This window comes from Serinus canaria, chromosome 22 (genome assembly GCF_022539315.1).
Source record: "Serinus canaria isolate serCan28SL12 chromosome 22, serCan2020, whole genome shotgun sequence".
NCBI classification, from domain to species: Eukaryota; Metazoa; Chordata; class Aves; order Passeriformes; family Fringillidae; genus Serinus; species Serinus canaria.
In genome coordinates, this window is record NC_066335.1 from 1 (window position 1) to 113,199 (window position 113,199).

Below are 113,199 nucleotides of genomic sequence, written 5' to 3' on the forward strand. Positions count from 1 at the left end.
CAGGAGGTACTTGGCACTCTCAAACCAGCCCAAGTTGGCACTGGTGCCAGCTTGGTCCTGGGAGGCATCCTGCGATATGCGGAATTTTAAAAGCCAGAAGGCTGCTCTGAGCCACAGCCCCTAGAACACAAAAACCGCCCCTTTTCCCTGGGAAATAAAACTCACCAACCCTAGTTGATGGTGTCAGTTTGCAGGAGGTACTTGGCACTCTCAAACCAGCCCAAGTTGGCACTGGTGCCAGCTTGTTCCTGGGAGGCATCCTGCAATATGCGGAATTTTAGGAGCCAGAAGGCTGCTCTGAGCCAACGGCCCTGCAACACCACCGCCCCTTTTCCCTGGGAATAAAAAGTCCCCCACTCTGGTTTATGGGGTCAGTTTGCAGGAGGTACTTGGCACTCTCAAACCAGCCTGAGTTGGCACTGGTGCCAGCTTGTTCCTGGGAGGCATCCTGTGCAATGTGGAATTTTAGGAGCCAGCCGGCTCCTCCGGGACACAGGCCCCCGATAACCAGTGCTGGCCCTTTGCCCTGGGAAACAAAATTCACCTGCCTGGGTTCCTGATTGCAGATTGCAGGAGCAAAAATCTATCCCCAAAAATACCTTAGAATTCCCTCAAAATCTCTAATAATACCCTTCTCATAAAAGAGTCCTAAAATTCCCCTCAATAGTCCTAAAAAATCCCTAAAAATCCCTCATCTCCTGCCAAATGAGACATGGGGTTTGGAATTAACTTGGGTTAGAAATCAATTTCAGATTTAGGTGGCATGTGCTGTTTTGAATTGTTTAACTTGTTTAGTCTGTTAAATTTGCTGTGTTCAAAAAAGCCTGTAGCTCGCAGAACTGACTCAAACATGGTGAAAGGAATGTGAGCTTCCAAGACAGAGAAGCTAAGAGGGGTTTCCTTGAACCTTGAAACAGGAAGCAAGCCAAAACTGAGCCTACAGGATACAACGGACACCAGAGAGCTCTCTGCTCAAGGACTGATATGAGCCAATTGTAACGCGATGAATCTGCGTGAACCTATTGCGAAACTTAATGCATATGCAATAGGCTGGGGGGATAAAGGGGAGTTTGGACTCTCGGATTGCCCGCATGTTCTTTCTGGAACTATTCTGCACGCGTCTGAAGCTGCATGAAGACAGAGACCTACTTCACGACTTTAACTAGTTGTGGAGTTTTTTCCGCAAATCACGCGGACCCTGTGGATAACCTGAGTTATGTCACCGGGCGCGGGGAGCGCGGAGACTATGGGGATGATGGAGCGGGAGCTGCGGGCAGCACCCGCGGAGGTGGGGGCCCCGGGATAGGCGCGCCACCGCGGGCTGCGGTTCCGCCCCTGCCCACCCCCGTGTCCACCGGAGCGCACCCCCCGACGCAGTTTCCAGCAGCAGGTCCCGGCAGCATGGAGAGCTGCCTTTTGAGCGTTGTTCTCCCCTTGGGTTTTACAGAGGGTGACAGACTCTTCCCTTAAGATTCCAATGTTTATTTTGAACATTTATCCTGCAGCTGGATACTGCAGCTAACAAGCCCTCCGTTGCCTTGCACTGCCTTATCTTGCCTACCCCTCCATTTCCTTTCCTTATCTTGGCTTCCACTGCCTCCCCTTGCCTTGCCTGGACGTCCTGCCTTGCCTTGCTTTCCCTTGCCCGCCCCTCTCTTTCCTGGCGTTGCCTTTACCGACCCCCCCCCCCCTTCCCTCGTCTTGCCTTCCCCTCCGTTGTTTTGCCTTGTTTAACCCTCCCTTACATAGCGTTTCTTACCCTTCCCTTTCCTTGCCTTACCCTACCCCACGCTTGCCTTGCCTTGTATTGCTGGCCCCTTGAATTGCCTATCCCTCCTTTGCCTTTCCTCGCCGACCAACCCTCCCCTGCCTACCCCTCCCTTATCGTTGTCCCCATTTGGACACGGGGGCGCGGGCGGTCTCGTCCCCTCCGTGCCCCTCCTCGCTGTTCCCTCCCTTGTGTTTTTGCGTCGAAGGGAGTGCTCCTGGTCTCCCGCTCCCCCGGTATGTTCGGAGCGGGCACTCCACCCTGCAGCGCCCGCCAGCTGCCGGCTCCTCGAATCCCTCCGTCTCGGGGTGTCGCTCTGGGGACGGCGCTCTACTACCCTCCCGCCCCCAACAGCTTTAAGCCAATCGGTTGCCAGGCACGCCAGGCCTCGGCCAATCAGAGCGCTTCACGCTTCGAGTCACCTGTTCCCAGGCTGATAGCAGAACGCACTGAGCAAGGACACCCGCCGCGTCTCGCAGGGCTGCGAGCCCAACCCGGACCGCAGCTTCTCCGGGAAGGGCTTTGTGGAGCGGGGAAGTGCAAATCACCCAGACCGGTATCCCCTGATGCTGTCCGAGGGTTGCGGCTGTAGCGGGTGCCGAGATTGGCCGGTCAGGGTGGGGGCAAGGCTGGGCTTCGGGCGTTCCGGAGGTTTAGGGGGTCCCAGGAAGAGCCGGGACTTGCGGGGTGGAGTCAAAAGTACAAATTTTATTAGGAGGAGGTAAATGGGGTTCTCCCACACTGCATTGACCCTGGCATCGGGGGGAGACCCAGGCATTTGGGGTGTTGAATGGGGGCACCCAGGCATCAGGCGGAGTCAGGTGTCAGGTGAGTTGGGATGGAGTCACGCGGGGTTCAGGCAGGGTCAGATGGGGTTAGGTAGGGTCACAGCTGGGGTCATAGCCGGTGTCAAGGTGAGGCATAGGGTTGGCAGGGGTGAGGCCGAGGTCAGGTGGGGTCAATCAGGGGGTCACGGTCAGCCAGGTTCAGACAGTGTCACGCAGGGTCAGGTGAAGTCAGGTGTATTCAGGAAAGGTCAAAAAATCTCAGGTGAGTCACAGAGTGTTCAGAAAAGTAATAAAGTGGTCAAGTGGAGTCAGGCCAGGGTCAGGATGAGCCCGGGAGCTGGCAGGGCACCATACGCAGGCGAAAGGGGGGGCAGCGCAGCACCGTGCCCGGCGACCCCTTCAGCCCCGGCAGTCCCTCCGGGCCCGGCACCAGACGGAATTCCCGCAGGATCAGCCCCAGGAACACGAAGAGCTCGGCCCGCGCCAGCCCCTCCCCCGGGCACGATCGCGCCCCGCAGCCGAACGGCAGCAGCGACCGCGAGGGGGCGCCCGGGGACAGGAACCGCTCTGGGGGGCGGCAGGTCAGCTTCGAGGGGTTCGGGGGGACCCGCGGGCTTAGGGGGAGCGGGCGCGGTGGGGGGGACCCAAGACATGGGGCAGACCTCCACAAGTCTGGACGGAACCTGGGGGTTCCCCAGGTTGGACCTCGGGGTTCAAAAGGGAGACATGGGAGTTTGGGGTGGCCCAGGGGTTCAGAGGGACACTAAGGCTCGAGGGAGACCCCAGGACAACAGAGGGGATTCACATGTTGGGGAGGGTTCAGACACCTGAAGGGGTTTCAGGGGTTTGGGGGTGGGGGGATGGAGGGGAGGAACAGAAGGACCCACAGGTTTTGGGGGGTACACAGATATATGGGGGGACTAATGGGGATGGAGGGGAAACCACAGGTTTGGGGGAGGGGGTGTGGGCTTGGGGTGGTTCAGGCACCGGGGGGGGGGCACTCATGACATCCAAGGTGTTCCCAGGATACCCAGGAACCAGGGAAAACCCCATGGCTCGGGGAACCGAGTTTGATGTTTGAGGAAACCCAAGAGTTCGGGGGGGCACTCAGAGTACAGGCATACCCACATACCAGGCAGGAAGACCTCAGGGTGCTGCCAGATGTCAGGGTCCTGTTGGGCTGCCAGCAGGTTGGGGACCAGGACAGTGCCGGCCGCTACAGGGAGTCCCCCAAGACTGGAAGGGGACAAGGTGCATGGAGGTAGACTGGGGTCTGCTGGGGACTACTGAAAGCTACGTGGACCATACTGGGACCTGCTGAGGCTCTCTGGGGGCTCCTGGGTATGACTGGATGTCTGTTTGGGTCTACAGGGTCCATACTGAGATCTGGCAGGTGCTACTGGGAGTTTTGGGGTGTCTGTTGGAGTCTGCTGGGACTCTCTGGGGTCTTCTGGGATCTAGCGGGTGCCTATTGGAATTTACTAATGCCATACTGGAATCTACTAGAGCCATACTCAGACCTACTAGAATTTCTTGGGGGTCTACTGGCATACTGGGTGGGATCTGCTGTGAGCTACTGGGTATCAGCTAGTGTCTATTTGGGCCATACTGGATCTGCTGGGGTCCTGCTGGGGCCATACTGGAGCTCTCTGGTATCAACTGGGTAGATACTGGGTATCTACTGAGGCCATACTGGAGTCTACTGGGGCTCACTGGGAACTGCAGGAGCCATAGTGAGCTTTTCTGGGGGCTACTGGATGTCTACTGGGGTTTAGTGGGGCCACACTGGGACTTACTGGGATATATTGGGAACTTCTTCTGGGCTCTGATGGGGCCCACTAAGGCTATTGTGGGGTCTTCTAGGATCTACTGGGTGTCTGTTAGAGTCATTCCAGAACCTGTTGGGGCCTACTGGGACCTAATGAGTCTTACTGGGATTTATTTGGGTCTGTTGAAGCCTACTGGGTCCTACAAGGACTTAACAGGCTGTACTGGTCTATTGGAGTCTACTGTGGCCCTACTTCTGCTGGGCCCTCCTGGGAGTTACTGGTATGTTCAGGTCTTACCAGGGCCATACTGGTACCTGATGGGTCTTAGTGGGACTCACTGGGGTCTAATGGGCTCTGCTGGCTTCTCCTGGACCCTACTGATGATACCAGGTGGTCCCTTCCTGGTCTGTAGTGGTTGCTTTCAGTCGCCCCTCACCCAGACTCATTGGTAGTGGTTCCTCCCAGCACCTGCCCCGTGCTGGCCCTGCCCTGGTACCTGGTGTGCCGCAGGGCGCAGTGGGGCAGCGCCAGGGGTGCAGGGGGTCGCAGCCGCAGGGTCTCGCTGATGGTGGCCTGAAGAAGGGGCAGGCGCCCCATGTCCCCTGGCCCAGGTGGTCCCTGTGCCCCCCGCAGCTCTGCCCGCAGCCGTGCCTGCAGCTGCACAGGGGGAGCACAGGTGTGCCATGTCTGCTGTGGGGTATCAGGGGATGGGGTGCATCCCAGGGGGCACGCAATGGCAATGGGATGACAGGGTGACTCCCCAGAACCCCAGACCCTCCCAAACTGACAAACCCACCCCTGGGACCCCAAACCATCCCCAAGCCTGGCCCTCTCCCTTGGGGATCCCCTTGAACCCCCAAATCCCTCCAACCGCCAAACCTGCTCCTCCCTCCTCCCTGGGGACACCCCTGAGCCCCCAGATCTGTCTCTTGGGACCCTCTGTCCCCAGACCCTGAGCCACCTTTCCATGAAACCCTAAACCAAGGAGCCACGTGGGGACAGACACAGCTCTGAAATGTCTGTGCCATCCATGTGGCACCTCAGGGTGGTGCAAGGGCACAGTGTCAGCCCTGGGGAAGAGGATATGGGGGACACGTAGGACACAGGTGGGGATATGGGACCCCAACTACACACATGGAGCCTTGGCACTGTACAGGGGACACAGGGTGCCACAGGGGGCAGAGCAGCAGAAAATCCACAGAGAAGGGAACATGAGGGACATATAGAACACATATAGAATATGGGTGGGGACACAGGACCCCCCCCCAGGGCTGCATGGAAGACATGGAGGGACATGCATTTCACCTCGGGCCGGTGCAGCAAGAAGGCCACAGCCCAGCCCAGAGCAGCCGCCGTGGTCTCGGTGCCCCCAATGAACAGGTCGACCAGCGCCATGTGCAGCCGGGGGGGGCTCAGAGGGCCCCCCCGTGCCCCAGAATTACACCCCAGCAGTGCCCCCAGAACTGTGTCTGGGGGAGGGGAGGGGCATGCCTGGCAAAGGGGTGACATGTGCTGGGGGTTTCTCCTGATCCCCAGTTGCCCCTAAACACAGGAGTCCCTTCCAAGCCCCCAAGTCCACCAAAACCCCTGGCCCTCTCCCCCAAGCCTTATATCTCCCTCATCCCCCCCAGACCCCTGGCTCCTCCCATCCCCTTGGGTCCCCCCAAACCTCTGTTTCCCCCAAAATATGTGGGTGCTCCCAAGCCTCTGGGTACCCCCCAAATTCCTGGCTTCCACCCAGAACCTGGGCTCTTCCAGACCCCCATGTAGTTTCCAAACCCCTGGGTCTCCCCTGAGCCTCTGTTCCAACCACACTGCTCCTGACCCCTGGCTGCTCCCCAGCTCCCTGGGCCTCCCCACCTGGTGCCGCTGGATCTGGGTCTCCACAAAAGTGTCACGGTGCTGAACAAGCCGCAGCAGCTTCCGCAGTCCCGGGTTGGGCAGGGCCTGGGCACAGGGACTCCATAGGGACCCCCACCCCCAAAAAACCTTTGACCTCAGAGAGACACCCCCTCTCCCAGAGATGCTGCATAAATCTCCTGAGCCCCAGAGAAACCCTATGGCTGCTCCCCTGAGCCATTCAGACCCCTCCAATGTCCTATAGGCACCCTCAGCTCCATAGAGACACTTTACCCCACCTCAGCCCTATAGAGCCCCCACAACTGCCCCTCCCAGGCCCATGGAGATCCCCAACACCATATAAACCCTGTAACACTCCCCCTAGCCCCACACAGACACTATAACCCCTGTCCAGCCCCATAGAGACCCCATAATTCCCCTCCTAGGGTTATATAGTCCCTTCCCAGTGCCATAGACACTGTCCAGGCTCCCCATAGACCCTATAAGCTCCCTGTCAGCCCTCCAGACCCTTCTCAGTCCCACACAGATCCTATAACCTCACTCCCAACCCTATATAATCCTACCAGCCCCATATCCCTCCCATGGGCCACATAACCCCCTGACACTCATAGCCTTTCCCAGAGCCCTTAAGCCCTCCCCACCCCCCCACCAATGGCCCGTAGCCCCCCGCAATTCCCTCACTGCCCCCATAGGGCTCTATAGATCCTCTTGCAGCAAAAAGGCCACAGACCCATAGCCACCCCCAGGACCTGCCAGGCTCACCCGCAGCAGGGGTAGCAGGTCCAGCACCCGTACACTGCTGTGCCCCCAAACCTGCAGCAGCTCCCCCAGGCAGCGGGAGAAGGCCCGGAGCTCCCCTGGAGGGGGCACCTGGAGGAGGACACACCTGTGTACTGTCCAGTACTCAAGTTCTCTCTGGATCCCCCAGAACACCCCCAACATAATTTCACACACTTGGGTCCCCTCAAACTCCTGCGTGCCCCCAAATCCCTGCCACCCACCTGCAAATTGCTCAGTCCCCCTGAAAAGCTGCATGTTCCCTCCACAATATCCTGGGTCCCCCCCAAACCCCTGGGCCCCCCTAAAAACTGGGGTCCTCCTCCAAACCCGTCTCCATCCTGGGCCCCCCTTCCCCCCAGATCCCCACCAGGTCCCCAAAGAGGAGGCGTGCGATGGTGCTGCAGGTGTGGAAGGTGAACACCTCAAAGGGGTCCAGGGGGGCCTCCCCATGGGAACGCAGCTCCTGGGAGAAAGAGAAGGTTAGAGAGTGCCCTGGGGGAAATAAAGGGGAAGTCCAAGGCTGGTCTAGGGGGTTGCACAAGAGAAGTGCAGAGCTCTAGGAAGTATTGGGGACTCACAGGGACAATGCCCTTTTGGGGTGCAGAGGGTGAGGTTTGGGTGGGTCAGTTTTGGGGGACAGTGGTGTACAGGGTTTGGGGATCAGGTTTGGGATGCAGAGATTGGGAGTTGAGTGCAGGGGGCAGGGTTTGGGGGGCAGTTTTCAGATGCAGGGGCCATGGTGAATGTGCACGGGTGGGGTTTGGGTGAATGGAGTAGGGTTTAAGGTATCAGTTTTGGGGTGCATGGGGCAGGATTTTGCTGATCAATATTGTCTGGGGATGTGTTTTGGAATGCAGAGAGTGGGGGTGTAAGGGTTGCAGGAAGATCAGTTTGGGGAGAAGTCAGTTTCAGGGTCTCACCTCACACAACTCCTGGCCCTGCAGCCAAAGGAGGGGCCCGAGGTGCCCCCCAGCCCGTGCCAGTGCCCCCCGTACTGCTCCCCGCTGCAGCCGCCAGCCAGGGCAGGGGCCTCCCAGTGCCAGGTCCCGGCCCCCCCGTGACACCAGCGACCCTGGCGTTGGGCAGGAGGAGTCAGGGACCCCCAGAACCACCCCCCCCCCCAGCCCCTATAGGGACCCACCTCCAATTCAACAGGGGTCTTCTACAGGGCCCCACTACCTCATAAAACCTCCTTCAACCCCATAGCCACCTCCTCCACAGGACCCTCCTAATGCCACCCTGGAGGCAGAAGGCTGTTTCTGGTGGGGCAGAGACCTCTAGAAACTGCCCTAGCCCCTACAGGCAACCCAGCCCTCCAGAACTGCCCCCACCCCCTCCCAGTACTCATGTCCCTAGCCCCATAGGGACCCCCTCCAAACCCTGTAACAACCCCTTCAATCTCATAGGGACGCCCTCAAAACCTATAAGGACTTGCCATCCCATAGCCCCCCCAAACCCTTACTGATCCCTCCCTCCCCCCCAAGCCCCACACAGAACCCCACAAACCCCATACTGACTCCCTTCAAATTCCCCGAAGGGTTTTACTACACACAGGATACCTCCCCAACCCCACGCGAACCCCTCCATCCTCCCCCCCATAGCCCACCCGGTCCCCCCTGCCCGCATACCCAGATAACTGTTGGGGCGCCCCAGCCAGTCCCCCCAGTGCCGGACTAGCGCCTCACGGATGGTCGCCACCGAGCTCGCCACCAGCACGTCTGCAGGGAAGAGGAGGGGCTGGGGGGGGGGGGGTACTCCAAAACTGGGGAAGATCCCAAACCAAGTGGAGAGTCCTGGCGTGGGATTCTGGGGGGAGCATCGGGGGATTTGGGCCCCAGGAAAGGTTTGGGGGATTTGAGGAGAGGTCCGAAGTTTGGGGAGGTCCCTACGGCAGGGGGAAACGGCAGGATTGGGGGTTCGGAGAGTCCCTAGGGAGCAGAGAGGGAGGGTTTGGGGGACTGTGGGGTCCCCGGCAGTACGGGTGAGGTCAGTTTTGGGGGTCCCGCACTCACCGCGGCCCCCCGAGCTCAGGCGCAGCACGGGGCCGTGCCGCCGCGCCAGGCGGCTCAAGTGCAGCGCCCCCTGCGGGTGCAGCAGCTGCAGCGCGCCCCAGCGCGGGCCGCGCTCATCGCCGCGCCGCGACGACAGCGACAACAGCACAGCAGCAACAGCAGCAGCGACAATACGCACAGCAACAGCGCCGCAGCCGCCATGACCCGCGGGGGAGCGGTCCGGAGAGCCCTTATATTGGGGAACCCCAACCACGCCCCATGGAGCCCCACCCCTTAAGTCCTTCCCCTCGCAGGTGGCGCACACGCACCCCACCACGACAACCCCCCCTGTAAGCATAAAAGTGGACGCTAAGCCCAGCCCCATGAAGAGTGCCCCTTAAAACCTTACCACTTGAGGCTCGGGCCTTACACAGGAGGCTCAAAGCCCAGTCTCCCATCAAACCTGCCCCTCACCAGCCGCTCTGCCTTTATAAAGGGGAGCCCTGCCCTCCGGCCCTAGAGGCAGCCCCCCATCCTCTGTAAAACAGACCCGTAGTCCCTGCCCCAGAATCCCTGCCTCATGATGCACTGATTCCTTCATAAAGCAAACCTCTAATCCCCTAACCCCCCAACACTATAAAAGTGTCCCCTCAAGCCCTGCCCCTCCAAACACCGCCTCATAAAAGGGACATTTTAAGCTCTGTCCTCCTCCTCGCCTCTCCAGATATCCCCTATCCCGATCCCCACAGGCCTCATGGAGGTCCTCCCACCTCCCCTTAAGTCCCTGCACCCAGAGCCTCCTTCACGGGTGCCTCCCCTCAATTTCCCTCACTCCGGCAGCAACATTTGAGGATCAGAGACATTTATTGGGGTCCAGCAGTAGGGAGGGAGGTCTCCAATAGACTGTGAGTCCTAGGGATGTCCCCGTGGGGGGTGATGTCCCTCCAGTTCATGGATCCTAGAATGATTACAGGTGGGGACCCACAATAATCTGAGAAGTGCTGAAGTTAGGAAGGACTCCCCTCCCCGCCGCCCGGGGATGTGTTTCTGGGAGAGTTTGTGGGGCACCATGGTGGGGGCTCTCAGGAGGGGTATTGCAGAAGGGAGTTCCAGGTGGGGGCTGTCTCAACATGGGGATCCTCCAGGGACCCCAATAAGATTAGGAATGTGAAGGAGTCAGGAGAGGGGCCCCTCTGGGGGGGTGCCAGGCATTGGGCCATGGTGTGGGGATCCCGGAGGTGTCCCCCACCAGATGCTCCCCTTCTGGAGCCCCTGCAGGTGTTGGGCCAGCTGCAGGTCCTTGGGGAGCAAGATGATTCAGTAGGCAGTGAGTACAGTTATGTGTCCTCTATCACCTGCATTCTGAAGCCCCTCAGCACCCCCTGACCCCTTGACAGCATCTCCCAGGGGCAGAAACCCCCTAAACACACTCTCAGGGCACAGGGTCCTTTCAAATCCAGCCACAGGCAGCTCAAACACCCTGTGCCCCTCAAAGTGGGTAGTGGGCCCCAATATCAAGTGACCCCTCCCCCCATACCCTGACAGACCTCCCCCTGGGGGAAGGGTCCCCCCCATAGCACTTTTGCCAGCCCCCCATCCGTGGGGGCCATAGACTGGCCCCACAAACCTCTCAGCCCCCATGGGCCCCAACAACATCCCCTTAGCACCCAGAGAGATCCTCCTAGACCTCCCTAATCCTTCAGAGACACCCCCAGAACCCCCAGGATCTGCCACAGCCCCTCTGGACATCCCCCCCCCCCCCCCCAGTACTCGCAGCTTCCCTCCAAGTGCCCACAGAATTCTCCCAGCCTCCCTCAATTCCCACAGGAGGCTCCCACTTGGACCTCCCTTGGCCCTCGTGCACTGCCAGCAGACACAGGGGGACACAGGGAATGTTGGGGGACACAGGGGGACATGGGGTGTGTGGTGACATGGCAGGACATGCGGGGCCCTGGCGATGTGCGGGGGATATGGGGTTCATGGAAGGTACAGGAATGGGAATTATATGGATGGGCATAGGGGACATAGAGGGGGGCTGTGGGGAGACATCAGGATATGGGAAGACGTGGGGACATGCCGGTCTGGGGCCACATCACCCTCGGGAGACCTTGGGGACATGCCAGGAGCATGGGAACACCCTGGTTGTCACCCTGGGGAGACTGTGGGGACACCCCAGGGACAGGGACACACTGGATGAGGACACCTTGGAGACACCCCGGGTAGGGGGACAAGGGGGTGACATCTTGGAGATATCCTGAGCGTGGAGACTTGGAGGGCACCCCCTGCGGACATCCACTGTGGGGAAAGGGGACACAGTGATAGCCTGGGGGCATGGAAACAGCCCTCTAGGGACCCCCTAATGGGACAGGGAGACAGTGCCACCGCAGGGGAAGGGGCACAGGGGACATCCAGGCTGGGAGGCCTCTGGGGGATGGGTGGACACAAGGACATCAGGAGGCACACAAGGACACTGAGGGAGGACAAGGCCATGTGCTGGGGGGAAGGCAAGGACATGGTGGGGCTGGAACAGTGTGGAGGGGAGGCCTTTGTGTGGGAGTGGTCCCAGGGGCTTCTAGGGAGTCTTTTGGGGGGGGGTCACAGGGTGGATTTGGGTGGTCCTGGGGGCTTCTCAGCAGATGTTTGCACATCTCAGGTGGATTTGGGGGATCCAGAGGGTGGTGAGGGACCCCAAAGGGATCCTGGGGTGGATTTGGGGGCATCTAATGGGGGTTGGAGGGTTCCCAGTCACTCTGGGGTGTACTAGGGTGGATTTAGGGGGTCTGGAGAGGGCTGGAGGGTTCCAGAGAGTGTTTGCAGGGATTTTGAAGGTGGAATTTAGTGTTCCAGGGTAGACTGGGGGGAGGGCAGTCTGGAGGGGTTTGGGGGGTCACGGTAAGTGTTTGGGGGATTCCTGGGAGGGAGAGGTTTCCAGGTTACATTTGGGGGCCGCCAGAGGGGTCACAGGGAGTAGATGGTGTCTGAGGGGGGGTGGGTCGTGTGGTGAATTTGAGGGGTCAGGATGTCCTTGAGTGAATTTGGAGTGTCCCAGGGGATGTTTGTGAGGATCCTGGAGTTGATTTGGGGGATGCAGGGTGGATTTGGGGGGTCTAGGGGGCTGCAGGCTGCAGTATCCCACAAGATGCTGGGGCGTGATGGGGATTTGAGGTTTCCAGAGTTGATTTGGGGGGACCCTGGGTAGATTTGGGAGACCAGGGAGGGTGACGGGGCTGGAGGGGGGGGGTCCTGATGGATGTTGAGGGTCCCAAGATGGATTTGAGGAACTCCTGAGGGGCTGTTGGAGGTTACCAAGGCATCCCTAGAGGATCGTGAAGATACAAGGTCATCCTGGGGAACATTGGAGTCCTTGGGTGGATTTGGAAGGGTCCCAGGGGCTGTTTGGGAAGTTTCTCAGAATGGATTTCTTGGAAGACCCATGGAGTCCCGGGGGGATATTGAGGAGTTCCAGGGTGGGGGGAGTGGGAAAGAAAGGCAGGTGTCACAACCCAGCAGTCAGGGGTGGTAAATTCTTTGTAAATTGTCATCAGGCTGAACAAAGACCCTAGACATGTGTCAAGGGGTCAGCCTCATGAGGCACAGTCACCCAGAGATCCAGACAAAGCTCAATGCACATGATCCACATGGAGGAACCTCACACAGGGCATACCCTTGTCATTTCCCAGTTCACTGGCAGTGATGGTCTGCAGTGAGACAGAGACAGACAGAGGGGCATTGATGGTGAAGTGCCTCACCTGTTTCAGGAGCACAAAGACAAAGACAATCTTTCCTCCCTTGTATTGGCTGCAGAGAAACTGTCCTGGGAGTTCCAGCAATTCGCCCATTCAGCATCCCAGAGGAATGTCCTGCCCTCACCCATATAGACCAGACTCTCAGCTTTCAGCAGGCATCCTTTCTGCCTCAGGGTAGGATGGAGAAGGAACCATGCGGACACCAGCAGCCCTCCCTTGCCCCTGAACAGCTGAGCTGCTTGCCCCAGCACCTTTAAGAGCTGGGCCACAAACCAACAGTCCTCACCTGTGCCTGGAAAACCAGCCCATCTCCATAGAGAACCAGGGAACTGGCCCCTCCCAGCCTAGGTAGGCACATAACACATCTGCCTCCACTTGAGCCCCACAGCTGCCCAAGTCAACCAGATGTGCACTGCAGGACCAGCCCAGAGCCCTTCAGCCCTCAGAGAAACGGAACCCACTCTTGGATGGCTTTAGGGGGCAACTAGTGGTTTCAGAATAAAGGCAGAATGATAAACACACACCAGGAGCACAGTCATCTGGGTTTGCTGCTGGTTGGTGGGGTGTCACTGCCCCTCCTATACTTACAGGTGCACGGCAGTGGCTAAAGGAACAAACCCCTTCCCCAGCTAAAACACTGTGGACCCCCATGGATCAGTTCAGTGCCTAGACCACCTTACTTTTCACTTGGGATCCTACTGGGGTGCCTGGTGTAACCACCGCACTGGCAGGGGTCCTCCTGCCCCTCAACACCTTTAATTTCCTCTTCCACCAGTGCCAAAGCCTGCCCTCCCCCACTGGGGACAGAAGGGAACTGCTATGGTGTGTGTAGTTTTAACTCGTTTTATTTAGACTCGAATGTAACTGCGGCCCAGTGGGACCGTGACCAAGTAGAAACGCAGCAGTACATCAGGACTGGGGTGGGAGCGGGTGAGCTGCAGTGGGGCGTGGTGCCCAGGCTGAGGAATCGTCAGTTGGTGAGAGAAGGGTTTACGAGAGCTGCCCGCAGTCAGTGATGGTGATCTTCTTGCTTGTTTTGCCATCTTTGGAGCCACAGCGCTCCATGGCCTCCACCACATTCATCCCCTCCTTGACGCGGCCGAAGACAACGTGCTTGCCATCCAGCCTGCCGGAGAAGCACCAGTCACAGCTGGCCCCTGATATCCCCCAACAGAGGACATCTCCAAGATGCAGACCCCCCCAAGCTCCTCCTCCCACAGTCCATGACTCACCACTCGGTCTTGGCAGTGCAGATGAAGAACTGGGAACCATTCGTGTTGGGGCCGGCATTGGCCATCGACAGGATACCAGGACCTGTGTGCTTCAGGATGAAGTTCTCATCTGGGAACTTCTCCCCATAGATGGATTTGCCTCCAGTGCCATTGTGGCGTGTGAAGTCACCACCCTATGAAAAGGCACAATTTCAGGACATGGAAAATTTCATGCAGAAGAACACTCTGGAATGGAACTGAGTGCAGGCAAAAGGCAGAACCAACCTCCCTGAATCTGCCAGCATTCAACTCCAAAACCTACCTGAGTGCCAGATTGCCTCACCCACCCACCTACCCACTGAAGCAGGAGCACCACGCACCTGGCACATGAACCCAGGAATGATTCTGTGGAAGCAGGACCCCTTGTAGCCGAATCCCTTCTCACCAGTGCTCAGAGCACGGAAGTTTTCTGCAAATAAAATAAAAGCCCACCATGAACAGATTTGTTGAGTTCTGGACAGTAGTAGGGCTTGGTGCAGTTGCACCAAGTGGAGCCAAAGTTGCTTTTACCAACCTGCTGTCTTTGGCACCTTGTCTGCAAAGAGCTGTGAAGACAGGAAAGGCATTCGTCAAATCCGGGCTGATGACTGGCCACTGCCCCCCCACTTCCCGAGGCCAGTCCAGACCGCGGGAATCCCCCCAGACACTGCTCAGAGTTCAGGGAACCCCACCGGACAGGGGCTTCCCAGCCGTGCCAGCAGCTCTCGATTCCTCCCCGCCTCACACCCTTATCTGCAAGCTCTGAACAGCTGCAGCATCGCTCATCTCACCAGCGGTGCAGAGAAACGTTCGTTCCGCTGGCCTGCACTAAATTAAATATAAGTGTGCTCGAAGCCTTCCTGGGCGGGGCGCGCGCGCCACCTCCCAACGCTTCGGGAGGATTTTGGACTGGATGCGCCGCCCGTGCGGGAGCGCGGCGCCGAATCCGCAGCAGCCGCGGCGCCCAGAGCAGGCCCAGCCGTGCCAGGGATGCTCTGCGCCCCGGGCGGGGTGATAAATGCTTTCCCTTCCAGCGACAATCCCGCGGTGATCGGGTTGCCGGTACTGCCCGCCGGCATCCCCAGACTCGAGCAGCACTGGCCGGGAGCTCAACACGGTTTATCCCGATGCTCAGGGGGCCTTGCGATAAAATGGCGGCGGAGCCGCCACGGCCGCGACCCGCAGTGGGGGGGGGGGAAGAACTGCCGCGCCCCCCCTCCCCCCCCCGACCCCGGGGCGGAGCGGAGGCGCGGCGGGAACACAGCGGTAGCGAGGCCAGCGGCAACGGGGAACCAGCGGCACCGGACCAGGTGCGTGCGGATTCCCTCGGGCGACGGCACGCCCTGGGCTGGCACCGCGCTGCCGCTCCTCGAGCCGCCCGAGCGCGACGCTCGGGGCCCTTTGTTCGCCCCGCCGGGCCGGGGGCCCCGCAGCCACCAACGCACCCCCGCCGCGCACGCGCGGCGCTTGCCGGCCCCCCACCGGCCCCGCGCGCCCGGCAAGGAAATGGCAGCGGCACCCCCCAACCCTCCCCGGCCGCCTCCCGCGCCCACCTCGAAGGTGACGCGACCCAGGGGCTCGCTATTAGCGGCGATGTCGAAGAAGACGACGGGGTTGGCCATGGCGACACGCGAGCAGGGCAGCAGACACTCGACCGTACAGCGGGCGCGGCGCAGCAGAAGGAGCGCAGTCACCAGCCGCCCCTTATATACGGTTGAGGAGGGCCCGCCTCCCTCGCAGCACAGACCAACGGCCGCTGGCGGAGTGGCGGAGTGTCAGGGCAGGCAGCCAATCGGCAGGGCCGCGTTTGAAAGAGGGGGGAAGGGGGAAAAAAAGCGCGGGCGGGGCGGAGGCCGCGGTCCGGCGCTGAGCAGGGCGCGGCGCGCATGCGCCATGCGGAGAGCGAGGAGCGGCGGGATGAAGCGGGAGCTGCGCGGGGGGGGGGGGGGGGGGGGCCAGGCTCGGCGCTGGGCCGCCGTGTGGGGCGGCTTGAGGGCAGGACCAGGGCCTCTGGGGCTTGGAGCTGCGGGAGCTGCGGCCCAGCCTTGGCAGCCCACCGCCCGACGTGGGGAGACACCCGATTCCCCTCCTCCGCTGTCGGACTGCAGCACCGCCCAGCCGGCCCCGGTTAATGATTGACGCCACAGGTCCGGTTCACGGTCCGGCCGGGCCGCCGCTGCTCGGGGATAGGGCAGGATTCCGTCGCTGCTCGGGACACACCCTCCCCCCTCTGCCCATAGAGAGGCCTGGATCCTCCCGCCACCCGAGGGCCTCCCCTGCTCGCTCAGAGGGGTGGCGGAGCCAGCCCCATAGCGGGATGACAAAAGAGGGGGGACACACGTGGCCCTGCAGAAGGATCCTTTAATAGCCATCGGGGACATACAGGGCAGCTCGCCGCGGGGCAGTGGGAGCTGAGCTCTGCACCCCACGCCAGACCTGTGCGGTAAAAGGGGCAGCAGCATTTGCACATTGATAGAGGGGCACGGGCAGCCCCTCAGTGACGCACTTGCCTTTAAATATGGGGAGTCTCGGGGGAGCAGTAGTGTTTCTACACTATGTACAGCCTTGTGCTTCTGGGGGGGCTCAGCCCCTCTGTCCCATCGCAGCCCTTTGAGAAAGCCCCTCCTGGTGGGGCTCCCAGATCTGCAGCGGAGAGGGGCACACAGTGCTGCCCCCCAGCCCCGGGAGGGGGGCGACGATGGCTCAGTTATTCTCGAAGAGAGAGAGGAGGTCATCGTTGCTGCTGCTGGGGAGGTCGGGGGGCCCCAGGTAGGAGAGCAGCTCGTCAGGATTCGTCAGCTCAGGCAGGAGCTGGGGGCGGCAGTGTGTGATGATCGGCTCCCCGCAGCTTCTGCCCATCCCCCTGCAGCAGCTCTGGTCCCGAGCCAGCACCAGGACCCTTGTCCACCCCCCCGAGTACTCACGTCGAGGGCAGCCTCGGAGCCATCGCCCGCCGCGGCCATGCTGGGTGCGGGGGGGAAGACGAGGTCGGCGGTATGGGCCGGGGCTCCCAGGGGTGGCCGTGCCACTGTGCCCCGGGAATGCAGCGTGGAGCTCGGCTGGCTGCCCGAGGGAGCGCTGTGCAGTCCCGTCTGCACGGCGGGGTGGGACGGCTCCATTCGTCCCGGTGGGGGAAGCTGGAGAGTGGGGGGAAAGAGCACAGCCATGAGACCCTCCCTTCCCTGGGACCCCCCCAGCCCCCCCCCACAGTAGGACATGAGGGCTTGGGGGGAGTCCCTCCACCTATAGCCCAGCTGACCTGTGCAGGCAGAGGGGGCACAGGAGGCTTCTCAGGGGCCAGAAGGCTGCCTGGGATGTTGGGCTGGTAGGAGATGGAGGAGGGGCCCGGTGTGAAGTCACTCAGCGTTGAGGGGCCAGGGACACCAGGGGCAGCAAAAGGCTCTGGGAAGCCCCCAGGACCCAGAAAGCTGGAACCTGTGAGAGGAAATGGGGCAATTGGGGGACACACACACAGGGATGGGGTTCAGTCCTGTCCCCCATGGGTCCCCCCCGTACCCGGGGTGCCGTAGTCAGTGGCAGCCCCTGCTGGAGGCTGTGACAATGCTGAGAAGGGCACAGAGCCAGGCCCCAGGGCCGCAATCATCTCCATGATGTTGGGCAGCACGATGTGTGCAGGACTGAGTGTCCGACACCGCTTCAATGCTGGCCCCTCCGGCTCCTCCTTGATGTGGATGTCAGGTTTGATAGGGACAGGTTTCCAGCTGCAGGTCGGGTCAATGGTGATCTCCTCATGCTCTGAACTGGGGGCAGCAGGAGCACAGGGGAGGTGAGGCTGGGGGCACTGGCTGCACAGCCTCCCAGGGGTGGCACAGGACCAGGCACAGATGGACAGACAGCCAAAGGGAAGGCACTTACTTCTGGATGTAGATCAGGATGCCCAGCATGTACTGGTCAACCTCCAGCCCCTCCAGCAGGGCTGTCTTACTGCAGGCAGAGCGAGAAGAGAGTCAGGTAAGAGAGTGAACCCCCACCAGACAGGAACCTCCCCCTCAGGCAAGAACTACTCCTCTTCCAGGGCAGGAAATACATCCCCCACATGTGCGTGTATAGTGAAACACACACCCATGCCCTGCAGGCAGGGACAACAGGGCATGGCCACATTGTAGACCCCACTCACTTGCAGACAGGACACCGCCATGTCCCCCTCTCACAGTTGAGCTGCAGGTATGACTCCAGGTCAAAGCACTGTGGGGAGAGCAGCAGCTGAGATGGAGGAGGCAGGATATTGGGTGGGGGATATCCCCAGCACCCTGTCATCACCATGCCCTACCTGTATGTGGCGGCAGTCATGACCCCTGGCTGGAAGCTGGATCCTCCGGAAGGTGATAGGGCACTTGAGGGACACTTTGATGGCCGTCTGCTCCACACCGTCCTCACCATTGGGCCCTGGTGTCCCCGGGATGGTCCCACTGCTGAAGTTGCGCTTGACTGGGAGGGTGGGGGCAAGGGGCACCAAGGGTCAGAACCAGGACCTTGGGATGGGGGTGGCACCGTGGCGGCACCTGGGCAATACTGCACCATCACCCCCAACCTACTGTGGCCTCCCTGCCACAGTGCATCCTGCTAAGCCCCAGGTGCTCACTTTTTGTGATGCAGTGCTCAGCAGGGAGCAGGCGCTTCTTGATGAGCCCCTGCAGCACCGAGCGCACCGAGGGCCGGTGCACCAGCTGCAGGACGAACAGGTGGGACTGTGGAGAGATGGGAGGCTGAGCTGTGGCCCCAGCCACCACCCTCCCTCTCCTGGTACCCTCCTGGTGACTCACACAGCAGCAGGCGGTGACAGTGATCTGGATAGTGTTTCTGCCGGGCTGGCAGACGTGCTTCAGGTAGAGTGGCTTGTGGGAAGTCTTGTTGTCACCACGCTCAATGGTGAGCGGTGTGGCGTTGACGCTCACCTGTACGGAGGCCGGCCAGTTGGTGTTCATCTGCCGGTCCTCGTGGTGGTAGCACTTGAACTGCAGCTCCAGGTCAGGCCTGGTGACAGGCAGGGTGTGGGCAGGGGGTGTGTCCACACGTGTCACTACACCATGCTGCTCCGAGCCGTGCAGAACCATGCAATGCTAAGCCATTCCATGTTACACTGAGTCACATGGCACTGTGACAAACCCCAACAGTACCACAGCACAGCACTGTGCCAGGCCACACCACATCCCACCATGCTGTGCCATGCCAAGCCATGTCCCAAAGCACCACGCTGTGCCACAACGTGCTGTACACCATGACACCACGCTGAACCACGGCAAGTACAGCTGTGCCAAGCCACACTTCACACCGTGATGCAGGACAGCACCGTGCCCAGCCATACCAGACCACACACCCCCGTGCCACACGGCACCACAGCTGCCCAGCTGTGCTGCCCAGCACAACCCCACTCCACAGCACACGGTGCCATAGAGCACCCCCCAAGCAGCACTGTGTGACACTACAGAAGGTGCCCCCCAGCATCCCCACCTCATCATGAGCGTCTTGTAGACAGAGTCACGGAGCTGGAAGACGTGGTTGCTGACAGCCAGGTTGTGCTGCAGGCGGAAGGGCTCCAACACCACGCCGTCCCGCACCGGGAAGGTCAGTCGCAACTCCTCGCCTGGGGCCGGCCCTGCGGGACGCCGGCATCAGGGAAAGGACACTACCCAGGGTGCCAGCCACACCTTGGCCACGCCCCAGCGGCGTTCCGCCCACCGCGCAAGGACGCACCTTGCAGGGAGCCCAACCTCCACAACGCGACTTCCCCACCCCGGAAACCGCGCCCCGGGCAATGCAGGAAGTCCCTCCCACCCAAAGTGGCCCCAGCCCTGGGGACCACCCCCCTCCCACTCCTCTGGAGGAAGCCCATCCCACCGCAGATTCCCACCGCTCGCTCCCGGAAACCACACCCTATCCAAGCCCCTCCCGATCCGGATGGTCCCACCATAAAAGCAGAATCCCACCACCAAACTAGCCCTCCTATACAGCCCTGCCCCCTGAGGCCACACTCTTTTATCAAGCCCTTCCCACTAGTCACAGGCAGCAGCCCCCCGCCTCTATCAGCCCCCAAACCCTGGCAGTGGTCACGCCCTCTTCTCTGAATTCCCTCCCACTCTCCATTTAAAGGAGCAAAGGCCAGGGAGCTGTCAGAAGCGCGGTCTGCACGGTACACATGGGGGTGATCTCTGTGAAGTGCCTCCCTCACCCGCACCAGGGACACCCACCTGAAGGGGACGGGTGCAGGGGGGCAACGCTGGGCTTCATGTCTGCCAGGAAGGGCGACTTGACATCCTGCCCAGGGGACGCATAGGCGGGGATGCCACTGCCTGGTGTCATGGGCGGCGTGGGGTTCCCGGCCAGTGGCGAGCTGGGGTACCCCGGCAGTGACCGGCTCGGCTGTAGAGGCAGCACGTGCCCTCAGCGTCCAGCCAGGCCAGCAGAGCCCCCGCCCCGCCCGCTGCCAGACTCACCCCATTGATGGCTGCTTGGCTGTAGGTGCTGAAGCTGGCGCTCTGCCCATTGAACTGGTCGGCTGGCTATGGGAGGAGGAGGGTCTCCAGGGGCTGGCAACAGGGGATGGTGGACACCCAGACCTCCACCCCTTGCCCATGTTCCCCTGTGGTACCTTGTAATAGGGTCCAGCACTGCCTGAAGCGGAGAGGTACTGGCCCACGCTCTGCTGCAGCCTGTGGCCAGGGTATGAGGGGGACGGAGCGGAGGACTGGGGGGCGCTGGGGGCATACTGGGCACCAGCTGCAGCGTACTGCCCACCCTGGAGGTACTGCTGTGTTGGGTACCCCTGTGGGGAAAGAGAGTCAGCACCAGCGGGAAAGGGGCTCACCACATGCCATAGCCTTCACCAACTCAGCACTCACCTCATTGGAGTATGCCCGCTTGAGGCCCTGGCGGGGCAGCTGCTGGCTCTGGGGAGGTCCAGGGTAGGTGTGCTGAGGCACTCGCTGCCCACCATAGAGGGGGCCAGTCCCGGGGGCCCGCACTGGGCTCATGCTCACAGGGGAGACACCAGAGGGGGCCACAACACCTGCCATGCCAGCTGGGCTCATGCTGTTGGGGCCACGGGATCCAGCATGGGGCAGGAACTGGCTGCTGAAAGACTGCCCCGTGCCCATCTGCAGCAATGAAGAGAAAAGGGTCACAGCAGGCCAGGGGGACTGTCAGCTCCCCAGTTCTGCCACAGCCAGGCTCTTACCGCACTGTACTGGCTCAGCTCCTGGCTCTGTTTCTCCTGCAGTGCAGCCACCGTTGCCGTGGCTGTGGCTGTGGCTGTGGCAGCAGCAGCAGCAACAGCAGCAGCTGCTGCTGCCTGGGTGAAGTCAGCAGTGGCCCGGCTGGCATGTGAGGGGAGCCCCATCCCTCCAGGGCCACTTGGGCCACCATTGTAGCTGGAGAACAGAGAAGCAGGAAGGGGAATGCAGTGGCCCTGCAGCAGGGCACATGCCAGGCCACAAAGCACAGGGCTGGCCTTACCTGGCAGCGAAGCCTGGCCCACTAGGGTAGGTGTTGCGCCCATAGACACTTGACTGCACATAACCCTTCCCTGGTGCCCCCTCAGCAAAGGGCTGCTGTGGCAGAAATGGCGGTGAGCTCATGCCCGAGCTGGTGCCTGCCATGCCAGGCAGCAGTGGGGTGCTGGAGCTGCTTCCCCCAGGGCCCATGGGGCTGCCAAAAACCTGGAGGATGTAGTGGGAGGCAGTGGGTCAGGCAGGGGCAGTGGCATCCAGGTGCGGGGGACACCTGGGGTGAGGGTGCTGCTGGTACCTGGCTCTGGGAGGGGTTGCTGACACCCCAGACAGTGGTTACCACGGAGAGGGATCCCGGCGGCTGATTGGTGCTTGGTTGCCAAGGAACAGCCTCGTATGCAAATGAACCATCACTAGAAAGAAAAACAAATTAATGAAGATGAAGGACAGAGGGACAGAGGGATGGAGGGATTGAAGGAATGGAGAGATGAAGAATGGAAGGGATGGAGAGACAGACAAGGGGATGGGTGCATGGATGGATGGAGGGAGGGAGGGATGGATGGATGGAAGGATGGATGGATGGATGGATGGATGGATGGATGGATGGATGGATGGATGGATGGATGGATGGATGGATGGATGGAGCGATGGATGGAGCGATGGATGGAGCGATGGATGGATGGGTGGAGCGATGGATGCATGGGTGGATGGAGGGACGCTGCCCCGGCGCCCACCCGTGGGGCGCAGGCGGCAGCGAGGGTTTCATGGGGTTCATGGAGCTCATCAGCGGGTGTGGGCTGGGTCTTCCGAGGCCGCGGCAGGCACTGCGGGACGGCGGCACCGTCTGTCACTGGGGCTGCGGGAAGCAGTGGAGCGGCGGGTAAGGGGCGGCCGCCCCCGGAGAGGCCGGGACAGGGGGGGACAGCCCGTAGGCTTCGCGATCCCCCAGCCTCCGCGGCCGGGGCTGGCGTCCGGCCCGCGGCTGGCACGGGGCGCCGGCCGGCACACACCGCCTCCGCTCCGGGCCACCCCCCCCCGCTCCTCGCCGGCCACCGCGGCGTCAGAGCTCCCCGGGGCGTTGGGCGCCGGGGGCTTCCCCCGCACGTGCAGGGGGGGGGGGAACACGGGGACTTCCCGGAGAAGGGACGCGGCCCCCGGCCCGGCATTGCGCCCCGCTGCCCGGGGTATTTCCAGCCGGGCCCGGCAGCGGGGGACCGCGGGGTCACCGGCGCTTTCGGTTCCTCCCGGCGCCGCGTGAGGGCGGCGGAGACGGGGTCGCCGCGAGGAAAGACACGGAGAGGGGAATACTTGCGGCGGGCCTGCCCCGGCTCCCGGGAGCCACCACCACGGAACCACCGGCCCCCGGCGCCCCTCGCCGGCGGTGACAGCCCCCTTCGCTCCTTCCCCGGCGACACCGCAGGGACAGGCCCCGGGGCCGGGCCCCCCCCATTGCCATGGCAACCACCCCCTCCACCACTGGCACGGCGGGGGGCGGCCCGCGGGGGCACCGCCAGCCCCGCCCGCCTTCCGCCCCGTCCCCCCGCCCGGCGCTCCCGCTCTCACCGCGGCGGCGGCCCAAGATGGCCCTGGCGGCGCGGGGCGCGCGCGGCTGCGCGGAAGCTGCGCGGGATCTTCAGCCGCGCGCGGCCGCAGCTCCGCGGGGGGCGGGGCTGAGGGGCGGGGCCGGGACGCCGCCGCGCACAATGGGCCGCGCGCTCATCAGTATGCAGGCCCCGCCCCCGCCCGGCCAGGCGCGGGTAGCCGAGCGCCGAAGAGGGGTCCGGGCTACGGGGGGGAGCGGGGCGAGGGCAGCGGGGGAGTGCGCGGCCCCGTGTGCGCGGCTCCGTGCGCGCGGCTCCGGGGGCAGCGCGCGTGAGGAGCGCGACCGCAGCGGCGGCACCGCCAGTCGCGCGGGCATGTGGCACCCAGCACCGGTGTGCGCGCGGGGACGGTGCGCAATGACACCGTGTGTGACCCGGTGTGACAGCGCAGCCATAGGTATGCGGCGGGGTGTGGCACATGTACTCCCGGCCTCCCCCCCTACAGCTGAAACACCTCCGTCGTACCGAAAAGCAGCGGTGGGTTCTGGGGACACCGACAGCAAGTCCCAGCTGGGGCTGTCCCTGTCCCCCCTGTGGGACTCCTGTGGGAGGACACGGTGGGCTCGGGAGATGCCAACAACGAGCCCCCTTCGGGAAATCACCTTCCTCGACCTCCACTCAGGATCTCCCATGAAAGGACACGCCACCCAGCACCAACCCTGTCTGTCCCTGTGGGGGCTCAGAGCTGTGGGATGGTGCAGATGCAGAGGGGAAAAACATGTTCCCTGAGGACAGGTAAAGCTGAGACAAGGGCACAGCACTCTTACACCTGCCTGGGCCCTCAGGACGTGCAGATGCCCCACGACCTTCCTCCAAGAGGCAGTGTCTGCACACGGGCAAGTCCAAGACTGAGAGGAACTGGGAAGAACGTGACTCACTGCACTGAATATGCCCATAGAAGAGCTATGGGGACCAGCCCCTCCCGGGGGTTATGGGACACCCCCAGAGAAAAGCCCCAGGGAGCAGACATTCCAGGGGTCTGGGGGGCCATGGGTCTTACCCACCATGGCAGCAGGCAGCCCCCAGACCCTCATGCTCCCAGGGTGGCTGCACCGGAGCCACCCTGGCATGAGGCAGATAAGGACTCCAGGCACCAGTGTGGGGTTGACAAGATCTGTAGTTAGGGGGGGAGGCGAGCGAAGGACAGAGAGACGGACAGACAGACGGAGGAGCATGCTGCGCTACGCCGGCGCTCAGGCCAGGTCCTTGAAGGCATCGAGGTTAAAGGCCGTGTCCAGGAGCCGCTGAAGCTCTGTCAGGTGGGTTTTCTTATTGCCAGTGGCAGGAGCAGCTGCTGGCTCCCGCCCTGCATACCTGCCAGGGAGAAGGTGGGCCATGAGAAAAGTCTGTACCAACCAGTTCCCTCCCAGTCTCTCAGCCACCTCCTGCATCCTTACCAGACAGGCTTTGCACGGTTGATGGTGGTGCGAAGCCGGGGTTTGACATAGTCATAGTAACCCTGGTTCTTGTGCTCCTCCTGGCACCACACCAGCTCAGCAGCTGGGTACTTCTCGGCTTCCCGCTGGAGGAGGTCAAAAGGGAACGGGGAGAGCTGCAGGGGACAGAGAGTGGTGTCACAGGAGACGTGGGGCAGTGTTTCAGGGGCTGCAGAACCCCCAGCCCGCAGGCAAGGCACTGGCAGGACTCTGCTCACCTGCTCCACCCTGGTGATGGCCACATCAGCCTCCATCTGCCGGGCCTTGCGCTCACGGGTCAGGTCATAGTACACCTTGCCGGTGCAGAACAGCACCCGCTTCACCTGCTCGGGATTCTGGGCTGCAGGGCCACTGTCAGGGATGACACGGAGGAAGTGGGTGCCTGCCAAGGAAGAGAACAGCACCCTGAGCCACAGCAGTTCACAGCACTGTGCCAGCAGCCACATCCCATGCCAGCCCCTTCTGGGACCCTGAGAGGCAGAGTCAGTTCACCCAGGTACAGGCACAACTCACACCACAAACCATCATGTGACACTCAGGGCTGCCAAATCCCAGTGGCAAGTGGCTGCTAACGGAGGAAGCACCATGGAGCCAAGTCTCCCGAGGGTGCCAGCCTCAGCCCTAATGAGGTTCTGGTGTGCCAAGGAGAAGGCCCTGGCCTCACTCAGCCAGCCTCCAGCATGGGGAGGGTGCTGCCAAGGCTTGGGCTGCTGCCCAAGGCCACAGGCTCCTGCCCTTCACGCTGTGGAGCAGCACCGAGGGGAACACAGGCAGCTCCGTGCTACTTGTACCTGGCAGCATGTCATCAAAGCTGGAACGGGCTTCAGGGTGGCGCAGCAGCGACTTTGGAGTGAAGATTATCAGCTGGAGTGGGGGAGAAGAGGCAGAGCAAGACAGTCAGCCCTGCCAGAAACACCTCCCCTTCAAGCCAGTGCTGGAGCAGCCACCTGCCTGCCCATCCTGCCTGAGCAAGGGAGCAGCTGCCAGAGGTTTGCTTCTCATTCAGCTGCAGTGCTCTGCCAGATTGGGCACCCATTCCCGACAGCACCAACCATCCCAGTCAGGATGTCCCCTGGGGAAGAGGTGGAAGGGCTACCAGGGACCTGGCCTGTCCCATGGCTGGAGCTGACTGGAACTGGCTGAAGTAGGTTATGTAGCACTGTCTGTTGGCTCTAACAGCCTGAACCTCCCCGTGGAATTTGGGAAGGAGTCACAGCCCTCGCAGCCCACACGAGACAGCAGCTACACATCAAGTGCCAAGCCAGTCCTGAGCACCATGAGGTTCTTGGCCAGGCAGCAGCCAAGTGGCGATGTCCAATGTGCAGGATGAAGCTGCCCCCAGCCCAATCCCAGTCCAGGGAAACACCCAGCAGGAACACAGTGCCCTGCCTGGGCACCAAGCTGGGCACGGAGCTGCTGGCACTGACCGGTTTGCGGAAGGGCAGGAGGATCTGGCGCCGCAGGACGTGGAAGAAGTTGGCTGGAGTGGAGCAGTTCACGACGATCCAGTTGCACTCATAGAGCTGACGCACATCAAAATCATCCAGCTTCTGCCTTGGCCAGCATGGGTGAGGGGATTTCAGGAAACACAAGGTACCTCTTGGCCTTGTGGCTCCAGTAGCAGGCAGAGGAGTAGTCCCCAGCCCTCCCTCCCTCCCTTCCCTCATTCCCCAGAGCACAGAAACCACAGAGATCTGGGAGAGGCTCCAGGGCTGTGCCCTCCTTAGTCTGGCCATGGGGGTGGCCAGCAACCCACTCTCATGCCACTTTCAGGGCTACCCCTCCCTTTGACTATGCCATGGCCCCAGGTTCCATGGAGGTGCAGCCTGGGCACCAGGTTCAGGCCCTTTCCCCAAACCCTCCAGCCAAGGCATCCCATGCCTCCTGTCATCGGCTCCCACTGTGCTAAGCCCACACAGGTGTTGCTGCCCTCCACTGAACCCAATCCAGGGCACAGGAGGGCCAGGCTGAGCACCACACCACCATGGGGGCCACCACTCACAGGGAAGACATCGGGATCATCATTGCACATCTGCAGGAATCGCTCTGGGCGGGCAGAGGAGTGCTCGGGACCCTAAGGGGACCAAGAAGGGGGATGGTCATTGCAGGCCAAGGCAAGCATGAGAACCCAAAGTCAGGCACGGCCACATCATGGGCAGCGCCACTGCTGTGCAGAGTTCCACTCCAGGGTGAGCCAGGGGAGTCCTTACCATGCCCTCCATGCCGTGGGGAAGCAGCAGGACAATGCCATTCTGCCTGACCCACTTGGCCTGCCCAGGACAGATGAACTGGTCGATGATGCATTGAGCAGTGTTGTGGAAATCCCCAAACTGGGCTTCCCAAAGCACCAGGGCATTGGGACTGGCCATGGCAAAGCCCAGCTCAAATCCTGATGAATGGAAGAGCAGTGAGAGGGTTGAGTTACCCTTCCAGTGAAGCCTCACCCTGGGCAGTGAGCACAGACCTACTCACTCACCCAAGACACCGTACTCTGACAGGGAGCTGTTGCAGACGGTGTACGGAGCCTGGTTGGGCCAGAGGTGGTTCATGGGGATACACGTCCTCTTGTCCACATTCTGATCATGCAGGACATGGTGGCGATGGCTGGAAAAGGGAGAAGAATAACTTGTCAGCCTTTGGATCCCTTCCAGAAGGGCTGAATTGCCTTTAAAGCCTCCAAAAGCAGGCCTTTACCTAAATGTCCCCCTCTCAACGTCCTGGCCGCTCAGGCGGATATGGATGCCCTCTTTGAGCAGGGAGCCAAATGCCATGTACTCTGCCAGGGCCCAGTCGACCGTCCGGTTCTTCACCATCTCCCCACGGGTTTTCAGGATACGGCTCAGACCTGCCAGGACAGAGCCGGTTCACAGCCAGCACGGGACAGAGCTTCAGTGACACCAGCTTTGCTCCACATCCAGCCCCTGGACTGACAGACTACAATTGCCATGGGACACCAGCTTTGCTCCACAACCAGCCCCTGGACTGACAGACTACAATTGCCATGGGCAGAGGAATGGATTCACCTCTTCGGGAGGGATGAATCATGGATGAGGAAATCAGGACTACAGGGAAGGATCAGCTCCAAAGAAGAGCTTTTCCTTGGTTCACTTCTTTACTCACAGCTTCCTCATGAACAAGTTCTCATAAGAGTCTGGATGAGAAGGAACTTTAAAGATCATCCAGCCTAACCCCTGCCATAGGAATTTCTTGCACTACAAGGGACACCTTCTAGTAGACCAAGTTGCTCTAAGCCCTGTTCAGCCAGGCTTTGAACACTTCCAGGGAAGCCACAACTTCTCTGGGAAACCTGTGCCAGGGCCTCACCACACTCACAGGGAAGAATTCCTTCCCAATATCCCATCTAACATTGCCCTCTGGCAGTGGGAAACCATTCCCCCTTGTCTTCACTCCATACCCTGGTACAAAGTGCCTCTACATCTCTCTGAAAGCTCCTTTAGGCACTGGAAGGGTCTCTAAGGTCTCCCTGGAGCCTTCTTTTCTCCAGGCTAGACACACTCAGGTCTCTTAGAGTTCCTTCACAGGGGCTCCAGGACTGTTACCATTTTCAAGGCCTCTTCTGGACCTGCTCTAACAGGGCCAAGTTTTGTTCTGGGGCCCCCAAAGCTCCAGGCAGGGTCTCAAGACTGCAGCACCCAGGGGGAGGATCCCCACCCTTGACCTGCTGCCTACCCATATTGAAGCAGTCCAATATGTCCCTTTCTTCAGGCCACATCCCAGCCCCATCTAACATCTCTCTGGAACAAATGCCCAGTTTGGCACAGCTTTCACAAGCTCCTACCTCCATGGATAGTGAAATCCTCCACTGGCACCGAGCTGGCCACTTGGCCAATGTGTGTCAGGTCCTCTTCATTGAGACCAGTGGAAGGGCAGGTCATGCTCCGGGGCTGCCCATCCAAAGTGAAGAAACCTGTCAGAAAGGAGAAACACCATGCTGCAGGAGGTGTGCCAGATCCGTGGGAAGACCTCAGGTCACGGACACCCTCAAGCAAAGGTAGGGACACCAGGAACGGGAAGAGCACCATGAACCTCCCCTATGGGGTGGCTTACTAGAAAATCTCTGCCATGGATCTGGAGAGGTCAGGTGCCTTGCTATGGCCTCCAAATCGCTGCTAGTGACTTACCTGGCCAAGGTGAGTCCAGCCAGTGCTTGATGTGCAAGATCTTCTCATCCTTGGATCTGGCATGGGCCTCCTCACAAATCTTATCGTACTTGGCAATTTCCTCCTGAAAGGCAGAACCAAGAGGCAGAAAAACATTAACGGGGGATCTCCAAATGAGGATGCTGAGCCTCAGGACCTTGGTAAGTTTGCAAGGGTGCTGAAGGGCAGAGGTGGTCCCCACCGCAAAAAGTCCCAAAGCTGTGCAGTCCAGCCTCAGAGAGCACAGCCACAGCTGGGACCCCTGTACCCCAAGGTATAGCTCTGCTATGCTCAGAGTTGTCCAACTCTACTGGTGCTGAAAGGTGGTGCCAAGGCAAGCAGGGCTGGCGGAACCTCTGCACCGTGAGCTGCCCAAGCAGCAGAACCAGGACAGAATCTGTCCCAGATACCCGTGGCCACAGCAATTTTGAGCACTGGTACCTGCCTGTGCTGCAGTGGCCCAGAGCTGCATCGCCTGTTCCACACTGATCACAGGGTGATCCTTGAACTAGATGTTCCTGCACTTTTCAGAGCTGGCACAGTTCAAGGACAAGCCTTGGCTCTGAACTCCATTGCTGCCAGGTCTGCAGCACACACCCAACCCCAGCACAGCTCTGCCACCTTTAGGTTACAAGCACAAGAACGTGGTTCTTGTAGGCTCACATGGGCCTTCACACCCAGGTCTGAACCACATAAGTAGTTTTCCCTGGAGATGCCACCAGTAGTTTTCCCCTTTCAGGCCCCGCAGATGGTACCTCATACTCCGGCTGATTTACCACCCCCTGGGAAATCAGCAGCTCTGCGTATTTCTGCAACACTGGCTTCTGTTTCCGGATCTGTTTGTACATCAGGGGTTGCGTGAACATAGGTTCATCCATCTCATTGTGCCCGTTGCGCCTGTAACAAACCTGCCGGGAAAGGAAAGACGCCTGCCTGTGACCTACCACTCCAAAAGCACTTGGGAGCTACCTGGGTCACGTGAGGGAGGGTCCCAAACAGCCCAGGGGGGACGCAAGCACACCCCTGGCAGAGTCCCAGCTTCAGGCACTTGTGCCACATTCCTTACCAAATCCACCACCACGTCCTTGTGGAAGGTGCTTCGCCATTCTGCTGCCACATTGCACACGTAGACCACGGCCTCGGGGTCGTCTGCGTTGACGTGGAAGATGGGCGCGTTGACCACGCGGGCGACGTCGGTGGGGTACGGCGAGGAGCGGGCCATCCGTGGGTCTGTTGTGAATCCAATCTGTAGCGAGTCAGGGCAGACAGGATAAGCACAGTGTTACCAACTGCATTTGGGATACAGCTCTGCTATGCAGCTCCTTCTTTGGACACTGATATCACAGCTGGCTCAGCATGAGGCAGCTGCACTTTGCTGTCCCAGGAAACTGTCCACACAGCTCTAACGGCAGCTCAGCTGATGCAGCTGGGCTACAGATGCACAACCTGCCTGTCTCCTGTGTCTGGATCCTGATACCTGCTGCAGCTGTGGGGACAGGCTGGTCCCAGTGAAACGCCTCTGGTTTCCGTGGCAGTAGACAGGATCGGCCCTGTCAGACCTCACACACCGAGCATCAGCTTGTATCACCTCTGCACCAGACTGGGCTCAAAAGCTGCTGCTGTTGAGCAGCTGGCTGAGAAGTACGCCCATTGCTGACCTCAGGTTAGGGCTGCTGCCACAAACACTGGCAGGAAAACAGCTGCTGCTGGTTTCAGCTACTCCCTGCCCCAGAGCCTGCAGTGACAGCTCTGGCAGGGACCCACAGGCACAGGGTGTTTGCTCCTCACCTGGTTGTTGACCACAACATGGACAGTGCCGTGGGTGGTGTAGGAGGGAAGGTCGCTCAGGTGAAATGTCTCGTACACGATGCCCTGCCCTGCAAATGCAGCATCTCCATGCAGGAGGATGGACATCACCTGGGAGAGGGGAAGCCGTGGCGGTCATCAGGGACAGAGTACAGGGCATCACCAGGAAAGGGCCCAGCTTTCCTCCCCATGAGCTTCCACCTTTATGTCCCAGAAAGGACACAGACCAGCTCATCAACACATCCAATGCTTTCCCAGGGGATGGGAGGGGAGTCAGCCATGGCTGACACACCACTGGGCAGAGATTGTGGCCACCAGCCCTCCCCCGCCCCGCAGCAAGGGCAGCACACTTGGGGCACTCTGAGCAGACAGCAAAACAACACCTGGTATGCCCCAGCTAGGCAGCAAGTCCCATTCCCAAATACATACATCCCAAAGCAAAGCCTTTTTCTCACTGGGGGAAAAAGAGAAGCCCTGCTCTCTCACACTTTCAACCCAGAAGCCCCAGGGGCAGCAGCGGGCCCAGGAGCCTGAGAGCCACTGATGTTATTTTGTCACCATCCCAGGGGCTGGCTAAGGACATCGCCTGCCAGGCAAGGACAGGATCAGTCTATTTATATCCAGCCCTTGGGGTGTAGGAGGGAGGGAAGCACTTTGGATCGCACTCTTCCACTTCTTAGGATTGGAGACAGGTCTGCAATGAATCACACAGCAAACAGCTCCCCACAGCCCCTTCCCAACAGGGTGTGGAGAACTGCCTTCTGTTGCTAGTTCCAGCTTTCCCAGTCCCAGAAATGGTTATCTCTAGTCACACTGAGATCCTGCTGCCAAGCTCTCCAAGGTGTGGTGCTTGGATTGCCTTGGGGTTCCCCTCATGTCCCTGTCTTCCATTCAGGGGTTGTGCATTTGCTGTGCCCACAGCCCAGCTCAGTTCAGAGATGAAGAAAGCAGCAATGGGAGCCTAGGGTGGACAAGCCCCTCCCAAAGTTTTCTCCAAAAACAAAAGGGAAGGATGGGGGAGCAAAGTCAGGGTGACATCAGGGGAAGTGGCACGTCAAACAGAAAGCAGACCAGTTACTTCACTTTCCCACCAGCCTGTCATCACCAAAATCCACCCAGCCTAGGACAAGTCACTACACACCTCTAAGCAGCACTCACCTTCTTCCCCTCCGTGTCCCCACAGTAAAACTGCTCTGCCTTAGTCTTGCCTTGAACTACAGGATCAGCTGCTTCCAAATGAGAAGGATTTGCCACCAAGGAAAGGGTGATGTTCCTGTCAGTGACGCGGTTAATCCGCCGGTGGTACATTCCCAGGTGGTACTTCACGTCACCGGAGCCCTGGTGGAGGGGACAGGAGAGTCACCCCAGGAGCATGAGCAGCTTTTGGGGCCTGGAAGGAGACAGAGGAGTGCTGACCCCAAGGCTGGAAGAGGGGGGCATCTTTTGGAGGTACTGAATAACAGGTAACGCTTGCCTGAGCTCTACCCACACTGCAGCAGCATGGCCATCCACGGCACCATTCCCAATATGCAGTCAGGGAGCCCATCAGGGCACCTCGAGGCCCCAGGCTGCTGCTTTCTGACCTTGAAATCCCACTGAAGGTCATGGCAGGATCAAACCAGCCCAGCCCAGCTTCCCAAAAGCCAAATCATCCCTGCTTATGATGCTGAAGCCTTGGAGCATGAGTTTATTGCAGTGACAGAGCTGCTTTTGGAGCTGCTTTAGAACCACAGATGCGGACCAGGGGCACAAATAAACTTCTGCTCCTAGCCACCTCTCAGCAACCATCCCAAGGCTGCTTCATGCCCTGGAGAGCTGCCAACAGCCAAGCCTGTGCTGGAGACAATGGCACATATCACCCCCATGACAGGCAAGGACAGATCAGCACTGGCACCTCTACAAAGGCTCCCATCACCCTGGTGTGTTTGCAATGTGGAAATCCGTGCAACACCGGTACCATTGAGTGACACCAGAAGAAGTGGCACAATCCAGACACAGCCCCTGGGGACTGCTCAGAGTCAGGCAGCAGCAGCCTGCCACAGGCAGGAGAGAAGCTCACCTCATCAGCAGCCTCCAGCTTGGAGTCAAACTGGCAGAAGATCTGCTCCAGCTCTTTCCTGATCACGTTGGCAAGCACATTCAGGCGTCCCCTGCAAAAGACAGGCCACTGCTGACAGCCATTGAGTGCTGATGGTGATCTATAACCCTCACTGCCACAGGCCACACCTCCTGTGATGGCTGTGGGGTCACCCAGATATGGGAACTCCCCAGGAGGAGTCTGAAGGTCCCTCAGCATAGGGATGGTTTGGCCAACACCACATCCTACATACTTGCTGAGATGCCCCAGAGTGGGTAGGTGCTGGGATTCCAGCATGATTCCAGCTCTGACCTCAAGCTACCACCCCTCTCTAGATGAATTTACAAAGCTGGAAAGATCCTGATAAGAGAGCAGCCAAGGCCTGAGGTCTCCAGCTGAGGTTCATCACCAACCAAGATCAAATTCGTGATGGTAGAAACCAGTGTGCCCTCCAGTACCAAACCCCAGCAGCATCCTCCCACCTTCTACCCGCACCAGGCAGCACCATGGCTAGAGGAAAGGTTACCTGTGAGGCATTCCCATGATCACATAATCCACTCCCTTCTCACTTGACTTATCAATAATGGTCTTTAAGGCTGGGATCAGCACTTCGCATCCCTCCAGACCAAAACGCTTCTCTGAAGACCATTTCCTATGAAGGAACTCCTCAAACCTAGGACGCAAAGGGAGGGAGGGATCAATGAGGGCAGAAACCAGAGAAGGGAAAGTGACTGCACCAAGGGAGCCACAGCACTGGCTGATGCTCAAGCTGGTGCCATGCAGCACACAAGTCACTTCAGTGTCTTCCCACAGAGTTCAGCTGGCCATTCCCACCCCCAGCAACACCATGCTGCACTTAATCCTTATTTTTAGACCTTTTCTTTCAGGATCATCTACATTTTCAGGCTGTTTGCCAGCACCTGAGCCTGCCAGACTGTCAGCTCAGTGGCGTCAACCTGCTCATGAAGCTGACGGCGATAGATGATGTCAAGATGTGACTCAGCTGGTGACTACATCACTCTGGCTGGGAGCAAACCTCTGGGGAAGATATGGAGAAGGTGAAGCCCCCCCAGGGCACCTGGTAGAGCGGACCAGCCTGGCCAGCAGCGTGCGCTTCTCTTCATTGGTGAACTGCATGATGCCTGGGGTCTCAAACTTCTGCCGGATCCATTGGCACTGCTCCAGGTCATTGATGAACATGAACTCCACGCCAATGTGCTGGCAGTACGCCGTCTGCTCCAACAGGGAGGGAAATGAGGGGCTATCAGGTAACAGCCAGGGCTTCAGCACCTCAAACCCCAAAGGACTGGCACTTGCAGCACCCCTCTGGATCACAGGGCCAGGGGCTCTTCATCTCCCCCTTTACCCTTTCAGCCAAAGAGCCCTTCTATGCCAGCAGAGACATCAACCCTCATTCCCGGCAGGTGGAGGGGGATCCTGAGGGAACTCAGCTGCCAGCCCTGCAACAGTCCCACTTTAGGAGCCTTGTATGAGTTGTACTCCCAGGAAAAGGGCTGTGGCAGGACATGTTCCGGGATGCTGCAGGCCAGCTCGGACCGTGCACATGACCCAGCATCAAGCCGTTTAATTCCCATTCCCTGAGGGGCTCACAATCAGTCCCTCAAATCCTTTATAACCACCTCAGAGGAGAGATTTTTCCTCTTCAGGGCATCACCTGTGAGCAGTCCAAAATCCCACACCACAGGGCAGGGGAGAATCAGAAGAAGCTCCTCCCACAATGAGGAGCCCATTCCTCCAGATGGGCTAAGATGTTGGCAGAGTTTTACCTCTTCCAAGGTCAACTAGTCTCAGCAGAGACCAGCTGAGCAGCCTGCAGCGTGCCTGAGAGCTGCTTGAGATCAGTCCAAGCACAGGAGGGGATGAAATTTGGCAGAAAAGGGGAACTGCCTGTACGAGTGGGAAGCTCCAGCCCCAGGGGTCTCAAACCTGCACCAAGACCCTCTGATGGACGCCCATGCAGGACAGCAACACTGCTGCAGTGCCTGATCCCCTGATCACTGGCCTCCAGCCCACTCCTGTGCTCTGCAAGTACCAGCTGCTGCTTCAAACTGGAAAGCATAGCTGCAGAAGTTTCAAAAAAGGCAATATCCAGCTGCCTGGGGTTTGCTCCACCTTGGGCAAACCAAGTGCGTTGCTGCAATGCAGCACAAAGCTGGAGACAATCAGAGCTGAGCAGGTTACTCGGGGTGACTCTTGTGAGTGGGGCGAGTGCTGAGAAGCAGTTCCCAAACTGAAAATCTTACTATGTGCAGGTTGACCCTTTCCAAGGACTTTACAAAGACAACTGCTCTGCCCCTGCCCCTGGCTGCACACAGACCTGGTGAGACCCCAGCCCTCCTCACCTCCAGCCGACGGATGATTTCTCGGAGTGGAAGAGCCGATTCATTTCCACCGATGAAAGTGGTTGTGGGCAAGTGGAAAACTTTGTCAAGGTCAGATTCATCCAGACCATAAAAGCCTGCAGGATTTGTCATGGGTGGGAGAAGCAAGAGAAAGAAGGAAGGAAGAGGGACGTGGATACCATCACACAGGGACCAGGTATGTTTGGGAGAAGTGGGGAAGGGACAAAAAAAAGCAGCATAAAAAAATAATAAACATGAAGGAGGTTTATATGGATAAAAACCAAGTCATAATTAAACAAAAAGACATTAAGCACAGAACAATGAGTTATTACAGAAGGCACTGCAGGAAATGAACCACAAAGCAATGTATATGCATGGAAATGGGCAATTAAAGTCCAGGGTGAGTCAGGGAGTTTGGAGCCCCAAGAACACAAAAAACATGCAACAAATTATAACAAAGGGGAGAGAAAAGAAACAGGAATTGAGGAGTCACAGAGCACATCAGAGGTGTCAGCACGTGGTGGGAATTAAAAAGGGAGAGCCAACACAGAGAAGGAAACAGTTAAAACAGACACAAGCAAACAGACAAAACCCCAAGCAGGGAGAGACAGAGAAGCAAAAAAGAGAAAAGGCAACAGGGCTCTGATGGACTCTCCTGAACAGCTCAGCCCGGGAGCAGGGTGGCCAGCAGCCACTCAGGGTTTCGGCTGTCCAGGTACCCTTTCACCCCAATCAACAGCTTTTTAATTAGAGCTTTTGCCTAGCTCTGCTCAGCAAACCTCCACCCTTTGGTGCTGGCAGCTGACAATTTGGAGGCAGTTTCTACTCCTGGTATAGGGCTGTGGGGAGCTGAGCTGGGCCTGGAGAGGCGCCAAGCAGGCCTCAAGAGCTGGAGGTTGGGATTTAGGGCTGCAGTCAAGTCCCGCTGTACCCCAAAGCCATCAGAGGTGCCTCACTACCAGCTGAAGCTCATGGTTGTCTCTGGGGAAACTGAGGCACATAATAGGAGGGATAGCGCTGACCTTGCTAAACCAATGCAGAAAGGCAGAAGCAGGTTCAGGAACTGGACAGTCCCATGACCCTTCTGAAGAAGGAGCGTGGATGAAGGAGTCGGTCTACAGCCCTTTTTCAGGCTCCTGCTCATCCCTCCTGCACTCCCCAACAAGGCCTGGTCCCAAGGTGTTTCCTAACCCCAGGTCAGGAGCTGCAGTAGACACACATACCACTACTCCCAGCTTCCTCCAAACCAGCCCAGGGCCCCAGACTTTAGAGAGGGAGCTTTTAGAGGACCTGTTCTTTCAGAGAGGAGATGAGGAATGCCATCTAAGCATGACAGGGCAGTGTAATCCACCTTCCTCAGGGGAATGGAAGGCAAAAACTGGCCCTTCCTGAGCTGGCCCCTTCCTTGAACTTCATGTTAAAAGTCTATCCCTTGCTGTCTGGTCAGGAATGGACAGCAAGCCGTAGACAGCCCAATCCCTGGAAGTGTTCAATGCCAGGCTTGGAGCAACCTGGTCTAGTGGACTGGGTAGTATGAAAGGCCCCTTCCAGCCTAAGCCAGTCTGTGATTCCATGACGACAGGGCTGGTCATGGCTCATTCCTGTGCAGCCTTGAGGGGTGAGTTCAGAAACTGGAAACACATTCCTGGCTGCCACTGCTGTTCATCCCCTCTGCTCCTGGGACACTAGAGTCCCAGGAGAGGGAATGAAGCCAGGCCCCAGCAGCTCTGCTCCGGAGCTATGCCTAGAACCAGACAAGAGTTGAGAGTTTGGCCCCATGTCTCTGGGGCTTCTCTTTGGTTCCCATTCAAACAGAAATCCCAGAGAGAGGCAGCAGGGAGCATCCCACACAAACTGCCTGTTGAAGGGTTTCAGGGAATCCTCAGTAATTTGCTGAAGCTTGCAGACCTGCAGCACAGGGCTTTGGCTTGTTCTCCTGTGATGCTTTGAAGACACTCTGGCACACTTTGGGGAGTATCAGATTTTACAAGGAGTTTTAGGACATCTAAGCATCTTTGCTTCTTTGCTGCAGCCTGACAGCTCTGACAACACTTGGTATTTATAGGCAGCAACACCGTCAGATGGAGATAGACAAGGGATGAGCTGCCAAATTTTCCCTGCGACAAAACCAGCAGAAGACAGCTTGGATTTTTAGGAGTCTTGAACCAATGAGGGAGATTGAGGCCTTGTAAAATTAATATTCACAACAAAACACGTACTCTAGCAAGCCAGGCATGCAAACACAGTATAGAAAAGGCCAGCAAGGCTCAAACTGAGCATTTATACAAGGCAAAGTGTCACTACTCACACACCTACATTATGACTTTGAGTAGAAATTAAAAATAAAACATGCCACAAAATTCAGGAGTGGTGGGAGATGGGAGGGGTCCACTTTACCAGCTCAGTTCATGCCCAGAATAACCTATTCAAAGAGAGTCCTGCACTCCAGAGGGTTAAGGGCTCATTAATTGCATACCTCCTACTGTTAACACTCTCAGCCGCTCCTTGAACACTGCAAGGTCTGGGGAGGGCAGGGAGGGGGGATGCAGAAAGGGAGAAGACAGAGAGATGCAGTCAAAGTTAGTAAAAAAAATCTGGAACTGTGAAAACTAGTCATGGAAAGCACAAGTCAAAAAAATACAGTATTTAAATACAGGCAAAATCCATCAGAGGCAAAACGGCATGGACGGAGGATGACTATACACCAGGCAGAAAAGGAATCTTGGTGGGCAGTCTGATGAGAGGAGGGAGGAGCAGGAAGGGAAGGGGGCATCAGACACTGGGGAGCAGTTGAGCTGCATGGTTTGAGATCTCCTCTTGTACCTTGATGGGAGAGAGGGTGGCCTGGCATCTTCATTTGACACAACCTAAAGCATCCTGCCAAATTGCATCACAGGGAATGGGACCCTCTGCAGAAGCTGGGAGCTGCCTCCCACCAACACCTGCTCCAGAGGGTTTGCTCTGCTCGTGCTACTGGGAGGATTTCAAGGTCAACCCACGGAGGTAAGTGTGCTGCCTTTGCACAGAGGAGGAGGACTGGGGTGTTGACAAGCAGGCAGTTAATGAGGAAGACAGGGAAGATGGCGGCACAGCAGGCATGCACAGCCGCCTCTCTGGAGCATGCTTGGTGCAGGTGGGAGTGCCAGCACACTGCAACAGTGGGCAAGCATGCAGCACCAGAGCTGCCTGCCCAGCTAGGTTAGATGATCCAAGTGCCTCAATCTCACCTAGGTTACAAAAAGGCTTTGGAAACACTTGTCATTTGGGTCAGCAGGGAAAATCAGACACTTCCCCAAAGTGGGGAAAAAGAAGGTTGGGAGCACCTCAAGCCCAGGTCCCTGCAGAGGCTCGCCTGGCTCCTCCTGAGCTGGAGGAGGATTTCCATCAATTCCCCTTGGCATGAGGCAGAGGCAGCTGCCTTCCGCAGGGAGAAAGACAGACAGACAGACAGACACTTAGACACACACAGCCTTCCACACACCACACGGATTTCAGTGTGCTAAGGTACTATTTCTTTCTTTCTATTTCCAGGGTCATACTGCGTTCCTGTAGTCATCCTGTCCTTGTTTTACACACTTACCATGCCAGACCAGCTGCAGTGGAAGACCAGGGTGAGATTACTCGGGTTTTTTTTAAATAGAAAAGACAAGAGAAAGGGGAATTGGGTGGCTCCAGCCTCACCACTCCTCAGACAGAGTAGCCCTGGGCAGGTTTTCTCCCTCTGACATTTTCCCCAAAGATCGCACTGGTTAATCCAAGAGAGCTTCCAAACCAGAGCCAAACCAGTTGCTAAACAAAAGGCAATCGAGAAGAAGGATCAATTTCTCAGATTAACCATCCAACTCATTTGAATCACAGCACTGCCACTTAAACTGTTGGCAACTGTAATCACACCACGAAAGCTGACCTTTAAAGGACTTCGCTGTTCAGAAAGAAGAAACAAGATTGTTTCCAAGTTTCAAAATCAAACCACTCCTGTTATTAACTGCCCTTACAAGTGTTACACATTCCTTCAAAGAAAAAGACAGCAGGATCTGCTTAGAAATTGTCTTTTTCTGCCACAAGCAGGCAGCACCCAACCTTGGGCCCAGTTGGAGTTCTGTCTTCTGCACCACGGCAACTTCTTCCCCACTTCCTGAACACTATTTGCAAGCTAAATTCATTCTGTTACATCTAGGATTGATTAGATGAGGTTTTCAAAGATAAGAATATAAAGGGGAAGTCTACTCAGTATAAATAACACTTATAGCAAGTTAAACAAAGTCTTTTGCTAAGACCTAGCCACCTGAGTCTGGGGTTCTACCATGAGACACAACCCCTGCACGAGCTGGCAGCTGCCACCATTATATCTTGTTCCCAGGACTCATTATTTCCTATGAAATTCATGGATTCCTGGGAAGCAAATCAAACACGACTAGCCACTGTTCCTTTGCGGCTTTCATTTTAATATGCCACAAAGGAACAGAGATTAAGCTCAAGGGCTTGCTCATACACAAGAGATCCCATGCTGAGGTTCCTTCCAGCCAATACCTATGGACTATCTACACCTGAATGCCTGACACCGCAGTGAGCCACACTGGGACATACTGCTTGGATTGGGGAAACTCACCCTGGAGAAGCAGGGAAAATGGAGCCTGGACGGGGTCCCCCAGATGTTGTTACAGCTGAACACTGTAACAACTGAGTTACACAGCCATGGTGAGTGGCTTTAAGTTCACCTAAAAAGTCTTCCTGATTTCCTCACAATGCTAACTATGAGCACGTGTCTTCTCCCACAGCTGGGTTCACAGCATTCATCTCCCCACCTCTTGCCACCAAAATGGCAAGAGGCACAGAACACACTCCTAGCTGGAGCTGGATGGCTCCTGAGGTTCATCCAAGGGTTGGTCTTCCAGAGAAGCATGTCAGAGTCCAGACTATGGGATGAAGCAGCTTCCTCATCATCCAGTGAACTGGTCCAAGCAAAACCTACTCCCTTCCCTACCACTCCTGGTACATGTAATCCTGTCCGAAGGTCCAGCAGGTCCAGGGCTGGTGTCCCCGTGCTGGCAGATGAATAAGGAATCAAGGAGGTTTACATGCACCGTGCATTCTGATTGGCTGTGTCAATTGGCGAGGTTAGTAATCATCACTGTTGCTCTACTCTACGTTAGGAGCATGAGCATGCCTCTGGAGCACTCAGAGAGCCAGGGAACCACCCTGGGAAGCACCAGTGAGGTGACAGAGTTCAGTGACCTCATCCTGGCTAGGAGAATGGTAGCAAACTACAGAAATCAGCTCTAAAGCACATGGAGAGGTGCTGGGTTTAAGCACTTTCAGATCAGGATTTCAAGTCTTGGGAACCACACACACTTCTGTACAACATTCATGCAGCTCTCACTCAAATGCATTGAAATTTCCACCTCTCTACTTGGACAGGAATGCATCCCAAAGCTTCCTTGTTATGATCACCAGTAGGGACTCATAGTTCCTTCTCAGACAAAGGGCAATTAAAGGATTTACAGATGCTGGGGCAAGCTTGAAGTTCAGGAGAGCCTCAGCCCTGCAGAGATGAACCCAGTACATTCACCCCCAGCTCTGAGAGTCCCCAAGGGCAGCAAGAGGAGCTGAGAGAACACACCTCCAGCTCTCACCAAAAAAACCTCTCTTCTTTGCATTTCTAGAAGATGCAATTGCTTCCAGCCCTTCTGGGTTTTTGCTTCTGGGTGAGCAAGATCAGTGATAACACTGATTGGTAATGGTTGAAAATACATGAGCTGAGTGCTGGAGTGACAGCCAGAGGGTGGCAGGACTGCACTGCTGCTGCTACCGGCAACCACAATTTTAGAGTGATCATTACTAAGGAAACTTCAGACCCCTGGCCTGTGAAGCAATCTACCTACAAAGCTGTGAAAGAGAGGGGAGCTCAAGCAATGCAGCACCAACTGCTCTCAAAGCCCTCACCCAGTTTGTCTGTGGATGTGATAATATCGGCTGGAAGGGAGGAGTCCAGATCTGCATCCAAGATGCCCAGTGGATCGAGTTGTGCTACATGATGCCCTCGAATCTATGAAATGCATCAGGAATGGAAAGGAGAACAGGAACCAAAAGGGAGAGAAAAACAAAAGAGGGGAGGGGAAAAAAAGTTAAATTACATTAGAATTAATTTGAAGAGTAATTCTCACCGACGTTTGGAGAAACAGTTACTGGTGCATCATCAAAATTTACACAACTAATGCCGAGAGGATCAAGCTTTGCAATGTGGTGACCCCTGACCTGGAAGCAACAACACAGATTAGTCATTAAAACAAGGTAACTGAAGAGACAGTCCTTCCTCGGAAGTTCTGTCAGCAGCAGGGGGAAGCAGGATGGGTGCTCCATGCCACTGCTAAGCATGGCAGGAGCCCATGGCACTGGGGCAGCATTCCAGGCAGCAGCAAACCACCCAGTGTGGAGAAGATCTCCCCCTCCCTGCCACCCTGTTTATATGACAATAGCTTTAATCTTCCTATTGTCCAGCAAAGCATCAGCTGAGTTTCTGCCCCAACAGATCAGCTGCTCCTGTGAGGCAGCCCAGCTCCTATCCTGCGTGCTCTCCATGCAAACATGTGCATCGTTAGCACTAACTCAAGCCCACCTCAACCCCTACAAGCCCCTCTGCAAAGGATGTGACCCTCCTCGGCACAAAGTCCTCTTACCTGATATGCCCTGATGAGAGATTGCACTGCAAGATGGTCCTCCACCAGTTTATCCACGTTAGGCTGTGCCTGAACCAGGGACTGGGCTTGGGACAGGGTGGAGAGGCTGGTAGTCAGCGAAGGGGGGCTTTGGTAAGCAGTGCCTGGAGCAGCTCCAGCATTGGCGTTGCGAAAAAAGATGTCCCATGACTAGGAAAAACGAAAGAAGAGAGATGACCAGGGTCTTCACTTGCAGTCCAAACACCTCCTCCAGTCAAGGTTACAGAGGTCTCAACTTTACTGCCAAAACAGGGGACAGAACTGCCTCCTACCCTGTACCTCATCTCCGTGCAACTGCTGCTGAAATCACCCACCTGCCTTGAACAAAAGAGCAATAAAGCTCTCCCACTATTCCAGCTGCATCACTATCCCACTTCCCATCCATCTGGATTGTTTGTTTTGGCATGAGGCCAACACCAGAGCCACTCCTCCCTTGGCAGGGGCACCAGGACAGGACAGAGTGATACTCCATCCTTTGGCTCTGCTCTTGGAACCGCAGCTCTGAGCAACAGGCCCCAGCCTGGACTTCCAGTGCATTTCCTTCTCCTCAGGGGAGGCCACTGCTCTTCAAATACCCCAATATTTTCTGAAAAATATTTCTGCCCTGTAATCAAACACACCTCTTCCTCTTTCCATGGTCTGAATGGCCAGAGACCTAAATCCCATCATAAACTGTGCTGTTCAGCCCTCAACCGGCAATGTTTTTATTTTTCTATTTCTTCTTCAATTTTCCCCCATCCTTTTGGTGACACCAACGACAGCACTAAGAGGTACTCCCATACCAGCTCTCCCATGCCCAGAACAAGGCAGCTGCCTCCTCCGCTCCTGTTCCCTTTGCAGATGAGCATTTCTAGGTGTTAAGAAAACAAATCAAAACACAGGAAAAAAGCCCTGGAGGGACTTGGTGTACTGTCATACTCTTCTAGCACTGTCTGAAAAGCCTGGAAGTGCCCCAGGCCAAACCCAAGTTAATGGTCTCCTTGTAGAAGCACCAACAGACTTGGGGGAGGAGAGAGCCTGGCCAAACAAAGTCCAATGCACATCCTCCCATCATGCGTGTGCCTCATCTCATGTGCCACCAAATGATGGCAAAGGATGAGGGCACAGCAGAACAGCAGCTGTGTGCCAGCACAGACCCAGGAAGCTGCTATGGCAACAAATCCTGTGGGATTTGCATGCTGGCTTCAGCCCAAGGGTCTCTCCACTGACTGGGAGCTTTGCATCCTGCACCCTGGAGAGCACCAAATGCAGCTTTGGCAATCAGAGATGGGCAAAGCTCAGCCATCCCCAGAGTGTTTAAATCAAGTAGAAAAATGCCCTCAGAGCAGGGGTTGTTTGGGGCAGAAAACAGTTTTTGTTCCCTGGAAGCAGGGCGGAAAGGACTGAAAATCTGCCCTTTGCTGGAGTCACCCCAGCTCAGCTGTTCCCCCTGGAGCTCTTCCAGTTGCAGCACCCATCACATGCCCCAGGAAGGTATTTTCAGTCCCAACTTACCAAAACACCCCATTGTCCCATCACATGACTACACAAGCTGAATAAATTTAGAAACAGGTCAGGGAACATAAATAAGATCTGGAACATTTTGACACTGTAACTGATAAACAATAACTCCCCCAAGGGGAAAAAAAAGGGAAGACAGAAAACACGCAACCTTGTTCTGACTAATAAAAGAAATTTCAGTGGGAAAAGAGGAAGAGCTGCTTTTTGCTCCTTCCCAGCCCTTCCCTTCCACAGGCTCACAAAGCTCCTGGGTGCCCCCAAAGCCATCACCTCCTGCAAATGGAGGGAGAAGCACCCAGGGATGGGTTCTGTGCCCTTGGGATGGAGAGGAACCTGGCTGGAGACTTTGCTCTGCGGTTTAAGGTTGGCTCATGTACTGGCAAATAGAGACAGGCAAGAGAAAAGGAGCACCTGTCAGCCTGAGAGGGGGGTGATGGGGACAGGGACAGAGCCAGCGGTGCTGCCTTTATAACTAAAGGCAGCACCCCTGCCTTCTTCTCCCTTCGGCCATTCATTTCTCTTGGAGTGGCAATTAGCTTCTGTTTTGGAAGAAAAAGTTCACTTTAAACTCTGCAAACAAGGTGTGGCACTTTCACTGAGTGCTTTATTGCTCCACAGAATGATGTCTGGATGGCACAGGGCAGGCTGGGGCCGTGATAAGGGCCATAAAGACATCAGCTTTCAACCTGCTGAAGTGGTTTTGAATTCAAGAGAATCCAAGGGCTATCTCATGTGTTTCTGAGGAGCACAGATGTGCCTCTGGAGCTCCTGTCTCCCATGGGAGAGGCTGCCCCATCAGAGTTATACTGCTTTATCATGGGAAGGAGAACTTGGAAGTTAATCCAGCACTTGCCAAAGGTAACAGCAGTAATAAACTCATGGGGTAATTGTTCTCTGACTTTTCTGTGCCGGTGGGAGCTCTGTGAGTGCTCCACTCACTTTTACACCCTGTATAGATGCATACAGGATATTAAGTACATAGATTATACATTTTGGGTTCAAGAGAGCTCAGATTCAGGGCATTTTTACACAGTCCCACAGCTGCAACACAAAGTATTAGCCTGGACTGAGTTTCCCAGTGCTCCTCCATGCACTGGCAAAGTAAGATTGGTGAACAAGCTGCCTGCCACACACCAGTATAGTTCAGGCTTTAGAGGGATCCTGAGCTCAGTTCTGTGAGTGGAGCTCAGGGCAGGCTCCTCTACTGAGAATAATCCCAAACCAGCTCACCAAGCCAAACCAGCACCTTCTACCAAATTCAGCTTCTGAAGAAGGGCATGGGCTCATACTGTCATTTCCCAGTTTCTCAGCTTGGAGGTCAGGCATGCAGAGCATGGGAACAGGGGTGACATTTCCTATCCACTGCAGGCACTGAGGGTGCTTCAGGCTGGGACGCGCATAAGGGACACACTGCTTCCACCTCCAGCTCAGGCTGCTTCCTGCTCCTTCCCCTGCCACGGGCTCCAGAAGCATCAACACTGCTTGGCATGGTCTGCAGGTCTGGCAGCAACTCTTGCTCCAGCAGGGAGAAAATGATGAACATCAGAACTTACAGCTGCAGGAGGAAGAGTAGCCTGAACAAAATTTAAGGCAAATTGAATCTTTGCTGAGAGCAGGCAGTCAAGTAGCAAGCAATGGGTTCATGCTATGCACATTGCTGTGTTCTTTATCAACCTAGACAAGGACCTTCAGTTTTCTGAGGGTGATGGAGTCTTAAAACCCCTTTCAATTTAAAAAAGGGAATCCCAAACACTGGCAAGTTAAATAGTCTGTGTTAAGGGCTGTTTCATGTACAGATCCATGGGGAGAGCTGTGTCCCTGTCACCCAGTTTGACCCAAACTCCAGGGCTGCTGCTTAGGGAGGCTGAACAGACCTGAGATGTATGAGGCAGCACCCACCTGCAGCCACAGATGTTTGGCCACCTTCCCTGAACCACCCATCATGTTGCTTAGGGTATGGGGAGACAGTGTGGGCTGTACCAAGCACCCAAGCTGGTCAAATGGAGAGCAGGAGGATGCAGTCCCAGGAGCAAGGAGCACTGACTGACCCTATGGCAACTCACTGGCACCCATCCATCATGACTTCATCTCCTCTTTCTCCCACTCTTCTCTAATTTTTATTATTCTACTGTTATTATTATCCAACTCTGCTCACTGGACTTGAAAACTGGAGCTCAGCTAAAGGATTCTATGCCCTAAAATAACCTATTTTTTACCTTCCCTATTTTAAGCAAGTACTAAAACTTGTTCTGCAGTTTAAACCCCTGGTGTGTCCAGGGAGGAAATGCATTCAGTGTGCTCAGCTGGGACCATCACACCAGCAAGAAGCCTCAGAGGTTTTTGGTGACAACAAAGACATTCCAGCTCTTCCCAGTTGAATGTGTTCCTCCTCCCTGGTGGGACACAGCACAGCAAGGAGCAGCTGGTCTCTGCGTGACACAAGGACAGAAAAACCTCAGTCCCTGTGACAGCCTGACTCCTTCCAAGAGCTCCACCCTAGGATCTGACCTTCCATCTGGCAGGACAGTGGCCAATGCTTATCAAGGACAGGAGTGGCACTTTCCTCTCGTGGGCAGGGCACACAGGCTGATGAAGCCTGCAAGCCAACACAACCAGAGACAGCTGCAAGCCCAGCAGCTCAGCATCACGGGACCCATCAAAAAGTGCAGAGAGGGCAAAGGAATGCAGAGAGGAGCTGGGAAGGAATCTTGGTAAACAGGTCACTGGAACAAGGTGGAGTCCACACAAGAGACAAGGCCAGAATGAGGCCAAGTCTGTAGAGCAGCAATCTGGCTTTGCACATACAAGCTCAAAGCCAAGCTTATCTATGTCTGCCCCAAAACAGAATACCACCCATGCCAGAGACAAAAAGGCAACCAGCCACAATGTGGAGAATACCCTCCTTGCCCCTTTTCCCCATTCTCCACTCCAGAATCAATCCTCTTGATGAGCCACCAGAGATGGAAAAAATACAGCATTGGGAGCTTGCTACAAGTGGATTCCCAGAAGCCATCCGTTGTATCCGCTGGTTATCCAGGATGTTGCCCATGTCCCAAGCCCATGGCGTTTCCTCTTGAACAGAAGAAACTCTTCTTGCTTCTTGCTCCAGGAATCACTGCTGTTGCTTTTGGCCAAAGTGAGGCAGAAGGATCATTCACAAACATCCAGCCCCTACTGACGAATTCACGCCTCCTTAAGAGGTGGCACTTACCTGCACCCACTGTTTAGACACACAGAGAAGTGAAGGTGACGTCCTGGCAAGGTTGATCCTTACCTTATGTACACTTTTGGGATTTTCCAGCCAAGCATAATACATTTCCTCCACATAGTTTGAACTAGTCCCACTCAGAAATGGCTCGGCAGCTACCGGTGCGCTGTAGCACCTGAGCTGTTGGAACGTCCTGGGTGCTGCCGGTCTGTGTTGGGAAATTGTCTTTACAGTCTGTGAGGCCGTCAACGGCCTCAGTTTTGCTGCACAAGTCCTTAAGTTAAGCATTTTTGTCCTCACACAAGTTCCTGTTGAGGGAGAACAGAAAAGTAGGTTATTAATTACTGCAGGAGAGCACTGAACAGAGACCACCCCCTCCCCGAGCACAGAGAACCGAGCTTAGGATCAGTTTTTAATTTGGATTAATCCATCTACCCTGTCCCACAGCCAGGTCCCTGATGGCTTGGAAATGCAGTTTTTGCTCAGTACACTTGGCATGGCCAGGTCTGCTTCTCCTATCCCTGGCAGCCTGGCATCATCATGTCCCCTGTCATGACAGTGCAAAGCAAATCTGCTTGGTGGGTACCCAACACCGGCCTCGAATGAGCCACTGCACACCAAAGCCACACACATTTCTTGATTTCAGCTTCTTCCATCACTGTCCTTCCCAGGCTGGTCTGGGCTTCCATTTCTATGACCACTCTGCTTGACCGAGATTTTCTTCTTATTTTGCTGTGATGTGCACCAGGATAAAGCTGGGAAGAAACCACCTACAGGGAAAATCGCTTGCAAAGTAGGAGTACAATAATGCAAAGCACTTGAGAAGTGGGGTCCAGAAAGGACTGCTGCTCCTCAAAAGCCTAGACCCAAGAATATCAGTGCAGGTGAAAGACCCAGAGAGGAGCTCTTGCCTGCTCAGAGAACCCAGAAAAGTAACCCAGAGCTGGTGTGGGACCTTTGAGAGGTCCCACCTCGCAGCTTTCCACAGGGCATGTACTGGGAGGCCTGGGGTCAGCCAGGGGGTTTGCAGAGGGGTTTTACACACATCCAACCAACCGCGGCAGCCCAAGGAAAGCACTGGAAATCATCCTGAAGGAAGTGCAGGCAACTGGAGCAACTGTTCCTGGAGCTGCCCTTTTCACCCAGCTCCTCCTGCAAGAGGCAGGTCCCAAGGCTAGAGGTGACCCAGCTGGCTGGTTTCCATATCATAGACCAGTCCAACGAGCAGCAGCCCAATGGCAAAGCAGTTACCACGGCTCAGCAGATTACAATGAAATTTCACAAGGGACTAGAGAAAACAACACACCCTCACAGCCAGCGTTTTGCTAGCCAGCCTTCTAGATGAATCTAGTTCAGACACGGGCTGCATCAGGAGAGGTTTTAGATTAGAAAAAGGATCTTTACCCAGAGGATGTTTGTACACTGGAACAGCCCCCCCAGGGGAGTGGTCAAAGCCTGAGAGTTCAAGAAGCATGTAGACTGTGCTCTCAGGCACAGGGTGTGACTCTTGGGGAAGATCCAGTGCAGGGCCAGGAGTTGGACTTGGTGATCCCTGTGGGTCCCTTCCAACTGAGCATAGTTTGTGATTCTGTAGTTCTGGCTGCCTGGTATGGCCGGGGCTACACTCCCCATAGCAAACTATTAAGTTTTGGTTCAAAGAACCTGAGGAAAACCCACAGGTTTACCCATAGGAAAAAGGGAACCACTTATTTCCACCCTGGCCACAATAACACCTGACAAGAAAGGCCAGCAGGTGCAGGACCACAAGTGCCACAGCACTGGGGATTCTCCCAGTTCACCCTCATCAGATCCACACAGCAAAACATACACTGTTCTTTTTCTGAAAGGCTAAGAAAGTCAGGAATATTCAGCCCAGAGAAAATAAGGCTCCAGTAAGTCCTTAGAGACCCCCACAGTCCCTAAAGGGGCTCCAAGAGAGCTGAGGAGGGACTTTAGACAAGACCCTGGAATGACAGAACGAGGGGGAACGGCTTCCCACTGCCAGAGAGCAGGTTAGATGGGATATTGGGAGGAAATTATTCCCTGTGAGGGTGGTGAGACCCTGGTACAGGTTGCCCTGGATCCCTGGAAGTGTACAAGGCCAGGGTGGCTGGAGTTTGGAGCAACTTGAGCTAGTGTAAGGTGCTCCTGCTTATGGTGGGGGGGTGGAATTGGATGATCTTTAAGATCCCTTCCCACTCAAAGCATTCCATGATTCCGTGATATTTCAGAGAGCCAACTGAATTCGGTGCCAGAGCACAGGCATGCATATGGCAGGGAAAGAGCTTTGGGACAGAAGTAGCATCATCATCTCCAGTTTCATATCCAGTTTTGGTGCTGTCACTCAGCAGCATCCCGTGACCTCTCTGGAAAACAGTGAGGTTAATGCCAGAGTTTGACCCAAAGTGAGCAGAACTAGCTGCTCTTTGAATATCTCTTGCAGGAAAGGTTAGCTAGGAGCCTGCATAGAGACAGGCAAGCTTGGAGCTGGGATGATTGCAAGTTGGATCAAAATAGAGAACCAGAAGCAAGGACTAGGAAACCAAGTCTGAGATAAGGGTTATCAGGGTCACCCAGGAATGGAAAGGTCACACTGGGAGTGACACCTGAGGAGCGTGCAGAGGGGCAGCCAGCCACAATCCAAACCTCACCAAAAGGTCATACCGCAGGAATGCCCACAACAGATGACGGCCCGGAGCGCGCCAATAAGCAGATTAAAGTGCTAAATGTGACCCACCCGCAGCCGGGATGGGACGTCGGCACAGATGGCAGGTGCTTGGTAAGGACTGCGACTTAGGAACACTTTCTAGGTTAAAAACAGCACAAATTCCACCTTCCAGGAAGCGGCGGGGCCAGCGCCACCGGCTGCAGCCACAGCTGATCCAGCACCGGGCACCTTCGGGCCCGCGGCAGGCGAGGGCCTCAGAGCGGGCGGGGGCCGGGGCAGACCCTCCGCGTCCGCTGCAAGGCCGACCCCGGCCCACCAGAGCCCTCTGGAGATGTCGGCGAGCGGCCGCGGGCTCGGACGGCATTCCCGGAGCGGGCGAAGGGAACGGAGCGGCCCCGCGGAGGGTCGGGGGCGGACGCCGTGAGGCGCGCGGGAAGGGGCACAGGGACCCCCGCCCCGCCCCCGAGAGAGCGACAGGCCCGCCCCCGCCCCGCGCCCCCTAATCAGCGCCCGCCGCCGCCGCCCGGGCTCGGCGTACCTCGCTGTCTATAGGCCCGAAGAGAACAGCTGAGCCCTCCCATTGGCCGCAGGGCTGCCCGTCTCGCCGCAGTCCCCCCCCCCCGCCCCCCTCCTCCCAGGCGCCCGGGCGGCGCCAAGGACACAGGGGCGCGACCGCGGGCTACCGGCCCAGCGCGGCCCCGGCGCGACCCCCGCCTCGCTCCGGCCCTGGCTCCCGCCCCCGCCCCCGGCCCTCCCGCCCGGCTAGGTCCAGCCCCACCGTTCGGCCCTGCCGCGAAACTCACCGGCGTGTCCGTACACCCCGCTCGTGGTCCCGGCTCTGACAGCGGCCCCGACCGCCGGTCCCGCCTCGCCTCTCCCGTGCGTCACCACGTCGCGTCACCGCGCCCCTTTTGCCACGCCCTTCGATCACGGCCCAATGCGTCTGCGCCGTCTGGCGTGCAGCGGTGGGGCGCGGCCGGGGCCGGGGCGCGGTGTGGGGCCGGGGCGGGGCGCGGGGCCGGGCCGGGGCCGGGCCGGGGCCGGGCCGGGGCCGGGCCGGGGCCCGGACAGGCTGAGGTTCCTGCGGGGCTCGGGGGCCTCTGTACGGGCTGGGGACCCCCGCTATGGCCGGGGAACTCTCACTGCGGCCTGGACACCTGGTATGGCCTGAGGACACCCTCCGTGGCTCATGTCTCTCAGCCCTCATCGTGGCTTGGTGACTCTCATCATGGCTTCAGGACCCCAACCGTGCCCTGGGGGCCTCTAACATGGCCTAGAGACCTCCACTGTGTCGTGAAGAACCCCTTGCCATGGGGCAGCTCAGGCTTTTGGGGCTATCCCGCCATGTGTGACAGCCAGCGGATGCCCAGGAGGGCACAGGAAGTGCTCTGGGAGCTCTACGTTTCTGGCAATTTCCTGGCAGTGAGTCATGGTGGTGTCAGTCTCGGACACAGGAGCTATGCAGGGCTGGATGGCACTTTCAGGAAGTGAAATGGGTACCAGGAAAACACCCCAACAGCCCAAGTCCACGCAAGCCCGGCATGCACATCCCCAGTCCTCCCAGCATGGTGCAATCTGACACACCAGATGGACATGAGGATGAGGAGTGCCCCTAAAAGCCATGTCGTGAAGGCCAAGTCCCCAGGGTGGCATAAGTGGGCACAAGAAACTGAGCGGACAGCAGAGTCCTGCACCCACTGGTGTTGGGGCAGTGAGGACAAGAGGGGTGATAGAGAGGGTACCGCTGGCTGTGGCACCAGGGTTCTGGGCAGTACGGGAGGAAGCTATGGGGAAATGGTGGAGTGGCAGCACTTACACCACCGGCCACTTCCGGGACACCCGCAACCGCCAGCCCTGACAGTGATGGGTGTCGTCACAACTGGACTGTGGGGACAGGCGTTGGGACTGGGGTCGGAGCTGACACTGAGTGAGTCTAGCTCCCTGCTGCGTCAACCAAATGGCATATTGGCACATGGTCACAGGCCCCACACATCAACACTAAATACCCCCTCTGCCCTCTGCCCCACACACCCAGCCCTAGAGCATCTTTCTACTCTGCCCCACAACCCAGCTCTAGATCATCCCCTGCTCTGACCCATATCTGGTCCTGGAGTATCCCGTGCTCTGCCTCCCCACTGCACTGCTAGGGGGCAACCAACCCCCCACAGCCCTCAAGTCTCAACAAAGTAATTGGGCAAAACCGGGCGTTGCGAAACCTGGAAATCCCACTCTGACGGTGCTTCCTTCTAGAGGCTCTTGAAAACCAGCCACACTGACTCTGGACTCAGAGAGCAGCCAAGCAGCACTGCAGAGAGGAGCAGGCAAGCAAGTGCCACAGAAGTTGCAGGTACTGTAAAGTCTCTGCCCAGGACTCTGCAGTCAGTGGCGGCAATGGCATTCGTCCCTGATTTGGACACACTGGAGAGCAGCAGGTAAGAATAGACATGACAGAGAGGACTTTGGGGATGTGTTGCTGCATTTCTGACCCTGACTTCACCATCTCCCTTTGCCTTTCAGCCTGAACGAGGAAATGTTGTATGGCCCCAGCTGCCTGTGCCTGCAGAAGGTAACGCTGTGGTGGTGGGAGTGGTGGGGTCCATGTCGTATAGAAGCCAGGTTCTCACCCTACATCCCCTTTCTTCCCCAGAAGCCCCGACTGGAATTGGAGGGGACATCACCTGGGGTGGGCATCCAGGTGACAGTGACAAAAGGACCCCTTTCCAGGACCTTTCGTCAGGCTGCCATCCTGGTGGTTGCTGTGACCAAGCTCCTAAAGCAGCCGACACGCAAGGACTTTGCTGACAGTGACCTTGGCAGCTTCTTGGATGATATTTTCGGTATGAGGGGGATGTCAGGGGTGGCACCCAGCCAGAGGATATTCTTGGGGGACATTCTTGGACCTGGGAGCAGCATCCTCCTGACTGTCTCATTCCCCACAGAGCCTGTCTCCTTCCAGTGCATCAAGGACAGTTATACCAGGGCACCCGTTTTCCGCTATACTCGCTCCCAGTCCTTCGACATCCTAGACATTGACCACAAGTGCTTCGTACTGGAGTCACCCACCCAGCTGGTGGCCCTGCACCTGCAGGGACCCTCTGCTGGACAGAAAGGTGAGAGCATATGCTCCCATCCCAATGTCCCTGTCCCCAAACCCTGGACCACCCAGGAGCCACCCCACAACCCCAGGACTAATACTTTACCTGTCCCTTCTCTCTGCAGTGAAGCTCAACATTGCTCTGTACCGTCCCCGGTCATCTCAGGGCGCTCCAGGGTCTGGGAGGGTGCCGGTGGCGTTGGGCATCAAGGGCTACCAGCTCTACATGTCATGTGTGATGAGTGGCACCAAGCCCATATTGCAGCTGGAGGTGAGCAGGGGTCCCACCAGTTTGTCCTCTGTGGGGCTGGGGGCTCCATTCCACCGTGACCACCATTTCACCCCCCTGGCTATAGGAAGCTGACATCAGGAGGGATATTGAGAGTGTGGAGCTGACCCGCTTCATCTTTTACCGCCTGGACAGCCCAGCTGAGGGGACCACCCGCTTCGAGTCGGCCGCCTTCCCTGGCTGGTTCGTTTGCACGTCCCTGCAGCCCCGCCAGCCCGTCGGCATCACCAACACCCCAGACCAGGTGAACATTGCTACCTACGAGCTGAGCGGGCGCTGAAGACCCTGCACCAACCCAACCGGCAGTCACCGGTTTTCAGGCTGTATGTACTAAGTACAACCCCTGGGACACAACCCCTCTCCCCATCTATTTCATGTGAAATAGCAGCTCTGGGCCCCATGGGCCTGAGCCATACCAGTCTATATTTATTTATTGTGTCTGCCCATTGCTTTGGTACTTATTTGTTGTGCCCCCTTATTTATTTTTGCTTTTAACTTGTATGTGGATGGAGCTGGAAATAAAAAGTTTTTTAGGATGACATTGCTCAGCTCATTGCTCATGGAGAATGGGGTTATGGATGGGAAAATCCTTCGGCTTTGGCTGCTTTTTGGGTGAAAATCCAGGGCGTGGGGGGCCACCCCACAGCCCAGGGACGACCCTGACCCATGCAGGACCCTCCACCACTCTGTCTCCATGCCCACATCACAGCTGGGAGGTGACTGAGGTAGGCATCCCATGGTGGATCCCCAGCAGCTGCCTGAAACTGTCACCTCTGCCCCAGCTGCGGCCAGCACATGGCATGGTGGGCCACAGTGCAGCAGGACAATGAGTGGCATGGCATGGCATGGCATTACAGGCTGTGGCATGATATCACATGGTATCATGGGGTGCACTATATAATACAATGTCACACCACACCATGTCTTATCATGTTGCACAGCATGGTGCAGCATAGCATGGTGTGCTTGCATGGTATTGCATGGCATTGCATGGCGTGGTATGGCATTATGGGGCATGGCATGGCACGGCATGGCATGGCCAAACGTGGCACGGCATCACACACCGTGCCGTGGCACTGTCCAAAATAGGTTATAAACTGTTGTAAAATAGTTGATAGATTGTTAAGCGTGTGCTGTTAGTTTGGTTATTATATTGTACAACGGGTTAAAAGGGTAGTTGTAAGAAGTACGGTACTCACACACCTCAGTAAAGTGCACCACCCCCAGCGAAACGAGCCAGCCTGGACAGAACTGTAATGGCCAATCAAGGGCCTTAAACCTTCATGCAAATGAAGGATCCAAACAGAAACCAATCCGAAGGAACAAAAAACAGGATAAAAAGGAGCATCCGACCCAGTGAATCCGTGCCGCTCCACCTGGAACATCGGGGACATCGCTGCTCAAGCAAACCCAGCGCCGGCGCTGCAGCATCCTCGACGGAAACGCTCCTGCTGGGCCCGCAGGCCCTCATGTTTTAGGCCTTTTTTTTTATTATAATAAATGCTGAAATCCCTTTAGTCCCGGGAGTGTGTCCCGTTTCTAACAGCACGGCGGGGCCTGGCTCGGCGCGGCACCACACAGCTCGTCACGGCGCGGCATCTGTCACTGCGGGCAACGCCCCGCCCTGGCCCCGCCCACCCCTCTCAGCCAATCACAGAACCACGTCCGGCGATTGGCTCTTCCCATTGGTCGTTTTGAAGAAGGCGGTGGCCAATAACGGCGGCGCGGCCGTTGTCGGGAGTGCTGGTGGTCATTCGTCGGCGGCGCCCGGGATGGAGCGGTCCGGAGAGGCGGGTGAGGGAGCCTCAGAGTGCGGTTTGAGGGGGCCCCGGAGCGGGGTCTGAGGGGGCGGGAGCGGCGGGTAGGGGAGTCTTGGAGCGGGGTCTGAGGGGCCCCGGTACTGGGTGTGGGGGCGGAGGAGACGGAGCTATGCGGGCCTGCGGCGTGGCGGAGCTGCGGACCCTGTGGGGTGGGTACCTTGTGGGGAGGCCCAAGTTCTATGGGAGCGCTGAACTGCAGGCGGCACACATGGGCCGATGGGGAGGTGTCAGGGGCCGCCTGGGGGGCTGCTGAGGCCTGGGGAGGGAGCTGAGGGCGGGCGGTGTGCGTGCCGATGTGTGAACCCGCGACAGGTGCCCACAAAACGGGCCCAGGGACGCCGTCTGGGACGAATGGGAGTGTGCTGGGAGGTCGTGCTGCTCTCGGGGCTCAGTGGAAGCCTTTCCTTCTGCAAACTGAGCCCTGCACAGTTGAGATGCTGAGTGGTATCACACTGTGAGGGTCAGGAAGCTTAAGTGCCAATGTGCCTCTGGGCAATATCATGTGCAAGGGAGTTTCTGAGAACAGCATTTCCAGGCTCCCCAGGCAGGGACGTCGAGAGGTGTGCAATGTAGTGTTTGAGAGTAACAGAAATACGATGTCATAAGTACTCATTCTTTGAGTACTGGGACTGTCCTGTGTGCACTGCATTTCCTGTCATCTCTTTGCAGCACAACGAAGGAGCCAGCTTCAGAACTGCCAAGTAGCCAAGGAAAGGCTAAAATGCTCAAGTGTCAAGTAAGTTAGGAGGATGTTTGGCTTGGATGAGATGATATGTAAAAGTCTGAGGTATAGCTGGCTCTCCCCACTGGCCAGTGTCTACCTTCTCTGGTCTGTGTACAAAGAACCAGCTCCTGTCAGGGCTCTGCCCCCGCAGCACCCTGGCACCAATCTGCAGTTACTGGCAGCAGGAGCAAAGGAAGGGTTTGAGTGCTGGCGTTTCCCAATGGCTGATGGTGTATTTTCTGCATAATTTATGAGACTCTGTGAAACTTCCTAATCTCAGCTCCTGGCTCTGGCAGTTTGGGAGATTCCTCTAAACCCTGCCTGTAGGAATCATTTTTGTTAGTTTTGCTGTCCATAGAAGTTTTGTGACAACCTTGGATGTTAAAGGCTTGTGTTGCTTTTCTGTTGCCACACAAAATGAAAAGAATTAATAGTATGTGGTAGTATTCCTTAAGAGGTTTTTGATTTCTGAAAGCTGCTCCTAAGCTCCTGTGTCTGAGACAACCAGCAGTGGATTAGATATTAATTCTTTCTGCTTTTCTTATGGCTGATAAATAACTTGATAATTTGTTAAATAACCTGATAACTTGTTGGACTTTTACAGACCCTTTTTAAAGGATTGGACTAATCACCTGAATCAGCCCTTAGAACCAGTCTCTAAACTCAAGCTTGTAAGTAGGAAGCTTTTGAATCTTTCATGCTTTAAGTGAGTGGTTGTTTAAAGAATCACTGGAAAAGGCAAAAAACAGGTTTAATATTAAAGTGAAAGCATGACAAAGTTCATTGTCAAGCTTCACTCTACTTGCTGGATGGTTAAAGAACATAGAGAAAAAGCAAGCTAAAATCTAAAATCAATCAATCTGAAACCAGAACACAAATGTTCCTCCAAGTTCAGCAAATGTGAGAGTTTGCTGGCTCTGAGAAGCCCCACTCAGGGGCAGATGCTGGTCACAGCCCACAGCAGACCAAGAGAGCTCAGGATCACTGCTTACAGGGTCACAAGAGAATGTACTTTAGTCATAATAATTTTTCATCCTGGCTGCAATCCAGACAACTTACTTTGAAAACCACATCCCCAAGTCAGGGTCATGAGTTCCTGACTCCAAATGGGGGACATACTGTCACTCTTGAGCCAGGGTCAGGGCAGGAACAGGCGAGGGGCAGGATCGTAGAAAGGCAAAGAAGGCTTTATTCAAAAGATCCACACAGTTTGTATAGAGTGGTGTGATAGATTCTGTTCTATTGGCTAACTAACAGCAACATCTTTCTCATGCACTCTTCTTGAGAGGAACAGAAAAAAAAGGTAGAAAAACAGCACCTGCAAATTGTTTATAGTCAATGGTTATCACATCTTTCCAACTCCCTGAAATTTCTCACAAGCCGCTGTGAGAAACGCTTCTGTTTTTCTCTCCCTGTCCCATGGCATCCACAACATACCACAGATTGCTAAATAGCTGGCAATGAGTCAACTAGCTGTTTTTCAAAGGAGTTTAGCTTAGTTAGGAGTTTCATTCTGGGAGACTGTTCCTTTGCCCATGTCCTGGTGGGTGTTGTGTTATTGTTCTGTTGACAGCTGCTTTGTCATGTGGTAATCATATGAAAACATATCCTCTGAACAGAGAGAGGTGTAGCTCTTCCAGAATTTTCCTGGGAAGCTGTGAGAAAGCTCAGAGAAAGAATTAAAACAATTGTCACCGACATGTTTTATGAAAAATCCTTTCCTTAGGATTTTTCCCCTCCTGAGAAACTGAGAGGCCTCAGGAACACACTGTAAACAATTCTTATCTGCTGCTGTGGAATGCAACAGGGGGAATCTGTGACTGGCCTCATCAGGCTGTTTCCAATTAAGAGCCAATCACAGATCACCTGTCCGGCCGGTCTCGGTCTGAGACAAGACTTTGTTATTCATTCCTTTTCTATTCTTAGCTTAGCCTTCTAGTGAAATCCTTTCCTCTATTCTTTTAGTATAGTTTTAATATATTATCTATCATATAATAATAAATCAAGCCTTCTGAAACATGGAGTCAACTTTCTCGTCTCTTCCCTCATCCTGGGACCCTTGTGGAAAATACCACAAACGATTATTATCTCAATCTCTGCACCTGGCAGGCAATCTCTGTTAAAGATGTTTCCAAGAAGGAATTGTCCCTTCTTGACCAATAGCTGAGAGATTATTCCCAAAGGCCAGTCAGGTCAAAGCTGTATTGGACTGTCTGGCAAGAGCAACGGGTTTTCCTTAATAGTATAGTATAATAAAGCAATTGATCAGCCTTCTGCAGTCATGGAGCCAATGCTAATTATTCCCTGGTGGGCACTGCTGCTATGATATGTTCTCCTTGGAGCTGAGGGCTGCTTTCTTTCCAGGTTAACAGCAACAAGAAGGATGTTCTTGGGACTGTAATGGAGGGTGCTCAGGAGGATGGCAAGCTTGGAACCAAATCCAGTCAGCAGACTGGCCATACTGCTCTGAAGAAGGCTTCAAATACATGCCAGAGAGCAGGAGGGGTGTGTCCAGTGCTGCCAAGGAACAATGTGACATTTCCTGCTTCTGCACAGACTAGAGGCAGGCTCCCACTTTCAAGCTCTGGTCACCTAAATCCAAACACGGACCAGAAGCTTGCACAGGAGACTGTCACTGCAGCAGCACCTCATGTGGGAAATGACCACTCTCTGCACTCCCTGAATGTGGGGCTGCAGGACAGGCTGGTCTGCAATAAGGAAAATCTTGGCCCACAAGCCCCCACATCCTCAGAGCTGATCAGAACTATTCACTCCAATAAAAACAGTCTCAGGAAGGAGAGAGTCTTGGCCCACAGGCAAGGAAGACCTGGAACATCAAGGTCCATTCTGGGTCAAAAAGGAAGCATGGGTAACCACCAGGCTAAGGAAGAGTCAGATCTGGATAAATTCGGGAAAGCCCTGCCAGAATCAAAGAGCACGTCACAAAATACAAGTAACACAACTCAGCCATTGCAGCCCTCTCGGTTCTTTCCTGCTTCTTCTACTTTGATACATAAAAACCCAGGGACAAAGCAAGGAGAAAGTATTACTGTGAGGCAACCTGGCACAACTCCAGGGGGAAGTCTTAAGCAGCACAGCCAGCCTCCCTCAGTGAGAAGATTTCCCACTAAGTCTCCCACCTTGGGCAAGCCCCAGGGGACCACAAACCTGAAATCCAACCTGAACCAAGCAGTCACTTTACCATGGCCAAGGCCCATGGTTAAAGAGGTGATGGACAGGAAGGACATGAAGGTGGTGGCTCCTGGACACACAGCAGCATCCCAAGGGTCAGGTCCCAAAAACCGGTCTCACAGCATACACAACTCTAAAACTCATGTCCTTGAGGATGAGTTGAGAAGCAGGAGAGACCAGATTAAACCAGAGCTGCCGAAGGCAAGTGGCATGCAGGCTAGGCGTGTTCCAAGGACTCCATCAGCTGCAGATCGAAGGTAAGTGTCAGCTCTGAGTGGGCCAGCACCATCCTGCTGAAAATGGAGTCCAAAGTCTTTTATGAGTGAAAGCTTGTGGGGAGGTTGATGCCCTGAAAAAGAAGGGGTTGGGGATAATGTTGGGTGGCACCCTGGGTTTCTCTCCCACCGATTCAGTAAGTGCAAGGAGAGAGTAAGGCCACTCTCCTGCTTCAGCTTCAAGGCTTTGGCTTGAGAGTGATTTCCTTTCCCAGTCTAGAGCTCAGGTGTGTTTCTGAGATAGATATACTGATTCTTTTTAAGCAGCTGAAGTTGGCTTAAGGAAGATTCCCGGGAAAAACAGCCAGCTCTTGCCAAGCTACTGTCTGCTGTGGTAACTGTGATTTCTCTGTGTGGTATTCACATGCCCTCTGAACAGCGAGAAACTGTGAGACAAGCAGAGAAGAAAGAAAACACAATTCTTATCTCACTTGCTGTGCCTGTGTTGTGCTAAAGTAGAATGCAATATGGAGATTCTTTAGCCAAAGTGAGGATGTTTTGTTCCCTTGGCTTATCAGGGCCAATGAGAGTGTGTGTGTGTTGGATTGTCACAGGACAGTTACCAGAGAATCAGGGAGGGGTGCAGTTCTGTGCAGTTGTGAGAAAGAGTGAGTGCATGGCAGATTCAGTTTAGATGAAATGTACATAGTATAGTATAATGTACATAGTATAGTATAATAAAGTAGTTCATTAGCCTTCTGATGATGGAGTCCGATGCATCATCCTCTCTCTCCCTCACCAACGTCGGAGTCGTCTTTGATTTACAATATCTGTGTCCTTGGACAGGAAACAGCTGGAGGAGTGGTTGGCATCCAAAGGCAGGACATACAAGCGGCCGCCGATGATACTGCTTCAGAAGCAGGCAGTGAAACCATCCTGCAGAAAGGTCAGGGCAACTGAGAAGGAAGAGAATCCCGAGCAGCGCTGCCAAGCAAAGATCAACAACATATTAACTGAGTGCCTGAAGCTCATTGAGGAGGTGAGAATAGGAAAGGAGCTGTTTGAATGAGCTTCTCCTCTCCTGAAGTATGCCAGGGGATGAAGGCCATGTCCCTCCAGTAGCTAAAGAGGGATTGGGAACAAGTGTTGAGTGGCAAGAGGGGAAACATAGGAAAATACAAGTGCTCATAAAGTTATGGGTAGGCAAAGACATGCAGTGAGCTGTGCTGACTGGGAGAAGGGAGAGACCAGACCAACACTGACCACTAGCCCTGCTCCAGGGTTTACCAGCCCCAATTAATGCCAGCACTGGAGTCTTCTATCCTTCAACACCCCTCTGGAATATTAGACTCAATTATCTCAGGGGAAGATAGAGGCAGGGCAGTTTTTATCTGCCACAGTTACGTAGGAGGTTTTCAAAGCCAGACTTTTGAGGGCCTCCTCCTGGAAAGTGCTGGGAGCTGTGGTCTGGCACAGTCTGCTTCCTGGTGCACACACTCATCCATGCCATGGACACCTTTCTTCATGCCCTTACCCTTCTCCTTGCAGGGTGTCCATGCAGAGGAGATTTTGGCAGTGCTGTCTCTTGTGCCTCAGGCAGAGAAATTTGCCAAATTCTGGATCTGCCAAGCAAAGCTGCTGGCCCGGAGTGGCCCGTTTGATGTATTGCAGCTGTACAGAGAAGCAGTCAGTGCTGGGGCTGAGGTGAGTGTTCCCTGCCTTTGCTCTGGAGGGCTTCCACAAGATCCAGGAACTGGGTTTTCGAATGAGTTGAGCAGCATCAGTCACTGGTGAAAAAGTCTTTTAGAGCTGCCAGTCCCATTCCATGCTGCAGGATGTGCCCATGTAGGGTGGGCACCTGGCCAGCTGTGCTAGGTGCTGATGGATTCCACTGGGCAAAGAGAAATACTGCAGCCTCTTCCTGCTGTCCTTAGCACAGGCTGAGCAGCAAAAGCCTTTCCTCCCATTCAGCTCTAATTCTGGTCTCCATTCCCATGCTAGACCTGCCCTGACCCATGTTCTGCTTTTCCTGCAGCCGGTCGAAGAGCTCAGAGAAACTGCTCTCAATATTTTGAAGGATGCAGGCCAAAAACTGGAAGGTAACCTGAGCATTGTGAGGTTGACGAGCATGGGCAGGCGGGGGCTCCCTGGTGTTGCCAGCCTGGAGGCAACACGGTTTACAGTCTGTCTCAGCACCTCTTGTCCCTCCTAAGGAGTGCTGTGGAAGTCTGGAATCCTGATCTGAAAAATGGGACACTGCTACTCTGCCTGGGCTAAGGAGGGTCCTGGCCCTGCAAGCCTCTGCAGGCAGGCACCCTGCCCCTGTCCAGAGTGCTGAGGTGTAATCCCTAGCCAGCGCTGCAACTGTGTTGCCCTTTTCCTTTTGTGCCAGGAGAAAAGGCAGAGGAACCCATTCCTCTGGAGGCTACCACGCCTTGTCCAGCTGAGAGGCAGCCCATAGCATCAACTCCAGGCGTGCTAGGGAGACCCATGGCCTCCCTCCCACCCTCAGTCAAGTTACAGGTTACATCTGCATCCAGGTAAGGCTGAACCTCCTGCTCCTGGCAGCACACACCCTTCCATGCCAGTGGTCCTATGCGGGGTTTACCCAAGGCTCTTCTTCTCTCCACAGAGGAAGGGAATTCCTGGAAGGCCCAGAACTGAAATTTCTAACACCTGTGCGGCGCTCCCTACGGACTGAGAGTGCTCGGAGTCGCTACCCAGAGATGCTGAAGGACCATGACCCTGTGGTGTCATCCCTCAGTGAAATCCTGGATGCTGAGGAAGAGACTCTCTTCTTCTTCCGGAAAAACAAGGCTTTGCCAGAAGTGACAGAGCTGGAGGGCTTGAGTTCATATCCCCCCAAGAGCCCCTGAGGGGTTCCCAGCAGGAGCAGGCTGCCTGCCCACCGTGCTGCCTTGTACACACTCCCATGACTGCTCTTGCTGCCCCTCAGATCTAGGGGGGAGGGTTTGGCACAGAATAAGCATGAATCAAATATCTAAATGCAGTTTTAAATATCTAAATGTGTTTTTAAATTATAAATGAGGTTTCAAATATTAAACTTCACAGTGGAGATGTGTGTGCCTACACTTGGAGCGGGCAGCAGCACAAGGTACCAGGCGAGAGGCTGCTGAGGGGAGTGGCAGGTGCTGTGAACAGCGACCATACAGCAGCGGTGGAAGGTCGGGGAGCCCTACTCTCACCCAGCCAGCCCCAGCAAGCAGCGCCCCTGGCCCCGTCACGCTCTTCTCCTCCCTCCCTCTCCCAACCCCAACTTTGGCTCAGCATCTCCATTGAGCCATGGATCTGTGATTTTTGGCCCAAAATAAAAGATCGCAAAGTGCTTCATCAGAGACGGGGAGTCTCGCGAGCGTTATCAGATTCCTTCACGCAGAGACAACCGCTTGTTCATCTGTGGAATGTTGCTTCCCCATTTTTAAGGAAAACCCGTCCCTCAGCAGGCTCCCACTCACTCCAAAGAGACAGACAGTCTGCTGTGTCGGGAAAACCCGCCCCTTACTCAGTTCTCGGCCTCCCGGGGCCGATGCCCGCGGTCCCAACGGGACAAACGACGCAGGGCACAGTCAGCGTTACCTCGCTCCGGCGGGCGAGAGGCGCCCGATGGCGAAGGGCGCCGGGGCCGCGCGGCTCGGGCCGTCCTGCGGTTCCACGCGGGGTCTGCAGGGCTCGCCGTTGAGTCACGGACGGGAGCAGAGACTCCACTGCGCAGAGGTGGAAAATCATAATCCGAGGCACTCGATGGAGGGAACGGCGTGGCTTTTATAACCCGACTCGCTAAACCAAGGCTGGATTGGTCCTGGAGTAAAAACCTCCCACACCATGGAAAATCATATCTGTAAACAACATGTGCAGAAAGAGAGATAATAATTGTTTTAATTATTTTATCTAAGTTTTCTCACAGCTTCCCAGGAAAATCCTGGTGAGTTATGTCTCCTGGGGAGTTATAATCTCTCTTCAGACGATATGTGATTACCACACCTTTCCCACTGATTCAGTAAGTGCAAGGAGAGAGTAAGGCCACTCTCCTGCTTCAGCCTCAAGGCTTTGGCTTGAGAGTGATTTCCTTTCCCAGTCTAGAGCTCAGGTGTGTTTCTGAGATAGATATACTGATTCTTTTTAAGCAGCTGAAGTTGGCTTAAGGAAGATTCCCGGGAAAAACAGCCAGCTCTTGCCAAGCTACTGTCTGCTGGGGTTACTGTCTGCTGTGGTAACTGTGATTTCTGTGTCCTTGGACAGGAAACAGCTGAGAATGGAATGAGAAAGGAGCTGCTTGAATGAGCTTCTCCTCTCCTGAAGCATGCTGGGGGTGAGGGCCATGTCCCTCCAGTAGCTAAGAGGAGTTGGGAACAAGTGTTGATTGGCAAGAGGGGAAACATAGGAAAATACAAGTGCTCATAAAGTTATGGGTAAGCCAAAGGCATGCAGTGAGCTGCGCTGACTGGGAGAAGGGAGAGGTACCTTGCCAAAAAAGATTATTGTGGCTTAACCCAAGCAGCCAAGCCCCATGCAGCCGCTCATGCAGTCCTCCACCAGCAGGACTGGGGAGAGAATCATAAGACAAAGAATTCAGGAGTTGCGGTAAAGACAGTTTAACCAGGAAAGCAAAAGCTGCACACACAAGCAAAGCAAAACATCAACTCCCTACTTCCCATGGCTAGGCAGCTGTTCTACCACCTCCAGGAGAGCAGGGCCTCACATGCAGTGGTGAGTTGGGAAGACAAAGCACATCATTCCAAATGCCACCCTCCCCCCCAGCCTTTAGATACTGAGTAGAGGGTCTGGAATATCTGTGGTCTGTTGGAGCCACCTCTCCTGGCTGTGTCTCCTCTCAGCTTCCCACACATCCCCTGCCAGTGTGGCAGCACAAAAAGTAGAGATAGCCTGTGTAACTCCTGCTCAGCAAAAATGAAAATACCTCTTATCATCACTGTGTTTATTGCAAATCCCAAGCACAACCCCCATACCAACCGCTGGGAAGGAAAGTAATTCTACCCCAGCCAAAGCCAGCATGGACCTTGAGTGTGCCACTGACAGTGCCCTGGAACCTAGCAGTGCAGTCTGCAGCAGCAGCCCAGGCTGACTGAGCCAACTCAAGGCAGATCCCTGGTGGATGTCACAGCTTGAGCGAGGGCCCTGGTGGGCAACAGCTGCTGGCATCGCTGACCACTAGCCCTGCTCCAGGGTTTACTGGCCCCAATGAATGCCAGCACTGGAGTCTATACTTTGACACCCCTCTGGAATACTAGAATCAATTATCCAAGGGGAAGATAGAAATGCTGAAGGACCGTGACCCTGTGGTGTCATCCCTCAGTGAAATCCTGGATGCTGAGGAAGAGACTCTTCTTCTTCCGGAAAAACAAGGCTTTGCTAGAAGTGACAGAGCTGGAGGGCTTGAGTTCATATCCCCCCAAGAGCCCCTGAGGGGTTCCCAGCAGGAGCAGGCTGCCTGCCCACCGTGCTGCCTTGTACACACTCCCGTGACTGCTCTTGCTGCCCCTCAGATCTAGGGGGGAGGGTTTGGCACAGAATAAGCATGAATCAAATATCTAAATGCAGTTTTAAATATCTAAATGTGTTTTTAAATTATAAATGAGGTTTCAAATATTAAACTTCACAGTGGAGATGTGTGTGCCTACACTTGGAGCGGGCAGCAGCACAAGGTACCAGGCGAGAGGCTGCTGAGGGGAGTGGCAGGTGCTGTGAACAGAGACCATACAGCAGCGGTGGAAGGTCGGGGAGCCCTACTCTCACCCAGCCAGCCCCAGCAAGCAGCGCCCCTGGCCCCGTCACGCTCTTCTCCTCCCTCCCTCTCCCAACCCAGCCTTGGCTCAGCATCTTGACTGAGCCATGGAAGCTGGCAGAAGCCTCAGAGCAGTTCTGGCAGGAATGACTCTGCTCTGTGGCCTGGCCCTTCTGCAGAGCTGGGTATAGCTCGGGGCTGCCACCTTCTCCCTAGGGGCTTGTGCTTGCCCCAGCTGCTGGACAAGGATTTGCGGACTGCCCTTTGCCTTCGCCTCTCAGGTGCAGGGACAAAGCAGTTTTCCTTTAAAATCAATTTTATGTCTGGTGGTAGCTAGCCATGAGTGCAAGTGGTCCAGGGCCACTGAATGTCCTCCCGTGGGTGGCATGGCAGTTGGGGGGTGCTCAGGCTTCTCCATCATCTTCCTCCTCCTCGCTTGAGTCCTGGGGGACCTGAGGCAGTGCAGAAGGGGCTCAGTGGGCACAGAAGCCCAAGGGCATCAGTGTGGCAGGATGCCAATGTCCTTCTGCCCCTGTGCTCCTACCACCCACCTGCGGGTGAGGGTCACCATGCTGAGCCAGCCAGGGAGGAAGGGCAGTGCTGGCGTCCCCTGAGTCCCGGTGAGAGTGCTCCACTGTTGACTCATGGGCCATCTGCAGGGGGGCAGGGGGGAACAAGGCTCCCAGAGAGAGGCTGGCACCAGCCCATGCCCGCTCAGGCAGGGAGGGAAACTGAGGCAGAGTGGGTGACCAGCAAGGCCTGGGGACTGCCTACCAGGACAGGGGGAGCCCGGAAGAGGTAGCTGAAGGGGTAATAGAGGAAGTTGATGAAGGAGGCAGCGTAGAGGTCTGCATAGCGCATCAGCTGGTTGGCAAAGAGTGTCTGACGTGAGCCACAGCGGAACAGGCTGCCCATCTTCCCATAGCACATGTCCATCTCATGTGTGACTTTCTGTGGGTGCAGCAGGACAGTCAGGGCACCCCGTGGCTCCTGGGGGCCCTCCACAGAGGAAGTTGTGGCAGGGGGGTGAACTGAGCTCTGTGCCAGCAGGCACAGTGCCCTGGGTGTCACCTGGATCCGACGCTTGATGGAGCTGATGTCTGGGCGCTCACTACTGCCACTGTCCAAGTGCCTAGAATGGAACAGACCCTGCAAAGGGTTCACCTGGAGGGTGTGCTCCCACCCCTGCCTGTCTCCCACCCCAACCAACTCACTGGTACAGCTCGGCCAGGAAGAGATCCAGGCTCCGCAGCTCCTCAAACAGCTCTGCAAGGGCACCAGGGCCAGCTCAGTGCAGGAGCATCACCCATGGCCCAGTACAACAAACAGAGGGTCAGGGCATAGCCCACTGAGGCAGTTTTGCCATCAAGGGGTGTAGGAGGCTCCAGGTCACCTGCCCTTGCATGGTACAGTCTGTGTCCCCAGCCCAGCACTGCTCACCACTCTTCTCTGTCCAGACTTGCAGCTCTCGGGCCAGCTCAGGTACCACCAGGAAGGTGCGCCAGCCCTGCCGCTTCTTGGATTTCAGGATGTCCCCAAAGATGTGGTCCCCCATGTAGAGGATGTCCTTGCCCTTCACACCCAGGAGGTCACACACCACATCTGAGGAGCCTGTGACAGCCAGGGGTCAGGGTGGGGGGTGGGCATGTCCCCCTTGCTGCCCACAGAACCCAGAGAGCCCAGCTGGGCGCTTACCACCGGAGTACACAGCACAGTGCTGCAGGGGGCCAGTGTACGTCCCAATGCGCAGCTTCCCCGTGTCCTGCAGGACAAGAGGGCCCCAGGATGGGGACACTGTGGCCTGTGCCTGCTTGATGGCCAATCAGCCGTGTATCCACCTTGCTGTGACCACAGGAGCCCCCTCAGGGCCTAAATAGTGCCCGCCTCCCCAGCCCCGCAGCAGGGGAGAGGTGCCTACCGTGTCCACTTGGCGCAGGACAGTGCCCTCAGCAAAGAAGAGGGGCTTGCGGGTGTCCACCACAATCAGGTCGAAATAGGACCTCCAGGGCCGCCGTGGGACGTCAGCCTGTGGATGGGGAGGGGGTCAGCAAGAGGGTGCTGATGGCACACTGTGCTCCCCACCTGTGGCTGCAGCTCTCTCCACAGAGAGCAGCAGGCACAACTTTCCCAGGCACTGTGCTGGGGAAGGCTGTGAGAAGACCAGAGAAAAGAATGAACAACAATTCTTATCTTCACTTGCTGCACCTGTTGTTGTGAACATGTGGAATGTGTTATGGAGATCTGTTTACCAAGGGGTGATTTCTTAGTTGGCCAAGGGTGAAGGTGTTTGGACTCAGTTGACTAATCTGGAAAAAGCTGTATCGGATTGTCTGGGCCATCTGGAATGGGTTTCCTAATAGTATAATATAGTATAGTATAATAAAGTGATTGATCACCCTTCTGGAATCATGGAGTCAATGCTAATTATTACCCTATGCAGGGGCCTGCTGCTACAATACCCACCCAGCCCACCCTGGGGACAGACTCACCTTGACCTCATTGCTGAAGTCAAACAGGTAGGACATGATGGCCTGCAAGGACATCTGGCATCATCACTGCTGCCTCCAGGCAAGGCAGACCCTGCCTGTGCTTCAACACAGCCCCTCTGCCTCCCCCATGCAGGGCAGGGGGGGGTGGGGGACAGGGACACCCCTACTCACATCAGTGTAGGTGTAGTCACTGTTGGTGGCCAGGAAGACCTTCCCCACCTCCTTCATGCGGCTCAGCAGCAGTGGCACACGGGGCTAGTGAGGGGCAAGTCAGTGGGGGGGAGCACAGGGGGGCCACAAGGAATTGACCGAGGGGAGCAGTGTGGGGAGGGGTCCCTGGGGTCTGTACAACTCACATCCTTTACCACGTATTTCTCCAGGTTCTCCAGTGTCTTCTCCTTGAGGCAGCCCTGCAGGAGGAATGGGGTGGGGCTGGCCAAACCCTCCCAGGGTGTGCGTGTGGGAAAACCCCAGCACTCCCACCAGCACCAGCTCCCTGCCCCCTGCACCTACAGAGAGGTGGACATGGTCCATGGCCTCGCGCACATCCTGGAACATGCTGCGGAATGACATGAAGAGGTTCCCGTGCTTGTAGCCGGTGTCACAGCTGCAACAGGCAGGAAGGGAGGGGTGAAAGGGCTGCCCTGCTAAGGGAAGCTCCCTCCAAAATTTACACCTGTCCAATTCAACACCAAGCCCCCACCCACCACCTCCTTCTTACTTGACATATCTGGAGCAGTTGGTGAAGAAGTCCACGAGACAGGCATAAAGGTGGGCCTCTGTGAGGGAGGAGGCTGTGAGAAGGGGTGCAGGGCAGGAGAGGACCCCAGGGTGGTGGGAGGGCCAGGACAATGGGGGTTCTCACTCACCTGTGAGGTTGAAGAGGGTGTTGAGGATGTGGAAGCGTTTCATGTCATCCCGCTGGATGAACTTGTTGGGGTAATAGTGGAGGATTTCGGCTCTGGGGAGGGAACATGGAGCTGCACTCCACACTGAGGGACCTCCAACTTCCCCCTGCCCCAGGGGTGGTGAATTCCCAGACTCACCCCTTGAGGAAACGGAAGCCATGGGCACAGACCAGCAGGTTCCCATGGGAATCCACCTTCAGCAGGTTCCCGTACAGGGCATCGAACACCAGCCCCCTGCACCACACAGCGGTCAGTGGTGGGGGGTTCCCTTCCTCTCCCCTCCCATCCCTGGGACCCCCTCCACAAACTGACCGGGTGGGGAAGGTGGGGTCATATTTGTAGGCAAGGATCTCAGGAGGGTACCCGATGGTGACAAGGTGCTCCAGCAACAGAGCGAAGGCCAGCTCCTCATAGTCAGGCGACTTGTACACTGCAGGGGGGAGAGGGGGATGTGGGCTGGGGCTGGGGGAATCCCACCACTGCCCCACCCTGCTTTAGGGCCCCCACAAAACGCACTGGCCAAGGTGTAGTCCATGTCAAAGCCAAAGCACTTGATCTTCTCCAGCGCCAGGCTCCGGTTGACAAAGATCCTGGGGGGGAGTTAGGGGGTGAGGAGAGGTTTAGGGCTGGGGGTGGCACAGAGGAAGAGATGGGGTCGTGTTTCCCTATCCCAGTCCCTGGTCAGTGCTCTGGGAGGGTTGTGTGCTCATCCCGGCCCGGGGCCCCCACAGCAAGTTATTGGAGCAGAAAAATGGGCTGTGGAGCTGGAAATGGAGCTGGAGGAGGGATGGGAAACAGTAAGCCCCTGTTCGGACCTGCTCCCACCCCGGCATGTCGACACGGCACCCAGGGCCTCTGCCTCCTCCTGGTGCGACAAGGGTCCTCTTCCGTACCTGAAGCCCGGGCCCTTACTCGGGGTCCCGCTCCCCTCCCAACCCGTTCTTCCCGCAGCCCTCGCCTCGCATCCCTCGCTCCTGCTGACCCCGGTGCTCGCAGTCCCCCCGCGGTCCCCAGCCCACCGGTGCTGGCAGTCCCTCCGCAGGGCCCGGGGGTCGCCCGGCCCCGGGCCCCGGGCCGCCGCCGGGCCCCGCTGGCCCTCGCTGCCCATCGCCTCCACCGTCGACTCGGGCCGCCGCCGCTTTAACGGGGCCCTGCGGAACCGCCCCCCGGCCCCGCCTCGGGCGGCACGGGGCTGGGGCACCCCGGGGCCGTGACCCCCGGCCGGGGCAGCCAGCCCCCCGTGCTCCCCCGGGGTACGGACAACCCTTCCCGCCTGTGCCCCTCACACGGGGAGCGCTCCCCGCGCCCCCCGAACGGGGCTTCCGCTCCCGGCGCTGCCCCTGCGCCCCCCGGCCGGGCCCGCAGCCCCGGGCCCTGTTTGCCCAGCGGCGAATCATTAACCAGGGTCAGGCCCCGACCCCGCCGCCGCCACACAGCCACCCCGAGGGCACCGTGGAGCCGCCCCGGCCTCACACAGGGGGATCGGGAGGATGGGGCACGCCCGGCCCGGGGGACACCCGGGGGGCACAACGACCCCCGGCCAGGGGCTGCCACACGTCTCCCCATAGCGCCTCCCGAACCCTGCATGTGCCGCCCCCAGGCACCGGCCCCCTCTCCCGGCTGCCCCCGCCGGGGTTCTTGCGACACCCCAGGGCCGCTGACGTGGGCCCCGGGCCGGCCTTGACCCAGGCAGGAGGCAGCAGCCCACGGCACATGGAGGGAGGGGCAGCGGAGCAGCTGCTGTCCCCGGCCTGCGGAGGCACGGTTAAGGCCGGACACACACCCACAACATCTCCCCACACCCGGCAGGAGCCGCCCCCAGGTGCAGGGCCCCGATAACCCCAGTGCAGGGCTGCTGACAGCCCCTCCCGTGATACAGGGGGCACGTGGGGCTCTTATCTCTGTCCCCAGCTCCCTCCTGGGGCACAGAGCCAAGACAGGGAGGGCTGTGGGGCAGCATTTGGGGCCCCCACTGTATCTCAAATCCCCAGAACCACAAGCAGCACTGGCCTATGAAGGAAATCTTTATTAAGTCCGAGGTAGCAGCAGTGACAGGGGCCGAGGGCAGCCCCCAGGGCCCCTGAGCAGGATGGTGTCCACAGCACTACGCAATGGAGGCAAAGCTGAACACTGCACAGCCTGCAAGAGGGGCACCCCATAACTCCCCGGCCCTTTGTTCCAGGGCAGGCAAGGACCAACCTCTGTCCTTCCCCCAAAAATCACTGCCAGGGGACCGGTAGAAGTGAGAAAGTGGCCCCCAGTAACTGCTTATCTACAGCTACAGCAGATCAGGGGGTCACCTGGGGGCACATACAGCCCTGGCAGTGCACCCCTACAATGTTAGCGCCAAGACAGTTATATTTAAAAAAAAAAAAAAAAAGATACTTCAGTGACAGCACTATGCGCAGATGGGCGCAGGCGCCACCCCACAGCAGGCAGCCTCGGTGGCTTCTCGAGGGAGGACAGCAGTGGGAAGCAGGAGCAGTGGGAGCCCTGGTGCCCTCACACCTTCAGGACAGCGAACTTGAAGACAGCCATGATGGCAGCGCTAATGAGGCCAGAGATGGGGACGGTGACGAACCAGGCCATGAAGATGTTTCGGAAGAGGCGCCAGTCCACTGCCTTCCTGGAGCGCAGCCAGCCCACTGAGACAACTGAGCCCACCTGCATGAGGAGCCAGGGCACTCTCAGCACCAGAGCAGCCCTCTGCACACCCCCAAACACACACTCCTTCACCCCTCAGGCAGAGCCCTGGGTCCTGCCCTGGCCTGTGGGCACTGCACAGAGCACAGGCAGGGAGTGCAGGGCAAGGAACTGCCAGCCCAGTGGGGTGACAAGACCAGGATCCCGCAGCACTCGGGTTCCCATGGCCTCTTGGCAGAGCCTAGGGGACCATGAAAGGGGTTTTGTTCTGCCATCATCTCCCAAGTGCCCCAGGGGCCACTGCCACTTCACATTGAGATGCAAGCAGCAGAGCTGGGAGCTGACAGTGGCCAGTGGCCCAGAGTGGGGCCTCCCACACAGCTCAGCCCTGTGAGCACCAAGAGCTGAGAACTCTGTTGCTCACACTGAGCCAAAGCCATGCCCCTGCTAGCCCTCCTACCTTGCAGTGGGTTGTGCTGATGGGGAGGCCGACGTTGGAGGCAATGACCACCGTCAGCGCTGATGCCAGCTCGATGCTGAAGCCGCTGCAGGGACAGAGAGCAGATCAGAATAGGGGCACTGGATACCCCAAAACACCGTGGGCTCAGCTCAAGGCAGTACAGCTTGGCTCTGCAGCCTCCCATATGAGCCCCCCAGGATGCAGCAAGGTGTTGGAGCCACACACACCCCAGCTCCACCACTGAAACCCCCAGGAGAGAATGGAGAGGGGCTCCTGGAGCAGAACGCAGCTCTCAGGCTGCATGGACCCTCCCCTCTGCTCCATGGTAGCCCTTACCTGGATGGTGTGATGGGAGTCAGGTCCTTCCCCATTGTCTGGATGACTCTCCTTCCCCAGACCCACAAGCCAATGCAAATCCCTGCACCCCCATAGAGAAGCAGCCAGATGGGAGTTGCAACCTTGGTAGCCACATCGCCCGTCTGATAGACCAGGAAGAGTGCAACCAGGGGCCCAATGGCATTGCTGGAAGAGAAAGAGGATCTGGTCTAGAGGGCCAGAGGCTCTTGGCAAGATAGAATATCCCTGGAAGTGTTCAAGGCCAGGGTGGATGGCAAGTGGAGCAACCTGGTCAAGAGGAACATGTCCATGGCAGGGGGTTGGAACAAGGTATTTAAAGTCCCTTCCACCCCAAACTATTTTGTGATTCCACAATTCTATGAGCACTAGCCCCAGCTAGCAGCCTCCCTGGCTCCCATAACTCCACTGACCTGACATCATTGCCACCATGAGCGAAGGAGCCAAAACAGGCTGTGAGGATCTGCAAGAACTGGAAGAGCAGAGACACCTCAGGCTTGTCCTGCTCGTGCCACTCTTCCAGGGAGCCAGTGCTGCCCTTGCGGTCAGCAGGCCCCAGCTCTGCCTGGGCTGTGTTCAGGTCCACATCTGCAGCCGGGTGTGCGTCTGCCACTGCGTTGCAGTAGCTGGTGTAGCTGTCCATGCGGACCCTCTTCTTAGCATCCACCACAGACCAGCTGAGCTTCTCCCCCTCCTCAGCATCCCTGGCACGCAGGGAGTCCAGCGGCATGCCACAGATGGCCATGGTGTAGGAGGTATAGCTGTTATTGCGCCGCAGGGGCTTGTCCCCCGAGTCCCCCATGCAGTCCCCCATCTTGGCCAGGTGCAGCTTGTGCAGCAGCTCCTTGTAGAGGCCGGAGTCCTTGTGCACAGTGTGGTACTGGTACTGCCCCCCTGAGCCCAGCTGGTGGCCCACTGCCTGGCTCAAGTGGACCAGGTTGCCATTGGGCAGCCGCACAGCTCCTGCCAGTAGGGACAGCAGGGTTAGCACCAAGGGGTGCCTGGGCTGGGGGAGTCTTGGCACCCCAATCACCCCCTGCTACTCACCACTGTCAATGCTTGTTTCCTTCAGGTCTAGGCTGGGAAGCCTCTCCTGCTCTGGGGCCTCCTCCAGCTCCCCCAGGTTGAAGGAGACCATCCTCTCCTCCTCCACTGCCCGGGGGGGAACGGCTGACCCTGCATCAGCAGGGGGGCCCTTGGCATCTCCCAGGGGTATCTTGGCCTCCTCTTGCTCCTCCTTTGGGCAAACATTCTTCTCCATCAAGGGGCTTTCAGAAGGACTTGATTTTATCTCTCCTGCAGAGAGGCAGCCACCATCAAACCCCTTTCCACCACTGCACCCAATGCCAGCAGCAAGCCCACACCCCTTGCCACTCAGATTTATGGCAGCCAAATAAAATTTACAGCTCCTCCACATCCTGAACTTTGGAAACTGCTGGACAGTCACACCTTGTCCCGGGCACAACAGCCAAACCATCTAAGCCAGCTCATCCCCTATTTTTAGACACCCCCACCCACACGGGGTGTGGTGAACACCATTATGGGGCTTTTATGTCAGTAATATCTAGTGCAGAGGTTCCTCTTTGGGCCATGTTTGTCCCATCCCTGTGGGCAGTGGGATGCTCTGGACCCACTTCTGGAGCGGCTATGACCCCTGAAGCTGACAGAGAGGCGCCCAGAAGAGCCCAGCTCCTCTACCAGCCCAGTAGCTCCAGCATGGGCTCCTCTCCAGCTTCCACTGGTGGATGACAAACCCAAACAGAAGCTGGTCTCCACCCCCCAAAGGCAGCCTGGTTTCCTGTCCACCCTGGGCAGCCAAACCAGCAGCACCAAGCTGTGGAACCTGAGGCTGTTCCTCCACCTCTAACAGTAAAAGCATGTTTTCTCCAGGTGAAAACATGAGGTCAGCTCCTTCAGACAACAACCAAAACCACCTTCTTGTCATAAACATGACCATTTCCCTGTCACTTTGTTTGCCTCAAGTGCTGGGTTGTGGCATCAACCTTCCATCCTGGCATCCAGTCCCAGAATAACTGTCTCCCCCTGCATGCCCACCTCCTCCCAGGGATGCTGTGAGCAGGCAGGGAGCATGTCTGACAGGCAGAAGAGCCCACCTCACCTCAGGGGCAGGAGTTAAGTTAAACAGCTGTAGGATTGTCAAGAGCAGCCATAAAGCTGTTAGTCACACCCCAATTACACCAGCACAACAAGGACATCCCCTCATCATCAACTCCCAAGGTCCCAGCCTGCACACATCATTGATATTCAGGACCACATGCAGTTCCAAGCACTGGTCCTGAGGCAGAGCTCCAGGCTGATCCTTTGGATGCCTTTCAATAGAGTGTTTTGTGTTTTTTTGCTACAGGGGAAGGATTTCGTCAGCTTTAAACTTGTGATCTGCATCAGCCAGGCCAAGGATTGCTCAGCAGGTATGAGAAGATTAAAGGTTACAACAGGCACGTTGTCTCTTGCCTTCTCTCTCCTCTGTTAGAGCGGGCCAAGCTGTCTGACACTGCCCACAGCTCCAGGAGAGATCACCCTGCAAGATCAATCAGCTCCAAACACTGCTCAGCAGCACAACAGCTGCTCCTGGGGGGGTTTGGGTGCCTGGGTTAGGAGCAGGCAGAGCTGAGTGCCCCAGTGACTCAGAGCAGGTTAATCCCCGAGTGAAGAGGAAGATTCTGTTAATAACAGCCCCACAGCTAATGGGATCTCCCACTGGGAAGAGAAGTGGGTTAGCCAGAGCGTGCCCTTCCCCAAGGATTGCAAAGGGACGTGGTACTTACGGTCAATTTTCTTCTTCATTCTTGGACATACAAAGAACCAGACGACGAGAGCACAGACAACAGCACTCCCCGCCGAAATTAGGAGGATACCCCAGAGAGGAAGTTTGTCAAAGCCCAGCACTAGGAAATAAAACAATGGATCTTTGAAAACCTCTGGGCAAAACCCTCCTCGATTTATGACTTTGGTTTTCCCAGGCACGGAGACTCCATCACCTGCAACAGCCCTGAGCTAATCCATCTGCCCGGGAGAAACACCACTGGGAAGGCATCACTGACCATGCTGAGACCCCAGGTATGCTCTCAGCCCCACAGGTCACATTCCCATCAGCACCTGACCTTTCATGGCCCCTTCCCCCAGCCAAGCCCTGTACAGAGTGGTGCATGCCCCAGGCTCCATACAGCTCTTGTCTCCACATTTGCTGCAATGTCAAAGGAAAAAACACCTCCCAGTGTGGTTGCTGCAGCGCCAGTGCTGCTTCCCTGCTCTGGAGAGGACACAGACGCCTGGGCTGCTCCCCCGCTGGAGCTCTTCGGCCCCTGCAGCTGCTGGGGAGGGCAGCTTTTCTGCTCCAGGAGTCAATGGCAATTTAGGCTTCATGGCATCTGAGGTGATACCTGACCCACTTAGGAGCATTCTCACAGGCAGCCTGACTTTGAGCAGAGGAAGGGCATCACACAAGGCCAGGCAGGGCATCAGGTGCTTGTGACTATCCAAACCCTGCATTTGCTGCTGCAGGCAGTGCCTTATTGCTCCTGGAGCAGCCCAGACACCTCAGCAGGCACAAGTCTGCCTGCAAACCCTGTGCTCAAGCAACCTAGAGCTCACTCAGCAGTTCAGGGCTCAGGATAAACACAGATCCACTTTGGACGTGCCAAGCGATCAAGAGATTTGGGAGCAGCCCGAGTGCCCCCAGCAGCACCACTGCAAGCCTATCCTCCTCTCCCCCATGTTGCAGAGTCCGGGAAAAGGGAAGCTGACATCCCTCCAAAAAATTTTCCAGCCACTGTTTACAGAGCAAACCCTGCCAGAGCCAGCACTGCCTGCCTGCATCCCACCTCCAGAGGCTCCTCCACAACAGGAAACCCACGCTGACACCAGAAAAGAGCTCAGGCCGAGTCATACCAGCAAACAACGGAGGTGACGGAGCCTCTGGCTCCACGGGCAAATCCACCTATCCCTGCTGAGCCCTCTCTTAGACCTGCTTGTGACCTGTCCCCTGCAACACAGCATCCTAGCTTGGCTTTTCCACCTGAAGCTCAGACTCTGCAGCACACAGGCCAGCTCTTCTGGACAAGAGTAATTAGCTGGTTTTTAGGGACAGGATGAAGCAGGAGGCGCAGCCCCATCCCTGCTCCTAGCCCCACTGCCAACAGCCAGCAGATACCTGAGTTTTAGCATAGGTAAGAGAAGGGAAGGGGAAGCCATGTTATTGGCCAGTCCTGGGAAGTCTAAGGAGAAAGGTCTGGAGGAGTTTAGTTTGAGCAGGTCTCTTTGGCTGGGCAACTACCTAGCCCAGACAGTGCAGGCTAGCCTGCCGCCTTCCGTAACCGGCACAGGCCAGCCGCCTTCTAGGAGATCTCAGCCCTGTAAAGCAAAAGAGGGGTAAATCGTGCATTTAATGGAGGCTTTAGAAAGAATTTCAAAATTCAGGCTGAAGCATTTGCTGTGAACTTACAGGGTGCCCCAGTGTACATGATGGAGAAGAGGTTGATTCCCACAGTGCAAGCGTAGAAGACGGGCAAAGCTCGCAGGCCGTTGGGAACAGGATCTGCCTGGAAAACACAGAGCAGTGCTGTAGAGAGGCACACTGGGGGCTGTGCAGCAGCCCAGGAGCAGCAACAGATTCTCTCCAGAAGAGGTTTGTGCCCTCAGTCACCTACAGATGACAGCTCCCAACAGCCTTTAGGTGACAGCCCCCAGTCAGATGGCCCCGGCTGGGAGGGCAGGAGGCAGCACAATACCTGGATCCCACATGGCTCCCAGAGAGCTAAGGCAGGCCCAGCCAAGGGTTCCAGCACTCCCAAGCCTGGAACAACTCATCTCTATCTGGCTTCTGAACCCTTTCCCCGGCTCCCCAAACTGCCACCTCCACTTACATTTTTCTTTTAACTTCCCAATAACTTTCAAAGCTTTTGCCCCTTTCCAGCTGACTTGAACAAAATAAAAAGTCCACTAGTCACAAAGGAGCTTATTTGACCACATACCTGGCGGCAAGGCCCTCACCCCAGCAGCAGGAGTGCTTAATCCCCACTGCTGCCCAGCAATTGGGATTTGGCATCAGGACAAGCACACCAAGTCTTCCTAATGCCAAGCAGCATAAGCACCAAGAGCCCAAGAAGGTAACAGGGCCAGCCACGCTTTGGGAGGCTGGTTACACAAGGTTACTGTGACAGTGGTGACGCTGAGCTGTTTTAAAGGGCTGCTGATAAGATCTTAACATCTCTTCAATTGTTAGAGGTAAAACTTAAAGGAATTTAACCTCAGATATGCAGAAGAAAATGCTGGAGTTTCTCTACATAGTTGGGGTCTCAGGAATGTGGTTTCCCCAGCCACAGAAACAATTCTGTCCCTCCTAGCTGAGGAATGCCATGGCTGTGGATAAATAACCTTCACGGGCAGCCTACCCCGTGGGAAAAAAAATCCCTACACCAGGATTTTGGAAAAGCCTGGCTGACAGCTCTGGTCTTATCAATTCTGAGCTATTTCATTACTGGGAAACAGAGCTGTTCCTGCTGAAGCCAGGCAAGACAACTCCCAGGTTTCAGAGGGGAAGTGATGCCCCAACACGCTCCAAGTCCACTTTGTGGAGTGGCCACAGGCCCCATTTTCTCATGTCTTTAGCTCCCAAAGGGTTCCCCTGATGTCAACACAGACACTCCAGGATGTGCCAGGAGAAGCCCTGGTGACCATAAGCCAACCAATGAGTCCACTGAGAGCAGCCCAGAGCCCCCAAAGCACCAGAAAACAGGGTAAGATAGCCCTTACCTTACAGAGGATGAACCTCTGGACGAGGAAGAACAGGATAGCAGACATGATTCCCGAAAGAAGGGGTGAGATGAACCAGGACAACACTAGAAAGTGGGAGGCACAATCAGCATCCTGCTGCTCGTAAAGGAAGCCCAGGGACGCACTAGGTCCATGGCTGGGGTGGTCCTGCCAGCTGCACTTACCAATCTTCAGCAGCTCAGACCACTTGACACCTTCTTGCCCTTTGGCCACCAGTGAGAAGCCAATGGTGGCTCCAACAATGCAGTGGGTTCCAGAAATGGGGAGCTTCAAGAATGAAGCCATCAGCTGCCACACAGCAGATCCTGGAGAAGAAGCAGCCTACTAAGAAAGCCATCACCAGGGCACCCTGGGACACACGGTCCCTACACCGTGACCTCCATGCTCCTTACCGGACATGGCGCTGATCGAGCCTGCCATCAACAGCTCCTGTTTGGAGCTGTACATCTCTACATCAATCAGACCCTTGCGGATGGTTTCGCTGACCTTGGCTCCCAGCAGCACGGAGCCCACCGTCTCAAAGATGCTGGCCAGGATACAGGCCTGCCGCAGGGTCACCACCCCCGAGCCCACGGCCGTGCCGAAGGAGTTGGCCACGTCGTTCGCACCGACAGAGAAGGCCAGGACGAAGGCAATGATGAAACCCAGGACCAGCATCCAGAGGAAGTCGGCCATGGGGGCGGTGAGCACCGCGGGGGTCGGTTCCATGGCGGGGGCGGGGCGATGGGTTAATAAATTAGGTACAAAATTAAATAGAGGGATCGCTATAGGGCTCGGGGAGACTGCGACATCCTAGGGGCCCGTCGGTCGCAGGGGCTGGGGGCCGGCTGCCGCGCCATGGTCCGCGCCACTCCTCATCCTGCGAGAAGGACATAGCTGAGCAGGGCGAGCACCGGAACCGGCCCTTCCCGCCGCTGGTAACGGCCGCTCCGGCGCGCGCCACCGCCCCCTCCCGCCGCCATGCGTGCGTGCGCCCGCCCCTGCCCGTCACTGCCACTCACCGCTGCGCCGCGCCGGGCCGCGCTAACCGGGAATGCCCAGCTGCGGTGCCGCTAGGCTGCGGTGCCGCTGCGCTGCCGCTCGGGCCCCGCTGCTCTCCCGGTCGGCTCCGGTCGGTTCTGGCCGCCCGGACTGAGTCGGCTACAGCGCGCGGCGCCTTTAACACCGCCCTCCGCCCCAGCGTGACCACGGCCCCGCCTCCGCCGGGCCCGGTCCCGCCCTCGCTGTCCATTGGACCGCGGGCGGAGGGAGAGGGCGAGGCCGCGCCGCCATTGGACAGCGCTGTACATGGAGACCGGGCCCGGCCCCGCCCCTCTTGCGGGCGGCGCGCCGGAGAACCACGTGCACGCTCGGTGTGCCCCGGTGAAGGGACGGCCCCGGAACCGGCACCGGTACGGCATAGCATAGCATAGCATGGCATGGCACCGGCACGGCACCGGTACGGCATGGACCGACACCGGCACGGCATGGCCCGACCTGGCCGGGCACATCTGGCACGGCTTGCCACCGATGTGAGCTCTGCTCCAGTGTGGCACGGGCACAGCCCAGCATGTGTGAGGACTCAGGCTGGGCTCCAGCACAGCCCGACACGCTTTGGCACGGGTGTGGGTCCGTATGGGTCTGGCCCACGTGTAGAACAGCTCTGCTCAGCTCCAGCATGACCAGCCTGTGCCAGGCACTGCAACAGTGCTGCACCAGCCCAGGCGGGCACGGAGCTGCTGGCCACAGGGCTGGCACTGCAGTGTGGCTCAGTCCCACTCCATCTCTGAACTGGTACTACACACGGGCCTTGTGCCTGCACTGGTTGAGACCAGCACCAGCCCAGGTGTCCCCATCGGCCTGAGCAAGGACCACACGTGGGGACTGAAACCAGTTCCCACCAGAATCAACCACGGCACCAGATCCAGTTGCGTGGTGGCAGTTCAGGGGATCCTGCAAGGTCCCAGGAGGTTCCCAGGAGGTCCTGCAGGGTCCCCCAAGCCCCTCCAGCCTGGGTGGCACAGGGTAAGCCCCTTGCGTGCAGCGTCTGTGGATAGGTGTGCACACCCAGCCCCACGTGCCCAGGCACACGCTGGGGGCACACGTGTGCCCGGAGCAGGGGGAGCCCCACTCCCATTCCCATCTGGGGTGATCATTGCCCAGCAGGAACCACGGCTCAGTGCTCAGAGGCCACAGGCAGCCCCGGGGCAGGGGTCAGCCGGCACGGGAAGCTGGGGTGTGTGGCCAGGGCCTGTGGGGCTGCATGGGTCAGTGGCTGGAGCTGGCACAGCCAGGCCATTGCACATCACCACGTCATGGGGACAGCAGTGACAGGGGGCTGCAGATGGCCCCTGGTACTGGGGGAAGTGGCCAGGGTGCCCCAGCCCTGCTGCATGGCTGCCCCTGCGTCACCTGGGCAGAGTCCATCCCATGTCCCCACGGGCCCTGTGCCCCAGGCCATGTGCAGCACTGTGTGCACTGAGCCACAGCCCAGGCTGGGCCTGGGGGGAGGAGGGACATGTACCTGGAGCCTGGGGACCCCCTGCCACTCTCAGCTTGCCAAAGCATTAGCGGGGGTGAGCCCACACCTTTCTTTCCCCTGTCCCCACTCCACATTCCTGTAACCACTGGGTGTCCCAATCTGCCCTAGGTGTGTGAACTGGGGAGGAAACTGGCAAGAGTCCCTCGATGAAGCTGGTAGGATCCATGTTCTAGGCGCCCAGATCCCATAACCCTGTATCCCAAAGCTGAGAAGGGATCCAGGTGTGTCTACACCCCTGCAGGGGTAGAGGCAGGTCTGGGGAGCAGTACTGAGCAGACAGGTGCAGCCACAGGTACATGGGACACAGCACAAAGTGTGCAGGTGTGGGGCCAAGTGTAGCCCTGAGCCTTGCAGGGGGTACAGAGCCTTGCACAGATCACAGAACTGAAGAGATGGACTCAGGACCAAGGATGTGCTGGGAAGGAGCAGGCTGGGTGGCCCCAGAACAATACACTGCAGGTTCCCAGCACTGGGAGGGGATCCTTAGACCTTTGTCAGCTTCACTCCTGCAGTGAGCCCCACCCCTGAGCAGAGGGACTGTGACACTGGAGGCAATTAAGGCAGTGAGGCAGCACTGTGGGAACTGCTGGGAAACGCCCTGGGAAACACTCCAGCCTGCGGACATCTCACCTGCAGAGCCAGGGGCTACATCCCCCGTCCCAGTAACACCAGTAAGTCTGCAACTCCTGCACTGGGAGCCTTTGATGGATGCTGAGTGTCTCTGAAATCCACCTGCTTGGCATCACCACTCCCAGTCCTGGTGCTGGCTTGGACCTGCAGGTCTCCGGTGTTCAACAGCATCACTGGGCATCCCAGCACTCATTGGCACACTCTGGACCTCTTAGGTTCACCAGCAGTCTCCAGAAACCCCCAGCACTGCAGCTGTTGGCGTCCCTGCCTACCCGAGCTCCACTCCTGACTGATCCTCTTACTTCACATTGTCCTACTTGGTTGTTAATTGGTAATAAATTAAAATTAATTTTCCAGAGTCAAGCGTTTTGCCCATAACCTAACTGTTGAATGAACTCTCTCTCCTTAACTCACCCCAAACGTTGTTCCATGGCTCTCACCCCTGCCACATGTGCCTCCATGGCCCCTCCCTGTGTCACCAGTTGGGCACTGAAAGTGCAGTCATGTTCTGTGAGAACTTACACGATCCAGATTCATTAATAGTTTGGTTTGCTGGAGCAACAGGAAAGCAGGTTCAGAATAAATGCATGAACCACAGAGTGTTAATATGTCGTGACAAAAGGTATAGAACAGAATAGGTATAAAATATTCCTGGGTCTGTGAGTTGCTGGAGGCTGAGTGGCACTCAGTGCCTGTTCTGGACAGCAGCCAGACACAGACAGAGCTCCACAGGGGACACCTGCACAGGCAGCCCACCTTCTCCTGGTGTTCCAGTAAGGTGGGATGGAAAAAGCCCTGCCAAAGTCAGCCCCAGCTCACTGAGCCAGCTCCTTTCCTTGCCGTGCATTTCTCCAGGAGATGGTGCCCAAGCATATGAAACAATCTCACCTGCATGGGAGACCCACTCACTGCGTGCTGGTGGATCACTGGCAAAGGCATTAGTGAACACAAACTTGAATCACATTGTGAGTAAGGTTGAAAGCACCAACAGTGGGATCATCTGGTCCCACCTCCCTCCTCAAGCAAGGTCATCCAGAGCACATTGCACAGAATTGTGGTCAGACAGTCCTGGAATATCACAAGTGGGTGAGACTCGACAGCCTGGGCAATCTGTTCCAGTGCGTGGCCACCTGCACAGAGAAGTTCTTCCTCACATCCAGCTGGAATTAATATGAATTTGCAAAAACACAACAAAGGGTCATGTCCAGGGTCACTGTACTGCCTACAGCATGGATAATACATATAATGAAAATCATAATTAGAATCAATTAGAATCAGTGGCATCGTGGGGCTTCCCGCACTCCCTCAGTAGCCAGGGGACCCGCAGTGGCATCCATGTGAGTTTGCTGCCAGTACAACACAATTGATTGTGCTGCTGCTCTTTATTTATATATACAAATATTCTCCAAACATTCTGCTAGCTCCTGTCTGGCTGCCTGGGCCCTCTGAGCTGGCTCAGGCAGCTGTAAGGTGCCTGTGGACAGAGGAAGCTGCTGAGGTGTGCTGGGGCGCAGGGTGGGTGTGAGGGTGTGGAGCAGCCTGGGCACCCCTGGGCTGTGGGTGCCCACTGCACAGGGCACAGAGAGAGCTCTGGGCCAGCTCACAGCACCAATCTCCACTTACTGGTCACCCAGAGCTCAAAACGCCTCGTGCCACCCAGTGCTGCTTCAGCAGCTGTCCTCTGCCCCACCAAGTCACTTTCTCCTCTTCCTCCACACCTGGATCCCACAGCACAGCACCATCCCCAACAGCATGGAGCCGAGGATGGCCATGATGCCTTCGATGCAGTATGTCTGGAAGGAGTTGGCATCCACAGCATTTGTGTCTGCCCTGCCCAGCACGGTGTTGGGCTCTGCCTCGCCGTCCGCGGCACCCGGCTCGGCCCCGCTGCCCCCGGTGCTGGCCGATCTCCTGCTGACAGCGCTGCTGAGCCTCAGGCTCTTCACACCTGCAGCACCAAAGGTGCACGTCAGTGTGTCCTGCACACCTCTGGCCATCTCACCAGAGGGCTGACATTGCCAACAAATGTTCTTTGCCACCTCGCTAGCAGCTCTGAGCAAGGGAATATCCTGTGGTGGCAACGTTTCCACGGCTTCAGTAGAAACCAAGGGAACTCCCAAAGGCCTTGCAGGTCCCCACTCTCTGCACCCTCCCTCTCCTCTCAGCTTTGCTAACACTTTGGAGTGGCCTTAATCCAGTTCTTCCAGTGCCTGCCTTTGCTCCCTGCTCGTGGGGATTTCTCCCACAATTTCTCTTCTGCTGTGGCCAGGGATGACCTGACTGCGGCAAACACGGTCCCCGGGACTCAGCTGGAGACACAGCTGGCAGTACAGACTCTGGACCACTCTCGCAGCTCACCAGTGCCCACAGGGCATGACATGGAGGGTCCCTCAGTGAGGGTCTGAGTGTGGGTGGGGAGTCTATGGTGTGCCCCTACATGCACCTGAAACCTCTGCTGCCTGACTGTGCTGCTCAGGAGTGACCTGTACTCACCTCCTACTATCATCTTCAGCTCCCTCAGGATGTCATGCAGCACTTTGGATGTCTCCACGGAAGATTGTCCCCTTCCATCTTGATACTCTGGACCTTAATGCAGAGAATAAAGTTGCATTTTGCCCCCAGCAAACCCTGGGAGCAGCCCTCAGGCCATGCAGTTGGTCAGGACTGACGAGTGACTCCTGCAGTGCCAGGGGAATTCCAGTGCAGGGTCCAGCTGAGAAGTTGGGAAAGCCCTGCTTGTGCCCACAGGTGCAACCAGACTTCCCCAGGGAGCTCCCCTCATAGCCTGGAGCACCGTCTGTCCTGATGGAACAGAAAAGGGAAGAGGATCATGGAAGAACACAGCACACCCAGACTGTGCTCCCTGATCCTGGGGATCCTTCACATTTGCTCACAACTCCTCTTGCACTCACCCATCTTTGCTGAAGGATACATCTGTCCCCATGGTCAGGACTCAGGGGGTTGGGCAGAGAGTAAGGGGGGATCACAGAGAGCACAGCTGGACAGGGGGAGCACAGCTGTCTGACCAATCGACCCTTGGAGTGAGATGGACAAAACCCACTGCAGTGTCAAGGAGGGTGCACCCCTTTGGGCCCCAGCTGTGAGGAGGGATCCCCTGTGTTGTGCTGGGGCCTCAGGGATCTTACAGCCAGGCTGCACGGCCAAAGCATGGCCACCCCACACACCTGCTGTGTGCACGGCTCTCTCCCCGGGGCCTGCCAGTCCTTCCCCAGGGGCCTCCTCTTCCTCCTCCTGTGCTGCAGAGAGACAGAGAGTCAGGGCATCCTGAGCCCCTGCTGCCCGTGGGGCTCTGCAGAGCAGACCTGGCCTGGCTGCCACCTACCCACGGGCTGTGCTTGCCACGGACCAGCCCGGGCTGGCAGGGCCAGCAGGAGCAGGCTGAGAGCCAGGGCCCAGCGTGCCTGTGCCATGCTGCAGCTGCTGCAGCTGTGACACCCACCACACCTCCCTGCACCGCACACCTGCAGGCCTGGCTTTGGGCTCCACAGGGCCCTTTGTGACCTCAGGGGCTTCTACCAGCAACATTCTGCCATCTCCACGGCAGTGTCTCCTGTTCTCCATCTCCACTGCCATCTCCACCCAAATGTTCCCCAGCTGCTGGAGACAGCTCAGGCAGAGCCACCAGACTCAGCCCTTCCCCAGCACACACAGGCTTCTCTGGAGCTGCTCTAGAAAAGTCTGCAGAGACCACCTGGGACTTTACCTGTGTCCAAAGGAAGTCCCAGTGCTCCTGGGAGTGCCTGAGGGTATCAGGCAGCTGCTGGTGTGCACCTGCCCTCAGCAGGGACCAAAGGCTTCCTGGAGTTCCCCTGGAGGAGTCAGGAGCTGGCACCTAGGAGTGATCTCAAACCCTTGGTGCCCACATCAGTCACCAAAAAGGACTGGCAGCTGTCAGCTGGCACAGGAAGCTGTTCACTTACTTGGCCCCTCAGGGAGTAAGGCGAACACTCAGAAAAGCAAAGGAATCAGAACTTGTGGGCTGAGATTAAAACAGTTTAAGAATTGAAATAGTAATAGTAATAGTAATGATAATGATAATGATAATAATAATGATAATAATAATGATAATAATAATAATGATAATAATAATAATAATAATAATGGACTTGGTGAGAGGGAAACAACAGACAAGAAAACAAGTGATGCACATTACAACTGCTCAGCACCTGCTAACCAATGCCAAACCAGTCCCCAGATGTCTGCGGGGCACCATGCAGCTGCTCCTTCACCAACCCACTTTTGCTGGCCACCTCCGTGCCGGGCCACTGTGCCACTGCCCTGGGCTACTTTCAGCCAGGTCCTTAGACAACTTATAAATAACCTAAACAGTATCTGCAGAGTTGTAAACATGTGTTTTACAGCACAGAGCAAAGTATGTTGTTCCAGTGTTACTACAGGCATTAAAATGTTCATGAACAGGATCTACGCCTGACTGAAAAGAAATACTCAGACTCTGGGAACTACCAGCTCCTCAGGCCCAGCCCTGCGCTGGGGAAGATGAGGGAGCAGATCCTGTTCTGGGGAGAGGAGAGAGCAGATCCCTAAGCTCCTCCTGGGAGCTCTGCCGAGGCCCGGAGGGGACGAGGTGACCCAAGACAGGCAGCACAGCTTCACCAGGGGCAGCTTCTGCCTGACTACCCTTCTGCATGGAGCAAGGCCACACGGGGCCAAAAGGCGGCCTGGGCATGGCCCCTCTCTGGGGGATGGCACCCCAACCCCTGCAGGCCCGGACTCCGGGGGGTAGGTTATTGCATGGTCGCAGTGCTGATCGAGGGCAGCTGCTGATGAAACCGTTTTTGGTTTCGGTAGCTTTGATGCGGTGTGTCCCAAGGCCTTTGTGGACGGCTGGATAAACCCAGGCTGCGCAGGTGGGGAGCGGGCCGAAGGTCACAGTGGCGAGGGTCACCGGGCCAGAGAGCGGGACCGGAGCGAGGGGACGGCTCGGGAGCTCCCCCAGTCCCGAACGCAGCCGCTGTCGCCAGAGCCGCTCCCACTCGCCCCACCGGGCCCGGCGCGGCCCGCGCCGCTTCCGGTGCCACTGCCACTTCCGGTGCCGCACCCAGTCCTGGCCCCGCCCACGAGCGGCGGCTGCGGGGCTTGGGCGCCACCTGCAGGCGCGGAGTGGGAGCTGCAGCCCCGCCCCGCCGCGGGCAGAGACGGGGATGGCGATGGGAGGGGGCGGCGGGGGCACGGGGGACACGGAGGGCACACGGAGGGCAATGGGACACCGGACACGGGGTCTAGGCGTCCGCTGCTGCTGCTGGGAGGCGCCAGGAGGTGCCAGCCATGCCCCCGGGGACCGGGAGTGCTCTGGAACCCTGAGCGGGCGGGAAGGAACTCCCGGGTGGCCGGAATAGATGTGCGCGAGGCGGGTTCCGGGCGGAACGGAAGTAAGGCCGAACCCGTTGCCGTGACAGCGGGCCCGGGGCCGCCATGGAGGCCGCGCTCACTGACATGTACGACCAGGCACTGCTGGGCATCCTCCAGCATGTCGGCAACGTGGAGGAATTTCTGCGCATTCTTTTCGGCTTCCTCTACCGCAAGACCGACTTCTATCGGCTCCTTCTGCGGCCCGGGGACCGCCTGGGCTTCCCGCCCGGCGCGGCGCAGGCCATGGCCCTGCAGGTACCGGCGGGCCCGGGGGGATGGCGCGGCCTGGCCTTGCCGGCGGCCGGGGCTGGCGCTGCCGCGGGGCCGAGCCGCATGGACCGTGTCTCCCTGGCTGGGCGGTGTTGGTATCGGGCCGGCCGCGGGGTTAGCTCCGGGCAGAGCGGGAGTCGGGCAGCACAGCACCCCCCGGGGCACCGGCGCTGCCCGGACGAGCGCAGAGGAAGGCAGAAGAGGTCCAATGAAGCGGGGAAAGCTTCATTGGACCTCTCCTGCCTTCCACTGTCACTCTCGTAAGAAGACAAGGAGCCCCAGAGGCAGGCGGAGACTGCGAGACCCTGGTGGGAAGGAAGAGCCAGGCTGTGACATCAGCCCGGACCTCAGTTCGAGCTTGGGTTCCTGGCTGGTGTCCCCTCGAGAGCTTCTGGGACCGGGCACAATGCAGGAGTGGCAGCGTTCCTGCCGTGGGAGGGTGTTAGGGCAGCCTCATGGCACAACCAGAGGTACCCAGCATGTGGGGACAGTGTGGAAGGGGCTCGTTCCTCCTCATCCTTGCTCAGCTGCTGTTGACACAGTTCTGAGGTGCTGCTTTGCATGATCCATGCAAGGCTGGTACTCACCTCTCCCACACCCTCCCCTGTGCTCACTGCATGGGGAGGAGAGCTGGGCTGAGTGGCATGGGCTTCTGTCCTGTTGTGGTTGTGCTGACAGGAGCCCTCCTTGGGCCATCATGCACTTCCTGGGCCCAGAGAAAGACTCAAATCGAGCAGGTGTGCCAGTCCCCTGCTGCAAGCACTAAATCTGCTTCCAGAATGTTCCTGGGAAACGAAGGAGGGCTGTGTTGGATGCTTGCACACTTTTTAGAGCACACACTTTTACAGCCCCAAAGCCTGGCAGTGGGGTGGGGGGACTCGCAGCCCGTCCAAGGAGCAGGTGCAGGGTTGGAGTGGCCATCACCCCTCGCTGCAGGCACAGTTGTGGGTCATGTTTGACCTCCAGCCTGCACTGGGCAGGCTGGGCAGGAGGCCAGCTGAGAGGTAGGATTGCATCTCCTGAGATCACATCTTCTCCTGCACCTGTCTGCCTGGGCACAGCCAGTGCCAGCTCAGCTGTCCTGCAGCTTCTCCTGGGGCAGCTCGTCCTGCTTGCTTCTTGCCTGGAGACTTTGTCTGAGTCCAGGCTTATCCCTGGGTGAGCCCGGAATATGGGGTATGGGAAGGCTTTCTTGGAGCCTTCTCCTGCCAAGAGCGGAATCTCACTGCTCTGCTTTTCCTTGGAGTAACCAGTCCTCCTTTCAGGCTAGGGTGTGGATGGTTCTGAGAACACAACCCTAGAAACAATTCAAAAATGCCCCCAGGAGTTTCTGAGGTGTGCTTGACGTAGCCATTGGACTTTCCAAAGAGTCATCAGCTGCTTTTGTGGTGACTGCAGCAGTTCGGGGTAGGTGTGTGGTGCAGAGAGAGGCAGGGCAGGAAGGAGCAGGTGCCCAGGTGTGTGATGCTGCTCCTGTCCTTGTCTGGCACCAGGCAGAGCTGGAGTGCTGCTCACTGTGCTGCTCACTGTGTTTGCTGTTCCCCCCAGGCCTTCCGGGTGTTCGAGCGCATGGCCAGGCAGGACGATGAGAAGAGGCGCCGTGAGCTGGAGGCCAAGCTGAGAAGGAAGGAGGAGGAGGAGGAGGCAGCTGCAGCTGCTGAGAGGGTGAAGCTGTGTCCTGCAGCTCAGGAGATAGAGGTGGAGACGACGGAGCTCATCCCAGCAGCAGATGGTGGAGAAGCTGCAGGCACACAGGAACCATCTTCAGCCCAGGGTGCTGCAGCCCCCAGCCCGCTGCCAGTGGAGCCTCCAGGGGCTGCTGCCCCAGCAGAGCTGCCCACGTAAGGCTCTCTCACTCTATTCATGCTCCTGGTGGGGGGAGGCAGAACTGTGGACAGGGCATCCACTGTTCCCTGCATAGCCCTTTTTGGGTTTTGGCTTTCCTCTGCAGGCACTCAGCCCTTCGGGAGGCTGTGAGGATTTCCCTTGCAGGCTTCCAAGGTTGGAGGCATTGTGTAACTCCCCACAGGGAAGATCAAGCAAGTGCTGCAGAGTTTTCTCTTTAGCTAGGCTTGGTGGCTTTCCAGCAGTGCCAAGCAGTCTCCATTTGTGCAGAAATGTCTTTATGTCAAAGTCGTTCCACAGCTTCTGGGACGCTTCCAGTCTGGCTCTGTTGAGCAGCAAGCTGTAGGTTGCAGAGGGCCAGCACGGCCTCTCTGAACCATGTACTTGAATGCAGGTCCTGTACAGGCTTCATTCATCCTTCCCTGGCATCACCCTGACCCTGAGCCAAGTCAGAGCTGCCCAGCCGTTACTCAGGGCCCTCATGCCTCACTGAGGTTTAGACTCCTGTGTTTCTTTGCTGACCAGGTTGGGGGTGATGCTGTGAGCTGGCTGTGCAGACTCCATCTCCTCCCCTCCCTGGTGTGTTCTATGGCCAGACCCATGTGGTGGCTGCGCTGACCCTCTCTGGTCACCATAATGGTCCTGACCACATGTGGGGCTTTGCTGTGCCTCGTCCCTGCTGTCCCCTGGTGCTTGGTGAGGAGGGGAGCTTGGGCTGGTGATCCCTCCTCCCAGCTGGTTTTGAACATGTCATTTGGAAGAGCAAGCTGCCAAAAAGAAGTGGACCATTGGAGGAACCCTAAATCCTATAAGGACTGGGATGGCTGATGCCCCTGAGGGGATAGAGAATTCAGAGCTCAGACTTTGGGGCATATTCCATATGCCTTGGCGTATGGAAGGCATAGTCTGAGGACCAAAATTTTGGGAGCAGGGGAATGATAGGTGGCAGGAGTGGAGAGGTTTGGTTCTTCCCCCAGGAGATGGCTGGGCACTCAAACAGGCTCTGTGGTCACGGCTTCAAGGCTGCCAGAGCTCAAGGAGCATTTGGACAATGCTCTCGGGCAAATGGTGGCATTGTTGAGGTTGTCCTGTGCAAGGCCAGCAGTTGGACTCCATGATCCTCGTGGGTGCCTTCCAGCTCAGGGTATTCCATGATTGCATTATTCTAGGACAATGTGGAGTCAGGTTCTGCAGCCTTGGCTAGAGGCCGTGTTGGAGAAAAACCTGAGCTCTGGCTGTGTTGGGGATGAGCCTTGGAGTGGCCACCACTGGGGAGGGGGAGAGGGGACAGGCAAGGTGCCTGCTGAGTCACATGGCCCAGTGGGAGGAGGAGAAAGGGCTTGTGTGTAACTGATGTGCATTCCACGGGGTAAAGATAATCCAGAAGCCAAAAACAAAATCATCTGCAAGGCCTGTGCTGTAGCTCTCTTGGTAAAGGTGGGTTGTCCCTGGGCAAAATTAGCAAGTCTGACCCCGATCCCTGGGCAAAATTAGCAAGTCAGGAAGAGCCCTGCCAGAGTGCACAGCAGAGGCCCGGGAGTGTCCAGCCCAGTTTTCTCCCAGTGGAGAAGAGAGGGAGAGATGGGAGGCCTGTGAGCAGAGGGAGCTGGGCTGGGCTGAATGCCAGTTGCTCCTGTCCCTGTGCAGGCCACGTTTGCTGTGGCTTGCCCGTGAAGTTTCACCTCAGGACTTTGGTTGTGGGGCAGCAGCTGGTGTGAGGAGAGTTCAGCTGCCTAAAACAAATGTCAGGGCTGGAGGAAGGAAACTGGAGGGATCAGGAAGGAAGGTGGGGGCTTGTGTGAGAGCAGGATTGGTCTGATAGCGAGTGTGGTGGAGCCAAGAGGGATGGTTTCTGCTTTGTGTGGTGAGAGCTTGGTTAAAACTCAACCCTTGCAAGCGCCACCCTCTGAGTGTGTCCTGGCACTGCTGCAGCTTGGCCCCTGTCAGACCTCACACTCCGGTGTTGTTTTGCAGCCTGCAGCTGTGGCATTGAACACCAAGCCCTGCGTGGCAGCTCTCCCCTGGGTGTTGCCACTAATAGAAGGTGCCTTCTGCTGCATAGAGCTGTCACTGCAACTTCTGTCCTCCTGAATGGGCTCTTCTCCCTCTTCTCTTACTGCTCCCACCACCCTAAACTTGCTGGTGGGGTGGAACACCTGCAGCCCCCTTGGCGCCCGCCCAGTTTAAACCCGAGGTGGGTGAGACCAGGTGCAGGTGGCCCCGTCTCAGTTGCAGGAGTCTTGTGGTTTCCAGGCCAGTAGAGTGGGGTGTGTGCGGGTTGAAGGGGGGCAGAGGAGCCCGCGGGTTTGTCAAGGCGCTGTAGTTGGCTTTGATGCCTCTGGGGGGCACTGGAGCCCCCGAAAAGGCACTGGGGGCCGGGCGGGCACCCCCCGACAGACTATTAATAATTTAACCAACTGCTTAATTCTCCACAGCCCCTTCCTTCTGAGCAAAACCCAGAGCTACCAGCCTGGCTACGAGGGGTGCATGAGTAATGCACAACTCTGTCAACAGGAATGCAGAAAAGAGCTTAAACAAAAATATTTTCCATCTCCCTTCCTTCCCCCCACCCCTCCAGCCGCTGGTGAAGAAAACCGCTGCCACTAGAATCTATATAAAAACTTGCTCATTCTGTCAACCTGACAGCTCTGGAAATGTAGGGCAGGTACCATCCCAGATCTGCCAGCTCCCATCAGAGCCTCGTGCTGTGCTTGGATGCTGGGCTGTTGGTTGGGAACATCTTACAAAGCACAGTGAGATGGTAGCAGCTTTTTCAGGGTCGATCCAGATGAATCAAGCCAGTTTTGCAGGTGTGGAGGTTTTCAGGGCTCAGTCTGGGGCCCGGCCAGGTCTCCCCAACTCCCTCACCTTCCTCATTTGGGAAAGGAAGGTGAATCAGTTCCTCTTGGCTGCCCTGCATGTTGCTGTGCCAGATGGCCCAGCAGCAGCTGGTGTAAATACACCGGGACTACTGAGGTATCCTGACACTCGTGCCAGGAGCTGTGCCGAGGGGGACAGAGGTCTCTGTGCCACAGAAGAATCCAGGCTCCTCTTGCAGCTGCCCCAGTTGTTGCAGCTCTCTTGCTGTCCCTGCCTTGCCAGGAGGGTAGCAGGGCACAACCCTCACACCTCACCATGGGGCTGTTCTTCCTTGCATTGCAGCTGCACAGTCCCAGCTCTGGCTCTTCCCCCATCTGCTCCCAGAAGGCATCCTTGCCTGAGCTCAGCTCCTAATTTTGAACACCTCTGCTGCCCAGCACCCTCCCCTTCCCCCAGCTTGGATTCCATCCTGCATATATTTGCCACACAGCATTTAAAATAGAGCCTGGCAGCCCACGTGTGGCACTGCGCAGCCTGGCCTGTGCTTGTGCTTTATGACTTTGGTTCCTGGCTTCCCTCTGCTCCTTGCTTTCTCCCAGTGTGAACTGGGGGGGAAGCTCTCATCCCCCTGTCCTGTGAGTCCCTTCTCTTATTCCAGGTATGGGCAGGAGGCAATGCAGGAGGCTGGGAAGGGCAGTCCTGGAAGCCTGTGCATGATGGTGAATGTCTCACCTTCATGTGTTTCTCCCTCCAGCTCTTGAGTCTCTGCTAGGTGCTCCAGCCAGGTGTGCTCAGGGTGGGGCAGCTCTGGTCTGTAATTTAGTGATCATCTGGGCATCTCTGAGAGGAGGATCTTTGGGTGTGGACAGCACAGCCAGGGCTGGAAGCAGGGCCACTGGGGCATGGAACACTGTGCCAGGTGGGGCCAGGAGGATGTCCAAGTGCCTTGTTCCTGAGGAAGCCTTTGGCTGCTGCTGGGCACAGCAACATGCAGGGCAGAATGAAACCCTGGGGTCTCTGTGGCCTCAGCCTTCTGTGGTGTGGAGAGGAAAGGGGAAGCAAGAGGAGTGGGCTGAGGTGAGGAGGGAGCTCTTCATGACTCCCCACTTTGTGGGGCCTTGAAGGAGACCCTTCAGGTGTTCTGAGGTCTGTGACTGGGGAATGGGCTCCTGTCACCTATGCACACAGTACCATTGTGCCAAGGAGGAGGGCAGACAGGCTGCTGCTGAGCAGCAGAGCCCTGGCCATGCTGAGTGCCTCATTCACCTGGTCCAGGTGAGCCCTGCACCAGGCTGGTCTACCTGGCATTGCTCTGCTGTCCCTGGGAGTGGGAGTTGGGGCTCAGCAGTGACCTACAGAAATCCCTGGGGTACTCCTGGCTGGCTGGCTGGATCGAACTGAAATGCATTAATATGGTGAGCCACTCCTGACATTCCAGCTCTCTCCTGAGACCCACCACTCCCATTCCCAGCGTCCTTGGCGACCTGGAGTTAACCCTTTGTGAACCACACTGGGAGCATCCCTGGGATGACACAGCAGTGCTCTGGGAAATTTCCATGAGGCGCCTGTGTGAATCTAACTCAACTTAGCAACGGCTTGGCTTTGCTGGAAGCCCAGATGGCATTTTGTTGTGAGGTGCCTGCAGGATGGGCTTCCTGGCATGGCTGCATCCTCCTTGAGGTGCCGGGGACAGGAATTTCACTGCTGGTCACTCTCTCTGGGGGAGCAGGGCTATGAAGAGGAGCTATTGCTGCACACTGCTAACTTCAAGGCTGGTTTTGTTTGACTCAGAAACTGTGTTGTCCCAAGCTTTCTCCTATCAAGCCTTTTCTATTCTGAAGGAGGGGAACCCTTAGGTGCTCAAGCAGTTTTGTCTGGGAACTGTCCAGACGAGAAGCCAGTTAAACTGGTTTCCTTCCTCACTGCCCCTTTGGGCTTTCCGGATGAGCTCACCTCAGAGTCCGTGCTGTTTTTCCAGCCTGACCTAGAAAAGAGCTGATCTTGATCCATATTTAAGGAGAATCTGTCCTGGTTCTGATTCCTCTTATGCACGTGGGGCTGTGCACAGGGAATTCCTCCAGCACGGCCAAGGCCTGTCATGAGCAGGAGTCAGACAGAGCTCAGAGAACGGCCTGACCTGATACAGCCGAACTCCATCTGGCCCATATCCTGTCTCCATCAGCAGCAGATGCTGGGGGAACAGAGAAGAACAGAATGAGCGGTGCAGTGATACTTTCTCTGTGTTTCCACCCTACCCTGATACATAGTGGCTCAGAGGCTTTCTAAACACTTGGTCCTTCAGCCCTTTGGGGAGATTATTATTAGATGATGAGGAGCAGTCAAGGTCCAGTTTTCCAGTGTTCTCATGGAGAACCAGGCCCCTCTGGTTGGGTAGCTGAGATCAGCAGCAGAGTGCCAGCTTCCCTGTGCTGCACTGACTGCTAAGGCTTTTGGTTGTCCTACCAAGGTATTGAGCTCCAAAATTAGGTCCTGGGACCAAATATAACTAAATTAAAACCTATAAATTTTTCTCTCAACAAGCAGAAAATCCCAGGGCTGGAAACCAAGGGACAGCATGTGCCCAATTCTTAGGTAAAAAAGCAATCACTGTTTGCTTGGTTTAATATTGCAGTGTTCACCAAAAGGGGCCTAACATGGAAAACTACCTGGATTGGGCCAGGTTATGTTGGTGGTGCAGGAGTCTGAGAGGCTACCTTGTACTCTATTCCCACAGCTCAGTCCCGTTGGCTTCCTTTGATCTTATTCCCCTTTCCCAGGGCAGTCTGGCTGGCTGCATATAGGTCTCTCCCTCAGGAGATCTGTGAAGCTCACGGTTGTATAAGCACTGTGCAAACAATAAGGATTCCAGGGGTCTTTTCCAAATGGTGGCATGTCCTGCTGTCCTTGACCTATATATCCCAGCAGTAGTGAAATTTAGCCCCCTGGTGCCAGCACTCCAGCACTTTTCTGCAAGCCGGTGGTGGCATTTCAACTTGCCTAATGTCAGTAAGTTGGCGCTGTGGAACAGCTCTGTAAATAACTTGGGACGCAAAAGGGAAGGCTCAGAGCTCTCCTGAAATGAGCGAGCTTGGAAAAGAGCAAGGCTCTCCCCCAGCACGGAGGGCGGCAGAGCATCTTGGTGGGGCTGGTGGGGGCTCCAGATGCAGAGGAGGCAGGTGGATTTGTTGGGTGGCTGCTGAGTAGAGCAGTAAAGGCATCATGTGGGCACCTTCCCACTGCATCACCCAGGCTTGGTGACACAATGGGATCTAGGGGAATGTGTCTTGATGGGCTTGATTTTTGGTTGTTGGTCCCATCCTGGTGGTAAGTTGAAGCTCTGAGGCTTCCGGAAGTTGAGGTGACCTTTGAAGTACAAGTCATAAGAGGAGCAGCTGATAGAGCTGAAGGGGCTTATCCTGGAGAAAAGGAGGCTCAGGAGGAACCTTCTTACTCTTGACAACTGTGTGACAGGAGGGGATCTGGCTCTGCTCCTAGAGAACAAGGGACTGGAGAAAAGAAAACAACCTCAAGTTGTGTCAGGGGATGTCTAGGTGGGCTATTGGGAAGGTTCCTTCATGGAAAGGGCTGTCCAGCCCTGGCACAGGCTGCCCAGGGCCATGATGATGGAGTACTTATCCCTGGGGGGTTTGACAAATGTGCAGATTTGGCGCTTGGGTACGTGTGTTAATGGTGGCCTTGATGGTGCTGGAGACACAATTGGACTTTATGGTCTCAGAGGGTTTTTCCAACCAAAATAATTCCATGATTCCATGATCCTTGTAAAGCTGATGATGGGCACTGCAGGCTTGAGCCTGGGCTTCATGGCTGGGCTCTGCCTCAGGTTTCAGAGTGAGGGGGAAGGCACTGGCTTGCATTTTTCGCTTTGTGTTTTTGAGAGCAGAGTCACCAAACTGCACAGTGTAGTCCTGGAGGTGTGTGCTGAGGACCCCAGGGATAATGGGCTACGGGGAAGTGTTGACAGACCTTTTCCCACTTTGGGGGTGAAGAAGACTTTCCAAAACTGGATTTGGGTTGTTCTCCTGCAAACCAAACACACCTGGGTTGGAAGAAATCCTGAGGACTGAGAGGGCCCTGGACCACTGCTGCTGAGGGCTGGAGCTTGCTGCTGGACAACGAGTGTCGGAGAGGATCGGGATGGATCAGAGTGGATCCTGAAGCTTACTGACTGCAGTGTGACTTGAACTGTAAAGGAAGGGATTTGGCATTCAGCTTGCTTAGTGCTGTGCCAGAGCCCTCATTAGTTGATGTGCTGGTACGAAGAAGCCTTTGTGGAGCCCTGGGTGCCTCCTGGATCCCAGCAAAGGTCTGGGAGCTGCAGTCTACATTTTCCTACTCTGGCACTTCCCAGGCAGAACCCAGAGACAGAAAGTGCAACAGTCCTGATGTTTTGATGCCAAAAGATGTTAAATCTGGAGGTGGGAGGGAGGCTCCTTTTCAGCTTTGCTTGCAGCAGGAGCGCAAAGCTGGGATTTTCCGTGCGCACGGTCCGTGCAGCTTTGAGAATGCAGCTTTCTGATGAGGTCAAACCTCTGGCTTCCCTACCTGTTGCTACAGCAGCCACACTGGAACCCTGAGAAGCAGAGGGCACGCTTTACCCTCTTCAAAATAATCTTAGAAGCTGGTGTTTTTAGCTTTGGCTGAAGCTTGGTAGCAGCTTTTTGGGGTGCACAGACTTTCCTGTAGCTTGAGGCACTTTTGGTTCTCATCTTGAAGGGCTAGTAGGCAGAAATTCTGGAAATCTGTATTCCAGTAAATCTGTATTCTGTTGTGTGTGCTGGTGTCTTTGGGTGAGCATGGCCTTTCTGCAGTGATGCAGAATGGGCTCTGCCATCCCCCTGCCTGCCTGCCTAGCTGGCACTGTTCTGTGGTTTCTGCCCTGCTGGGCTGCATGCAGCCCCTTTAGTGCTGGAAGGGCAGGATGCAGGTGTGGTGCAAGGTGCTTCCCCAGGGAAGGAAGGAGCAGGGATCTGTTGGTGGTATGAATGCCTGGAGGCTGCCGGGGCTGTGACAGGCCGCCCTAGGTGGGTGACCTAAGTGTTGCCACAGCAGGAGGATGGTGGTTGTTGACATGGTGCTGGTTTCCAGCAGCCCTGTGCTACCTGCAGTTGAACTGCTCCAGGCTGAGAAGATCACCTTCATTGAGTTGTTCTCAAAATCCTTGGAATTTTTTCCTTCTTCTTATGGGGGAAAAAAGAGGTCCATTGGCACAATGCCATATCAGTTCCCTCCCATAACACTTTCCCACCTCTGCTCCTCATACTGCTGTGTCTTTTCCTCAACTTCTGCATGCTTGCACCAAGACTCCTCAGTGAAGAGGAACTCAGTGAGCTGCCCTGCTTCTTCTCAGCTCAACCAACCAGATCCTTTAGTGTGTTTGGTTCCTGCTCTTCTTTTGTGTCCAGCACTGTGTTCACAGAGTTGGTGCTGCAGCTGTTGAGTTCCAAGGACAGCAACGTGTTCAGCTGACTGTCCACAGAGCGGGGATTGCTGTTGCCATTTCCACATTGCTCAGCTCATCGTGCGTCACCAACCCACGGAGCTGGGAATCCCGGGGTAAGAAATGCCCAGAAATCTGTGTATGGGGCTTGACATCCAGCATAGCCACCGAGGACAGCGCTGCCACCTCTCAGGGAGTCTTGCCCCCTTGTGTGGCTGCCCAGGGTCTGGCCCCGTGTGTAGGGAGGGAGTGGCTCCAGTCCCAGGGACGCGCAGCGGCTGTGCCATGTGGCTCTGAGGAGTGGGGAACAGATCGGCTGCTTCTCGACGGTGCATTGTTAAAGGTTTCACCTCCCCCAAAATGACACATTGCGAGCAAAAATAGAACAAGACAGAACACATAGACCCACCCCCACCATCCCCACCACCCGGCAGCCAAGTGCACGCAGTGCCAAACCCTTGGGTTTAAAAGCTGGTGCTTTGTCACCCTCCCTCCTCTCAGTCCTGCCACCACCTGCCCCAACCCAGCAGGCGTTCAGGCAGTCCGGTGAGTGACCGTGGCACCAGGAGCGGCCGTACTGCTGGACATTCGCCACCCAACCCATGCGTGCTGGATCTGACCTCTCTCTTCAGCTGCTGGGTCTGGGGATGGGAGCAGGAGCCATGGTGTTGGTGCAGGAGGTTCTCTCACCCCCTGCACAGTGGTGCTCTTAAGACAACGTGACAGATGCCTTTGGCCAGGAGAGCCACCTCTGGCGTGGCGGCATGGCTTGGCCCAGCATGCTGTGAGCCAGAGCTGTCTCCTGTGAACAGTGAGGGAAGCTGCCTCCCAGCCAAGGAGCAGGGTCCAATTCTGGAGTGACACTGGTGTGTGCTAAGCACAGTTGGACCAGGCAGAGATCTGGTTGGAAAACATCCAGAAAAGAAAAGTTGCTTCAGGAGGTGGTAGAGCTGTCAGCCGTTTGTCAGCAGTGCTTAACAAGGCTGTGGCCTGCCTTCACCACCCTGGATCCTCCATGGCTCCAGAGCTGGCAGTTACACTGGCAGTGAAATTATTCAGGCTTCGTGAGTCCCCCAGTGATCCTGTTCAGGGGTACAAAGCCCATTGCATGGATTTTTAACATTGGAAACAGAGCTGAAGCAGAAGTTGGTGGTGTCTTGGGTAAACATCTGGAGAGATTTGGACTGGGAGTTGGGGAGGAGAGGAGTGGAGAAGTGATGGCACTGGAACTCACACCCCCAGGATGAGCAGCCGTGGCTGGAGGGAGGTTTAGACACTCTTCAGGGGGAACTTCTCCTCCTGAAGCTGCATGAGGATCTGCAGGGCCAAGGCAGTAGGGCTGAGCTTGTCCAGTGAGCTGCACGTTGATGGCAGAGGTGGTGGTGGTATGTCCCTTCTTCAACTGGCCATGCTCCAGTTTTGGCACAGTAGCAGCTCTGGAGAATGATAGAGCTGTCCCACAGGGACAGTTGAGCTGGGAGTAAGGCTGCTGTCACCTGCACAGTTCCTATACTGAGCAGAGAGATGTTGGACAGAGTCCCTGCAGAACAAGTCCTGCCTCAGTTTCCCTGTTGCACAGTTAAAACTGGCTGTGGGGCTGGTGAGTCCACTCGTGCCCTCATAAGCAGTGAGATTGCATTTGGTAATCTCCCAGTGGGGCTACAACATCCAGAACTGCCTGGCTGGGATCTGCTCTGTCCCGGTGCTCTTCTCCTGAAGAAGAGAAGGGACATCCACGGCAGACCTGGTGGCTTTGTTACAGTGAGTGTATTTATCCATGCTGAGGCTGTGTGGCATTTGCAGCTGGCATCTCACCGTGTGTGCCTTTGTACCAGTGGATTTCTCCCACCTTTGATGATCTGCATCTGGTCTCACAAGCTTTGGCTGGGCATAAGCCCACTGCCTCTTCCTGCTCCCTTTTGATTTTTTCCCAGGAGAGGTCCAGAGGGAACAGGCCAGGGGAAACAGCTGTTTGATGGTTCTTGTCTGGTTCTTTTGTGATTGTGGGGAGCAATGACACTTGGGATGGCAATTCTCAGCTTCCTCCAGATGACTTGTTGGCAGGTTTGGGAGGAGCCAGGTTGGGCTCCGCCTTGGCCAGCATGGCCACTGAGCTAGAAAGCTGGGCTTCTTGTGGAGGGAGGCTGCAGAGGACTGAAGGGTGGTGCAGGTAGGACTTTGGATGTTCAACCCCCTCCATGCTGCTGCCCCTGAAGATCACAGAAGAACAGATAGTGGCCCACACTGCTTAGAAGGAAACACTCTCTTAGGAGGAAAAAACCCAGCTGGGTTTAAAATCGGGTCAGATTTGTCCTCTGGTTCACCGTATGGCCTTGTGGCCAGCCTGGGGTGGAGGGCAGGAATCCCATGAAGCTGTGCCATGTCTGGGCAGATCCCACAGCATGGGTAAACATCTTGCAAGGGTATTTAACCAGCCAAGCTGCCCTGGGCTGCACAGACCCTCCTCCATGCCAGGGGCTGAGGCAGGGTGGTCTCTGAGACAGTTGTGCCTTGAGAGCCAAGCTGGTTGCCACCACTGGGCTGTTCCTACATGGGGACCAGGGGCCACAAGAGACAATGCCTGGGGCCACGCCTCTGCATTTCAGCAGGTTTCCTTCCCACGGGGGTGAGCGCTGGGCCCTGCAGACCCTGCCAGCACAGCCCCTGGTCGCCTGCAGTGTTCAGCTCCTCGCCCTCCAGCCTGTTTGACTCCTCCAGTCCGGGGGCGGCTGGGAAGCGACAGCTGGAGCCAACGCACCAGCCCGGTGCGCGCTGCCATGCCAACCCTGTTTCCATGGCAATGGGCACCCAATGGGCGACTGCCAGGCAAGGCCAAGATGCCCGAAAAATGATGCGATGCCCCCTGAAATGGCCAGCTGAGGCTGGCAGCCTGTGAGCTGCCAGTCCCAGCAGTGCCTTCAGGGCCTGGGAGCGGATCGGAACTACCCCGGTGCACAGGTGGAAGAGGGCAAGTGAAACCCTTGGTGCACCCGGTGAAACCAAAGAGAAAAAAATGGGGAGGTGCAGCCACGTTGACAGCCCCCTCCGGCTGTCTTACAGCCTAATTTAATTTAAATAGATGGCTCTTACATAACCCTCAGGGCACTGTGCTGCCGGAGCCAGCCCCACCCCATACTGATGAGGGCCCCCCCAGAGTGGGGGTGCCAGGAAGGCAGTGGGGCACAAGAAGATAGGCTCCCTGGGGCTGCTCTTCACCAGCCCCTCCTTTAAGTTCCTGAGCCCCATGTTTATCCAGCTCTACATTGAAGCCTAGGTGGGTATCAAAACATTTTAAAATAACTCTGCCTTTTGTTAGCACCACAGCTATCTTTAGAAGAGATTTGATTTTATTTGAAAGCCCTCTCTGTGAGGGTTCAGTGGAATAGATCCCCAGCCCAGCAGTTTAAAGGGATATAGGTGTGGTGATCTCTTTTCTTGTCTGGAAACACTGTATTGATTATTGCTTATTGATCTGATCAACTCCATCTTACCCCTGCAGCCATCTCCTCAGCTTTCTGGCATTTCCACAGCTGGAAGGGGCAGTGTTGTGCTCAGAGTGTTGCTCATGATGCACTTGTCCAGGCACCTTGGTATGGCTTTCGAGGCATCCTGGTTCCCAGCTCCATCGCCTCCCTGTGAGCAATTGCCCTGCTCATAACAGCTGGTGGTTTTCCCAAACATTAAAATCAGGGTGAGGAGAACCAGTGCTTGCTGTGCTTTCAGGTCACAATCATAGGCCACCACCTCTGCAGCCATGACAGTGGCTTGGGGGACAGCTCACACCCAGCTTGTGCCAGTGTCCCTGCTCCAGCTGTGATGGGAAGTGGAGGGAACAAGGAACTCTGCACTGGAGCAGAGGTGGCCAGGAAGGCACCCTGGGCCCGCTGGGGGCCACTCTGCACCCTTTGGGCAGCCAAACCATCGTGTGTCTCACCAGTTGTCCCTTCAGCAGGGTCGTTGTCCCTACAGCAGACTGGGGAGACAGGAATGTGAATCACCCACAGTGGGCAGGGTGGCTGTGGTACCTCTGTCCTGTGGCTGCTTACTTGGACCTGCTGCCTTCCATAGAGCCAGCAGTGAGGGAGAGACTGGGCAGGAGCCCAGCCTTGGAGATGCTGTTGGAGGACCAAGCAGAGGCTATGCCCTCCCTTGGTTTCTTGCATCCTGTTCTCAGGCTTCCTGCTGTCTCCAGGCTCTGATCTTTCTGACATTTAACCTGTCTCTTCTTTCTCCCCCCACAGGAGACAGGAGCAGTTCCAGACAAACCCCGACAGCTACAACGGAGCTGTGCGAGAGAATTACACCTGGTCCCAAGATTACAGTGACCTGGAAATTAAAGTGCCTGTGCCCAAGCATGTTGTCAAAGGCAAACAGGTAAAGTGATGTGAGTGGTGTCTCTTCAGCATTTCCCTTACCATTGGGGTGCACAGCTTTCCTGGGCGACTGTGTTTTGTATTGAAGGACCAAGATGTGGTTGTGCCTTATTCCACAGTGTGAGTCTTGTGAGGACTGAGATCACAGCCTGTCCGTGTTCCTGTTGTGCTGCAGTGCCCTCTGCTCCATCTCAGCTAGGCTCCCTGGCTCTGCCTCATGCCTTCTGTTCTTTTTCTTTCTGCTTTCACTACCTGCATACTCACATGCATGTTTCGGAGCCTGTCTGGGGATGGATGCCCTTCCTCAGTTGTTTCTCTGGCTCTGAGTGTCTTCTGCCTTCTGTTTGGAAGCAGGAGCTGCTGGAACAGCTCCCCTGGCACTGGGGAGCTGGATCAGGCACAGCCCCTGTGTGGCTTGACCTGCTCTAGATGGAAGGGAGCCGGCCTGGGGTGGAGGCTGCGGGCCAGCCCCTCTTTCTGGCTGGCTTTGTGCACAGAGGTCTCTTCTCTCTCTTTGGCTCAGGCAGGAACTTCCCTGTTCTGCTTGTGCTCACGTTGTTTTTCCTGCACCACTTCTGTTCCCTCCTGGTCAGGGACCCAGAATGAGTGTGCCCATGGCTGGCCTTAGCTGGAGCTAGAACTCTTTATCAAGTGCTGCCCTTCCTTCTGTATTTTTCCATTTTGGAAGCCTGTGCTCCCCCACCTCCTGCTCTCCTCTGCTTCCAGGGTGGCTGAAAGGAGCACGCTGGAGTTTGTCACTGGCTTCAGCCTACACAGCTCCTCAGCATGCCAAGGAATGTCACTGGCAGCAGCAGCAGCAGCCCAGGCCAGAGGGGTGAGGGGGCACACTGCTGTCACAGGCACAGCAGGGCACCAGGAAGATGCATCTCTCCCAGTGGGTCTCTAAAACAAACCCACTCTGTTTCTTGAAAGGATTCTGGGGTGTCCAGATGGATATTCCATCCCTCTGCATCAAACTTTGATCAAGATTCCTCTCTCTGACTAGAGAAGTTTCCTCCATGCCAGGGAAGTTGTATTCTTGCCAAAAACCCACACAGGGCTCTGTCTGCTCCATCCTTGGCCATTGAGAGGTTCAGGAGCCTGCAGGAGCTCACAGGAGCGGAGACAGGATACGGTTTCCTAACCTGTCCTTGGTTCAAGACTGTGCCATGGCTGTGGAAGAGTCCCTGCACCTCAGAGCAGGCAGAGGGGCTTTAAGACACCCCCTTCCTCTGCCAGTGCTTGTAGCATGGCTCTTTCTACCCTTGCCCCAGTACCTGCCCACGCCGACCTCTTGAAGCAATTGGTTGTTCAGATGCTGGACTTTCCTTCTCTTGCACTCTTTTTCCTGGTGTCTTGTTCATCCATCCTTGGGGCTCCTCTTGGCAGCTGAGTTTCCATTTCCAAATGATTCTGTGTATTCCCAGCCTCGGAATGAGAACAGACAGGCTGGGGCTTGGGCCAGAGCAGGAGGGCTCAGAGCAATTTAAAAGCTCCATGTACTTTGGACATTTGTTCATGGGTACTTGCACAAGAGCAACATTCTCTTGCATTCAGACAACTTCATATTTTAAAAAAATTACCAGGTTTTAGGCTTCTGCCTGCCAAGGCAAGATTAAAAATTTTCCCATTTGGTCCCTGGGTTCAGAGTGCACCCAACTCTAATGCTGCTCACAGTCTTCCTTATGACACTTTTTGGGTTTCAGGCTGTTGCTATGGCACATTTTGCTCTGGTGAGCTTAAGGTTTCCTTGTATGGAGCTCAGGTGTCCTTGAAGCAGGAATGGGGGATTGGGTTGGTGAGAACATCTTCCTCCATGATCCCCCTTCTCTGTGATTTACTTGTGGGCTCTACAGAGGTCCATGGATCTGAGCCCTCAAATAGAGATGATGACTCCAGGCTGAACTCAAAAGGAGACAAGCTCGATTCCTCTCTTGGTTTGTATTTGCTTGTTTGAGCTGTGTGGGTGGGCATGCAGCGTGCACAGAAATCACTGTGATGAAAAGGCCGCAGCACACAATGAGAGCTGGCTTTCCTTGGGGGCAGCCAGGTGCTCCGGGGAGCAAAGGTGCTCACACGGAGCACATGGGGAGGGAGAAGAAGCTTCAGAGCTGCGAGAGCACTGTGGTTTGTTCTTGGCCTTACCCAGGTGAGGGCTGTCCACAGGTACCACCTTGTGCACTCGTGAGTCCTCTCAGCCATGTCCCTCCATGCACGGAGGGGCAGGGCTCTCCAGCAGGGCATGTGCTGCCCCTGTCCCTACTCCTGGGGGGCTGGTGTGCTGGGTGGGACCTTCTTGCTAGATGCAGATAGAAGGAGGTGTTGCAATTGCTTCTCATGTTGTCTACTTGCACAGCAAAGTGGCCAGGTGAAGTCTTCCCAGATTGTATCTCTTCTTCCATTTGGGTTTCTCTGTTCCCTCTCCCAATGCGTTGCTGGTCCCAGAGCTACCTAAAAGGTGTTCCTTGGCCCCACCAGGTATCTTGTGCAGCAACCTGTGAATAAAACCCTCTCACATTTGGTTGTTCTTGTCCATGCAGAACCCACAGACACAATGCCTGCTGCAGACCGGTGCCTTCCATGTCTTCAGCTTAGGAGTCACCTTGCCTTTTTCCCCTTGGTCCTTTCTGGACAGGCCCTGTCCCGTGCTGAGAGCCCAGATCAGTAGCTCTGTCCTTGCTCCCAGGAACCTGAGCAGATGATGGTAGTGGAGGGCAGAGCCTCATCCCCATGCCTCTCTGCAGTAAGGTGTCATCACTGGGCTGAGGGAGCTGCTCCATGGAGAGAGCACCTCCTCTGAAAAAGTGTTTTCATCCCAGGGCAGCTGCTCTTGCAGAGGCCGTCCACAGCCACATGCCAGGTGACAGCTGCTGTCCTCTGCCATCCTCTCACCCCTTCCCCGGTCTCCTCTGAGCACAGTCCTGCTCCCAGCTCCCCCTGGAGCTCAGTCTGTGTGCTGTGTGTGCTGGGCCTCCTGTGCCCCTACTGGAGCACACAGCAGCTTCGGGGGCTGTACCCTGGTGACATCAGTCACACACAGCCGCGTTCCCTCCCTGGCTGGAGCAGCTCTGCCTGTCTTCTGCCTGTGTGGAGCTAGTGAGCTGCTGGAAGTCTCCTAGGTAATGGATAATGTAATAACATTTCAAATGAGATCTGCAGAGCTGGAGGAAGATCTGGAGGAACTCTGGGAGAGAATGCAGGCAAATCTCACTGCAGTCTCCTCCTCTCAGGCCAGTGCAGGGGGGCACAATCCTGCCCCTTTCCAGCCAGGTCCTCCCCACATCCCCTGGCTTGGCACGGGCTCTGCTGGCGGCACCTCAGGGCTGAAGGGGACAGGAGAGAACATATGGTCTCTACAGAGACCAAGAGAACTGCGTGCCTCTCACAGCCTGCCTCTGTCTCCCCGGGGGACAGCCATGTCACCTGCATGGCAGGTCGGAGCAGGGTTCCCCATATGGCTGCTGTGGGCGGGAGCTGGCCCCGTTCCTGGGGACAGAGCTGCCCCTGTAGCAGGGAGCCAGGAAAGCGTGCTGCAGCATTCCTCCTGCACACAGCCCCTCCTCACACACCCGATAGGAGGCCTGGGCTGAGCCCAGGGCTGGCTCCAGCAGCAGAAGCAGAGCCAAGGAGCAAGCTTTCATCATGGTACAGCAAATAGGGGATTACCTGCTGCAGCCCTGGTGTGGGAGCCCTGACACTATCAGCCCCTGCTCAGCTATCAGGATCACGACCAGTCAGGATCATCACACAGTCATGACCAGCTTGGCACGGTGGCAGACAGACACACCCCTAAAGAGCTCTCTCACAGCAAGTAGATGTCCAACCTTTGGATGCTGTTTGGAGGCCTGTAGCATTACTGGTATTCTTTGAGGGGAGACTGAGGCACGGGGTAGAACCAGCTGCCTTGACTCTGTCAGGGGTTCCCCCCGATTGCTGGGCTGTACTGCTTTTCTTTCCCTGAAGAGGTTCCCTCTCTCCTCCAAACTGTCACTCTTTGCTATGAGAGAACAGTGGGATTCTCACCCTGCTGCTACAGGCAGGGCTGGAATCTCTTCTCTCTCTCATCCCCTGCAAGTGCACTTGACCCCAAACCCCAGCTTGCACAGTGAGAAGGGAAGCAGGAGCCTTCAGGATTATTGTGTCTGTCTTTTTTTCCAGGTGTCTGTGGATATCAGCAGTGGTGCAATTCGTGTAGCAGTGCTGGAGGGAAGCAGCCAACATGTCCTCATGGAAGGGAAGCTCACCCACAAGATCAACACGGAGAGTTCCCTGTGGAGCCTGGAGCCTGGGAAGTGTGTTTTGGTAAGGGTGGTCTACACCAGCTATGTCTCCTTGGCTTGCAGCTCTGCCTCGCTTAACCCAGGAAACTGGAGCAGCTGGAAGTTTGAGCCAGCTCTAGATGTGTCTGGCTTTGCCTGTCCAGCGTCTGGCTCATGCTGCCCTTGCCTGTGTGCTGTGCCTTGCCTCCTACTCCTGACTTGGCTGTCAGGGTGTGGGCTGGGCAGCACAACTGTCGGGCTGGGCAGAGGGGTCCCCAGCTCCAGCTGAGGGTGGGTAGCACACCCATCACTTGAGGGTGGTCTCTGCCCTCAATCCCAGCATGGGGCCCTGCACTGCAGTGCTGGTCCTGCACACCTGGCCTTGCTGACTCTGCCCTCCAAATCTCCTGGCCCCACTCTGACCCCACCATCTTGGCAGGTGCCTGTTCCCCGCCATTCCTTTCTGTCCTGTCATGGCATTCCTACTTGCCCTGTTTGAGGTGGGCACTGTGGCCCCTCTGCCTCCAGCAGGCCTGTGGTTTGCTGTGGGCCTGTTGTCCCAAATCATCCCTGTCAAGGAGGTCTCAGGGCAGCTGATGCTCAGCTGTGTATTATTATTGGGTTCCCAGCCCCAAGCCTCATTTCTGAAGTGCTCCAGATGTTCAGGCTGAGGGTGTGAGTTCAGCTCTGTTCACAGCTGGAGCTCTTGCAGGAGTTCTGCCCTTCACCCTGGGATCTTGAGTGTCAAACAGTTTCCAAAGTTTATATACCAGTTTGGGGGCCAGGATTGTGCTAGGAGCAGGATTTTGCTACCTGTGACCATCTTTGCCCTATCCTTTTCTACCCAGAGGCTTTTCCAGGAGAGTTTCAGGAGTCCCAAAGCTGTTGTGAGACCCAGGAGGGGACGCACGCTGTCTCCTGGGAGAGAGTGAGGTGGCTCTGAGCCTTTCTCCCTGTGGCACGAGGGTGGCAGCAGATGAGCACCCAAATCCAAGCCCTCACAGTGGAAAATGGAGTGGAAATGTGCTGCCAGAGACAGGAATCCTGTGACCGGTGTCTGGGGAGGCTGCACAGTGCCACTCGACCACTGCTGATCCAAAGGGGTGTACCTTGAGTGACAGGCTGGTGTCAAAAGGTTGAGTGAGATCCCGTGCAAGGGAGAGGAGCTCCTCTGATGCTGCTAGGACATTGAAGGGATGTGGTATTGGCATCCTTAACCTGCATTTTGTAAATATTCATAAACATCTTGAAAATTAACTTATCTGGGACAAAGAAACAGTCCTGGAAAGGCATGAATGCGTTGAAGAGGAGGTGGCCCAATGAGTGGCTGCTCCACAGTGTGGATGGAAATCTGGAAGTCCCTGGTGGGTGTTGCCAGCATCAGCAAGGGAGGCAGTGTCTCTTCAGTGCCCGTCAGAGGCTGTGAACGGTGCGGGCGGAGCGAGGCTCGGTGCCTCCCGGAGTGGCCGCGGGGAGCAGAGGGGACCCATCACCCCAACCCCAGAGCTGGGTCTTGCCTCGAATAGCACGAGCCCAGGCTTGTGAGGATCTCCAGCTGGCTGCCAACATATTGATGGTGGGATGAGATCTCACTTGAAGAATTGTAAGGTAACTGGAGCAGAGTGAGTAATCCTCGCCCAAGAGCAGCTCCTTTTTCCATGCGCTGAGTAGCCAGGAGTGGTTTGCGCCTCCTCCCGATTCATTCATCAGGGGACACCCACCCTTGTGGGAAGGCATTGCTTCATTCAGCGCCTGGATGGGGCCATTGGGGTTCATTTGGAGCTTATGTGGCATATGGACCCTTTCTGTGCCCCAGTTTGTGCATCGTGCTGTGTGAGCTCCAAATGCAGCAGTTGGACTGTCTCCCTCCTGCAAGAAGCTGCAAGGTGCTGCCTGCTGCCCAGCTTCCCTGTGAGACCCAGGGGTGGCATTCTCTGGCAGGGTGTGGATGTAGCCAAAACTGAACTCACCCATTGCCAGCGCTGGGGTTGTCCACGGAGATCCTGCCTGCCTTGGGGACTGCTTGGGGCAGCTTGGTGGCCCTGTTCATGGTCTGTGAATTGATGTGATCCCTGAAGCAGAAGTTGGTCTTGGTGCCAAGGAGGTGGAATCTCTCTTGCTTGGTCCTGTCTGTCTGAAAAGGTCTCAATGCTGTGCAGAGAGGCTGTTGAGTCTTGTGTCCTCTTGCAGGGCGTGTCCGGGATCATCAAGATCCCCAGATTCTTCAGGTGGCTGCGGTAACAGCTTTCTCACTGTCCTCAGCCTCCCTGGCCTCCTCCCAGCTCCCTTCAGGGATGCCGCTCATGGCCGTGCCACGAGCAGACTCCCTTCTCCTCTACCTCTTATCCTAGGAAGATTTTTTTGCCTTACAACCCAACCTAGTTCTGCTTCCCCCATTCTGCCTGGTGTTCTTATTCATATATCATCTTCATTATGTCACACTTCAGCAGCCCCAGAACTCCCCTCACCAGCATTCAGAGACCACTCTGCCTTCCGCCTCCTGCTCCATGGAGCTCTCCCAGCTGGAGCTCAGCCTGACACCAACATGTTTCTCATCTCATCCTTTGGCACACCCGTGTGCACGGCAGCAGAATCCAGCTGGCATTGTTCCGCAGTGCTCTGGTGACGTGGGAAGGGGGCCTGTCCATTCCTCCTGCTCAGGATTTTGTCCCAGGATCCCATTTTGCCCCTGCCTGTGGCATGCTGCACGGTACCCTGGTCCTGGGTGTCATCCCTGTGCTCTCCCTTCTCTGTCACACCCGCTTGCATGTTGAAAGTGAGATTAAAATAACCTCGCTGTTTTTAGCAATCCCCACTGGGTGTTGTGCACAATTCCTTTTGGTATTATTTTCGTTGTGGAGGATTTTTCTCCCATTCCTTCTCTTTTTTTCTTCCTCTCAGCCTTTGTTTTCCACGCTTGGGCTTCTGTCAGCAAGTCCTGCCTTGAACGTTTATTGCAGTCTTGGCTTGCCATCCTGCGAGCCATGAGGCTGAGGGGATACAGTTCATGGTGCTCAGCCCTGCCCTCCCCATACCACTGAGAGCCCTCACTGGGGAAGTTCGCAGCTTGCCAGCAGCACTGCGGGGTCATCCCTCATGTTCCAAACCTGAGGAGCCTGAAGGGTGCTCCTGCTGCAAGTGTGGACAGTCAGGGCTGCTGTCCCTCCACTTTGTTCTCTGTCTTAGGGTGATGTTCTGGGGGCTCCTCCACTCCTCCACCTGCCCACCCAGGGTTGGGAAGCCCAAGAGCAAACCCTCAGTGGCTCTCCCTCCCCTCCAAAGTGGAACTGTGCAATTAAAAAGAGAACAAGCATGCCTGTCTAGCTGGAAAAACTAACTCCTTCCCCAAGCTGGAATATTTTACCGGCTCTGCTCTCCCAGAAGGATTAAACCCCAGCCACCCCCTTCCTGTATTAATTGGTTCCTTTTCTTCACACCACGGAGAAGCTTGGCTCCGTAACAGGAATGGCTGTCCGTGTTCTCCCCTCCGGAGCTATTGAGCTTCCTGGGAGGTTTGAGCAAATTGTATTGTCTGCCTTTATTGATGATTTTGCAGAGGCCGACAAATGCCATAAATCTGCCCTGCTGCTGGGATTAGTGCTAAAATAACATGGGAGGAAGCAGCCCACTCTTCCTGGAAAAGCTAAAAGCAAGTTGGAGTTCCCATTGCAGGATGCCCCATGCTGGCCTCAGCACAGCCCCTCTGGCCAGCCCGCTCTGCTCGAGGCACTGCCATCAGGATGCCTGTGGCTACAGCAGGTGGCTTTTCCTGCTGAGGGTGTTGGCTGGAGCAGGGAGATATCCTCTCTCCTTGTCCATCCCTCCAGGGCTGCTGCTGAGCTGCGGTGCCACGGGAAGCAGGTGCTAGCAGTCAGCAGGGGTAGCACAGAGCAGCAGGGGATGAACTTGCCTCTTTTGCCACCCGTGCTGCCACCCACCAGCCAGAGCCAGGGGAGCTGAGGCCAAGGTTCCTTCTAGGTTAGAGAAAGGCAAGATGGCTGCACTTCCACACCAGGGGCCCTGGCCCCACACTCCACCAGACACAGCCTTCTCATCCCACAGTCCCGGGCTCTGCCACTGCTGCTGTGTCAGCCATGTGGCCCCAGGCCAGTGTCACCCCCAGGCAGGCACTGCTGGGGGACGCTGGTCCTGTCTTTGAGCCATAGCGTGGGCTGAGATTTCATCCTCAGGGTGTGAGGTGGGGCTGTGGGGGCCCACAGCCCACAGCAGGGTTGTGCAAAGCTTTTGGCTGCTGAGGGAGGGAGGCACAAGCATGCCACCCTTCTGCCAGCTGTGAGGCTGGATTAGTGTGAGCTTGACTTCCACTGGTGGGCAAGTGCCATGCTGCTGTCAGCCGGGCTCTGCATCCCTGCCATGGAACTGTGAGGTGGGCAGGGGTACCAGCCACATCCTGGGCAGGACAGGGGCTGCTCTCCCCATTCGCTGACCCACAGCTTGTCCCCAGATCAGCCTGAACAAGGGGGATGAGTACTGGTGGAATGCCATCCTGGAGGGCGAGGAGCAGATCGACATTGACAAGATCAACAAGGAGCGCTCCATGGCCACGGTGGACGAGGAGGAGCATGCTGTGCTGGATCGCCTCACCTTTGACTACCACCAGAAGCTGCAGGGCAAGCCCCAGAGCCATGAGCTGGTAGGTGCTGGCTACCTTGTGCCACCTGCCTTTCAAGGGTCCCATCCCCAGGAAAAGGGGCCCCATGGCTCTGCTCCATTTCAGAGCTCCTCTTCACATGTTCCCCCATACTAACATTTCGGATTTGGGGGGGTGAGGTTTTGCTGATTGATCTTTTGCCATGAACTCCCACCTTCCCCTTCCGGGCACCCTAGCAGGTGCCTGTAAGCCCAGACCCCCTGTACCAAGGATGGATCCCACATCCCTGAGCCTCTCTCCCCAGCTGACCCTGCTCAGGGCTGCACCCACGTGGGTCTGGGCTCAGCCCGACCCAGGAGCTGCCTGGTGCTGCTCTGGGTGCTGTCTGCCCTTTCCCTGGCACAGAAATGGTGTGTGCCCCTGGCAATGACCACTGCCAGCCAAGCAGGAAGAGGGGCACTGCTGCCCACATCCCTTCCCATGGGTCAGGTGGCCACGCAGCCCCAAGGCCTGTGGGATGATCTGCTGGGAGAGCAGGGGGTGTGGGGAGCAGCGTGGCATAACCCCGGGCTGACGGGAGCCTGCGGCCTCTTTGCAGAAGGTGCATGAGATGTTAAAGAAGGGCTGGGACACCGAGGGCTCGCCATTCCGCGGCCAGAAATTCGACCCCTCCATGTTCAACATCTCCCCCGGCGCCGTCCAGTTTTGACAGTGGCAAAAACAACTGAAAAATAAAGCAGGGAGAGGCGACCTGCCCGCTCCTGGATGCCCACCAGGATCCTCCCAGCCAGCGCCAGTGCCCGGGACTCACTGATCCACGCTGCCGGCACCCATCCATGCTGTGAGGGGAAGCCTGAGGAAGTGGGCAGATTTACATCCTGTCACCACGGCAACCTGGGCAGCAGGACCCCTCTCCTCCCCTCCTCTCCCCTCCCCTCACCTCGAGCTGCCGATGCTCCATGTTTTTCTGGAATAGAGGGAGCGTGTTGGGTCGCATTGGGTGGCATAATTATTGTTTTTGGTGGAGGAGGATACTGCTTTTGGGGTTTCTGGGTTTGCAGAGCCCTCCCTGCCCTGGCACAGGGCAGCTTTGACCCTCACAGGTGGAGATGGGTGCTGGGTATGGGCAGTGGGGATGGGGAAGCTTGCCCCTGCCTGCCTCTGCCAGCACCCTACCCATCTGGCACCCCCATATCCTCTCACCTACCCCACTCCAGGGTATCCCAAGGGGGCTGTGCTGCCCCTGCCCTCTACCCAGCCCCAGGGGAGGCCTTCTCCTGGCTTCCCCCTCCTTCACTTCCTCACTGGACGGTTGTCAGGACACCCGGGAGTGGGCAGAGGCCACAGCCATCCCCTAGGGTTTGCTCCCCCTTTGTCAGGGAGCAGCAGGGGTGTTCCCCACAGCACTGGCATTTGGGGGGGGCTACAGGCCCATCCCTCATGGCCAGCAGCTGGGCAGGAGCCACTGAAGCATACGGGTTTCCCTGGCGTGGTACTTTGGGGTCTGTGAGTGGGGACTGCCTGGGAGAGGAGGCCCCAGCAAGCCCAGCCTGGCTCTCACAGCTTCCCACCAGCCCTCCCTCCTGGGGTCTGTGGGCTGGGGGTCCCCGGCCGGTTCCCCCCCCACCCCCCCCACCCCCAGCCTGCAATAAACACATGTCACCTTGGGGCCTGTGAGTGACTTGGTGCCACCCTGAGGAGATGAGCGTGCCCTAATCTCCACCATCACCTTGCTTAGGGGACAAGGACAGGGACACCGAGCCCAGGGTGTCTGTCTGCCGGCGCGGGCTCCAGACACCTGGGTGGGTGTTGTGGTGGATGTGGGATTCCTGGGGGAGAGTAGAATTTGGGGGTCCTTCGGGGTGTGGATGTAGGATTCCTGGGGGTGGAGGGAGTGAATTCTGAGATTGCTGGGAGGGGCTAGGTGTAGGATGCCTTGAGGAGGGCCAGATTTATGGATTACTTGGGTGCGGGGGTGTTGGAATGTGGGATCCCAGGGGAGGGGGGCTAGATTTTGGACTCCTTGGGGTGTGGTATGAGATCCCTGGGGAGAGGTGCTGGATTTTTGTGTCCTCGGGACAGGGGGGTGGATCTGGGATCCCCAAAGCTGGCTAGGTTTCACATGGTGGGTGCTCTGGGGATACCACCCCCGAGGTGTCACCCACCCCTCTCCCTCTCCGCCAGTGCCGGCATCTCCCGGTGCTGATGCGCTCACCGGGCCCGCGGCCCCCCCCCCCGGCCGCCCACGGTCCCCATGGCAACGGCAGCGCCAGCCGCCCGCCGCCCACCCACGCCCACCCACCCACCCCTCCGGGACGGGGGGGACACCCGCTGTCCCCGGGCCCTGCGGCTGCTGCTGCCCTCCAGGGTAGTGTGTCCCCCGCAGCAAAACCCACCCCGTATTGTGCTGCTGACACTGGGGGGCTTCAAGGTGCCCTTGGGGGAAGCAGGGGGGTGATTCTGTCCTGCCCCGACCTTTCCCGGGTGTTTTGCTTGGGGAGGGGTTGGAGCCTGGAAGGGTTGTTTGGGGTGACAGTGGTGCGGGAGGAGGGAGCTCGGTATTGGGGGAAATAGGGGGGATTCCCCGAGGCGGAAGAAGGGAGGGCATGGATGTGGGGTCTTTGAGCAGGTTGTCTGGGTACTGGGGCTGTTTAGGGGGAGAATGTGGGATCCGGAGGGGTCCTTTGGGGGGGTTGTGAGATTCATGAGAGGGGTCTGGATCTGACTCCTATTCTATTGCAGGGAGTGTGGATGTGAGTCTGGATTTGGGGTCCTTGGGGGGATCTGTCGGAGGGAGCCTGGACACAGGGCTATTTAGAGGGGGAGGAATCCCGGGAAGGGGCGTCTGGATATGGGGCCTTTAGGGGTGGGGGCTTGGTATCCCACTGCCGAGGGTAATTTGGGATAAAGGGGTCCCGGGTCGGGGGGTCCGGTTATGGGGCCCTTGTTGAGACCAGGGGGATCCCCCCGGCGTGCGGGGGCAGCTCCGAGGTGGGGGTGCCCGCGGAGGGGGCTGGGGGGATCCCGGGCGGGGGGGCGGCGGGGGCTGTCCCGGGCTGGAGCCTCCCCCGGCCCGGCGCCTCCCCCCGCCCCCCCGCGCCGGGCGGAGCCGGAGCCGAGCGGAGCCGGTGCCGGGGCGGCTCATTGCGGCGCGGCGCGGCGGCAGCATGGCCACCACCGTGCCCTGCACCCGTTTCACCGACGAGTACCAGCTCTACGAGGAGATCGGCAAGTAAGGGCGGCGGCACCGGCCCCGGCCCCGGCTCCGGCCCTGGGGCGCGGCGGGGGCGGGGGGCGCTGCCCGGGGCTCGGGGAGCCGCTCGGTGCAGACGTGACGCATCCCCCCCCCTTTCCCCCCGGGATGGGACACCCCGGATCCGGCCCCCCCGCCCCCCCCCCGGGACCGGCCCCCCCCAGCCCACCCCCCCGGGACCGGCCCTGCCCAGCTCCCCCCCCCCCCCCCCGGTACTGCCCTCCCCCCGGTATTGGCCCTGCCCCCCCCAATGGCCCCCACCCTTTATACCGCCCCCCTCTTGGGCCCTTCCAGCCCTACCCGGCAGCCCGGACCCCTCAGCTTCTCTGCCGCCCTCCTCCCCCCCCCCGTAGCCCCCCCTAGTCTCTGCAGCCCCCTTGCTCCCCATCCTTATGGACCCTCACCTTTAGTCTCCCCTGATCTGCCCTCATCCCGCAGTCCCGGTCACCCCAGACCCCTCCTCCATCCCTCCAGATCCCCTGCAGTCCCCAATCTCCTGTCCCTAGAGACCCCCACTCAGTTCTTACAGCTGCCCTTGACCCTATGGACCCTCCATTCTTACCGACCCCCCAATTCCTCCTTGACCCCCCCAGTTTTCACAGATTCCTCCAGCTCTCCTAATCCTGCCCCTGCCTCCTGCAGACCCCCTCAGTCCTTAGAGCCCCCTTGTCCCCATCCCCACAGACCCCCCCCATCCTTACAGACCCCCCAGCCCCCCACATTTTCTGGTCCTTATAGATCCCCATCCTTCCAGATTCCCCCCAAAGTTCCTACAAACCCCCACTTCCCCCTTTCCTTATAGCCCCCCCGGTCCCTTCCAAATCCTCCACCCTCCTCAATCCCCCCTCCCTAGTCCTTACAACCTTTATTTGTCACCCCCCCCCACCCCCCTCATTTTTTGAGTATTTATAGGCACCTGCTCCTTTTAGATCTCCCTTTTCAGACCCCCTTTGCCCCTTACCCTGATGGATTTCCCCATCCCTCCAGCACCCCCATTTCCATAGGCCCTCCCCCATCTCCATAGACCCCCCCTTACCCCCCCATCCCTCTCCCCCCTGGTCCTTTTAAA

The 113,199-nt window shown here is 56.9% G+C and overlaps 9 protein-coding genes across 21 annotated transcripts; 3 read left to right on the forward strand and 6 right to left on the reverse strand.

The window, feature by feature from the left end:
• Positions 1-2,456: 2,456 nt before the first annotated feature.
• Positions 2,457-9,341, reverse strand: LOC103822718 (steroid 21-hydroxylase). The gene is made up of 9 exons (XM_050982741.1): positions 8,594-9,341; positions 7,886-8,037; positions 7,333-7,428; positions 6,948-7,055; positions 6,186-6,272; positions 5,631-5,816; positions 4,822-4,982; positions 3,689-3,792; positions 2,457-3,123 (listed from the first exon to the last, which is right to left on the reverse strand). Exons 1-9 carry the CDS (start codon positions 9,339-9,341, stop codon positions 2,876-2,878), a joined length of 1,890 nt encoding a protein of 629 aa, XP_050838698.1. The 3' UTR covers positions 2,457-2,875.
• A 4,188-nt stretch (positions 9,342-13,529) lies between these two features.
• PPIA (peptidylprolyl isomerase A) lies at positions 13,530-15,669 on the reverse strand. The gene is made up of 5 exons (XM_009097652.2): positions 15,506-15,669; positions 14,488-14,518; positions 14,294-14,382; positions 13,935-14,107; positions 13,530-13,828 (listed from the first exon to the last, which is right to left on the reverse strand). Exons 1-5 carry the CDS (start codon positions 15,572-15,574, stop codon positions 13,693-13,695), a joined length of 498 nt encoding a protein of 165 aa, XP_009095900.1. The 5' UTR covers positions 15,575-15,669; the 3' UTR covers positions 13,530-13,692.
• Positions 15,670-16,295: 626 nt separating this feature from the next.
• Positions 16,296-23,086, reverse strand: ZMIZ2 (zinc finger MIZ-type containing 2). 4 transcript variants are annotated; one of them, XM_050982958.1, is made up of 19 exons: positions 22,982-23,086; positions 22,153-22,274; positions 21,717-21,831; positions 21,426-21,628; positions 21,148-21,340; positions 20,813-21,067; positions 20,563-20,736; positions 20,408-20,473; positions 20,162-20,333; positions 19,425-19,569; positions 18,737-18,947; positions 18,556-18,661; positions 18,244-18,401; positions 18,091-18,158; positions 17,829-17,897; positions 17,469-17,713; positions 17,212-17,387; positions 16,877-17,089; positions 16,296-16,763 (listed from the first exon to the last, which is right to left on the reverse strand). In XM_050982958.1, exons 2-19 carry the CDS (start codon positions 22,200-22,202, stop codon positions 16,656-16,658), a joined length of 2,727 nt encoding a protein of 908 aa, XP_050838915.1. In that variant the 5' UTR covers positions 22,203-22,274; positions 22,982-23,086; the 3' UTR covers positions 16,296-16,655. The 4 variants fall into 4 exon arrangements, with proteins under 4 accessions (XP_050838915.1, XP_050838916.1, XP_050838917.1 ...); XM_050982959.1 differs by lacking the exon at positions 22,982-23,086 and having other exon boundaries at positions 17,212-17,354; positions 22,153-22,424; XM_050982960.1 differs by lacking the exon at positions 22,982-23,086 and having other exon boundaries at positions 20,162-20,228; positions 22,153-22,410.
• A 1,032-nt stretch (positions 23,087-24,118) lies between these two features.
• On the reverse strand, positions 24,119-49,897 carry OGDH (oxoglutarate dehydrogenase). 5 transcript variants are annotated; one of them, XM_030233317.2, is made up of 23 exons: positions 49,757-49,897; positions 46,352-46,593; positions 41,539-41,727; positions 40,805-40,907; positions 34,862-34,977; positions 33,577-33,731; positions 33,025-33,171; positions 32,481-32,571; positions 31,580-31,759; positions 30,404-30,532; positions 29,682-29,861; positions 29,371-29,523; positions 28,598-28,700; positions 28,255-28,383; positions 27,150-27,300; positions 26,932-27,059; positions 26,666-26,844; positions 26,458-26,529; positions 25,883-26,005; positions 25,247-25,319; positions 24,674-24,837; positions 24,417-24,571; positions 24,119-24,333 (listed from the first exon to the last, which is right to left on the reverse strand). In XM_030233317.2, exons 2-23 carry the CDS (start codon positions 46,571-46,573, stop codon positions 24,213-24,215), a joined length of 3,063 nt encoding a protein of 1,020 aa, XP_030089177.1. In that variant the 5' UTR covers positions 46,574-46,593; positions 49,757-49,897; the 3' UTR covers positions 24,119-24,212. The 5 variants fall into 5 exon arrangements, with proteins under 5 accessions (XP_030089177.1, XP_050838755.1, XP_050838756.1 ...); XM_050982798.1 differs by lacking the exon at positions 49,757-49,897 and adding an exon at positions 46,917-46,938; XM_050982799.1 differs by lacking the exons at positions 40,805-40,907; positions 49,757-49,897 and adding exons at positions 41,026-41,116; positions 46,917-46,938.
• Positions 49,898-50,000: 103 nt separating this feature from the next.
• IL1B (interleukin 1 beta) lies at positions 50,001-52,875 on the forward strand. Of its 2 annotated transcripts, XM_009097655.4 has the most exons (6): positions 50,001-51,385; positions 51,471-51,519; positions 51,601-51,790; positions 51,893-52,063; positions 52,173-52,318; positions 52,404-52,875. In XM_009097655.4, the coding sequence occupies exons 1-6, from the start codon at positions 51,345-51,347 to the stop codon at positions 52,614-52,616; spliced, it is 810 nt and encodes a 269-aa protein (XP_009095903.1). In that variant the 5' UTR covers positions 50,001-51,344; the 3' UTR covers positions 52,617-52,875. The 2 variants fall into 2 exon arrangements, with proteins under 2 accessions (XP_009095903.1, XP_018778180.1); XM_018922635.3 differs by having other exon boundaries at positions 51,471-51,790.
• Positions 52,876-53,994: 1,119 nt separating this feature from the next.
• Positions 53,995-61,643, forward strand: CKAP2L (cytoskeleton associated protein 2 like). Of its 3 annotated transcripts, XM_018922623.3 has the most exons (9): positions 53,995-54,130; positions 54,826-54,892; positions 55,485-55,551; positions 57,245-58,329; positions 59,134-59,326; positions 59,836-59,991; positions 60,323-60,386; positions 60,680-60,827; positions 60,920-61,643. In XM_018922623.3, exons 1-9 carry the CDS (start codon positions 54,109-54,111, stop codon positions 61,161-61,163), a joined length of 2,046 nt encoding a protein of 681 aa, XP_018778168.1. In that variant the 5' UTR covers positions 53,995-54,108; the 3' UTR covers positions 61,164-61,643. The 3 variants fall into 3 exon arrangements, with proteins under 3 accessions (XP_018778168.1, XP_050838781.1, XP_050838782.1); XM_050982824.1 differs by lacking the exon at positions 55,485-55,551; XM_050982825.1 differs by lacking the exon at positions 54,826-54,892 and having other exon boundaries at positions 54,043-54,130.
• Positions 61,644-63,229: 1,586 nt separating this feature from the next.
• Positions 63,230-68,696, reverse strand: LOC103822721 (cytosolic purine 5'-nucleotidase-like). Of its 3 annotated transcripts, XM_030233325.2 has the most exons (18): positions 68,468-68,625; positions 67,965-68,038; positions 67,761-67,878; positions 67,587-67,682; positions 67,410-67,501; positions 67,262-67,319; positions 67,054-67,147; positions 66,897-66,950; positions 66,712-66,795; positions 66,541-66,582; positions 65,970-66,077; positions 65,747-65,813; positions 65,492-65,662; positions 65,266-65,317; positions 65,123-65,183; positions 64,826-65,002; positions 64,603-64,704; positions 63,230-64,503 (listed from the first exon to the last, which is right to left on the reverse strand). In XM_030233325.2, exons 1-18 carry the CDS (start codon positions 68,554-68,556, stop codon positions 64,456-64,458), a joined length of 1,587 nt encoding a protein of 528 aa, XP_030089185.1. In that variant the 5' UTR covers positions 68,557-68,625; the 3' UTR covers positions 63,230-64,455. The 3 variants fall into 3 exon arrangements, 1 of the variants encoding a protein (XP_030089185.1); XR_007779331.1 differs by lacking the exon at positions 63,230-64,503 and having other exon boundaries at positions 65,123-65,200; positions 68,468-68,696; XR_007779332.1 differs by lacking the exons at positions 63,230-64,503; positions 65,266-65,317 and having other exon boundaries at positions 68,468-68,695.
• A 758-nt stretch (positions 68,697-69,454) lies between these two features.
• On the reverse strand, positions 69,455-77,887 carry SLC20A1 (solute carrier family 20 member 1). Its single transcript, XM_030233322.2, has 11 exons — positions 77,700-77,887; positions 77,091-77,557; positions 76,863-77,003; positions 76,678-76,763; positions 75,368-75,464; positions 73,692-73,811; positions 71,953-72,201; positions 71,319-71,868; positions 70,888-71,073; positions 70,552-70,636; positions 69,455-70,112 (listed from the first exon to the last, which is right to left on the reverse strand). Exons 2-11 carry the CDS (start codon positions 77,404-77,406, stop codon positions 69,951-69,953), a joined length of 1,992 nt encoding a protein of 663 aa, XP_030089182.1. The 5' UTR covers positions 77,407-77,557; positions 77,700-77,887; the 3' UTR covers positions 69,455-69,950.
• A 7,348-nt stretch (positions 77,888-85,235) lies between these two features.
• On the forward strand, positions 85,236-109,873 carry NUDCD3 (NudC domain containing 3). The gene is made up of 6 exons (XM_030233331.2): positions 85,236-85,495; positions 87,059-87,351; positions 99,875-100,007; positions 104,165-104,308; positions 108,731-108,919; positions 109,476-109,873. The coding sequence occupies exons 1-6, from the start codon at positions 85,304-85,306 to the stop codon at positions 109,584-109,586; spliced, it is 1,062 nt and encodes a 353-aa protein (XP_030089191.1). The 5' UTR covers positions 85,236-85,303; the 3' UTR covers positions 109,587-109,873.
• The last annotated feature ends 3,326 nt before the right edge of the window (positions 109,874-113,199 follow it).

Coding starts and splice junctions, on each gene's coding strand:
- CKAP2L (XM_018922623.3), top strand. CDS start 54,109: ATGGAGCGGTCCGGAGAGGCGG. Junction 55,552..57,244: donor CAGTCTCTAAACTCAAGCTT/GTAAGTAGGAAG, acceptor CTTTCTTTCCAG/GTTAACAGCAACAAGAAGGA. Junction 59,327..59,835: donor GCCTGAAGCTCATTGAGGAG/GTGAGAATAGGA, acceptor TTCTCCTTGCAG/GGTGTCCATGCAGAGGAGAT.
- IL1B (XM_018922635.3), top strand. CDS start 51,345: ATGGCATTCGTCCCTGATTTGGACACACTGGAGAGCAGCAG. Junction 51,386..51,470: donor GACACACTGGAGAGCAGCAG/GTAAGAATAGAC, acceptor TTTGCCTTTCAG/CCTGAACGAGGAAATGTTGT. Junction 51,791..51,892: donor CTTCTTGGATGATATTTTCG/GTATGAGGGGGA, acceptor CATTCCCCACAG/AGCCTGTCTCCTTCCAGTGC.
- ZMIZ2 (XM_050982958.1), bottom strand. CDS start 22,202: ATGAGCTCCATGAACCCCATGAAACCCTCGCTGCCGCCTGCGCCCCAC. Junction 21,068..21,147: donor AGCTGAGCCAGTACAGTGCG/GTAAGAGCCTGG, acceptor TCATTGCTGCAG/ATGGGCACGGGGCAGTCTTT. Junction 18,402..18,555: donor TGAGCACTGCATCACAAAAA/GTGAGCACCTGG, acceptor CCACCCTCCCAG/TCAAGCGCAACTTCAGCAGT.
- PPIA (XM_009097652.2), bottom strand. CDS start 15,574: ATGGCCAACCCCGTCGTCTTCTTCGACATCGCCGCTAATAGCGAGCCC. Junction 14,519..15,505: donor TGGGTCGCGTCACCTTCGAG/GTGGGCGCGGGA, acceptor CTGTCTTCACAG/CTCTTTGCAGACAAGGTGCC. Junction 14,108..14,293: donor TTCCTGGGTTCATGTGCCAG/GTGCGTGGTGCT, acceptor GCCTTTTCATAG/GGTGGTGACTTCACACGCCA.
- SLC20A1 (XM_030233322.2), bottom strand. CDS start 77,406: ATGGAACCGACCCCCGCGGTGCTCACCGCCCCCATGGCCGACTTCCTC. Junction 73,812..75,367: donor CATGTACACTGGGGCACCCT/GTAAGTTCACAG, acceptor TTTATTTCCTAG/TGCTGGGCTTTGACAAACTT. Junction 71,074..71,318: donor CATGGTGGCAATGATGTCAG/GTCAGTGGAGTT, acceptor TTTCTCTTCCAG/CAATGCCATTGGGCCCCTGG.
- OGDH (XM_050982796.1), bottom strand. CDS start 44,550: ATGCTTCTGGAGCCCGTGGCAGGGGAAGGAGCAGGAAGCAGCCTGAGC. Junction 32,572..33,024: donor ATCATGGGAATGCCTCACAG/GTAACCTTTCCT, acceptor TGTCTTTTGCAG/GGGACGCCTGAATGTGCTTG. Junction 25,320..25,882: donor TCCTGCCCTTCCGCAAACCG/GTCAGTGCCAGC, acceptor CCCCCACTCCAG/CTGATAATCTTCACTCCAAA.
- LOC103822721 (XM_030233325.2), bottom strand. CDS start 68,556: ATGGGCAGCGAGGGCCAGCGGGGCCCGGCGGCGGCCCGGGGCCCGGGG. Junction 68,039..68,467: donor CGGAGGGACTGCCAGCACCG/GTGGGCTGGGGA, acceptor ACTCCCCCCCAG/GATCTTTGTCAACCGGAGCC. Junction 66,951..67,053: donor TGGACCATGTCCACCTCTCT/GTAGGTGCAGGG, acceptor TTCCTCCTGCAG/GGCTGCCTCAAGGAGAAGAC.
- LOC103822718 (XM_050982741.1), bottom strand. CDS start 9,341: ATGGGGCTGGGCTTAGCGTCCACTTTTATGCTTACAGGGGGGGTTGTC. Junction 3,793..4,821: donor TGCGCCCTGCGGCACACCAG/GTACCAGGGCAG, acceptor GTCCCCTTCCAG/TCTTGGGGGACTCCCTGTAG. Junction 3,124..3,688: donor CCCTGAGGTCTTCCTGCCTG/GTATGTGGGTAT, acceptor GCCGCCCCCCAG/AGCGGTTCCTGTCCCCGGGC.
- NUDCD3 (XM_030233331.2), top strand. CDS start 85,304: ATGGAGGCCGCGCTCACTGACATGTACGACCAGGCACTGCTGGGCATC. Junction 85,496..87,058: donor CGCAGGCCATGGCCCTGCAG/GTACCGGCGGGC, acceptor TGTTCCCCCCAG/GCCTTCCGGGTGTTCGAGCG. Junction 87,352..99,874: donor GCCCCAGCAGAGCTGCCCAC/GTAAGGCTCTCT, acceptor CTCCCCCCACAG/GAGACAGGAGCAGTTCCAGA.